The sequence below is a fragment of the Phyllobates terribilis genome, unplaced genomic scaffold, assembly GCF_046119375.1.
Source record: "Phyllobates terribilis strain yellow unplaced genomic scaffold, ASM4611937v1 Scaffold_7__3_contigs__length_470593459, whole genome shotgun sequence".
Classification (NCBI taxonomy): Eukaryota; Metazoa; Chordata; class Amphibia; order Anura; family Dendrobatidae; genus Phyllobates; species Phyllobates terribilis.
Window position 1 is genome coordinate 38651004 of NW_027362767.1, and position 144179 is coordinate 38795182.

The 144179-nt window shown below is 44.6% G+C and overlaps 1 protein-coding gene across 4 annotated transcripts; it reads right to left on the reverse strand.

Annotated features, from left to right (window-relative positions):
• Window positions 1-1679: 1679 nt before the first annotated feature.
• LBHD2 (LBH domain containing 2) lies at window positions 1680-76375 on the reverse strand. 4 transcript variants are annotated; one of them, XM_073638365.1, is made up of 4 exons: window positions 76053-76375; window positions 17836-17923; window positions 17370-17550; window positions 1680-2207 (listed from the first exon to the last, which is right to left on the reverse strand). In XM_073638365.1, the coding sequence occupies exons 2-4, from the start codon at window positions 17920-17922 to the stop codon at window positions 2137-2139; spliced, it is 339 nt and encodes a 112-aa protein (XP_073494466.1). In that variant the 5' UTR covers window position 17923; window positions 76053-76375; the 3' UTR covers window positions 1680-2136. The 4 variants fall into 4 exon arrangements, with proteins under 4 accessions (XP_073494466.1, XP_073494467.1, XP_073494468.1 ...); XM_073638366.1 differs by lacking the exon at window positions 76053-76375 and adding an exon at window positions 75684-75898; XM_073638367.1 differs by lacking the exon at window positions 76053-76375 and adding an exon at window positions 74895-75182.
• Window positions 76376-144179: the final 67804 nt, after the last annotated feature.

Sequence of the window (144179 nt, forward strand, 5' to 3'; positions counted from 1 at the left end):
GTCATTTTTGAAATTATAAGCATTAGCAGGTTACTACAAACTGAAATCAAACAGATTTCAACTCAAAACTTTATTCTAGGTGATGTTACATTTTCACATAGGACCCCTTGTACGAAAGGAGCTTCTGAACTCTCTCGTCCATTGAATTTGTCAGGTTTTGGATGGTTTCTGCTTCAATTGTTTTGCATGAGGACAGAATACCCTCCCAGAGCTGTTGCTTAGATGTGAACTGGCTCCCGCCATCATAGACACTCCTTTTGATGATGCTCCAGAGGTTCTCAATGGGGTTGAGGTCAGGGGAGCATGGGTGCCACACCATAAGTTTGTCCCCTTTTATGCCCATATCAGCCAGAGATGCAGATGTGTTATGTGCAGCATGAGACGGGGCATTATCATGCATGAAAATGATCTTGCTGCGGAATACACGGTTCTTCTTCTTGAACCATGGAAGGAAGTGCTGTTTGAGAAACTCAACATACATTATGGAGTTCAACTTTACCCCTTCAGGGATCCTAAAAGGGCCGACAATCTCTCTCCCCATGATTCCAGCCCAAAACATTACTCCACCTCCTCCTTGTTGGTGCTGTAGCCGTGTTTGCATGGGGTGTCCATCAACCAGCCATCCTCCACTCCATCCATCTGGACCATCGAGATCATTTCATGCATGATAATGCCCCGACTCATGCTGCACATAACACATCTGCATCTCTGGCTGCTATGGGCATAAAAGGGGACAAACTTATGGTGTGGCCCCCATGCTCCCCTGACCTCAACCCCATTCAGAACCTCTGAAGCATCATCAAAAGTAAAGTGTCTATGATGGCGGGAGGCAGTTCACATTTAAGCAACAGCTCTGGGAGGGTATTCTGTCCTCATGCAAAACAATTAAAGCAGAAACCATCCAAAACCTGACAAATTCAATGGACGAGAGAGTTCAGAAGCTCCTTTCGAACAAGGGGTCCTATGTGCAAATGTAACATCACCTAGAATAAAGTTTTGAGTTGAAAACCGTTTGATTTCAGTTTGTAATAACCTGCTAATGCTTATAATTTCAAAAATGACCATTTTTTTGTTCTTTATTAAAATGAAAAGGTTGAAAACTCTGCTGTGCATAATAATTTGGAACACAATGTATATTACTCTTGTGGTGGGATGTGATGTGTTCTTTCATGTGATGATATTAATGAGGACAGGAATGTATCTGACCAGGGCAGTGTCATAGGAAATGATAGACTGATAGGAATAGTGAAAAAGACTCCCAGCAGCACAGAGTATTTAAGAAGAGTAATATGTTATTTGGGGGGGGGGTGCATTGACCTGTCAGCTCACATGATGTTGTTTAAAAACGTCAGGAGAAGTGCTGTAATGTGAGAGGCGTCACCCCACCGCCAGCAGCACAGAGTATTTCAGAAGAGCAATGTGTTGATTTTTTTTTTTTTTTTTTTTTTTAGGGTAGGAGGGCTTGACTTGTTAACTTGGATGATGTTTTTTAAAAAGGTCAGGAGTAATGCTGTAATGTGAGGAGGGTCACCCCCAGCAGCACAGAGTATTTCAGCCCACTTCTGATGGCGTCGGTCTTACTCTACGGAGAAGCATGAATATATACGGTGCTTAAACGTCAGACAATCCCCAGCAGACGAAGGTTTTGCTGCATCTATAAAATAACCACGCGCCATCCGTTTGCCATCAGATGAATATGTATTTAGTCACATGGTCAATGTAAAGTATTGTACAGCGAGACTCCTAGACAGAAAGCTATATACACAGGGAGCGGGGCCCCGGCTCCTGGAAGGTGACGCCGTGTGACGAGGAGAAGGAGGATTCGGAGCTGGCTTAGCTCCCGGTGGGGGTTATACTGCGCCTCGGACGAGGACGATGCTTTCTCAGCAGCTTGGCTGAGGTTTGTACATGGTGGATTCTTCTGCTCGTGAGTCAGCGCCAATCCTAAACTACGCGGAATAGATGACGGCGCCAAGTGACCCCGGCCGGCACTACCCTGGAAATCTGGAGGAAGCAGATCAGCGTCGCCCCCGAGCGCTAACTACGCCACTGATACTGAACGGATGTCTGCGCTGATTCTGCCTGTTCTCACCATGATGAGAAAAAAAACAGAGAGAGACACGATATTTAAGGCTTTTAATTAGCGCCGTTCCCCCCCGCTCTGCATCCGGCGTAATATTCCTCCCCGTGAGCGGAACGTGCGGCACCTGCAAGAAAGCGAAGAATTGGATCAATTCCTGGATATTTAGCAAGTTTTCCAGTACAACTTCCCAATATACTTTGCATTTAAGTTTTCCACCATTTGTAACATCTCCGCTTGCTGTCAGTGAATCTATGTATATAAATATATAGCGCTCAACCCACGGACACCGGCAGAAACCGCATTCAGTGAGCGGCCACACTGCGGCAGAAATTTTTCTGCAATCCTTAGAATTTGTGACAGTGTGAATACATCTCACAGCTGAGGGGTTGTCACAATTCTATCACAACTGGGTGAACTCCAAACTATCAGGACAGGATTTCTACTGATGATGATTTTAGCAAGTAATGTCTACACTGGAAACAATTGTAACAAAGCTTCAGCTGTGAGAAGTATCAGGTCTGTGCAAACTTTCAGCCCAAAAAAATAAATAAATAAATAAAATCCCATTCATTGGTGGCAAGCAGAGATCCTGAAAGTCAAAAGCGCAGTGTACAGAGAATTGCCTTAACTGGATACAAATGTAGCGAACCCACAGCTGTGATAATATAGAATAGAAAATGTTGTAACTCTTAATTCAAGATTAGTTTTTAGCTTCTGGGTGTAAACATGAATGTGTCGTTCATTTACAGCAAGCAGAGATCTTCAGGAGCTAGGGGATGGAAAACAAAGATCAGTCTTTTTGCCCCATTTTTGGAGTTAAAAAGGATTAAAAAACAGAACTATTTATTAACTTTTTCAAAGACAAGTCCAGCAATACCTTTGCATGGCCGTCCGATCCTCCGTTACCAAGAAATCAGTGTTGGAATTGTTATGCAAATGAGGCTGAAGAGCTATGGTAGATCTGAAGCCTCCGTCACTCCAGCTCTATTCCCAGCCCAGCGCCACCTCCTCCTGCTTGACTGACAACCTCTATGCTGTGTGACCTAAGGCAAAGGAGCTATCAGTCAAGCAGGAGGAGGCTGCACTGTGCATAGAATAGAGTTGGAGTGACAGAGGCTTCAAATCTACCATAGCTCTTCAGCCCCATTTCCAATCAATTCAAATGCTGGTTTCTCGGTAACGGAGGATTGGACGGCCATATAAAGGTATTGCTGGACTTGTCTTTGAAACAGCTACATTAACATATAAGTTGTTTGAGGGGTTGAAATCCTGCTGATTTCCTTTAAAGGATTCATCAAGTAGATTTTTCCAGAATTCCGTGGGGAAAAAACAGTTTGAAATGTCACGAGTAGTTGTGCAAAACTGTTGCACTTTTTAGTTAGTTCAAAAAAAGTTTTGAAAAGTCGGCAGCACATCCTAGGGAGGGGGTGCTGCCCACAAATGGCTCGTAATTTACGGGAAAAAAGTGGCAGAAATGATAACAAAAAAGTTCATCAGCCCGCGACCGGAGAAAGCTTTGCGCGGTGACAAGTGGCAGCTGAAAGACGCGCCACATCCACGAGGCACACGAGGGCTTCATCAACACTAACGTGCAAAATCCCAGCCTTGATGAATCAGGGCCAAAGTTTGTGATTTTAGGCATTTTCATGTTTGTACCAGTTTCATTAGGGTTTTGTGCCATTTTTCGATAATTTTCTTTTTCTCTTTGCTCAACAATGCGTGAGCGGTTTTCATTATCCAGATGTTTTCGATTAATTCAGCATTTCAAAATTTTGGAAATTTCGCAATTGAACATGAGTTCAAAATCCATCTCGTATTCTTTATTTTGTTATTTTTTTCTTGCGCCATTTTATTGAAAGGATCGTCTGATATTTTGCTCAACAAAGGTTCAAATAAAACAAAGAAGCAAAAATAAAAACATCTTTTGCTTTTGCAACGGATTCATAAACTTCATGCGCCAATTTCATTAATTTGGAACAAAAAGAAAAACTAAACGCCGGAACAAAAAAGGAAGAAAGATGAGAAAAAAATGATTCAAAAAACGGAAATGATGAAAAGAGGTCAAAGTAAATTAGAAAGTATCTGGAAGGGTCCATTTATATACTGTATATATATGTATGTATATATATATATATATATATATATATATATATAAAATGTAAGTTACTGGAGAAACAAGAGGCTTCCATTCACTGACAATCACCGAGCTCTGAACACAGCAGCCGCATAAATCACTCCTGGCCCTGGACTTTATTATCTGCACTCATCATCCTGGATCTCCCAAAAATATCCCCGAAGTCCCCAGGGGCGGCCAGAGACTGCAGATACAATGACACTCAAATCTCAGATTTCAACCTCATGTAAAAATTGGACCTGAAACTTCAGAAAATCTTGGTCCTTCCATTCAGCTCCCTCAAGGCAGAGGCAGGGAATGAACAAGCAGACCCCAATCTGTCAAAATCGACTGCACAGACATCATTCAGCAAATCTTATACTCCAGTTATACCTAGAGCTGCATTCACAATTCTGCCAGTCTGCTCATCCCTTGAGCTGTCTGGCTACAGAACCTTCTCTCCTCTCAGCCCCTGCTGGTTCAGGGTCTGCACAGCCCGGCTGCAGAGCATTGCTGGATATTGGGCTGTTACACTACAACTGCCCCGATGCAACACAGCAGAGAGCAAAGTGCTGCAGGATAAGAGTGGGATGATGAACCGTCCCTTTAAATGCCTCCCTGCTCTATCATGCTTTCATGTGCAGGAACCAAAGCTGCAGAAAACATGTGTTTTTTGACATATTTTTGGAGCGCTGATGATTCAGCTCCACTCCCCCACACGGCACATTCAAGGTTTAATCTTTGCAAATAATGAACATGCAAATCGTTTGTTTTTTTTTTTTCTTTCCCGTCCACAAAATGCACAAGACAAATCTATGGAAATACAGATCAGCAGCGATCGCCAAAGCCTCCGAGAAGCCAAATACAGGGCTAGGCGAGACGGCACCGTGATGCCCCCCGCGTGGTGTGAGATATGACCACGCACTATAGTGGTCTCCATCCTAGAAGTGTCCCACTATCCCATATACATAGAATATGGATAGAAAAATGAAAGAGGATTTTCAGGGCTGGATGATACTGTCACAAAGCCGCAGCTGTGCAAAGTATTTCTTTAGCCTCTGGACAAAAAGGATTGTGTTAATTTACTAACAGCGAGCGGCGATCTCGAAAAGGGTGAGAAAATAAAACGCAACAAATGTTAGAAATTTTATGATACAATGATGAAGCTTCAGTCACATAAACCCTAAAGACGATAGAGGGGAATTCTCAGAATTGCATCTACATCCACAACATAGGGGATAATTTACTGACAGCCGGGGCTCCAACCGCTGTGACCATCACTAATCCTGAGAACGGGGGTCCAGAGCCATGAGAACAGAGCTCTGCAGTCCCACAGACAATGAATACTCCACAGCTGCACTCACTATTCTGCTGGTGCAGTCACTGTGTACATACATTACATTACTGATCCTGTACTGATCCTGAGTTACATCCTATATTATACTCCAGAGCTGCACTCACTATTCTGCTGGTGGAGTCACTGTGTACATACATTACATTACTGATCCTGAGTTACACCCTGTATTATACTCCAGAGCTGCACTCACTAGTCTGCTGGTGCAGTCACTGTGTACATACATTACATTACTGATCCTGAGTTACATCCTGTATTATACCCCAGAGCTGCACTCACTATTCTGCTGGAGCAGTCACTGCGTACATACATTACATTACTGATCCTGAGTTACCTCCTGTATTATACTCCAGAGCTGCACTCACTATTCTGCTGGTGCAGTCACTGTGTACATACATTACATTACTGATCCTGTACTGATCCTGAGTTACCTCCTGTATTATTCTCCAGAGCTGCACTCACTAGTCTGCTGGTGCAGTCACTGTGTACATACATTACATTACTGATCCTGAGTTACATCCTGTATTATACCCCAGAGCTGCACTCACTATTCTGCTGGAGCAGTCACTGCGTACATACATTACATTACTGATCCTGAGTTACCTCCTGTATTATACTCCAGAGCTGCACTCACTATTCTGCTGGTGCAGTCACTGTGTACATACATTACATTACTGATCCTGTACTGATCCCGAGTTACATCCTGTATTATACTCCAGAGCTGCACTCACTAGTCTGCTGGTGCAGTCACTGTGTACATACATTACATTACTGATCCTGAGTTACATCCTGTATTATACCCCAGAGCTGCACTCACTATTCTGCTGCTGCAGTCACTGTGTACATACATTACATTACTGATCCTGTACTGATCCTGAGTTACACCCTGTATTATACTCCAGAGCTGTACTCACTATTCCGCTGGTGCAGTCACTGTGTACATACATTACATTACTGATCCTGTACTGATCCTGAGTTACATCCTGTATTATACTCCAGAGCTGCACTCACTATTCTGCTGGTGCAGTCACTGTGTACATACATTACATTACTGATCCTGAGTTACATCCTGTATTATACTCCAGAGCTGCACTCATTATTCTGCTGGTGCAGTCACTGTGTACATACATTACATTACTGATCCTGAGTTACATCCTGTATTATACTCCAGAGCTGCACTCACTATTCTGCTGGTGCAGTCACTGTGTACATACATTACATTACTGATCCTGAGTTATATCCTGTATTATACTCCAGAGCTGCACTCACTATTCTGCTGGTGCAGTCACTGTGTACATACATTACATTACTGATCCTGTTCTGATCCTGAGTTATATTCTGTATTATACTCCAGAGCTGCACTCACTATTCTGCTTGTGCAGTTACTGTGCACATACATTACATTACTGATCCTGAGTTACCTCCTGTATTATACTCCAGAGCTGCACTCACTATTTTGCTGGTGCAGTCACTGTGTACATACATTACATTACTGATCCTGAGTTACATCCTGTATTATACTCCAGAGCTGCACTCACTATTCTGCTGGTGCAGTCACTGTGTACATACATTACATTACTGATCCTGAGTTACATCCTGTATTATCCTCCAGAGCTGCACTCACTATTTTGCTGGTGCAGTCACTGTGTACATACATTACATTACTGATCCTGAGTTACCTCCTGTATTATACTCCAGAGCTGCACTCACTATTCTGCTGGTGCAGTCACTGTGTACATACATTACATTACTGATCCTGAGTTACATCCTGTATTATACTCCAGAGCTGCACTCACTATTCTGCTGGTGCAGTCACTGTGTACATACATTACATTACTGATCCTGAGTTACATCCTGTATTATACTCCAGAGCTGCACTCACTATTCTGCTGCTGCAGTCACTGTGTACATACATTACATTACTGATCCTGTACTGATCCTGAGTTACATCCGGTATTATACTCCAGAGCTGCACTCACTATTCTGCTGGTGCAGTCACTGTGTACTTACATTACATTACTGATCCTGCACTGATCCTGAGTTACATCCTGTATTATACTCCAGAGCTGCACTCACTATTCTGCTGGTGCAGTCACAGTGTACATACATTACATTACTGATCCTGTACTGATCCTGAGTTACATCCTGTATTATACTCCAGAGCTGCACTCACTATTCTGCTGATGCCGTCACTGTGTATATACATTACATTACTGATCCTGTATTGATCCTGAGTTACCTCCTGTATTATACTCCAGAGCTGCACTCATTATTCGATTTGCTTTTTTAAGCCGTTTGCATGCTTCTTGTCTCCAGTAAATGCTCACCAGAGAACCTTTTACACAGGGGTCAGGATAAATCTCAGTAGAACAAGCTTTTTGCCAGCACAGAACATGAAGGATTTGCTGGACAATATTAACTCTGAATTATGAATGCAGCTCTGAAGCACATTATGTCAAGAACTTTTTATGCCGAGGAATCCTCCGCTCTTGAGAATATTGGCTTCTTCCTGACGATCAAGTTCTGTTACATCTGAGTGTAATTGTATCTCTTTGGCTGGGAATATAATTGCGGCATTGTCATCCGGTATGTGGCAGCGAGCGGCGGGGCGAGCGGCGTGTTCTCACCACGGCTGACTTGCCAGTTAACAGTGAAATCTCTCTCTTGTATAATATATCTTAAAATCCCCTCTTGACCTCTTTTTTTTTCGGGCCAAGAAGACAGACTGTGCGTTCCCAGCAATCCCAATGTGAAATCGTTAAATCCTATAATCAGTGGCGTTTCTGTGAATCTTTCTTTTTTGCCTGTTAAAACTCATTCGCTTTAATCTTTTTCTAGATCTGCAGCTCCATCGCCGGCAGATCAGCTCACATGTGACGGAGATGACCTGGGGACCACCTGATATAACACCCCATGCTCTTCTGTAACATCCCCTACCTCTGGCATAGAGCATAAGATGCCATATCCTTGTGCAACTTCCCATATGCCACATTTAAAGGGTCATTCCCATCGTCACAGATGGATACTTATCGGATAGTGCTTGTATAGACAAGCAATTCTGCAATTTACTGCTTGTTAACATTTTCAGCCGTTCTTGAGATATTACCACTTTTCTATTTATTTACAGATTGTTGCCTTGGAGACCGACCACCTCATCTAAACAATAGAACATGTGCAGTAACTACATGCACTTTTCTTGTAAGCAAAGTTTTGAAGCCGGCTAGGATCTTGGGAGCACGCTGTTACCTCCTAATCCCGGCCACTTTCAGTACAGTGCTTACAAGCTAGACAGCAGCAGTGGTCGGTCTCCTAGGTAACGAGCTGTAAATAAAAGTGTTAATATCTCAAGAACGACTGCAAATTTTAATAAGCAGTAAATTGCAAAATTGATCGTATTTACCAGGAGTATCCGACAATATGAAGATGGGAACAAGACACCAAATTCCTGCAAATTATTTCCTTCCCCTGCCATAGATTATATCCCTATTAAAATATCTCATATCCTTATATTACGTCCTCGGCAACAAATAACACAGTATAGGCCTAGTATTATATATCAGATCCCTGGAATAACCTGGAAAATATCTTATAATAATAATAGATAATCACACTCCTGCAGAACGTCTCACGTTCCTGCAGAATATATTGCTAGATCGCATCCCTAAAAATATCTTATACCCCTGCAGAATATCTCAACACTGTTCATAATATATCATATCTCTCCAATATATCTCATATCCATGCAATAATATATTGTATCCCTGCAGAATATCTGGCGTCCAATCGTAGTATGTTCTATGTTTGCATAATATATTTACATATATTATTATTATTATTTATTTTATTAATAAATTAATATTATTCAAATTTATTTAAATGAATTATTTATTTTATTATATCTAGTATTATTTTAACATTAAACTAATATTATTCTAATTTACTTTAAATATTTATCTTATTTTTTTTATTATATTTAGTATTATTGTATTATAAAATTAATATGAATATAATATATTATTATTAAATTAATATTACAATATATTTAAATATTTTACTTTATTATTATTATTTGATGTGTTAATGATTAATAAAAATCAAAAACACTCATTGAAATAGTAATAGATAAAAGAATAATTAAAATAAATTAGAATAAATATCACAATCAAATATAATAATAAATTAGAAAAAAAAAAATTGGAATAAATTGGAATAATAATCATTCAATAATACAAGAAATAACAAAATAATACTAATAATAATAGAAAAAATTAATAGAAACAGAGATTGACTTTCTCATGTATTATACCATCCGGTGGAGTTGATGGCCGTGCGCTGCCCTCAGCCTCCTCTTCAGCGCTGTATGTGCCGCCGCCGGTCGGTGTGCTGCCGCTCAGCCGCCCGGTGTTTGCACATCGCTTCCCGTGTGTACTGAGCGATTTGCCTGCTTTCACAATTTCCATTCATTCTCCTGTTCAAATATTCACAGAGCTCCGAACTGTGCGGCTAATGGGATGATCTGTGATTTAGGACTCTGATTCCCGTTCCTCTCTGACGCGGATACAATGTATTTAGGAAGGAAATTGTGTCTAATTTCATTTTATTACTATGTATCAGAATTGATCGTGTTTTCCATTTTAGGCAGGAGATGATTGGCCAGTCCTGATCCAAGGATCTTCACTGTGCAGGGAAGGGACGGGCAATCACACAGCGCCCAAAAAGGCACCAGAAGCCGAAGACCCCACTGCCCCAATGACGAGGGTCCAGAGTGACCATAATTACTGCGGATCTCCATCCATGACAATGAGGAAAACTTACTGAACACAGGGGGTCTGACCACTGGGACCCCCAAAAATCCTGAGATCCTGAGTTCGGAACCATAAAAGCAGAGTATGTATGTACACAGTGACTCCACCAGCAGAATAGTGAGTGCAGCTCTGGAGTATAATACAGGATGTAACTCAGGATCAGTACAGGATAAGTAATGTAATGTATGTACACAGTGACTGCACCAGCAGAATAGTGAGTGCAGCTCTGGAGTGTAATACAGGATGTAACTCAGGATCAGTAATGTAATGTAAGTACACAGTGACTGCACCAGCAGAATAGTGAGTGCAGCTCTGGAGTGTAATACAGGATGTAACTCAGGATCAGTAATGTAATGTATGTACACAGTGACTGCACCAGCAGAATAGTAAGTGCAGCTCTGGAGTATAATACAGGATGTAACTCAGGATCAGTACAGGATCAGTAATGTAATGTATGTACACAGTGACTGCACCAGCAGAATAGTGAGTGCAGCTCCGCAGCATAATACAGGATGTAACTCAGGATCAGTAATGTAATGTATGTACACAGTGACTCCACCAGCAGAATAGTGAGTGCAGCTCTGGAGTATAATACAGGATGTAACTCAGGATCAGTAATGTAATGTATGTACACAGTGACTCCACCAGCAGAACAGTGAGTGCAGCTCTGGAGTATAATACAGGATGTAACTCAGGATCAGTAGTGTAATGTATGTACAAAGTGACTCCACCAGCAGAATAGTGAGTGCAGATCTGGAGTATAATACAGGATGTAACTCAGGATCAATAATGTAATGTATGTGTATAGTGACTGCACCAGCAGAATAGTGAGTGCAGCTCTGGAGTATAATACAGGATGTAACTCAGGATCAGTACAGGATAAGTAATGTAATGTATGTACACAGTGACTGCACCAGCAGAATAGTGAGTGCAGCTCTGGAGTGTAATACAGGATGTAACTCAGCATCAGTAATGTAATGTATGTACACAGTGACTGCACCAGCAGAATAGTGAGTGCAGCTCTGGAGTATAATACAGGATGTAACTCAGGATCAGTAATGTAATGTATGTACACAGTGACTGCACCAGCAGAATAGTGAGTGCAGCTCTGGAGTATAATACAGGATGTAACTCAGGATCAGTACAGGATCAGTAATGTAATGTATGTACACAGTGACTGCACCAGCAGAATAGTGAGTGCAGCTCTGGTGTATAATACAGGATGTAACTCAGGATCAGTAATGTAATGTATGTACACAGTGACTGCACCACCAGAATAGTGAGTGCAGCTCTGGAGTATAATACAGGATGTAACTCAGGATCAGTACAGGATAAGTAATGTAATGTATGTACACAGTGACTGCACCAGCAGAATAGTGAGTGCAGCTCTGGAGTGTAATACAGGATGTAACTCAGGATCAGTAATGTAATGTATGTACACAGTGACTGCACCAGCAGAATAGTGAGTGCAGCTCTGGAGTGTAATACAGGATGTAACTCAGGATCAGTAATGTAATGTATGTACACAGTGACTGCACCAGCAGAATAGTGAGTGCAGCTCTGGAGTATAATACAGGATGAAACTCAGGATCAGTACAGGATCAGTAATGTAATGTATGTACACAGTGACTGCACCAGCAGAATAGTGAGTGCAGCTCTGGAGTATAATACAGGAGGTAACTCAGGATCAGTAATGTAATGTATGTTCACAGTGACTGCACCAGCAGAATAGTGAGTGCAGCTCTGGAGTGTAATACAGGATGTAACTCAGGATCAGTAATGTAATGTATGTACACAGTGACTGCACCAGCAGAATAGTGAGTGCAGCTCTGGAGTATAATACAGGAGGTAACTCAGGATCAGTAATGTAATGCATGTACACAGTGACTGCACCAGCAGAATAGTGAGTGCAGCTCTGGAGTATAATACAGGATGTAACTCAGGATCAGTACAGGATCAGTAATGTAATGTATGTACACAGTGACTGCACCAGCAGAATAGTGAGTGCAGCTCTGGAGTATAATACAGGATGTAACTCAGGATCAGAAATGTAAGGTATGTACATAGTGACTGTACCAGCAGGATAGTGAGTGCAGCTCTGGAGTATAATGCAGGATGTAACTCAGGATCAGTAATGTAATGTATGTACACAGTGACTGCACCAGCAGAATAGTGAGTGCAGCTCTGGAGTATAATACAGGAGGTAACTCAGGATCAGTAATGTAATGTATGTTCACAGTGACTGCACCAGCAGAATAGTGAGTGCAGCTCTGGAGTATAATACAGGATGTAACTCAGGATCAGAAATGTAAGGTATGTACATAGTGACTGTACCAGCAGGATAGTGAGTGCAGCTCTGGAGTATAATGCAGGATGTAACTCAGGATCAGTAATGTAATGTATGTACACAGTGACTGCACCAGCAGAATAGTGAGTGCAGCTCTGGAGTATAATACAGGATGTAACTCAGGATCAGTAATGTAATGTATGTACACAGTGACTCCACCAGCAGAATAGTGAGTGCAGCTCTGGAGTATAATACAGGATGTAACTCAGGATCAGTAGTGTAATGTATGTACAAAGTGACTGCACCAGCAGAATAGTGAGTGCAGCTCTGGAGTATAATACAGGAGGTAACTCAGGATCAGTAATGTAATGTATGTTCACAGTGACTGCACCAGCAGAATAGTGAGTGCAGCTCTGGAGTATAATACAGGATGTAACTCAGGATCAGAAATGTAATGTATGTACATAGTGACTGTACCAGCAGGATAGTGAGTGCAGCTCTGGAGTATAATGCAGGATGTAACTCAGGATCAATAATGTAATGTATGTACACAGTGACTGCACCAGCAGAATAGTGAGTGCAGCTCTGGAGTATAATACAGGATGTAACTCAGGATCAGTAATGTAATGTATGTACACAGTGACTGCACCAGCAGAATAGTGAGTGCAGCTCCGCAGCATAATACAGGATGTAACTCAGGATCAGTACAGGATCAGTAATGTATGTACACAGTGACTGCACCAGCAGAATAGTGAGTGCAGCTCTGGTGTATAATACAGGATGTAACTCAGGATCAGTAATGTAATGTATGTACACAGTGACTGCACCAGCAGAATAGTGAGTGCAGCTCTGGAGTATAATACAGGATGTAACTCAGGATCAGTACAGGATAAGTAATGTAATGTATGTACACAGTGACTGCACCAGCAGAATAGTGAGTGCAGCTCTGGAGTGTAATACAGGATGTAACTCGGGATCAGTAATGTAATGTATGTACACAGTGACTGCACCAGCAGAATAGTGAGTGCAGCTCTGGAGTGTAATACAGGATGTAACTCAGGATCAGTAATGTAATGTATGTACACAGTGACTGCACCAGCAGAATAGTGAGTGCAGCTCTGGAGTATAATACAGGATGTAACTCAGGATCAGTACAGGATAAGTAATGTAATGTATGTACATAGTGACTGCACCAGCAGAATAGTGAGTGCTGCTCTGGAGTATAATACAGGATGTAACTCAGGATCAGTACAGGATCAGTAATGTAATGTATGTTCACAGTGACTGCACCAGCAGAATAGTGAGTGCAGCTCTGGAGTATAATACCGGATGTAACTCAGGATCAGAAATGTAAGGTATGTACATAGTGACTGTACCAGCAGGATAGTGAGTGCAGCTCTGGAGTATAATGTAGGATGTAACTCAGGATCAGTAATGTAATGTATGTACACAGTGACTGCACCAGCTGAATAGTGAGTGCAGCTCTGGAGTATAATACAGGAGGTAACTCAGGATCAGTAATGTAATGTATGTTCACAGTGACTGCACCAGCAGAATAGTGAGTGCAGCTCTGGAGTATAATACAGGAGGTAACTCAGGATCAGTAATGTAATGCATGTACACAGTGACTGCACCAGCAGAATAGTGAGTGCAGCTCTGGAGTATAATACAGGATGTAACTCAGGATCAGTACAGGATCAGTAATGTAATGTATGTACACAGTGACTGCACCAGCAGAATAGTGAGTGCAGCTCTGGAGTATAATACAGGATGTAACTCAGGATCAGAAATGTAAGGTATGTACATAGTGACTGTACCAGCAGGATAGTGAGTGCAGCTCTGGAGTATAATGCAGGATGTAACTCAGGATCAGTAATGTAATGTATGTACACAGTGACTGCACCAGCAGAATAGTGAGTGCAGCTCTGGAGTATAATACAGGAGGTAACTCAGGATCAGTAATGTAATGTATGTTCACAGTGACTGCACCAGCAGAATAGTGAGTGCAGCTCTGGAGTATAATACAGGATGTAACTCAGGATCAGAAATGTAAGGTATGTACATAGTGACTGTACCAGCAGGATAGTGAGTGCAGCTCTGGAGTATAATGCAGGATGTAACTCAGGATCAGTAATGTAATGTATGTACACAGTGACTGCACCAGCAGAATAGTGAGTGCAGCTCTGGAGTATAATACAGGATGTAACTCAGGATCAGTAATGTAATGTATGTACACAGTGACTCCACCAGCAGAATAGTGAGTGCAGCTCTGGAGTATAATACAGGATGTAACTCAGGATCAGTAGTGTAATGTATGTACAAAGTGACTGCACCAGCAGAATAGTGAGTGCAGCTCTGGAGTATAATACAGGAGGTAACTCAGGATCAGTAATGTAATGTATGTTCACAGTGACTGCACCAGCAGAATAGTGAGTGCAGCTCTGGAGTATAATACAGGATGTAACTCAGGATCAGAAATGTAATGTATGTACATAGTGACTGTACCAGCAGGATAGTGAGTGCAGCTCTGGAGTATAATGCAGGATGTAACTCAGGATCAGTAATGTAATGTATGTACACAGTGACTGCACCAGCAGAATAGTGAGTGCAGCTCTGGAGTATAATACAGGATGTAACTCAGGATCAGTAATGTAATGTATGTACACAGTGACTGCACCAGCAGAATAGTGAGTGCAGCTCCGCAGCATAATACAGGATGTAACTCAGGATCAGTACAGGATCAGTAATGTATGTACACAGTGACTGCACCAGCAGAATAGTGAGTGCAGCTCTGGTGTATAATACAGGATGTAACTCAGGATCAGTAATGTAATGTATGTACACAGTGACTGCACCAGCAGAATAGTGAGTGCAGCTCTGGAGTATAATACAGGATGTAACTCAGGATCAGTACAGGATAAGTAATGTAATGTATGTACACAGTGACTGCACCAGCAGAATAGTGAGTGCAGCTCTGGAGTGTAATACAGGATGTAACTCGGGATCAGTAATGTAATGTATGTACACAGTGACTGCACCAGCAGAATAGTGAGTGCAGCTCTGGAGTATAATACAGGATGTAACTCAGGATCAGTACAGGATAAGTAATGTAATGTATGTACATAGTGACTGCACCAGCAGAATAGTGAGTGCTGCTCTGGAGTATAATACAGGATGTAACTCAGGATCAGTACAGGATCAGTAATGTAATGTATGTTCACAGTGACTGCACCAGCAGAATAGTGAGTGCAGCTCTGGAGTATAATACAGGATGTAACTCAGGATCAGAAATGTAAGGTATGTACATAGTGACTGTACCAGCAGGATAGTGAGTGCAGCTCTGGAGTATAATGCAGGATGTAACTCAGGATCAGTAATGTAATGTATGTACACAGTGACTGCACCAGCAGAATAGTGAGTGCAGCTCTGGAGTATAATACAGGAGGTAACTCAGGATCAGTAATGTAATGTATGTTCACAGTGACTGCACCAGCAGGATAGTGAGTGCAGCTCTGGAGTATAATACAGGATGTAACTCAGGATCAGTAGTGTAATGTATGTACAAAGTGACTGCACCAGCAGAATAGTGAGTGCAGCTCTGGAGTATAATACAGGAGGTAACTCAGGATCAGTAATGTAATGTATGTTCACAGTGACTACACCAGCAGAATAGTGAGTGCAGCTCTGGAGTATAATACAGGATGTAACTCAGGATCAGAAATGTAATGTATGTACATAGTGACTGTACAAGCAGAATAGTGAGTGCAGCTCTGGAGTATAATACAGGAGGTAACTCAGGATCAGTAATGTAATGTATGTACACAGTGACTGCACCAGCAGAATAGTGAGTGCAGCTCTGGAGTATAATACAGGATGTAACTCAGGATCAGTAATGTAATGTATGTACACAGTGACTGCACCAGCAGAATAGTGAGTGCAGCTCCACAGCATAATACAGGATGTAACTCAGGATCAGTACAGGATCAGTAATGTAATGTATGTACACAGTGACTGCACCAGCAGAATAGTGAGTGCAGCTCTGGAGTATAATACAGGATGTAACTCAGGATCAGTACAGGATCAGTAATGTAATGTATGTACACAGTGACTGCACCAGCTGAATAGTGAGTGCAGCTCTGGAGTATAATACAGGATGTAACTCAGGATCAGTAATGTAATGTATGTACACAGTGACTGCACCAGCTGAATAGCGAGTGCAGCTCTGGAGTATAATACAGGATGTAACTCAGGATCAGTAATGTAATGTATGTACACAGTGACTGCACCAGCAGAATAGTGAGTGCAGCTCTGGAGTATAATACAGGATGTAACTCAGGATCAGTACAGGATCAGTAATGTAATGTATGTACACAGTGACTGCACCAGCTGAATAGTGAGTGCAGCTCTGGAGTATAATACAGGATGTAACTCAGGATCAGTAATGTAATGTATGTACACAGTGACTGCACCAGCAGAATAGTGAGTGCAGCTCTGGAGTATAATACAGGAGTGCAGGTTACCTTACAATGGAGGTGAGTGAGAAGGTTGCAACAACCATATTAGTGTAAATACTTGTTTCTTTTGCGGCACCCCTACAGGAATGTGTGGGTATTACAGGCCTTCCATTGTTTTCAGTACATTTTTGTGGTACTGCAGAGCTAAGATACCTGGTGGACACAACTCTAGGTCCTGTGTTCTAGGCCAGTGAAGACCACGTTTGCTCTTACCTCCGATATCTGAACATCCTTGGCATGATTTTGCCTCTCGTTTGTCGTCTGCGGGTGAGACGTCCTCTGGAGGCCAGCGGAGCTCTCCGCTCTCTACGTCCCCAGATTCTGTGGGCTCCACCACTATCGATGGTAACCGCTTTGTCAGTTTCGGATGCTTGTCATGGGAGTCTGGGAAGATCTGGAATAGGATAGTGAGATGCTACATGACAATGATACGTTCATTCTATATTCTCTTTTTCTTGTCTCACGTTCTACTTATGGCACTTAGAGAAGAGGAGAACACTACGGGGTAAGGGCTGAGCGGGGGCAAAAAGCCACCAGATCCTTCATGTCCTGGTGGCATCTTCATAATGGGGTCCTGATTATATCCACGTCATGAGGCCATCTCTACATTTGTGTCAAGCTGTAAAATCTCTAGAATGAGCCCAAAGCTCCAGGTGTATAAGAAAAGCGAGGACCTTACCTGCACGGCATGTCCTTCAGCCCCGGACGCCGCACTAAGCGCAAACTCTTCCATCCCAGGTTCACACGTATTCATCACTTCCGTCATACTGCAGAGATGTAAAGACAATGAGAAGGTTACGAGAGCTGCACCCTGAAAGGTACAAAGAGGCGCGACCGGCTGGAGAGCAGCGAGGAATGACACCTGAAGACGTCTCAGACCTCTGACCCCGACCTCCCCTGCCGCTGTCCTTCCCTTCTGCTGCAAAATGTCTCCAGCTGAGATGTCACTGAAATGTTTGTATCTAATCCAAGGTCAAAAAATGTCTTTGTCAAAGGTTCAGCTTCATGTATTTGCTGGGATTTGGCCCCGATTTCATAGTTTAACCACGTACAGCTTAGAACTGACAGAGGAGCATGTTACTAACGTACAGGAGAACGTGTGCAGGACGATCCGGAGACGACACACCGACAAATACAAGAAAAATCTATCAGACCCAGAAAAGTAATCCTATACGTATATTACTACAGGTTACATATGTGGCTCATATGGAGATATAGCCATACTGTATAACTACTATAATACTGCCCCTATGTACAAGAATATAACTACTATAATGCTGCCTCCTATGTACAAGAATATATCTACTATAATACTGCCCCCTATGTACAAGAATATGCCTACTATAATACTGCCCCCTATGTACAAGAATATAACGACTATAATACTGCCCCCTATGTACAAGAATATAACTACTGTAACATACCTGGCGGCGTCCTTGCATAGTGGTCCATCTCCCACTGTGCAAGAGCGCGCACTTGATCTCCAGTCAAGTCTGCTAGCCTGGCTTCCCTCCATGCTGTCTGCTTGCCTCTGTTTCTGCTGCTTAAGGGCGGCGCCCGATCACTTCCTGCTTCTTGTAGCTGCTGCGGGCACACCCCTTGTGCGTCCTCAGCCTATTGCTGTCTGTCACCTGGTATTTAACCCAGCTCCTCCCTGGAATCCATGCCTGAGCATTGTGTTCTGTCAGTTGGCTTCCTGTCACTGATGTGCCAGGTCCTGTCTATGTTTCCTGCCTTGCGGTATCAGTTCCCGTGTCTGAACTGTGTCCTGTCTGAACTATCTTCTAGCCTGTTGTCTTCTGCCTATCCTGGAGGCTGTATTTCCAGGCTAGTGTGAACACGCTCCTAGCCTGTTCTTTCCGCCTTCTAGGGGCCGCATACCTAGACCCATTCCTGTATCTTGCCTGTTCCTGTCTGAACACGCTCCTAGCCTTTTCGTTACACCTTCTAGGGGCCGCATACCTAGACCCGCTCCTGTATCTTGCTGATGTGTCTGTTCTTGTCTGTATACTCTCCTACCCTGTTACCTGTTTTTCTCTATGTCCGTACCTTCCCTTTTCCTGCAGAATCTTATCCCGTACCTAACTCCTACTTGTTGTCCCTGTACTCCCGTTTGTGAGTTTAGAGTCCACTCGCTACTTCATTGCAAGTATCCTGTGTGTACCTGGTTCTGCCTTTCTCTTCCAGTCTGTTCCGTGTGAACAGAGCCCTGTCCACTCTGCTCTGCCTTGCTCACCGCTCCGGCGGTTCTTGCCTGCTCTGCCTTGCTCACCGCTCCTGCGGTTTCCGCTCTGCTCTGACCCTTTGCTCGCTGCTCCGGCAGTCTCGCTCTGCTCTGACCCTTTGCTCGCTGCTCCGGCAGTCTCGCTCTGCTCTGACCCCTTGCTCGCTGCTCCGACAGTCTTGCTCTGCTCTGACCCTTTGCTCGCTGCTCCGGCAGTCTCGCTCTGCTCTGACCCTTTGCTCGCTGCTCCGGCAGTCTCGCTCTGCTCTGGCCCTTTGCTCGCTGCTCCAGCAGTCTCGCTCTGCTCTGACCCTTTGCTCGCTGCTCCGGCAGTTTCGCTCTGCTCTGACCCTTTGCTCGCTGCTCCGGCAGTCTCGCTCTGCTCTAACCCTTTGCTCGCTGCTCCGGCAGTCTCGCTCTGCTCTGACCCTTTGCTCGCTGCTCCGGCAGTCTCGCTCTGCTCTGACCCTTTGCTCGCTGCTCTGGCAGTCTCGCTCTGCTCTGACCCTTTGCTCGCTGCTTCGGCAGTCTCGTCCTGCTCCTCTCTCGCTCACCGCTCCGGCAGTCTCGTCCTGCTCCTCTCTCGCTCACCACTCCAGGCGGCCTTGTCCTGCTCTTCTCTCGCTCACCGCTCCAGGCGGTCTCGTCTTGTTCTGCTCTTGCTCGCCGCTCTGGGCGGCCTCACTCTGCTGTTTGTCCACCGCGTCTGCGGTTCTGTTCCTGAGTCCCAGTCTGTACTGGGTCCTATCCACTCGGTGCTCCAACCTGTCGTACCTGCCAGTACCTCCCTGCCTGCATACCAGTCGTGCTTACCAGCATCCGCCAGTCTGCATACCAGCCGTGTCTGCCTATACCCAGCAGTCTGTGTGCCAGCCTAACCGGCCTGTTCCTGTATTCCCCTGTGTGGGTCAACAGCTGTGTCCGGGGTCTGTCCTGGAGTAGCACCTGGTCCCTCTGCTCGGTTCCTCCTTGGTGCACTGGCGTCGTATGCCGTCGTGCGACCCTGGTCGGATCGGGTGGATACTTAGTTACGCCCCTCCAGGCATTCACTCTCTGGCACGGTCCAGTGGAATCACACGCACACGCCACTCAGCCCGGGCGTGTGCATTACAACTACTATAATACTGCCCTTATGTACAAGTATATAACTACTATAATACTGCTCCTATGTACAAGAATATAACTACTATAATACTGTCCCCTATGTACAAGAATATAACTACTATAATACTGCTCCCTATGTATAGAATATAATTACTATAATACTGCCCCTATGTACAAGAATATAACTACTATAATACTGCCCCCTATGTACAAGAATATAACTACTATAATACTGCTCCTATGTACAGGAATATAACTACTATAATACTGCCCCTATGTACAAGAATATAACTACTATAATACTGCCCCTATGTACAAGAATATAACTACTATAATACTGCTCCCTATGTACAAGAATATAACTACTATAATACTGCTCCTATGTAGAAGGATATAACTACTATAATACTGTCCCTATGTACAAGGATATAACTACTATAATACTGCTCCTATGTACAAGAATATAACTACTATAATACTGCCCCTATGTACAAGAATATAACTACTATAATACTGCCCCCTATGTGCAAGAATATAACTACTATAATACTGCTCCCTATGTACAAGAATATAACTACTATAATGCTGCTCCTATGTAGAAGGATATAACTACTATAATACTGCTCCTATGTACAAGAATATAACTACTATAATACTGCCCCTATGTACAAGAATATAACTACTATAATACTGCCCCTATGTACAAGAATATAACTACTATAATACTCCTACTATGTACAAGAATATATCTACTATAATACTGCCCCTATGTACAAGAATATAACTACTATAATACTGCTCCTATGTACAAGAATATAACTACTATAATACTGCCCCTATGTACAAGAATATAACTACTATAATACTCCTCCTATGTACAAGAATATAACTACTATAATACTGCTCCTATGTACAAGAATATAACTACTATAATACTGCCCCTATGTACAAGAATATAACTACTATAATACTGCCCCTATGTACAAGAATATAACTACTATAATACTGCTCCCTATGTACAAGAATATAACTACTATAATACTGCTCCCTATGTACAAGAATATAACTACTATAATACTGCTCCCTATGTACAAGAATATAACTACTATAATACTGCCCCTATGCACAAGAATATAACTACTATAATACTGCTCCTATGTACAAGAATATAACTACTATAATACTGCCCCTATGTACAAGAATATAACTACTATAATACTGCCCCTATGTACAAGAATATAACTACTATAATACTGCCCCTATGTACAAGAATATAACTACTATAATACTGCCCCTATGTACAAGAATATAACTACTATAATACTGCCCCTATGTACAAGAATATAACTACTATAATACTGCCCCTATGTACAAGAATATAACTACTATAATACTGCCCCTATGCACAAGAATATAACTACTATAATACTGCTCCTATGTACAAGAATATAACTACTATAATACTGCCCCTATGTACAAGAATATAACTACTATAATACTGCCCCTATGTACAAGAATATAACTACTATAATACTGCCCCTATGTACAAGAATATAACTACTATAATACTGCCCCTATGTACAAGAATATAACTACTATAATACTGCCCCTATGTACAAGAATATAACTACTATAATACTGCCCCTATGTACAAGAATATAACTACTATAATACTGCCCCTAAGCACAAGACTATAACTAATATAATACTGCTCCTATGTACAAGAATATAACTACTATAATACTGCCCCTATGTACAAGAATATAACTACTATAATACTGCTCCCTATGTACAAGAATATAACTACTATAATACTGCCCCTATGTACAAGAATATAACTACTATAATACTGCCCCTATGCACAAGAATATAACTACTATAATACTGCTCCCTATGCACAAGAATATAACTACTATAATACTGTCCCTATGTACAAGAATATAACTACTATAATACTGCTCCCTATGTACAAGAATATAACTACTATAATACTGCTGCTATGTACAAGAATATAACTACTATAATACTGTCCCTATGTACAAGAATATAACTACTATAATACTGCTGCTATGTACAAGAATATAACTACTATAATACTGCTCCCTATGCACAAGAATATAACTACTATAATACTGCTCCCTATGTACAAGAATATAACTACTATAATATTGCTCCCTATGTACAAGAATATAACTACTATAATACTGCTCCCTATGTACAAGAATATAACTACTATAATACTGCTCCCTATGTACAAGAATATAACTACTATAATACTGCTGCTATGTACAAGAATATAACTACTATAATACTGCTCCCTATGCACAAGAATATAACTACTATAATACTGTCCCTATGTACAAGAATATAACTACTATAATACTGCTCCCTATGTACAAGAATATAACTACTATAATACTGCTCCCTATGTACAAGAATATAACTACTATAATATTGCTCCTATGTACAAGAATATAACTACTATAATACTGCCCCTATGTACAAGAATATAACTACTATAATACTGCTCCCTATGTACAAGAATATAACTACTATAATATTGCTCCTATGTACAAGAATATAACTACTATAATACTGCCCCTATGTACAAGAATATAACTACTATAATACTGCCCCTATGTACAAGAATATAACTACTATAATACTCCTATGTACAAGAATATATCTACTATAATACTGCCCCTATGTACAAGAATATAACTACTATAATACTGCTCCTATGTACAAGAATATAACTACTATAATACTGCCCCTATGTACAAGAATATAACTACTATAATACTCCTCCTATGTACAAGAATATAACTACTATAATACTGCTCCTATGTACAAGAATATAACTACTATAATACTGCCCCTATGTACAAGAATATAACTACTATAATACTGCCCCTATGTACAAGAATATAACTACTATAATACTGCTCCCTATGTACAAGAATATAACTACTATAATACTGCCCCTATGTACAAGAATATAACTACTATAATACTGCCCCTATGCACAAGAATATAACTACTATAATACTGCTCCTATGTACAAGAATATAACTACTATAATACTGCCCCTATGTACAAGAATATAACTACTATAATACTGCTCCCTATGTACAAGAATATAACTACTATAATACTGCCCCTATGTACAAGAATATAACTACTATAATACTGCTCCCTATGTACAAGAATATAACTACTATAATACTGCCCCTATGTACAAGAATATAACTACTATAATACTGTCCCTATGTACAAGAATATAACTACTATAATACTGCTCCCTATGTACAAGAATATAACTACTATAATACTGCTGCTATGTACAAGAATATAACTACTATAATACTGCTCCCTATGTACAAGAATATAACTACTATAATACTGCTCCCTATGTACAAGAATATAACTACTATAATACTGTCCCTATGTACAAGAATATAACTACTATAATACTGCTCCCTATGTACAAGAATATAACTACTATAATACTGCTGCTATGTACAAGAATATAACTACTATAATACTGCCCCTATGTACAAGAATATAACTACTATAATACTGCTCCCTATGTACAAGAATATAACTACTATAATACTGCTGCTATGTACAAGAATATAACTACTATAATACTGCTGCTATGTACAAGAATATAACTACTATAATACTGCTCCCTATGTACAAGAATATAACTACTATAATACTGCTGCTATGTACAAGAATATAACTACTATAATACTGCTCCCTATGTACAAGAATATAACTACTATAATACTGCCCCTATGCACAAGAATATAACTACTATAATACTGCTCCCTATGTACAAGAATATAACTACTATAATACTGTCCCTATGTACAAGAATATAACTACTATAATACTGCTCCCTATGTACAAGAATATAACTACTATAATACTGCTGCTATGTACAAGAATATAACTACTATAATACTGCCCCTATGTACAAGAATATAACTACTATAATACTGCTCCCTATGTACAAGAATATAACTACTATAATACTGCCCCTATGCACAAGAATATAACTACTATAATACTGCTCCCTATGTACAAGAATATAACTACTATAATACTGCCCCTATGTACAAGAATATAACTACTATAATACTGTCCCTATGTACAAGAATATAACTACTATAATACTGCTCCCTATGTACAAGAATATAACTACTATAATACTGCTGCTATGTACAAGAATATAACTACTATAATACTGCTCCCTATGTACAAGAATATAACTACTATAATACTGCTCCCTATGTACAAGAATATAACTACTATAATACTGTCCCTATGTACAAGAATATAACTACTATAATACTGCTCCCTATGTACAAGAATATAACTACTATAATACTGCTCCTATGTATAAGAATATAACTACTATAATACTGCTCCCTATGTACAAGAATATAACTACTATAATACTGCCCCTATGTACAAGAATATAACTACTATAATACTGCTCCCTATGTACAAGAATATAACTACTATAATACTGCCCCTATGTACAAGAATATAACTACTATAATACTGCTCCCTATGTACAAGAATATAACTACTATAATACTGCTGCTATGTACAAGAATATAACTACTATAATACTGCTCCCTATGTACAAGAATATAACTACTATAATACTGCTCCTATATACAAGAATATAACTACTATAATACTGCTCCTATGTACAAGAATATAACTACTATAATACTGCTCCTATGTACAAGAATATAACTACTATAATACTGCCTCCTATGTACAAGAATATAACTACTATAATACTGCTCCTATGTACAAGAATATAACTACTATAATACTGTCCCTTATGGATGAAAATATGAATAGGTCTTTGTAGGAACACCTTTATATATGAATGGATAATGTAATGTTTTATTACAAATGCCCATTTGCTGTGGAGCAGTTTCCCTTTAAGGCAAGGATTCTGTACAATATGTACATTTCTTGCTTTTCTCCTGAATGTATATAGGTCAGGGTATAAGATCTGGGGCTCGTGCAGTTAGATGCCGGCGCCTGTGACTCTATATTATTTCTCTCTTATTCGATGACTAATTTAGAAAGTGTTTCAGCCAATTACATCTTATTTACTTCTCATTTACGAAACCTTCAGTGAAACCTTCAGCTCATCTGTGGCTCCGTGCAGCAGACGTATGGCTGCCATGAGCTGCGCCGCGGACGTCCTGCTGTCAGATATAACATCACTCCATCACTGACTGCAACGTTTAGATACAAATGAAATCTGAGAAGTAACTAATAAATATTATTATAGAGCGGTCTGCGGACTGACCACAGAGAATGTATAACTCCCAGCATGTACTCACGTCATGTAAGCAGTAGTCCTTGAACAGTCCTTGAGTATAAAGTATTAAAAAAAAATTAAACAGTCGTATCTTATAATAAGCTGGGTGACAACCAATAAGACCATCACTACAAGTTCTTCATGGGTGTCAACTAGTTCTTCTATACTCCTCCTAAAGTCATACAGTTACCCCTTTCCCCACCCCTCCTATCTATCCACTCGGACATTTGCCTTCTAGAAAGTTGGGTAGCCCTTTAAGTTATCACCAAGAAACAGATATAACTAAGAAACTAATATGTTTATTAATGACTCCTTTAAGATTGGAGCCACCATGGCACGGAGGAGCCCTGGTAGACAGCTAATTTTGCCAGTGGAAGCCACATCATGCAATTTCTTTGCAGCAGTCTCTATAGGTACATGTAGTACTTACATGGAGGTAATTCAGAAACAAGGGGGTCCTGAGTGGGGGGATCCCTTTATTGTGACCAATAGGACATAAGGACAAGGGATTGTCCTTTTGAGACTTTCACTTTCAACCCTTCCCGCTCCAAGACGTATTATTAAGGGTGTATGTAGCGGGCTCAGGAGTTGAGCCCGTTCCATACAGGGCAGGTGCCGGCTGTTTTATACAGCTGACACCTGCCTCTGATATCAGCAATCAGAGCTAGCTTCCGTTTAACCACCTAAATGCCGCTGTCAATATCTGGTGCTGCCATCTTGGTGCTCCTGTGCCACAGTCTGGGCTTCACAAGAGATCGTTGTTTTTGCTGCACAGGAAACTGGACAAGGAATGAAACCATCTCAGGTTCAAGTCACTTATGGAGACAAAAATGTAAAATGAAAAGTAATAAAAAAAAAGTTTTAAAAAATAATTAAAACTTTGAATAGTTCCCCTTTTGCACATCCAAAAGTAAAGACATTTAAAAAATTAAGCATATTCATCTGTATAAGTCCGATCTATAAAAAATATAAAAATAATCGACCTGTGTAAGTAATCGCCATGAAGAGTAAAAATCGAAATGTCATGGCGATGGAAAGACAATAAAGCTATCTCATGGTGCAAAAGTTGGAGGCTGTATAAAGTGGGTACTTTTTTTTTCCAAAAACAGCGCCATTAAAGTACTACAGGCTGTGTGCGGTATTGCAGGCAAGCACTACTGAAGTGAATGGAGCAGAGCAGCAATACCAAACACAACCTGTGGACAGGTGAGGTGCTGTTTTTGGAAGAAAGGAGCCATATTTTTCTAACCCCGTTAAAATGATTTTCCACTTTACGGTAGTAAATCTTTTATTATTTGATCATGGAAAGTTTTTGAACTATTTAGTAAACTTTGTCTTTTAATCTCTGCTTTGTGTCACTTAGTCGGAGGATTCCTGTTTATATCCATAAACCTAAATTGAATGCAGCTGTCGGGTTTCTACATTTGCTTTCAGACGGTTACATTTTACCTCCACTGATGCATTGTAAAAAACTAATGTTACAATTGTAACAAGTCCTCAGCTGTGGAAAGTATTGGATTAGGGATGCAATTGGGTCACAGGTTTGCAGCTAAACAAGACTGACTCCATGTGTGATGGAGGTCGGAGGCGCTGCGCCGTGCCGCCTTGTGAATATTCAGTATTATTATAATCAATGCAATGATCTACCGAGAGCAAGAAGAACACACGACCGCTCAATCTCTCTCGTGGAAACATTTTTTTTCCTCCAACATTTACTCAGCCCTTCGTCCTAGGAAAATGGATTTTCCTCGACGACCTGTCCGAGGCGATCAATATTAACGATCGTGACAAAGTCACAGTTTATCTTCTAAAGGACCAATAAAAAAACATACATAGATACAAATGACGCATGAGGCATCTTTAGCTTTGGCTAATTCTAGGGTTTGTCCATGGTAAGAATAACATGGTTCCTTTCTTCTAGACACTGGTGCTATAGACAGGGGTGGCGCTGTTTTTGTAAAAAAAATAGATTGCCCATGTCTTCATCATATGCTGTAGACATGTATAAGATATGGCTTTGTGGATTTTCCCATTCTGTGTTCTAGTTGTCTGAACCATCCTTCCTTAGATCTCTGTATTGCGCCATTCTTCTATTATTTCTCCTGCAAATTTAGAAAAAAAAATTAACAGTTGGGAATGTGCCCCTGCACACTCTGACATTGCCCAATCAGCTCTGACTATGCAGGAACACGCCCCTTTGACAATGGGAATGGTAACACCCACTTTTTAGTTTACTCATACATTTGCAGGAGGAATAAGAGAGGAATGTCAGGATGCAGAGCTCTGAGGATGGACATGTAAGGACTGAGGAAAGATGACCAGTCCCTTTGAAGAACCCATGATTGTCATCACACTTAAAAGACACTCTTTCACTTTGTATATGGCTGAGCCTCCACATTTACTGAAGTGTTGTAATGTCTGATCATGTTCCTAAATGTTCCTCACCACAATAAAGCACTTCGAAGGGCGGACGGCGTTATTGTGCCGCAGTATCAGCCTCCGCCACAGTGAATTTATTGTAGACATGTAAAGATTATACATCACATTCCATAATGGATCGGCACCGGGGAGAAAACTGTAACATTGTATCCCATTCATGTATCCACGCACAGATACATATATGTGTGATACATGGGGTTTTATTCTCACGCTTGTTTCATATCAATATTACTTTTTATCTTTTGTGAATTTTGGGAATAATATTTTTCACATTTTTTTACTAGCAAAAAATATTATTACAAATACTATAAATACTACTGCCATCCACATCTAAGCTGTATCCCCCTTTCTGTCAGTCATTTTATTACATATGTGCAGTTTTGGATCTTCAGGGGTGGGGCTATACCTGTATAACTTATTTGTATGTGTATATTTGTCAGGATCCACCCACGACTGTTAACCAGTTACAGTGGATACGGAAAGTATTTTTTTCTCATTAAAGTACACTCTGCACCCCATCTTGACTGAAAAAAACAGAAATGTAGAAATTTTTGCAAATTTATTAAAAAAGAAAAAGTGAAATATCACATGGTCATAATTATTCAGACCCTTTGCTCAGACACTCATATTTAAGTCACATGCTGTCCATTTCCTTGTGATCCTCCTTGAGATGGTCCTACTACTTCATTGGAGTCCAGCTGTGCTTAATTAATCTGATAGGACTTGATTTGGAAAGGCACACACCAGTCTATATAAGACCTCACAGCTCACAGTGCATGTCAGACCAAATGAGAATCATGCGCTCAAAGGAACTGCCCAAGGAGCTCAGAGACAGAATTGTGGCAAGACACAGATCTGGCCAAGGTTACAAAAGAATTTCTGCATTACTCAAGGTTCCTAAGAGCACAGTGGCCTCCATAATCCTTAAATGGAAGAAGTTTGGGACCACCAGAAGTCTTCCTAGACCTGGCCGTCCAGCCAAACTGAGCAATCGTGGGAGAAGAGCCTTGGTGAGAGAGGTAAAGAAGAACCCCAAGATCACTGTGGCTGAGCTCCAGAGATGCAGTAGGGAGATGGGAGAAAGTTCCACAAAGTCAACTATCACTGCAGCCCTCCACCAATCGGGCCTTTATGGCAGAGTGGCCCGACGGAAGCCTCTACTCAGTGCAAGACATATGAAAGCCTGCATAGAGTTTGCTCAAAGACACATGAAGGACTCCCAGACTATGAGAAATAAGATTCTCTGGTCTGATGAGCCGAAGATAGAACTTTTTGGTGATAATTCTAAGCGGTATGTGTGAAGAAAACCAGGCACTGCTCATCACCTGCCCAATACAATCCCAACAGTGAAACATGGGGGTAGCAGCATCATGCTATGGGGGTGTTTATCAGCTGCAGGGACAGGACGACTGGTTGCAATTGAAGGAAACAAGAATGTGGCCAAGTGCAGAGATATCCTGGATGAAAACCTCTTCCAGAGTGCTCTGGACCTCAGACTTAGCCGAAGGTTTACCTTCCAACAAGACAATGACCCTAAGCACACAGCTAAAATAACAAAGGAGTGGCGTCAGAACAACTCTGTGACCATTCTTTTCTGGCCCAGCCAGAGCCCTGACCTAAAGCCAATTGAGCATCTCTGGAGAGACCTGAAAATGGCTGTCCACCAACGTTCACCATTCAACCTGACGGAACTGGAGGGGATCTGCAAGGAAGAATGGCAGAGGATCCCCAAATCCAGCTGTAAAAAACTTGTTGCATCGTTCCCAAGAAGACTCATGGCTGTACTAGCTCAAAAGGTGCTTCTACTCAATACTGAGCAAAGGGTCTGAATACTTATGACCATGTGATATTTCAGTTTTTCTTTTTAATAAATTTGCAAAAATTTCTACATTTCTGGGGGTTTTTTTCAGTCAAGATGGGGTGCAGAGTGGACTTTAATGAGTAAAAAATGAACTTTTTAGAATTTACCAAATGGCTGCAATAAAACAAAGACTAAAACATTTATAGGGGTCTGAATACTTTCCGTACCCACTGTAAATGCCGCTGTCAATCACATTTATCACTCATCAGCCAGAAGCGCGTCACAATTCCCGCCCATCATCGCCCCTGTCATGTGATTGCAGGACGCCAATGGGTTTCATGACAGTTGGGGGTGTAGAAGACCCCCGTGCCTGTCATTGTGAATCCCCTTTGAACGCTGGCCAAGGCGTTCATATGAGATCGTGATTTCTGCTACACGCAGTTTCAAGTCTCCTAAGTGGACAGTACAAAAGAAAAAAAAAAAAAAGTTTTAAAAAATATTTAAAATATAAAAAAAACACAAGTTTAAATCAACCCCCTTTTGATCCATTAAAAATAAAACAAAAAAACATATTTGGTATCGCTGCATTCAGAAATGGTCGATCTAACAAAATATAAAGTTAATTAATCCGATTGGTAAACGGCATAATGAGAAAAAAAATCGAAAAGCCGGAATTACATTTTTTTGGTCGTCGCAACATTTTAATAAAATGTAATAGCAGACGATCAAAACATCGTATCTACCCCAAAATGGTATTAATAAAAAATGTCAGTTCGGGGCGCAAAAAATAAGCCCTCACCCAGCACCAGAACCTGAAAAATGGAGACGCTACAAGTCTCGAAAAATGGCGACATCTGCAAATTTTATTTTGTTTTTACAAAGTTTGGATTTTGTTTTCACCACTTAAATAAAAAAGAACCTGTACATGTTTGGTATCTGCGTACTGACATGGAGAATCATATTGCCAAGTCAGCTTTAGCATTTGGTGAACATGGTAAATAAAAATATATAGAAATATATATATATTTTTATACGTTTCTTATGCTCAGGAGGCTGAAGAGATCTCAGAACATAATAATATATATTCGATGCAAATCAAATTTTTGGGCAAAATTTGAAGAAATTTTTCAAATTTCACCAAATTTGCTCATCTCTAAGCGCAATATATTCCAGCTCCCTTCTGGTCCCACAATGCACAGGGAAAATGCTCCAGAGACTTCTACTCTTATATTATCGGGATTCCACAGATCAGACCCCCCCACCAATCATAAAGGCACAATCGTAGCATGGTAATACCCCTTTAAAGAGAAGGATACAACAATTTTTATCATTCTCATAGCGTTTTCTTCATCATCTGAAGGTACATTGAGAACTCTGTTGTGTTCCAGAGAGCAGTGCATTGTGGGAGCTCATGTGACATCAGGGCGGAGCTAAACCACAACCGAATGGAGAAAACAAAATGAAATAACTGGAAATCAGTATAAAACCAGAAAAGCAATGTACTTACAAAGTTATTCCGTTTTTTTCTGTAGATTTCATTTTTTGAAAAACATTTCACTGTTTAAATTACCCTTTAAGTAAGTGCCCCCCCCCCCACCTGGCAGCTATAGAAGAATGCATGTCAGGTCTCTCGGAGAAGGAAGCGCCGGCTCAGCTCCACACGCCCCGCAGTATTTTTGGACTCTACAATGTTTCATTGTAATGTCCATTTGATAGCGCAGTTCCTGTTCTCCAGAACAGTCTGTCGGGGAGATGACATCCCACACAGAACACATGTCACTTCTGAGATCTTCAGATGACAAGATCAGGAAAGTTCTGCCGTATTTGTCTTACAATGGATGGTATTCATGGTGCCTCCGATATGCAGTGAGGCATAAAGGTGGTGAGAAGAGTCCTCCATCATCAACCATCTCTGCCAGGAACGGGGAAACGCCAACGTTGTAGATCTTGTGCAGCTACAATGAGGCTTAAAGGGGCAAAAAAGTTTTACGACTTTTACAGGAAACCTAAAACTTATTAACAGCGCTGTTGGCACAATAGAGATATTTAAAGGGGGTCGTCCAGGATTTAAAGAAAAATGGCTACTTTCTTTCAGAAACGTCACCACCCCTGATCGTGGGTTGTGTTTGGTTCTGGAACTTATTCCCATTGGAGTGAATGTAGCTGAGATGCAATACCATGCACCATCCATGGTCAGGGTGGCGCAGTTTTTGAAAAAAAAAAAAAAAAAGCAGACAATTTTTCTGATCCTGGACAACCCCTTTAAGTCCCACCTCTCTTTTTACCTGGAACCACCCATTTTTGGAAAGGGTTTTAATAATCGCTCCCCTTTAGATATGGGAAAGCGCTAAATTTGCTGAGAATGTATCCAAAAAAAAAAAAAATTCTTGACAAATTTAGGACACCTGATTTGGGATCCACCAGCATTATGGCTCCTCTGATAGTCAGAACCGAAGCTATCATTGTTCACACTTGTCTATTATAAAGCAGAAATGTGTTTAGAAAAGTTGTCACTTCTATCCCTTCTACTCCTCAATGCAGTTTCTAAACAGAAGGGGGCAACAACGAGCACAAAAAAAGCTCCTCCCAAGAGAAAATGGGAGAGTTTGTCACGGACTTATGAAATACAGCTGCTTTCTTTTTGGAAACTGCGCCTCACCTAGAGGTTGTGTCTGGTATTGCAGCAGAAGATGGAATAAAGTACATGGGCTGATTTGCAAAACGATGATTTCTGGGCAATCCCTTTAAGACCAAATTAAAGGGTATATCTGTTTAATAGACTCTGTTCAATATGATCCTTACAAGTGATTCATGCTCCCGTCATATCAATATCAATCATCACTGGAAATACAGAGCTAAAACATGAAAATTACAGAGCAGCGTGAGATAGGCCTCCGGCAGAGACTCTTCTCCTCGCTATACTCCTCCTCGTTACACTGGAAATGATGTGGGTGGCGCCGCTGATCTTTTGTCACAATAATTATGGTCTCGTATCAGATGAATCAATCAGTCAAATCCGTTTACACCAGGAAAACTCAGCACCAGGAAAGTGTAATGTGCAACCTGATATTATCACTACGTACAGATCGATCGATGCGGACGAAGGCGAAACCCGCCAATACTAACCCTACAGAAACCCTCTCAAGAAAAGCTAGCCGCCTGTAAAAAATACAACGTTCTCTACATGATATGAAATCCAAGTATTCAGCGCAAGCTTACAGCAGGATTTCCAACAAAAACCAACAGAAGAGAATTAATCTCCATCCATCCATGTAATAATCAGAATAACCACATGCTAATCAATTAGGCAAAACATCAAAAGCATCAATGTGCGGAAAGGACCCCAACTCAGTAAATATCATGACAAACGCCTAAACTGCAGCTGCATAGCAAAATAATAAAGAAGGACATGTTTCGCATGTGATGACTTCCTCAGGGGTATGCAGAAGTTCCTAGTAAGCCCGACACTTGCGCCAGAAGAACAGTAAAATCATTGGCCATACAATTAATGTGATTAGGTGCTGCCATAATATTTAAACCTTCCAAATCCAACCAATCCTTACCCCCTGAGGAAGCCAGTAGGCGTGAAACACTGGTTTGGGAGCGCAGCATTACATCAAAAGCGTCAATGTGGGGAAACTTCCCCTACTCAGTAACCCTCATGACAAAAAGCCTAAACTGCAGCAACATAACAAAATAACAAAAAGGGACATGTTTCGCACGTGATGACTTCCTCAGGGGAAAATGTTCTTACTTGTCTGCTGGTGTGCTGTCTTAAGGGGATTATCTAAATTGTTAAGTCTGCAGACTTATGAATCCCCCCCAGCACACGCATTGTGCGCTGCGAGGATTCGCCGGTTTCTGAGCTGGGAATGGCGGTGATTTATGCGTTATGCATACTCCCGGGCACAACCCATCTAGTGGACGCGGCCTTGCTCCATACACCTGTATTGAGCGAGGCCGCACCCCATCTGGTGACATGGCCATCTAGTGGGTACAGCCTCGCTCAATACAAGTGTATGGAGAAAGGCCGCGTCCACTAGGTGAGTTCTGCCCAGGCATATGAATGCTCAGAAACCATCAAATCCTCGCAGCGTACAGTGCGTGCGCAGGGTGGATTCATAAGTCTGCAGTCACACAGAGCGACTGCAGACTTTTCATTTTAGACCGGACAACCTCTTTAAGAGGAAGTTCTTAGTAAGTCCAGCACATTCACCAGAAGAACAGTAATATCATTGGCCATACAATTAATGTGATTAGGTGCTGCCATATTATTATTGAAACCTTTTATTAACCTATTATTATTGTTGAAACCTTTCTAATAAAACTAATCCTTGCCCCCTGAGGAAGCCATTAGGTGTGAAACACTGGTTGGGGAGTCCAGCATTACATCAAATGTGTCAATGTGGGAAAAGTTTCCCTACTCTGTAACCCTCATAATGAACGTCTAAACTGCCGCTTCATAACAAGATAATAAAGAGGGATAAAGAGACATATCTTTACCCATAGCCGGGATAAGGATCGGGCTCTTAACATTAGACTACCCAGTGCCTCACTATATACCCATACCCTGCCGTGTTATATCCTGTGGCTCACTATATACCCATCTCCTGCCATGCTACCATATCTGACTGTAGGTACTGTGTTCTTTTCTTTTTAGGCCTCATTCCATTTTCAATAAACAGTAGAATGATGTGCTTTACCAAAAAGCTCTATGTTGTTCTCATCTGTCCACAAGACGCTTTCCCAGAAGGATTTTGGCTTACTCATGTACATTTTGGCAAACTGCAGTCTAGCTTTTTTATGTCTCTCAGCAGTGGGCTCCTCCTGGGTCTCCTGCCATAGCGTTTCATTCAAATGTCGATGGATAGTTCGCGTTGACACTGATACATCCTGAGCCTGCAGGACAGATTTATTTGCCTTAAAACTTGATTGTGGCTGCTTATCCATCATCTGGACTATCCTGTGTTGCAACCTTTCATTTTTCTCTGCCGTTCACACATCCAGGGAGATGAGCTACAGTGCCATGGGTTGTAAACTTCTTGTTTATGTTGCACACGGTGGACAAAGGAACATCAAGATCTCTGTAGATGGACTTGTAACCTTGAGATTGTTGATATTTTTGAACAATTTTGGTTCTCAAGTTCTCAGACAGTTCTCTTCTCCTCTTTCTCTTCTCCATGCTTAGTGTGGCACACCCAGACACACAATGCAAAGATTGAGTCAAATTCTCCCCTTTTAACCTGGTTTCAGGTGTGATTTCCATATTGCCCACACCTGTTACTTGCCACAGGTGAGTCTGAACGAGCATCACATGCTTGAAACAAAATTGTTTACCCATAATTTTGGAAAGGTGCCAACAATTTTGTCTGGACCATTTCTGGGGTTTTGTGTGAAGTTATGGCCAATTTGCCTTTTTTCTCTTTTTTTGTGTTGTTCCAATATACACAAAAGAAATACACATGTTTTGTTATACACATGTTTAAGTGCAATAATTTCTGGGAGAAATACTTCATTTTCTGGAACAATGTATACCCATCTGTACCCACTGTATACCCAACCCCTGCCGTGTTATATCCTGTGCCTCTCTGTGCCTTGTATACTCCTTCCTGTGCCTCTTCGTACAGTGGTGTCTGCCATTGTGTATCCTATACTTTGCTTTCTTGCCATGTTGTGCGCTCAGTATCGCTTTATACCATTCCTCTATGGACAATCAGCAGACGTCCAGTTAAGTGACTCCAGAGCTGCGCTCCACTTCAGTTTATGCCGTTGTTGATCCATCAGTGGCCATTAAGCTTTTTTTAAGCTGACACTGACGTGTCCTGAACTAAAGTATTTCAACGCTGCAGGTAAAAAAAGCAACTTGAGCAAGTCTGGGAATTCCCGAGTGTAGGTGCAGCACCGGCAAAACCTGTAGGTATTAGTGATGTCAGAGAGCACAGGGTGCGGAGCCGGGTGCAGACACAGGACTTCATATATTCCCTAAAACTGCCAAAAATGCACCATGCAGAAGCAAGAAAATCTGCACCCGACTCAGACCCCGAGCAGATCCAGGAACCGCAGGGAAAGGGGCGGCCGAGCAAGAAGCACCGGGAGGAGCAAGGAATATGTCTGAACTCGGGAACGAACCGATCCCTACAAACAAGGGGCTCAGGGGCCCTGAACTGTAATACTCCCCTCCAAATCTATGGCTGACAATACTGTGCTAGCACGAAGTACCACAGCAGCATTGGTATACATTTTTCACCACTGCCCTGTATATTTTATGGATTTTTATTTACAGAAATATGTGGATAATACTGCTACAGAGCACCCATATAATACAGCCACAGAGCACCCATATAATACTGCTATAGAGCACCCATATAATACAGCCACAGAGCCCCCATATAATACTGCTATAGAGCACCCATATAATACAGACACGGAGCACCCATATAATACTGCTATAGAGCACCCATATAATACTGCTATAGAGCACCCATATGATACTGCTATAGAGCACCCATATAATACTGCCATACAGCACCCATATAATACAGCCACAGAGCACCCATATAATACAGCCACAGAGCACCCATATAATACTGCCATAGAGCACCCATATAATACAGCCACAGAGCACCCATATAATACAGCCACAGAGCACCCATATAACACTGCTATAGAGCACCCATATAATACAGCCACAGAGCACCCATATAATACTGCTATAGAGCACCCATATAATACAGCCACAGAGCACCCATATAATACAGCCACAGAGCACCCATATAATACAGCCACAGAGCACCCATATAATACTGCTATAGAGCACCCATATAATACAGCCACAGAGCACAAATATAATACTGCTATAGAGCACCCATATAATACAGCCACAGAGCACCCATATAATACAGCCACAGAGCACCCATATAATACTGCTATAGAGCACCCATAAAATACTGCTATAGAGCACCCATATAATACTGCTATAGAGCACCCATATGATACTGCTATAGAGCACCCATATAATACTGCCATAGAGCACCCATATAATACAGCCACAGAGCACCCATATAATACAGCCACAGAGCACCCATATAATACTGCTATAGAGGACCCATATAATACACCCACAGAGCACCCATATAATAATGTTATAGAGCACCCATATAATACAGCCACAGAGCACCCATATAATACAGCCACATAGCATCCATATAATACAGCCACAGAGCACCCATATAATACTGCTATAGAGCACCCATATAATACAGCTACAGAGCACCCATATAATACTGCTATAGAGAACCCATATAATACTGCTATAGAACACTCATATAATACAGCCATAGAGCACCCATATAATACAGGCACATAGCACCCATATAATACAGCCACAGAGCACCCATATAATACTGCTATAGAGCACCCATATAATACAGCCACAGAGCATCCATATAATACTGCCATAGAGCACCCATATCATACAGCCACAGAGCACCCATATTATACTGCTATAGAGCACCCATATAATACAGCCACAAAGCACCCATATAATACTGCTATAGAGCATCCATATTATACAGCCACAGAGCACCCATATTATACTGCTATAGAGCACCCATATAATACTGCTATAGAGCACCCATATAATACAGCCATAGAGCATCTATATAATACAACCACAAAGCACCCATATAATACTGCTATAGAGCACCCATATAATACAGCCATAGAGCACCCATAATACAACCACAGAGTACCCATATAATACTGCTAAAGAGCACCCATATAATACAGCCACATAGCACCCATATAATACAGCCACAGAGCACCCATATAATACAGCCATAGAGCACCCATATAATACAGCCACAGAGCACCCATATAATACAGCCACAGAGCACCCATAATACAGCCACAGAGCACCCATATAATTCCGCTACACAGTACTCAAGAAGTACCGCCACAAAAGAGCGATGTAACAATGCCAGAGTACCCACATAATACCGCCACAGAGCACCCATGTAGTCCCACCAGAGTACCCACATAACACCGCCACAGAGTACCCATGTAACACCACCACAAAGCCCACATAACATGGCCATAGAGTACCCACATAACCCCGTCACAGAGTACCCATGTAGTACCACCAGAGTACCCACATAATACCGCCACAGAGTACCCATGTAGTACCACCAGAGTACCCACATAATACCGCTACAGAGCACCCATGTAGTACCACCAGAATACCCACATAACCCCGTCACAGAGCACCCATGTAGTAGCACCAGAATACCCACATAACACTGCAACAGAGTACCCATGTAACACCACCACAGAGCCCACGTAACATGGCCATAGAGTACCAGTGTAAGAAGGAAGACTTGCCTAGGGACAGGTGCGGAGCTCCGGCGCTGGAACTGCCAGGGTCCTGCCCAGTGTGCCAGGGGACGGGATTAAGAGTGCACGCGGGACTTCCTGGACAGTGCTGGGGGACAGAGGAGAGGGACGGAAGAGAGGAAGTCAGGTGTCTGGGCTCGCGCGAAAGAGACAGTTGGTTGTGGAGAGCAGACCGGCAGTTGGGGAGTAACAGTCGGACCTGCCGACAATGAGAGAGAGACGTGCTGCCCGTCCTCGGTGAAATAGAGACGTGCTGACCTGTCTGCAGTGACGGACAAACGGGTGACACAGCTTGCCGCAAAACAAGGGGCGTTTGGTCTGTACCGGGCCTACAGAAAGTGATCGTTCAGTTACCTGCATCACCACAGTTTTCCAGACATCTGACGGTGACCTACGGGTGAGGACGCACCCGGGATTAGTGATCCTAACGCAGTTTGTTGTACACCGGAGGAGCTTGCTACAGCTCTTAAAGGAGTCGTGACCGCCGTCGTGTGGTCAAAGGACTGGGGGCCCAGTGGGTGAGACACGAGACCACCCACTGCCGCCAGAAGACGGACACCCTCCGGAGTGAGTGTCTGAAGATGGATGTAGTCGTCTCTTCCTCCTCATCATCGTAGATGGGCGCACTGGGTGTGGGATCTCTCGTCCTTGTGCTGAGTTCTTCCTTCTTTTCCTGATCGCTAGACAAACAGGGCCGTAACATGCTTCGATGAACGATTCTAGTTGGAGTCGCTTCTTCCCCTTCTTCTTCGGGCAGATCCTGATTAGGGAACCACGAGAGCTCACGCTAGGGCGGTGGAACTCTAGAGACCCTCAAAGGAAGGCCCTCCAGCAGCTAATCAGGGTTGCCCAGGTGCAAGAGACCTCGAGTGGGGGAAAAGTTCTGGGAAAGGTGTTAATGCCCGCCACCAACACCCTCACCTTACCACCAGGACAGACAGTCCTCACTTTGCCCGTCCGAGCCTGCACCCCACTAGAAGGGGTAGAGATTCAGATTGAGTCAACCACAGTGGACAAGGTGCCTCCGGGTCTATTGGTAGCGCGGACCTTGGCTACCGTCCATAAGGGAAAAGTGGTGGTACGATGCGTGAACCTGAATTCGAGTGAGCTCATTCTTCCCGCCAGGACCGAAATGGCCCAGATCCTGGGGATGCCAGAACAGCTGGATCCCGCCAGATGCAATACAATTGTCAGCCGTAAGGGGGGATCTCTGGACCCTGGCGATCACGGTACGATCGGGGTCTCCTCGACCTCAGACTAAGGATGGTCGAAGGATCCTAGAACAGATGCGTGCTGATTTGACAGGGCTCACAACGGAACAGGTGTACCAGGTCGAAGAGTTGCTGGGAGGGTACCAGGACGTCTTTGCCCGACATGAGGATGACTTTGGATGTACCGAGGCCATCACCCATGAGATCCATACGGGAAATGCTGCTCCAGTACGGGAACGGTATAGACAGATACCCCCGCAAATGTACCAGGAGGTGAAGGAAATGCTGGCCCATATGGTACAGAACGGGGTGATTCGGGAAAGCCAGAGCCCGTGGGCGGCTCCAATCGTCCTGGTCAGGAAGAAGGATGGAACCCTACGATTCTGTGTGGACTACAGGCCTCTAAATGCTTGCACCTTAAGAGACTCGTACCCTTTACCCAGGATCGAGGAGTCTCTATCCGTCCTAGGCAAGGCAAAATACTTCTCCTCCGTGGATCTGGCCAGCGGATACTGGCAAGTGCCAGTGGCTGAACACGACCGCACCAAGACAGCATTCATGTTGCTCATGGGACTCTTCGAGTTTAATCGGACGCCTTTTGGCCTAACCAACGCTCCCGGGACCTTTCAACGCTTGATGGAGAGATGTTTAGGCGATCTGAACTTTGAGGCCACACTGATCTACCTCGATGACATCATCGTCTATGCGTCTACCTTCCAGGAACATCTACGATGACTGGAGCAAGTCTTGAGTCGCCTTCGAAATCACGGCCTGAAGGTGAAGCCACAAAAATGTCATATATTCCGCAAGCAGGTTGAGTACCTCGGCCACACGGTGTCTAGTGAAGGAGTCAGGCCCACTCGGGAGAAAGTGGCCGCCGTGCAAGAGTGGCCCACCCCGAAGACTGTAAAGGACGTGCAGGCCTTCCTAGGACTTGCAGGGTATTACCGCAGATTCGTGAAAAATTTCACGCTCATCGCTAATCCGCTACTGGAGCTCCTTCAAGGGATACCTGCGGGCTTGAAAAATTGAACAGTGAAATGGGGAAGAGAACAGGAGGAGGCTTTCAGGGCCTTGAAGATGGCCCTGACGGAAGCTCCCACACTGGCCTACGTGGACTTTTCTCAGCCCTTCGTTCTTCACACCGATGGAAGTCTCCTTGGTCTAGGGGCCGAGCTGTCACAGGAACAGGAGGGAAGAGAGCGGGTGATAGCATATGCGAGTCGCTCCCTCTGAGACTCGGAGAAGAACCCAGACAATTACAGCTCCTTTAAACTGGAATTGTTGGCCCTAGTGTGGGCAATGACAGAAAAGTTTGCGGAGTACTTGTCGGGGTCTGAAGTGTTGGTGAAGACAGACAACAACCCATTGGCTCATCTGGAGAACGCGAAGTTGGGAGCCCTGGAACAACGATGGGTGGCTCGCATGGCTCGGTACCGGTATAAGATCACGTACCGGCCTAGGGCTGAAAACAAGCATGCTGATGCCCTCTCCAGGGTGACCCATGAGCACCCCGACAGTGATCGAGACGAAGAACTGGAGGCCGAAGAGGTGCCCAGCTTCCGGAGGGTTGGCAGCCCGTTGTCCGCTACGCAGGGACAGATAGGGGAAGTGAAAGAAGGACACGTGTTGGGGCGGCCCAGGGACGAGTGGGTACGGATACAGCAAATGGATGGAGAGATTGCGCGGTTGCGACAGTGGGTGGCTTTGAAACAAGTCCCTAACCGCGAAGAAAGGGGGACCCTGACGCCAGAGGGGCTGAAGATGCTGCGGCAGTGGGAGAGACTGAGCCTGCAGGACGGCTTGTTGTACAGACGGGTCCAGTTGGTACGGGAGTTCGGCCCCACTTGGCAAGTAGTGGTTCCAGAGAGTGTGATCGGGACACTGGCCAAGGAAACACACGAGCGGGGAGGACACTTTGGACCCGAAAAGACCTTCCAGTGGCTGCAGAGACTGGTGTACCACCCCCAGCTAAGAGTTGCAGTGGAGAACGTCTGCCAGAAGTCACTGAGTTGTGAGTTGGTGAAAACCCCAGAGCAGCGGGCCCCCGTCCAGACCATTGTGACGGCTGCGCCCTTAGAGGTGTTGATGATCGACTACCTGACCATCGGGCCGGCGCATCTCGGGTATGGACATTGCCTGGTCATGACCGACCACTTTACGAAATTCGCGGTGGTAACTCCGACCAGGGATCAGACAGCTGAATCTGCTGCCCAGGCTATCTGTCAGGACTTCATCAGAGTCTATGGCTGTCCGAAGAGAATTCACTCCGATCAAGGAGCCTGTTTCCAAGGACGGGTGATGGAGGAGCTGCACCGGCTATACAGGATTGAGAAGCCTAAGACCACCCCTTACCATCCGCAAGGGAATTGGTCCTGTGAACGCTTCAATAGAACTTTGATCCAGATGCTTCGAACCTTGGAAGAAGATCGGAAGGTACGCTGGCCGGAGTTTGTGGCCGAGCTGGTGTGGGTCTATAATAACCGGGTACATAGTGCCACAGGGTTCACCCCCTACACCCTGCTGTTCGGACAAAAGTTTAGGGAGATCACCGAGCTCGAACTAGATCCCGTTGAGGACTGGCCCCGGACGGGCCCATCTACTTGAGTCCGGGAGCATCGGCACCGGTTGCAGACTCTTCGGAGGTTGGTGCAGCAGAAGTTTAAGGAATATAGGCACCATGAAACACCACCTCATCGGGGGACAGCCCTTAAGTCGGGAGAATGGGTGTTGGTACGGGACAAGAGACCCCGGGGCAAGCTGAGTAGACAGTGGGAGTCGACCCCGTATCGAGTGAAACAGAGAGTTAGTCCTGAAGGACTGGTGTATGAGGTTCAGCCTGAGGGGGAAGAAGCGGCTCCAACTAGAATTGTTCATCGAAGCATATTACGGCCCTGTTTGTCTAGCGATGAGGAAAAGAAGGAAGAACTCAGCACAATGACGAGAGATCCCACACCCAGTGCGCCCGTCTACGATAATGAGGAGGAAGAGACGATAGTGGCTGCGATCCCCAGTCTCACATCGCCCACAGCTTCCCACACGAGAGAGGAGGGCCCACCGCTCCGTCAGGCTGGGCCGGGCGAAGTTGGGAACCCCAGCGACTCTCAAGTACCCTGTGCTCCAACGCGTTACGCCGGTCCGAACGATCCACGGCTGGTGTGCCGCCAATCCGCTACAATCAGGATCAGTTCATCTGGCAACGTATCATCCAAGAGGTCAGAGAGTGTGAGCGCCTGGTGAAAAAACTCTCGCCCGTGGAATGGCGAGCTCAAAGGGAGCGGGAGTGTAAGAAGGAAGACTTGCCTAGGGACAGGTGCGGAGCTCCGGCGCCGGAACTGCCAGGGTCCTGCCCAGCGTGCCAGGGGTTGGGATTAAGAGTGCACGGGGGACTTCCTGGACAGTGCTGGGGGACAGAGCAGAGGGACAGAGAAGAGGGATGGAAGAGAGGAAGTTAGGTGTCTGGGCTCGTGCGAAAGAGACAGTTGGTTGTGGAGAGCAGACCGGCAGTTGGGGAGAAACAGTCGGACCAGCCGACAACGAGAGAGAGACGTGCTGCCCTGTCCTCAGTGAAATAGAGACGTGCTGACCTGTCTGCGGTGACGGACGAATGGGTGACACAGCTTGTCGCAAAACAAGGGGCGTGCGGTCTGTACCGGGCCTACAGAAAGTGATCGTTCAGTTACCTGCATCACCACAGTTTTCCAGACATCTGACGGTGACCTACGGGTGAGGACGCACCCGGGATTAGTGATCCTAACGCAGTTTGTTGTACGCCGAAGGAGCTTGCTACGGCTCTTAAAGGAGTCGTGACCACTGTCGTGTGGTCAAAGGACTGGGGGCCCAGTGGGTGAGACTGCCCACTGCCGCCAGAAGACGGACACCCTCCGGAGTGAGTGTCTGAAGACGGATGTAGTTATCGCTAAAGGACAGATAAGTGCAAGCCTCCAGTAATCTACCTTCTCTTATTCAGCCTGAACTTTTGGGACTGCGCCGTACTGTTCATCCTTTCCGTGTTATAGTTAAATCACAATCGTTTATTGTCCGATTTTACTGTTTTATTGTTGTGTTACTTAAATTTACACTCCCTGCGTGGAGAAACCAAATCGTGAATTAAACCTCTGCCATACTCTCTGCGTGCTGTGTGCGGCATCCGAGCCTTTTAACACCCACATAACATGGCCACAGAGACCCCATGTAACACCGTCACAAAGCAGCCATGCAGTACCACAAGAGTATCCACATAACACCGCCACAGAGTATCCATGTAACACCAGTACATAGTAGCCATGTAATTCTGACACAGAGTACCAAATTAGTCCCACCACAGAGTAGCCATGTAGTACTGCCAGAGTACCCACATATTACCGCCAGCGTACCCACGTAACACAGCCAAAGAGAGGGCACGTAACAACGTCACAGAGCACTCACAAAATACCACCTCAGAGCACCCACATAACACCGCCGCACAGTATTCTAATAAAGGTATTGTACCGCAGAAATGATATGCAGCCTCCTGAACCGGCCCTCGTTCCCCTTGCGTGGTTTCTTCAGGATGAGGCTCATTGGGCCTCAGTCATCAGAACTGTCTGACAGTAACACTGTCTTTTTAGCAACCATTCAAGGCTCAGCGTTCAGTTTACCAGAGCAACCAATCAGAGCTCAGCTTTCATTTTACCCCATGTGGGTCTCAGCTGAGGGCGGCCATGTTGAGATCCACATTCTCTAACACTACCCTTTATAGTTTCCTTCACACATTCTTATTTTTCTCATTTTTTCAGCGCTGCGTGTTATAATTGCGTTTACCAGTCACAGATCGTGTGATTCTGTAATATTATGCTGTCAAAAAACACAACAAAAATGCCGACAACAAACACAATACACAGTAACACATGCACGCTACGGGAGAAAAACGTCACAAAGCAACTAAATAAAGCCGCAATTCAGGGCCCTGATTATTCAAAAAAAAAGCTACAAACACAAAAAAACGCAGTGTACATTGTGAGAAAGTTAAAGGGGACCTGTCACTTGTCATAAATATGTAATTATTTTTACCTGGTGTAAAAGCTGCTGTTCTCCTGAATCTGGCGATGTTTTTCTTTTGTTCCTACGCCTCTCTATTCCTGAGATATGGCCAGCTACCCCTGTTATCCAACTGGGCGTGGTCCTCAAGAACACACCCACGAGGAGTTTATGACCACGCCCACTTAGTAACAACTCTAGCTTTATATACAGGAAAGAATAGGCCATATCTCAGGAACCGAGAGCCGCAGGAACAAAATAAAAACATCGCCGGATTCAGGAGAACAGCGGTATTTACACCAGGTAATAAAATTACATGTTTCTAGCAAGTGACAGGTCCCCTTTAAGTAAACTTTTCTTAACTCTGTGTGTACTTTATAAGCATTTTACAACACAAATACAAATACATCACCTGCCGTGAAGACCAGAGCCTGAGGGAACCATCAGAGGACCAGGTGGGGATCTGCAGCGGCGAGGAAGGTGGGTGGCTGGCGAGGTGAATATAACATTTTTTTTTTAACCCCTATGTTTATTGTTCTCTGGGCTTTTGATAGACCCTAAAGCATAAAAAGGAGCATTCGATTTGTGTTAAATAAATCCAGTGCTAATTAGATCTCCTGAACAAAATTGAGCAAACTGACAAATACCAATTTTGGTCATCACTAGTTCCATAAAACATCCTACTAACAGTACCATACAGATTATGCTAATTATAGTAATACACAGTCGCAACATTACAGTCGTACAACAACAGTGTCACACAGTGCACTAATAATGGCGCCATATGGTGCCACATAAAATACAAGTCACATATAGTGCGCCGGCTGCTTGCACATGGCAAGACAATGATCATTTTAAGTCCACACTGCTGAATAACAATACTTATCCAATGGAAAAACACATGTGGGTGTCTTGTAGCCTAGTAAAAAAACCAATATCCTCCTTGTTCACATCCTCGCAGCTGATGAGACGGATATTCTGAGCAACAAAAAAACGGCGTTAATTGCAAAGAGCAGAGGAAGAGGAAGTCGGAGCAGATTGAATTATTCATTGCTCAGATCTTGGATATTGGCTCCATGTAACAATTAGACAATGGAGCGAAAGTTTTATATCTGTGCACTATAGGACGAGTGTATGTGCCAAAAATGCGTAAAACCATAGTAAACATATATACGATGCTGTGATGGGGACGAGGTGCACAGAGGGTGAGAATGCCAATGCTTCTGTGTTCCGAGACGGACACTCCCGTAGGCAAGGCTGTTACTGGGCGAGCACCCTACTCACCCAGAAAGACTTACGATGCACCGTATGGAGAACAGAATCTGGAGACACAACGTAACCATAGAATTCCAGCCTCTCATTCAGTCCCATTCCCCCCCCCCAGTGTATAACATCCGGCCCCTGGTGCATAACGTCCGACGTCATTGCTTGCCCCCCCTTCCCCAGTATATAACATCCGGCCCCTGCTGCATAATGTCCGACCTCATTGCTTGCCCCCTCCCAGTGTATAACATCCGGCCCCGGCTGTATAATGTCCGACCTCATTGCTCCTCCAATGTATAACACCCGGCCCCTGGTGCATAATGTCCAACCTCATTGCCTGCCCCCCAGTCTATAACATCCGGCCTCTGGTGCATGACGTTCAACCCCATAGCCCCCCACTCCCCCACAGTGTATAACATCAGGCCTCCGGCGCATAATGTAGCACCCTGAGGACTCGGCTGCTACAGGGGTATTGCACCTCGACCCAGAGGTGTGGTATTCCACTCCCGGGTAAGGATGGAGTGTGGAACTGAGCTTAGTAGGCTGCATGCACTACATACATCCCATTTCCGGGGGACAGAACAACGGTACTCCCACCAGTATATGTGCAGGTACGACAGCGTCTGTCCCTGGCTGGAGTGGGAGGGGGGTGGAACATCCCAGTAGTGTAGGGGCAGATAGGGGGAGTAGTCTGGGTAAAGCTAGGAGCCCATTGGGTGCTGGTCACCTGGGTTCACACATAGAGGGAGTATATAAGGTGGGCACCATCTTAGAATAGGGTCTTTAGTCAGAGAGAGGAGGAGCAGAGCAGAGGAGCTCAGCCAGGAGGGCTGACAGGGAGCTGTGGCTCCGGCTGGGCCCAGCTCCAGAGCAAAGCCTGCAGTGAAGAGAGAGAGGAGGAAGAAAGGCCCAGAGAAGCAGAGACAGAGGGAACCCTAAGATCCCAGAATCAGACCAGAAAGGGTGAAGGGTTGGCAGAAGAGGGCACCGGATCCCAAGCTGGCGGAGGCAGAAGTAACCCTTAACCAGGAACCGGAGGTCGTGGGCAAGTTTTGCCACGACCCTCACCATATCCACCAGGAAGGCACACCACGAGTAGGGCCAGGGAAGCCAGAGAAGGTTCAACCACTAAGAGGCCCGAGGGAGCTGGACAGAGGTGGATCCCTGGTGGGGACGGCCAGGAGAAAGAGAGTGAGAGGGAAGCTCAGGACCACGCTCCGGAACTGCCTGGGGGTTGGCCGAGTCCAGGACCTGGTGGACGCAGCACGGCTCGGGTGGTCACTCAAGGCCAGAGTGACTAAAGCAACATCAGTGAGTAAAAACCCTGAAACTGCATCTCCTGACTCTGCCTCTCCTTCCTGCATCATCACAACTCCCATCATCCACACCTGCTGCCCTGAGGCCATACCCCTCCCGTTGGGGGTTATACCATCACTGCTGCACATATACCACCGGCCTCAGCGGACTGCTCTGCAGCGGCGGCTTCAAAGCCGCACTCAACGGGTGGCGTAGTCAACACTTAAACAACATCTACAAAGACTGCCACACACTTAGTTTGACACCCTGGGCACGGACCGGGTCACCGCCACAAGGACTACTACCCCCATACAGATCCGGCTCCGGGTATCCCTTGAACATGGCCCAGGGGGCGCGTCAACTTTGGCGTAGTCGGCAGGATAACGTGCCCGCAACCACCGGGTACTGCGTGCCTGAAGAAAAGTTCGCATTTACCTCAAAAAGAAGTCTCCCGCCGGTTCCGGAGGGTCCCCGCCATCGGACGCCATCTCGGATCGGTTCCCGCCATTTGCCCGTCATCTGCAGTCTTTTCCCGCCATCTGCAGTGTTTCCCGCCACTGGGAAGCGATTCCCGCCATCTAAGAAGATTTCCCGCCCTGGCAGAGCGGACGCCATTATGGGCGTGCCAGAGGGTGACAAGAGACCACCTCCCATCGTGGGCCAGGACCAAGAATGGCGCCAAAAACGAAGACCGCCCCCACCAGCAGAGACTGCAATGATTGAGATGTCCATCAGCGTGGGGGGTCTGCCCCTGGAACTGACAATCACCAAGTTGCCCCAGGACCGCCCTCAATGGGGGCGGAGAGAGAACAAAACAGAGAAGATGGGAGCAGCTTGGAGGAGTCTAGAGAGAACACACCCGGAGATGGAGGGAGAGTCAGGCAGCACCGACCCTGTGGTCAGGAGCCTGTTGCAGGCCGCCACTCCAGAAGGCCTGCTGGAGATCCTGGCGCAGCTCCCCGGAGATCGGGAGCGTGCACAGACCACGCTGGAGGGCCTCGCACGGAAGATGGCCCGGGTACAGCAGGAAGCGCTGGCGGAGTGGAGCAAGGAGATGGCCCAGCAGGCTGGAACCCGCCAGCGAAGCACGCCACCCATGACAAGGAGCATGTCCGCCTCTGAGGAAGGTGCAGGAGGGACGACGGCCGGAGACGACGCCGCGGAGGGAGTTGAAGAAAAGGGAGCAGGTAATGGGGACGACAACACCCCGTGCCCGATGGTCGCAAGCCTGCCCCAGCTCCCCGTCGCAGAGCCCGAGACCCCACTCACCACTCACGTTGCTGCATCGTCACCGCTCCGAGCTAGGCCTCAAGCGGCAGGAGCCGCGGCCACGCCCCCTGCTACGTCATGCGCCTCGACTCAGAGCGCGGCCAAGCAAGAAGCGCCCCCGGCCTGGTCGCAAGGCCAAGTACTCCCGGGCACCGCCGTCTTCGCGGCGCCCTCTACCTCCATCATGCCACCGGCCTGGTCGCAAGGCCTGGTAGACCCGGGCGCCGCAGCCTTTAAAGCGCCCTTTGTATTCAGACTACCTTCGGCCTGGACGCAAGGCCAGGAGCCCCTGGGCGCCGCAAACACCACAGCGCCCTCTGCCTCCACAGCACCCCGTCTGGGCGAAGACCGCTCCGCACAAAACACCACCCAGGACGGGCTGCTCTTCGTGTGGCCACCTGAATATATTCACCCTCGATTCCGGAGGGAACGGCCTCTGGATGAGCCTCTAATTCCGGCTCCTGCGCCCTCCAAACTCGTTCCGCTTCCGTTGGAGGACGTTCAATTTGAGTGGGACCCTACCGGTGAGGACCTGATGGGATTCACCGAGGAGACCCGGGCAGCCGCAGCCCAGCGTACGGAGTGCTGCCGGCAACAATTGGAGGTTTTTGCTAAGGAGCGACGAGAGAGGCGGGTCCGCGAGGAGCGGCTCCAAGTCCAGAGCGCCGAGCAAAAGCGCCGGGCCCGCAGAAACCCCCGTACTGCCCACGGTCCTCGTGCCAGCGGGACTGTAATAAAATTCCAAATGGAGCACGGGTGGGGTTTTATACGGGACCACAGAACCCCCGGCGACGTCTTTGTCACCCGCAGAGACGTAGAAAGCCATCTGCCGGAGGGACACAGAGGTCGTGACCTTTACCTGGGTGATGAGGTCACCTTCACCCGGCACCAGTGTGCCAAAGGACCCTATGCCCTTCATGTACATCGCCTGACTGAGGAGGAGCTGCGGTGTGAGGAGGAGCAAGAGGACCCGGACGGGTCTGAAGATTACCCTCAGGCAGGAGCAGGAGGACGTCGCCACTGATGTACAGTAGGAGCACTGTAAATAGTTACCCGTGAAGGTACAATAACTGTTGCCAGTAAGATATAGTCCCCGTTGGGACCAGTGAACTGTTCCAGTGTGTCCCATCTCCCCACAGGCTGAGGACTGTGAGCAGCCATCCCTTTTCCCCACTGGCCGAGGACTGAGAGCGGCCATATACCTTGTAAATAGTTGCGCGTCTTAAAGCGCCCCCTACTGGTTTTATAAGGAACTGTGTTTTTCCCAGAAGAGACTGTTGCACTTTACCCGGTCACAAGTTGCACCGTGGCCGGAGGAACAAGAATGTTTATAATGAAAAGTTTTATATGAAGAGTTTTATGCTGCTGATAGAATATATAGTGTTTTATATGTTTATGATGTTTTGAAAAAAAAAAAATTGTATGTTTTTGGATATTTTATTCTTTTACAGCCCGAGGACGTGCTGTGATTTACCAGGGGGGAATGTAGCACCCTGAGGACTCGGCTGCTACAGGGGTATTGCACCTCGACCCAGAGGTGTGGTATTCCACTCCCGGGTAAGGATGGAGTGTGGAACTGAGCTTAGTAGGCTGCATGCACTACATACATCCCATTTCCGGGGGACAGAACAACGGTACTCCCACCAGTATATGTGCAGGTACGACAGCGTCTGTCCCTGGCTGGAGTGAGAGGGGGGTGGAACATCCCAGTAGTGTAGGGGCAGATAGGGGGAGTAGTCTGGGTAAAGCTAGGAGCCCATTGGGTGCTGGTCACCTGGGTTCACACATAGAGGGAGTATATAAGGTGGGCACCATCTTAGAATAGGGTCTTTAGTCAGAGAGAGGAGGAGCAGAGCAGAGGAGCTCAGCCAGGAGGGCTGACAGGGAGCTGTGGCTCCGGCTGGGCCCAGCTCCAGAGCAAAGCCTGCAGTGAAGAGAGAGAGGAGGAAGAAAGGCCCAGAGAAGCAGAGACAGAGGGAACCCTAAGATCCCAGAATCAGACCAGAAAGGGTGAAGGGTTGGCAGAAGAGGGCACCGGATCCCAAGCTGGCGGAGGCAGAAGTAACCCTTAACCAGGAACCGGAGGTCGTGGGCAAGTTTTGCCACGACCCTCACCATATCCACCAGGAAGGCACACCACGAGTAGGGCCAGGGAAGCCAGAGAAGGTTCAACCACTAAGAGGCCCGAGGGAGCTGGACAGAGGTGGATCCCTGGTGGGGACGGCCAGGAGAAAGAGAGTGAGAGGGAAGCTCAGGACCACGCTCCGGAACTGCCTGGGGGTTGGCCGAGTCCAGGACCTGGTGGACGCAGCACGGCTCGGGTGGTCACTCAAGGCCAGAGTGACTAAAGCAACATCAGTGAGTAAAAACCCTGAAACTGCATCTCCTGACTCTGCCTCTCCTTCCTGCATCATCACAACTCCCATCATCCACACCTGCTGCCCTGAGGCCATACCCCTCCCGTTGGGGGTTATACCATCACTGCTGCACATATACCACCGGCCTCAGCGGACTGCTCTGCAGCGGCGGCTTCAAAGCCGCACTCAACGGGTGGCGTAGTCGACACTTAAACAACATCTACAAAGACTGCCACACACTTAGTTTGACACACTGGGCACGGACCGGGTCACCGCCACAAGGACTACTACCCCTATCCAGATCCGGCTCCGGGTATCCCTTGAACACGGCCCAGGGGGCGCGTCACATAATGTACGACCTCATTGGCCTCCACCCCCACAGTGTATAACATCCGGACCCATGGCCCTTGGTACATAGCGTCCGACCCCATCGCCCCCCCCCCCCAGACTATAACATCCGGCCCCTGGTGCATGACGTCCGACCTCATTGCCCGCCCCCACACTGCATAACATCCGGCCCTTGTGCATAACATCCGACCTCATTGCCCTCCACCCCCACAGTGTATAACATCCGGCCCCTCGGCCCCTGGTTCATAGTGTCCAACCCCATCGCCCCCCCCCCAGTCTATAACATCCGGCCCCTGGTGCATGATGTCAGACCTCATTGCCCTCCACCACCACAGTGTATAACATCCGGCCCTTGTGCATAACATCCGACCTCATTGCTCTCCACCCCCACAGTGTATAACATCCGGCCCCTCGGCCCCTGGTTCATAGTGTCCAACCCCATCGTCCCCCCCCCCCCAGTCTATAACATCCGGCCCCTGGTGCATGATGTCAGACCTCATTGCCCTCCACCACCACAGTGTATAACATCCGGCCCTTGTGCATAACATCCGACCTCATTGCCCTCCACCACCACAGTGTATAACATCCGGCCCCTGGTGCATAACCATCCGACCCCATCGCTTCTCCCCACCAGACTATAACATAACGTCCGACCTCTTTGTCCACTCCCCCAGTGTATACCATCCGGCCCTTGTGCATAACATCTGACCCCATTGCCCCCCCCAGCCTATAACATCTGGCCCCTGGTGCACAACATCCCACCCGATTGTCCCCCTTCCTCCCCCAGGGTGTAACATTTGGCCCTTTGGCCACTGGTGTATAATGTCTGACCCCCTTGTCCCCCCAGTGTATAACAGCCTTCCCCCCGACCCCCGGTGTATAACCTCCGGCCCCCCACCATGCCGTCCGCCTTTACTAACATATCAGAACGTCCGGTGGTGCAGAGCTCACTGATATCAGCGCGGTCCTGTAATAGGAGCCACCGGGGTAACAAGTCCGTCCATGACATTTCTTTCTCCATCACACTGATATTATTGAGAAGTAGAAGGAACTGCAGCAACTCAGCCACGAAGTGGAGACCCCGTAACGTTACAGAGCGGGGGGCCGAGTGCTGAGGAGCAGAAAAGTCCTCACCGCTCTGCTGACCCCATAACTGCAGAGTCAAGACCTCCTCTGGTATCAGCATAAACACTCCCCCGGGAGCTTCATGGCCGAGCAGCTGCCTGCAGCCGTACATCACCAAGCACAATGCCGAGCATCGGATGGAGTGGTGTAAAGCCGTCACCACTGGAGTCATGTTCTGAGCAGTGACGGATCGCACTTCTCTATAATCTTGTATAAATTCTTCCCAGAAGAGCAGGAGCCATTATATCTGCAGGGGGCGACTTTATATTAATGTCTATGGAGGGACAACAGGAGGTCAGAGGAGCTCCGGGAGGAGTAATATAGAGGGGGCACATACTTTTCTCCGTATAGTGTATGTATAAAGCGACTGGCGTGCAGTAATATAGCGCCCCCTTTAGTCGTCAGTTCACCACCATGATGAATAGCCGGATTGTCTCCTTACAGATATTTTTGCGCTCAGTTTGGCTCCGTTCCCATCTTGAGGTGGTGATTACTCCACAGCTCACCAGAAATAAACTCCTCAGGCTCCGCACTCCCCCCGAGCCGCCAGCGAAGAATACCCTCCTGTAACTGATGAAATCTGGATTTTTGTGGGATTTCATTTTGGCAAAGTGTAGACCGGTGAAAACGCCTTCACACCCATAGAACAAACAGCGACTTATTTGCAGGATGTGGCGAGTTTCCCGCCGTAACGTGAAATTATAATCTGTTTGCTAACGTTACGGAAATATTGGACCTCGTTTCTTAACCGTTCAGGCGCCAGGAATCGAGCGACATTTTATTTTTATCCTTAAAAAGAAAAATTAACTTCATATCGTCCTGTTTTCTGGTGTTTTCCAACCCTATAAATGGCGGCCGACAACAATAAAGAAAATGACATCATCCCCGGCGCCCACAGTTATCGCTGCCACTTCTGTTGTCCCCTCAGAGCCACAATTAACCCTCTAGGGTCACCATAGCCTTTGTTCTCTACCACAGGTTTTGGGGCTCGGGGAACCCCTTCAAGGACACAGTTAACATTTGTGGTCAATTGGAACTGAAAGGTTTCGGTTTATCAAATACAGATTAGATTCAGGTCGACTGAAGCCACCAACCAACGAATGTGTCTGGGGGTCTCCTGACTCCCCCTACAAGAAGTTATATCAAGGAAAAGAAGGATCGGGCAGAGTGAATTGTCAGTGTCTGATCACAACCAGAAAGAGCAAAAAGGAGTCTGGAGGGGACAGAGGGGTCTGGAGGGGACAGAGGAGTCTGGAGGGGGAAAGAGGGGTCTGGAGGGGACAGAGGGGTCTGGAGGGGACAGAGGAGTCTGGAGGAGACAGAGGAGTCTATATGTAACACAGGGGTCTCAGGAGAAAACGGAGTCTGGAGGGGACATGAAGGTCAGGGCGAGGCAGAGGAGTCTGGAGTAGACAAATGGGTACAGAGGAGTCTGGTAGGTACAGAGGAGTCTGGTAGGTATAGAGGAGTCTGGAGGAGATTACAGGGAACAGATGGGGACATAGGGGTCTGGAGGGGACCGAGGAGTCTGGAGGAGATTATAGGGAACAGATGGGGACATAGGGGTCTGGGTTGGCAGTAGGGTCAACAGACAGAGAGGTCCGGTGAGAATAGAGGAGTCTGAAGGAGACACAGGAGTCTAGAGGAAATAAAAAGTCTGGAGATGATATATCGGTCTAAAGGGAACAGAGGAGTCTGGAGGGGACAGAGGGGTCTAAAGGGGACAGAGGAGTCTGGAGGGGACAGAGGGGTCTAAAGGGGACAGAGGAGTCTGGAGGGGACAGAGAAGTCTGGAGGGGACAGAGGGGTCTAAAGGTGACAGAGGAGTCTAGAGGGGATAGAGGAGTCTAAAGGGGACAGAGGAGTCTGGAGGGGACAGAGGAGTCTGGAGGGGACAGAGGGGTCTAAAGGGGACTGCGGAGTCTGGAGGGGACAGAGGAGTTTGGAGGGGACAGAGGGGTCTGGAAGGGACAGAGGAGTCTGGAGGGGACAGAGGAGTCTGGAGGGGACAGAGGGGTCTGGAGGGGACAGAGGGGTCTGGAAGGGACAGAGGAGTCTGGAGGGGACAGAGGAGTCTGGAGGGGACAGAGGGGTCTGGAGGGGACAGAGGAGTCTGGAGGGGACAGAGGAGTCTGGAGGGGACAGAGGGGTCTGGAGGGGACAGAGGAGTCTGGAGGGTACAGAGGAGTCTGGAGGGGACAGAGGGGTCTGGAGGGGACAGAGGAGTCTGGAGGGGACAGAGGAGTCTGGAGGGGACAGAGGGGTCTGGAGGGGACAGAGGGGTCTGGAGGGGACAGAGGGGTCTGGAGGGGACAGATGAGTCTGGAGGGTACAGAGGGGTCTGGAGGGGACAGAGGGGTCTGGAGGGGACAGAGGGGTCTGGAGGGGACAGAGGGGTCTGGAGGGGACAGAGGGGTCTGGAGGGGACACATATATAAATATGCAGGAAATGACGCGGTTTTGCTGCTGCATGTTTCGTTGCAGAAATCCTGAATATACACCTTTCACTTTCCACATTGCAAAGGGTGAAATCTGCAGCGACATCTACAACATAAATTGACATTTCCAGCCCTCAATGCCAGTAAGTTTATGCTGCGGATTCTCAGTGTGGAGATGAGATTTCATCAAATCCTGTTCAGATTGCTGCTCCTGTAACACCAGACGATTTACCACCGGCAAATCCACAGCTGAAAATCTGCTCCATGGGAACGGACCCTACAGGGGATTTGTGTAGAGATAATGAAATCCCATTCACACACTGAGATCATTAAATACGGATTTATCTGAGGGGTTCTCATCCTACCTGCTGATGGTTTCCTCTTAATGAACATACACATTTGCACATATAGCCGGTACTTCTAATATCGGATCCCTCTGCCATATAGGTGACACAGGTCGCCATACACCGCACTCTATCTCCTGATGATCGACCAGAAAGTCACTTTTCTAATCATTTAATGATTTTCCAAACTCAAAAAAACAAATGATGTAGATTACACACAGTTATCACAAAACACACACATTACACATATACATACATTACACACATTACACATATATGCACATTACACACATCACATGCCACAAATCTGTGACACAGAAGACGATCTTGTAAGGCACATTGGATTTTTACTACAAATTCTCCTAATAATAATAATAACGACCTGCACAGAACAATCCGGGGTGACGGAGCAGGATCCATATCTGCAGCCTTATCCCAGGGCAAACGTATCTGTGGCCGGGACTGGGAGCTGCGGGATGAGCTGTGACATCTGACATAGCAGAGCTGACAAAGCACATACATAGGATAGGACAGAGGGAAGGAGAATGGACGCTGGAGACGGACATTTTGAGCGCTGATTCAACATTAAGCAATTGTCTCATACATAGTGTCATCAATAAAGGAAAACCATCAGCAAATTATTACTCATGTGGGTTAAAAGGTATCTCCAGCTTTCAACATTATTTTATAATTCATACATGGATATTTTATTTAAGGAGTTGAGACGTATTATACGTACATTAGAATACTGATGTAATGTACAGTGGGTATGGAAAGTATTCAGACCCCTTTAAATTTTTCACTCTGTTTCATTGCAGCCATTTGGTAAATTCTAAAAAGTTCATTTTTTTCTCATTAAAGTCCACTCTGCATCCCATCTTGACTGAAAAAAAAACAGAAATGTAGAAATTTTTGCAAATTCATTAAAAAAGAAAAACTGAAATATCACATGGTCATAAGTATTCAGACCCTTTGCTCAGACACTCATATTTAAGTCACATGCTGTCCATTTCCTTGTGATCCTCCTTGAGATGGTTCTACTCCTTCATTGGAGTCCAGCTGTGTTTAATTAAACTGATAGGACTTGATTTGGAAAGGCACACACCTGTCTATATAAGACCTCACAGCTCACAGTGCAAGTCAGACCAAATGAGAATCATGAGCTCAAAGGAACTGCCCAAGGAGCTCAGAGATAGAATTGTGGCAAGGCACAGATCTGGCCAAGGTTATAAAAGAATTTCTGCATTACTCAAGGTTCCTAAGAGCACAGCGGCCTCCATAATCCTTAAATGGAAGAAGTTTGGGACCACCAGAAGTCTTACTAGACCTGGCCGTCCAGCCAAACTGAGCAATCGTGGGAGAAGAGCCTTGGTGAGAGAGGTAAAGAAGAACCCCAAGATCACTGTGGCAGAGTGGCCCGACGGAAGCCTCTCCACAGTGCAAGACATATGAAAGCCCGCATAGAGTTTGCTCAAAAACACATGAAGGACTCCCAGACTATGTGTTTAAGATTCTCTGGTCTGATGAGACGAAAATAGAACTTTTTTGGTGATAATTCTAAGTGGTATGTGTGGAGAAAACCAGACACTGCTCATCACCTGCCCAATACAATCCCAACAGTGAAACATGGTGGTAGCAGCATCATGCTATGGGGGTGTTTTTCAGCTGCAGGGACAGGACGACTGGTTACAATTGAAGGAAACATGAATGCGGCCAAGTACAGAGATATCCTGGATGAAAACCTCTTCCAGAGTGCTCTGGACCTCAGACTTGGCCGCAGGTTCACCTTCCAACAAGATAATGACCCTAAGCTCACAGCTAAAATAACAAAGGAGTGGCTTCAGAACAACTCTGTGACCATTCTTTTCTGGCCCAGCCAGAGCCCTGACCTAAAGCCAATTGAGCATCTCTGTAGAGTCCTGAAAATGGCTGTCCACCAACGTTCACCATCCAACCTGATAGGACTGGAGAGGATCTGCAAGGAAGAATGGCAGAAGATCCCCAAATACAGGTGTGAAAAACTTGTTGCATCATTCCCAAAAAGACTCATGGCTGTACTAGCTCAAAAGGTGCTTCTACTCAATACTGAGCAAAGGGTCTGAATACTTATGACCATGTGATAGTTCAGTTTTTCTTTCTTAATAAATTTGCAAACATTTCTGTTTACTTAAGTCAAGATGGGGTGCAGAGTGTACTTTAATGAGAAAAAAATGAACTTTTTAGAATTTACCAAATGGCTGCAATGAAACAGAGTTAAAAAATTAAAGGGGTCTGAATACTTTCCGTACCCACTGTACATTCTGTATTATACTCCAGAGCTGCACTTGCTATTCTGCTGGTGCAGTCACTGTGTACATACATTACATTACTGATCCTGAGTTACATCCTGTATTATACTCCAGAGCTGCACTCACTATTCTGCTGGTGCAGTCACTGTGTACATACATTACATTACTGATCCTGAGTTACCTCCTGTATTATCCTCCAGAGCTGCACTTGCTATTCTGCTGGTGCAGTCACTGTGTACATACATTACATTACTGATCCTGAGTTACATCCTGTATTATACTCCAGAGCTGCACTCACTATTCTGCTGGTGCAGTCACTGTGTACATACATTACATTACTGATCCTGAGTTACATCCTGTATTATACTCCAGAGCTGCACTCACTATTCTGTTGGTGCAGTCACTGTGTACATACATTACATTACTGATCCTGAGTTACATCCTGTATTATACTCCAGAGCGGCACTCACTATTCTTCTGGTGCAGTCACTGTGCACATACTTTACATTACTGATCCTGTACTGATCCTGAGTTACATCCTGTATTATACTCCAGAGCTGCACTCACTATTCTGCTGGTGCAGTCACTGTGTACATACATTACATTACTGATCCTGTACTGATCTTGAGTTACATCCTGTATTATACTCCAGAGCTGCACTCACTATTCTGCTGGTGCAGTCACTGTGTACATACATTACATTACTGATCCTGTACTGATCCTGAGTTACATCCTGTATTATACTCCAGAGCAGCACTCACTATTCTGTTCATGCAGTCACTATGTACATACATTACATTACTGATCCTGAGTTACATCCTACATTATACTCCAGAGCAGCCCTCACTATTCTGCTGGTGCATTCACTGTGTACATATGTAGCACCCTGAGGATTCGGCTGCTACAGGAGTATTGCACCTCAACCCAGAGGTGTGATATTCCACTCCCGGGTAAGGATGGAGTGTGGAACTGAGCTCGGTAGGCTGCATGCACTGCACACATCCCATTTCCGGGGAACAGGCCGACGGTACTCCCACTTAGAAATGTGCAGGTACGACCGAGTCTGTTCCTGGCTGGAGTGGGAGGGGGGTGGTACATCCCAAGTAGTGTAGGGGCAGATAGGGGGAGCAGCCTGGGTAAAGATAGGAGTTCATTGGGTGCTGGTCACCTGAGCTCACACATAGAGGGTGTATATAAGGTGGGCACCAACTAAGATCAGGGTCAGATGCAGAGGATCAGATGCAGAGAGTCAGTCAGCTGCAGAGAACAAGTCAGGAGCAGAGGAGAGAAGAAAGACAAAGACCCAGAGTGAGAGAGGAGAAAAGAGAGAGACCCAGAGCACAGAAGAGAAGGACTCTGAGATCCCAACTCAAAGCACCGGGTGAAGAGTCGGCATCAGGGTACCGGAACCCAAGCTGGTGGGGGTAAAAACATTCCCCAGCCAGAGACCGGAGACCGTGGGCAGCGTCTGCCACGGTCACCCATCACATCCACCCCGAAGGCACACCACATGAAGGGTCAGGGAACCCAGGGCCAAGGGTGTCCCAACAGAAGGCCCGAGGGAGCTGGACCTAGGTGGATTACTGGTGGGGACGGCCAGAGAACGGGACAGAAAGAGAGCTCAGGGCCACGCTCCGGACTTGTTTGGGGGTTGGCTGGATCCAGGACCTGGTGGACGCAGCACGGCTCGGGTGGTCACTAGCAGCTGGAGTGACCAGTACAACATCTGCAGTAAGTAAACACCCTTAACTGCACAACCCGACTCTGTCTTCACTGCCGTCTGCACTACACCACCACAACCCCCATCCTCTGCGCCTGTCCCCTCTGAGGCTATACCCCTCCCGTTGGGGGTTATCCCACCAAGCTGCGCACCCACCATCAGCCTCAGCGGACCCTGCTGCAGCGGCGGCCACAGTGACCGCATCACAACGGGTGGCGTAGTCGACACAAAAGAACTCTTAATAACATCTGTAGGACTGCCACATAACACTGAGCTTGACGCCCTGGGCACGGGCCGGGTCACAGCCGCTCGGAGACTACAAACCCCCCCATCTGATCCGGTGCCGGGTATTCCCCTCAAAAAGGAATATGTCCCAGGGGGCGCGTCAACTTTGGCGTAGTCGGCAGGATTACGTGCCCGCAACACCCGGGTACTGCGTGCCTGAAGAAAAGTGCAAGTTTACCTCAGAAAGAAGTCTCCCGCCGGTTCCGGAGGGTCCACGCCATCGGACTCCATCACCAGTCGTTTCCCGCCGATTGTCCGCCATTTCCAACTTGTTCCTGCCATCTGCAGAGTTTCCCGCCACTGGGCGACGCTTCCCGCCAAAACCGCAGATTTCCCGCCTTGGAAGAGCAGCGGACGCCATTATGGGCGTGCCAAAGGAGGGCAAGAGGCCACCTCCCATCGTGGGCCAGGACAGAAAATGGCGCCAAAAGTGGAAACCGCCCCCACCAACAGAGACTGTGATGCTGGAGGTGTCTGTCAGCGTGAAAGAACTACCCCTGGAGCTGACAGTCACCAAGTTGCCCCGGGACCGCCCTCGAAGTGGGAGGAGACGAAAGGAGAGAACAAAGATGGGTGCCGCCTGGAGCAGTCTGGAGCGAGCGCACCCGGAGACAAGAAGTCTGGAGAGGAGTAGCAGAGAAGCTCACCCGGAGATGTCCAGAGAGCAGAGCAGCACCGGCCCGCTGGCCAGGAGCCTGCTGGAAGAAGAGCAGAGCAGCACCGACCCGTTGGTCAGGAGCCTGCTGGACACCACGACCCCACTAGGCCTAGTGGAGGTCCTTGCACAGCTCCCCCGAGACCGGGAGTGTGCGCAGACTGCCCTGGAGGGCCTCGCACGGAGGATGGCCCGGGTACAGCGCGAGATATTGGCGGAATTGAGCCGGGAGATGGCCCAGCAAGCTGAAACCAAGACACAAGCTGAAACCAAGACCCGGAGCACGCCACCCGAGACGAGGAAACAGACCGCCTCTGAGGATGGCGCGGGAGGATTGAAGGCCGGAGACGGCGCCGAGAAGGGAGCCGAACGAGTGGAGGCAGGTAAAGGGGACGTCTATACCCCAAACCGGGAAACCGCGTACCTGCCCCAGCTCCCCGTCGCAGAGCCCGAAAGTCCCCCTGCTGTGCCCGAAAACGCCATGTCACCGACGCAGACTAGGCCCCAACCGGAAGCCGCCGCCGCGACCCCTGTGACGTCACACGCCTCGACCCCGAGCGTGACCAAGCAGGAAGTACCACCAGCCTGGTCGCAGGGCCTAGAATTCCTGGGCGCCGCAACACCAACAGCGCCCCCTACCTCCGCGGAGCCTCCGGCCTGGCCGCAAGGCCAGGTAGCCCAGGGCGCCGCCGTCCTAACGGTGCCCTTCACCTTCCAGGTGCCCCAGGCCTGGCCGCAAGGCCTGGGCAACCCGGGCGCCACCACCACCGCGCCCGCACCCGTAAAACCAAGGGTGCCGCGTCTGGGAGAGGACTTGTTTGCCCAGCACACGTGGCCGGACGGGCAGCCTTTCATCTGGCCCCAGAAGTATTACGAACTGGAGCACCAGAGGAGGGTTGGGGCCATGTGTGCACCCCTGATTCCGGCTCCGAAGCCCGTAATAAGGATCTCGCCCCCGCTAGCGGAAGCACAGTTTGAGTGGGACCCCACCGGAGAAGATCTAATGGGGTTCACTCAGGAAACTAGGGCAGCTGCAGCAGAGCGTGCGGAGTGCTGCCGCCAACAGCTCGAGGAGTTTGCGAGGGAGCGGAGAGAGAGGCGGGTCCGGGAACAACAGGCCCAAATAAGGAGCGCCGAGCAAAAGAGCCGGACCAGGAGGGACCCCCGTGCAGCGCACAGTCCCCGTACCACCGGGACTGTAATCAAGTTCAACCAGCAGCATGGGTGGGGCTTCATTAGAGACAACAACACCCCCGGCGACGTCTTTGTCACGCGCAGAGACGTGGAGTCCCATCTGCCGGAGGGGCACAGAGGTCGTGACCTCTACGTCGGAGACGAGGTCACCTTCACCCGGCACAAGTGTGCCAAAGGACCTTATGCCCTCCACGTACACCGCCTGACGGAGGAGGAGTTGCGGTGCGAGGAGGAGGAGCAAGAGGACCCGGACGGGTCTGAAGTAACAACCAGCTGTAAGCAAAGAGCAGGAGGAAGACGCCGTTGAGTGCGGCAGAGAAGTGATGTAAATAGTTACCCGACCGGGTACCAAAGAAACTGTTGATATATATATATATAGTCCCCGTTGGGACCAGCTGAGTGAACTGTTTACCCGTTAACCCCTTAATCCCACAGGCTGAGGACTGTGAGCAGCCATTCCCTTCCCTCTACCTGGCCGAGGACTGAGAGCGGCCAACTTCCCCTGTATATAGTTGCGCTTCCTAAAGCGCCCCCTACCGGTTTTATAGGAAAACCAGTTTTTCTAAGAGACTGTCGCACTTTTCCCAGACACACGTTGCACAGTGTCCGGAGGAGGAACCAGAAACAAGAGACGACGAGAATGTTATATGAAAAGTTTTATATATATATAATGTTTTATATGTTTTATATGTTTATAAAAATTTGTATGTTTTGGTGATGTTTTATGTCTTACAGCCCGAGGACGTGCTGTGATTTACCAGGGGGGAATGTAGCACCCTGAGGATTCGGCTGCTACAGGAGTATTGCACCTCAACCCAGAGGTGTGATATTCCACTCCCGGGTAAGGATGGAGTGTGGAACTGAGCTCGGTAGGCTGCATGCACTACACACATCCCATTTCCGGGGAACAGGCCGACGGTACTCCCACTTAGAAATGTGCAGGTACAACCGAGTCTGTTCCTGGCTGGAGTGGGAGGGGGGTGGTACATCCCATGTAGTGTAGGGGCAGATAGGGGGAGCAGCCTGGGTAAAGATAGGAGTTCATTGGGTGCTGGTCACCTGAGCTCACACATAGAGGGTGTATATAAGGTGGGCACCAACTAAGATCAGGGTCAGATGCAGAGGATCAGATGCAGAGAGTCAGTCAGCTGCAGAGAACAAGTCAGGAGCAGAGGAGAGAAGAAAGACAAAGACCCAGAGTGAGAGAGGAGAAAAGAGAGAGACCCAGAGCACAGAAGAGAAGGACTCTGAGATCCCAACTCAAAGCACCGGGTGAAGAGTCGGCATCAGGGTACCGGAACCCAAGCTGGTGGGGGTAAAAACATTCCCCAGCCAGAGACCGGAGACCGTGGGCAGCGTCTGCCACGGTCACCCATCACATCCACCCCGAAGGCACACCACATGAAGGGTCAGGGAACCCAGGGCCAAGGGTGTCCCAACAGAAGGCCCGAGGGAGCTGGACCTAGGTGGATTACTGGTGGGGACGGCCAGAGAACGGGACAGAAAGAGAGCTCAGGGCCACGCTCCGGACTTGTTTGGGGGTTGGCTGGATCCAGGACCTGGTGGACGCAGCACGGCTCGGGTGGTCACTAGCAGCTGGAGTGACCAGTACAACATCTGCAGTAAGTAAACACCCTTAACTGCACAACCCGACTCTGTCTTCACTGCCGTCTGCACTACACCACCACAACCCCCATCCTCTGCGCCTGTCCCCTCTGAGGCTATACCCCTCCCGTTGGGGGTTATCCCACCAAGCTGCGCACCCACCATCAGCCTCAGCGGACCCTGCTGCAGCGGCGGCCACAGTGACCGCATCACAACGGGTGGCGTAGTCGACACAAAAGAACTCTTAATAACATCTGTAGGACTGCCACATAACACTGAGCTTGACGCCCTGGGCACGGGCCGGGTCACAGCCGCTCGGAGACTACAAACCCCCCCATCTGATCCGGTGCCGGGTATTCCCCTCAAAAAGGAATATGTCCCAAGGGGCGCGTCACATACATTACATTACATTACTGATCCTGAGTTACATCCTGTATTATACTCCAGAGCTGCACTCACTATTCTGCTGGTGCAGTCACTGTGTACATACATTACATTACTGATCCTGAGTTACATCCTGTATTATACTCCAGAGCTGCACTCACTATTCTGCTGGTGGAGTCACTGTGTACATACATTACATTACTGATCCTGAGTTACCTCCTGTATTATACTCCAGAGCTGCACTCACTATTCCGCTTATCTAATCCCAGTAATTGCCCTACAAGTGGCTGATTGTGCCCAGGACGTCCTGTCTGGCGCAGCCCCTTGTCAGGTGAGTGTGTTAGTTTCGGCCATTTCGGGGCTCCCGGGTTCCTGATCCCCAATAACCTGAATCTCTCCTTTTACAAACCAGGACAATGAGAGAAATGGAGACCGACGGCTGCAGGGAAGTGACGATCCCCATGGAGTCTCTGTAGAGTTTCCCTGCAGCAATTCTCCTGTTATCGGGATTGGCTTATAACAGGAAGGTAATGAGGAGTCTCCAAATAAACTAACAGTAACACCCCCATGTCTTCTCTCCGGACCCTCACAACACTGGCACGTTCCTACGAGCTGTCAGTCAGGATCTCTGCGGTGGTGGATATTTCCAGCAGTCCCATGAACAATTAAAGAACCGACCGTTCGCATGTTGCATTCAGTTGAGACTGTGCAGAGCCCGGTCCCGGGGGTCCCAGTGGTCGGACCCCTAGTGATCAGGGAATAATTTCCAATCTTAGGAAAGCCCCTTTAAGCTGGGACATCGAATGTGTGGACGACGTTCTAACTGAACTACGATTGATTCCATTTTACTCATCTTATAAGTGACCCGAAATGTGCCGCAATCAGATTCACAGTCACCTCTGCTGTACACGGTGTTACACTACTGTAACATACCTGGCGGCGTCCTTGCATGGTGGTCCATCTCCCACTGTGCAAGAGAGCGCACTTGATCTCCTGTCCGGGGTGTCTCTCTGGCTTCCCTCCGTGCTGTCTGTTTGTGTCTGTCTCTGCTGCTTGGGGGCGGCGCCCGATCGCTTCCTGCTTTTTGTACCTGCTGTGGGTCGCGCCCCTTGTGCGTCCTCAGCCTATTGCTGTCTGACACTTGGTATATAGCTCAGCAGCTCCCTTCTATCCCGGCCTGAGCATAAGTGTTTTCCTTCGGTGTGTGCTTGCACTCTGGGGGTGCCGGGTCCCGTCTTTGTTTCCTTGTCTGCCTTTCCTGGAGGCTGTGTTTCCAGGCCTGTCTGAACTTAGTCCTGTATGTCTCCTGCTTTGCGGTATTAGTTCCCGTGTCTGAACTGAGTCCTGTATGTCTCCTGCTTTGCGGTATCAGCTCCCGTGTCTGAACTGTGTCCTGTATGTCTCCTGCTTTGCGGTATTAGTTCCCGTGTCTGAACTAAGTCCTGTATGTCTCCTGCTTTGCGGTATTAGTTCCCGTGTCTGAACTGAGTCCTTTCTGTGTTCTCTTGTCTGTCCTGTCTGAACACGCTCCTTGCCTGTTCGCTCCGCCTTCTAGTGGCCGATTTCCTAGACCCGCTCCTGTGTCTGGTCTGTCCTGTCTGAACACGCTCCTTGCCTGTTCGTTCCGCCTCTCTGGGGGCCGTATTCCCAGACCCGCTCCTGTATCCCTCTGCAGTGTCGGTCTCCTCCGTACACTCAGTTCCAGTCTGAACTCTCTCCTGTCCTTTACCTGTTTTGCCTCTATGTCCGTTCCCTTCCTTTTTCTGCAGAGTCTGAACTCGTACCTAACTCCTGCTTGTTGTCTCTGCAAGTACTGTGTGAGTATCTGGCTCTGTCTTTCCCTTCCTGTCTGTTCCGTGTGAACAGAGCCCTGTCCTCCCTGCTCAGCCTTGTCTGCACTCTAGCTGTGCTTGCCTTTACCCCCCTGCCTGCATACCCGCCTGCCTGCATACCAGTCGTGCCTGCCTATACCCACCAGTCTGTGTGCCAGCCTACCAGCCTGTTCCTGTATTCCCCTGTGTGGGTCAACAGCCGTGTCCGGGGTCTGTCCTGGAGTAGCACCTGGTCCCTCTGCTCGGTTCCTCCTTGGTGCACTGGCGTCGTATGCCGTCGTGCGACCCTGGTCGGATCGGGTGAATACCTAGTCACGCCCCTCCAGGCATTCACTCTCCGGCACGGTCCAGTGGAATCACTACCAATCACACGCACACGCCGCTTAGCCCGGGCGTGTGCATAACAGCATGCTCAGGCCATGGTTCCCGTTGAGCCCCACGGCCTTCGCCCTCTGAGAAGTTTTCCAGCGAATATATGCATTAAAATAAATAAATAATTTTTTTTCCCCCTTTAGCTGAGTTCCAGGCGGGTTACGCACCCGTCCAGATGGATCTATCAGCTCTCGTTCCTGCGGATCCGCCACGTTACTATGGGGATCCAAGACAGTGTCGTGCATTTGTGGAGCAATGCATGCTACACTTTAAGGCCTACCCTCTCTACTTTCCTTCCGATTGGGCTAAAGTGGCCTTTATGATGTCTTACCTGGCGGGTGATGCCTTGGAATGGATCAACCCCCTATATGAAACACAGGATCCGATCCTCCGGGACCTAATGGCCTTCCTGGTGGCCTTTCTAATGGTCTTCGATGATCCTAACCCGGAGGCTCCTGCTGAAGCTTCACCTCCCAATATCCCGGAGCAGCCCCGATGGGTAATGTGTGTGGGTAGCGCAATAGTCCTCCAGCCCAATGAGACTACTGCCCACCCAGAATCCTCACAGGGTGACTACGCTTTCCGGAATACTTCTCTCAACCTCAAGAGGCAGTCCAGACGTGCTAGACGTAGAGGCAAGCCGTCACGCCAGGGTCTGTCCTCCCTGAGACCTCCTGACCCCAACCTTGAAGTCCCTACTGAAGCTTCATCTCCCTGTATCCCGGAGAAACCCCAATGGGTAATGTGCGTGGGTAGTGCACCAGTTCTCCTGCCCGAAGAGACTTCTGCCCATCCAGACTCCACACAGGAGAACTTCCTGCACCCGGCATCAGATGCTTCTCTCTCTTTAACCGGTGTGCATGTCCAAGGATGCTCCAAAGCTGTGGTTACCTCTGAGTCTGTGCACCTCTACTACCTGGCGGAGGATCCCCTGTTGCCTCCTGAATCCTCCGGGATACCACTCGATGACAAATGGAGAGAGACTTCTCTACACCCGGTACTCAATACTTTGTCCGCTTCGTCCTGTGAGCCTGACAATGGGTACCCCAAAGTGGTAGTTACCCCCGAGTCTCTACACCCCTCCGACCAGGCGGAGGATCTCCAGTTGTCTCCTGAACCCTTCGGGGTGCTACCTGGTAGCGAAAGGACAGAGACTCTCCTATACTCTGTACCTGATACCTCGCTCGCTTCGTCCAGTGAGTCCAACCTAGTGTACTCCGAAGCAGAGGTTACTCCCGAGTCTCTACACCCCTCCGACCAGGCGGAGGACCTCCAGTTGTGTTCAGAACCCTTTGGGGTGCCACCTGGTGGTGAAAGGACAGAGACTCTCCTATACTCTGTACCTGATACCTCGCTCGCTTCGTCCAGTGAGTCCAACCTAGTGTACTCCGAAGCAGAGGTTACTCCCGAGTCTCTACACCCCTCCGACCAGGCGGAGGACCTCCAGTTGTGTTCAGAACCCTTCGGGGTGCCACCTGGTGGTGAATGGACAGAGACTTTCCTATACTCGGTACCCGATACCTCGCCTGCTTCCTCCAGTGAGTCCGACCTAGTGTACTCTGAAGCAGTTGTTTTCTCTGAGCCTCTGCACTCTTCTGACCCGGCGGAGGACCTCCAGTTGTTTCCTGAATCCTCCGGGGTACCACCAGATAACAAAGAGACAGTGACTTTTCCTCATTATGTACCTGATAACCCGTCTATTTTTTCCTGTGAGCTTGACAAGATGTACCTCGAAGCAGAGATTACCCTCAAGTCTCTGTCCCCCTCCAACCCAGTGAACGACTGGTCCTCGAATTCCCTGCGGAAGATTCTGGCAGGCCTGAAGAAGAGGGGGCGTAAGGGGGGAGGTACTGTAACATACCTGGCGGCGTCCTTGCATGGTGGTCCATCTCCCACTGTGCAAGAGAGCGCACTTGATCTCCTGTCCGGGGTGTCTCTCTGGCTTCCCTCCGTGCTGTCTGTTTGTGTCTGTCTCTGCTGCTTGGGGGCGGCGCCCGATCGCTTCCTGCTTTTTGTACCTGCTGTGGGTCGCGCCCCTTGTGCGTCCTCAGCCTATTGCTGTCTGACACTTGGTATATAGCTCAGCAGCTCCCTTCTATCCCGGCCTGAGCATAAGTGTTTTCCTTCGGTGTGTGCTTGCACTCTGGGGGTGCCGGGTCCCGTCTTTGTTTCCTTGTCTGCCTTTCCTGGAGGCTGTGTTTCCAGGCCTGTCTGAACTTAGTCCTGTATGTCTCCTGCTTTGCGGTATTAGTTCCCGTGTCTGAACTGAGTCCTGTATGTCTCCTGCTTTGCGGTATCAGCTCCCGTGTCTGAACTGTGTCCTGTATGTCTCCTGCTTTGCGGTATTAGTTCCCGTGTCTGAACTAAGTCCTGTATGTCTCCTGCTTTGCGGTATTAGTTCCCGTGTCTGAACTGAGTCCTTTCTGTGTTCTCTTGTCTGTCCTGTCTGAACACGCTCCTTGCCTGTTCGCTCCGCCTTCTAGTGGCCGATTTCCTAGACCCGCTCCTGTGTCTGGTCTGTCCTGTCTGAACACGCTCCTTGCCTGTTCGTTCCGCCTCTCTGGGGGCCGTATTCCCAGACCCGCTCCTGTATCCCTCTGCAGTGTCGGTCTCCTCCGTACACTCAGTTCCAGTCTGAACTCTCTCCTGTCCTTTACCTGTTTTGCCTCTATGTCCGTTCCCTTCCTTTTTCTGCAGAGTCTGAACTCGTACCTAACTCCTGCTTGTTGTCTCTGCAAGTACTGTGTGAGTATCTGGCTCTGTCTTTCCCTTCCTGTCTGTTCCGTGTGAACAGAGCCCTGTCCTCCCTGCTCAGCCTTGTCTGCACTCTAGCTGTGCTTGCCTTTACCCCCCTGCCTGCATACCCGCCTGCCTGCATACCAGTCGTGCCTGCCTATACCCACCAGTCTGTGTGCCAGCCTACCAGCCTGTTCCTGTATTCCCCTGTGTGGGTCAACAGCCGTGTCCGGGGTCTGTCCTGGAGTAGCACCTGGTCCCTCTGCTCGGTTCCTCCTTGGTGCACTGGCGTCGTATGCCGTCGTGCGACCCTGGTCGGATCGGGTGAATACCTAGTCACGCCCCTCCAGGCATTCACTCTCCGGCACGGTCCAGTGGAATCACTACCAATCACACGCACACGCCGCTTAGCCCGGGCGTTTGCATAACAACTACTATATCAGGCCCTGTTCACACTGCATTTATGCCGTTATATCATTACACTAGAGTAGACTGCTATATTATACAACTTTATTATACAACTGCATCACACTATTATATTATGCCGCCATATCACACCACTATAATATACTTCTATTATACAGCTGTATTACAATTCTATATTATACCCCCATATCACATCACTATAGTGTACCTCGATCTATTCCAGTTCTGGGCACCATATTTTTAAAAAAGACATGAAGAAACTGGAGCAAGTTCAGAGAAGAGCGACCAGAATGGTGAGCGGTCTGCAAACTATAGTATGTCCTATGAGGAACGGTTACAGGATCTGGGAATGTTTAGCTGCAAAAAAGAAGACTGAGAGGAGACTTAATAGCTGTCTACAAATATCTGAAGGGCTGTCACAGTGTAGAGGGATCATCCTTATTCTCATTTACACAAAGAAAGACTAGAAGCAATGGGATGAAATAGAAAGGGAGAAGATACAGATTAGATATTAGAAAAAACGTTTTGACAGTGAGGGCGGTGAGTTCTCCTTCAATGGAAGTCTTCACACAGCGCTGGACAGACATCTGTCTGAGATGGTTTAGTGAATCCTGCATTGAGCCGGTGGTTGGACACGAGGACCCCGGAGGTCCCCTCCAACTCTACCATTCTAGGATTAGATACTTCTATTATACAGCTGTATTACATTATTATATTATACCACCATAATATACCTCTGCTATACAGCTGTATTACACTACTATGTCACACCGCCATATCACACCACTATAATATACCTCTATTATACAGCTGTATTACACTACTATATTATACCGCCATATCACACCACTATAATATACCTCTGTTATACAGCTGTATTACACTACTATGTCACACCGCCATATCACACCACTATAATATACCTCTGCTATACAGCTGTACTACACTACTATATTATACCACAATATCACACCACCATAATATACCTCTGTTATACAGCTGTATTACACTACTATGTCACACCGCCATATCACACCACTATAATATACCTCTGTTATACAGCTGTATTACACTACTATGTCACACCGCCATATCACACCACTATAATATACCTCTGCTATACAGCTGTATTACACTACTATATTATACTGCCATATCACACCACTATAATATACCTCTGTTATACAGCTGTATTACACTACTATGTCACACCGCCATATCACACCACTATAATATACCTCTGCTATACAGCTGTATTACACTACTATATTATACCACAATATCACACCACTATAATATACCTCTGTTATACAGCTGTATTACACTACTATATTATACCACAATATCACACCACCATAATATACCTCTATTATACAGCTGTATTACACTACTATATTATACCACAATATCACACCACTATAATATACCTCTGTTACACAGCTGTATTACACTACTATGTCACACCGCCATATCACACCACTATAATATACCTCTGTTATACAGCTGTATTACACTACTATGTCACACCGCCATATCACACCACTATAATATACCTCTGCTATACAGCTGTATTACACTACTATATTATACTGCCATATCACACCACTATAATATACCTCTGTTATACAGCTGTATTACACTACTATGTCACACCGCCATATCACACCACTATAATATACCTCTGCTATACAGCTGTATTACACTACTATATTATACCACAATATCACACCACCATAATATACCTCTATTATACAGCTGTATTACACTACTATATTATACCACCATAATATACCTCTGCTATACAGCTGTATTACACTACTATGTCACACCGCCATATCACACCACTATAATATACCTCTGCTATACAGCTGTATTACACTACTATATTATACTGCCATATCACACCACTATAATATACCTCTATTATACAGCTGTATTACACTACTATGTCACACCGCCATATCACACCACTATAATATACCTCTGTTATACAGCTGTATTACACTACTATGTCACACCGCCATATCACACCACTATAATATACCTCTGCTATACAGCTGTATTACACTACTATATTATACCACAATATCACACCACCATAATATACCTCTGTTATACAGCTGTATTACACTACTATATTATACCACAATATCACACCACTATAATATACCTCTGTTATACAGCTGTATTACACTACTATGTCACACCGCCATATCACACCACTATAATATACCTCTGCTATACAGCTGTATTACACTACTATGTCACACCGCCATATCACACCACTATAATATACCTCTGCTATACAGCTGTATTACACTACTATATTATACTGCCATATCACACCACTATAATATACCTCTGTTATACAGCTGTATTACACTACTATGTCACACCGCCATATCACACCACTATAATATACCTCTGCTATACAGCTGTATTACACTACTATATTATACCACAATATCACACCACTATAATATACCTCTGTTATACAGCTGTATTACACTACTATATTATACCACAATATCACACCACCATAATATACCTCTATTATACAGCTGTATTACACTACTATATTATACCACAATATCACACCACTATAATATACCTCTATTATACAGCTGTATTACACTACTATGTCACACCGCCATATCACACCACTATAATATACCTCTGTTATACAGCTGTATTACACTACTATGTCACACCGCCATATCACACCACTATAATATACCTCTGCTATACAGCTGTATTACACTACTATATTATACTGCCATATCACACCACTATAATATACCTCTGTTATACAGCTGTATTACACTACTATGTCACACCGCCATATCACACCACTATAATATACCTCTGCTATACAGCTGTATTACACTACTATATTATACCACAATATCACACCACCATAATATACCTCTATTATACAGCTGTATTACACTACTATATTATACCACCATAATATACCTCTGCTATACAGCTGTATTACACTACTATGTCACACCGCCATATCACACCACTATAATATACCTCTGCTATACAGCTGTATTACACTACTATATTATACTGCCATATCACACCACTATAATATACCTCTATTATACAGCTGTATTACACTACTATGTCACACCGCCATATCACACCACTATAATATACCTCTGTTATACAGCTGTATTACACTACTATGTCACACCGCCATATCACACCACTATAATATACCTCTGCTATACAGCTGTATTACACTACTATATTATACCACAATATCACACCACCATAATATACCTCTGTTATACAGCTGTATTACACTACTATATTATACCACAATATCACACCACTATAATATACCTCTGTTATACAGCTGTATTACACTACTATGTCACACCGCCATATCACACCACTATAATATACCTCTGCTATACAGCTGTATTACACTACTATGTCACACCGCCATATCACACCACTATAATATACCTCTGCTATACAGCTGTATTACACTACTATATTATACTGCCATATCACACCACTATAATATACCTCTGTTATACAGCTGTATTACACTACTATGTCACACCGCCATATCACACCACTATAATATACCTCTGCTATACAGCTGTATTACACTACTATATTATACCGCCATATCACACCACTATAATATACCTCTGTTATACAGCTGTATTACACTACTATGTCACACCGCCATATCACACCACTATAATATACCTCTGCTATACAGCTGTATTACACTACTATATTATACCACAATATCACACCACTATAATATACCTCTGTTATACAGCTGTATTACACTACTATATTATACCACAATATCACACCACCATAATATACCTCTGTTATACAGCTGTATTACACTACTATATTATACCACAATATCACACCACCATAATATACCTCTGTTACAGCTGTATTACACTACTATATTATACCGCCATATCACACCACTATAATATACCTCTATTATACAGCTGTATTACACTACTATATTATACCGCCATATCACACCACTATAATATACCTCTGCTATACAGCTGTATTAAACTACTATGTCACACCGCCATATCACACCACTATAATATACCTCTGTTATACAGCTGTATTACACTACTATATTATACCACAATATCACACCACCATAATATACCTCTGTTACAGCTGTATTACTCTACTATATTATACTGCCATATCACACCACTATAATATACCTCTATTATACAGCTGTATTACACTACTATATTATACCGCCATATCACACCACTATAATATACCTCTATTATACAGCTGTATTACACTACTATATTATACCGCCATATCACACCACTATAATATACCTCTGCTATACAGCTGTATTACACTACTATGTCACACCGCCATATCACACCACTATAATATACCTCTGTTATACAGCTGTATTACACTACTATATTATACCACAATATCACACCACCATAATATACCTCTGTTATACAGCTGTATTACACTACTATATTACACCGCCATATCACACCACTATAATATACCTCTGCTATACAGCTGTATTACACTACTATATTATACTGCCATATCACACCACTATAATATACCTCTGCTATACAGCTGTATTACACTACTATATTATACCGCCATATCACACCACTATAATATACCTCTGTTATACAGCTGTATTACACTACTATGTCACACCGCCATATCACACCACTATAATATACCTCTGCTATACAGCTGTATTACACTACTATATTATACCACAATATCACACCACTATAATATACCTCTGTTATACAGCTGTATTACACTACTATATTATACCACAATATCACACCACCATAATATACCTCTGTTATACAGCTGTATTACACTACTATATTATACTGCCATATCACACCACTATAATATACCTCTGCTATACAGCTGTATTACACTACTATATTATACCACAATATCACACCACCATAATATACCTGTGTTACAGCTGTATTACACTACTATATTATACCGCCATATCACACCACTATAATATACCTCTATTATACAGCTGTATTACACTACTATATTATACCGCCATATCACACCACTATAATATACCTCTGCTATACAGCTGTATTAAGCTACTATGTCACACCGCCATATCACACCACTATAATATACCTCTGTTATACAGCTGTATTACACTACTATATTATACCACAATATCACACCACCATAATATACCTCTGTTACAGCTGTATTACACTACTATATTATACTGCCATATCACACCACTATAATATACCTCTATTATACAGCTGTATTACACTACTATATTATACCGCCATATCACACCACTATAATATACCTCTATTATACAGCTGTATTACACTACTATATTATACCGCCATATCACACCACTATAATATACCTCTGCTATACAGCTGTATTACACTACTATGTCACACCGCCATATCACACCACTATAATATACCTCTGTTATACAGCTGTATTACACTACTATATTATACCACAATATCACACCACTATAATATACCTCTATTATACAGCTGTATTACACTACTATATTATACCACAATATCACACCACCATAATATACCTCTGTTATACAGCTGTATTACACTACTATATTACACCGCCATATCACACCACTATAATATACCTCTGCTATACAGCTGTATTACACTACTATATTATACTGCCATATCACACCACTATAATATACCTCTATTATACAGCTGTATTACACTACTATATTATACTGCCATATCACACCACCATAATATACCTCTGTTATACAGCTGTATTACACTACTATATTATACCGCCATATCACACCACTATAATATACCTCTGCTATACAGCTGTATTACACTACTATGTCACACCGCCATATCACACCACTATAATATACCTCTGCTATACAGCTGTATTACACTACTATATTATACTGCCATATCACACCACTATAATATACCTCTATTATACAGCTGTATTACACTACTATATTATACTGCCATATCACACCACTATAATATACCTCTGTTATACAGCTGTATTACACTACTATATTATACCACAATATCACACCACTATAATATACCTCTGTTATACAGCTGTATTACACTACTATATTACACCACTATAATACACATCTAATTACACCGATTTATTACACTATTTATACCGCCATATAGCACATACACTATGTTACATTACTACATGTTACATTCTATGTTACCTTGGATTATTTATTTGTTCCTCAGTGGGAGAATCTGCTAAAAAGATTGGCAGGTCATGCTGACACTTGTGGTTCTATAGATAACAGAAGAGCGCAGGGCACCCGCTGTCTTTGCTCCAATTAATGCTGGGTTTTGTGTCCGTTACTTCGCAGCAGGGAATATCTGCTACATAAAACATCAAACCTTCTACCTCCAAATATTCCAGGGCAAGTCTTTATTTATCTGACATTTCTGCTATCAGTCTTCTGATACATCCAACACTTCCAACACTCTCCTGAAGAGGGCGCCAATGAACAAACAAAGTAGGCAACTGTGGCCTCTAGAGGCAGTAGCTGGTAGTGCAACTAACCAAATCTTATCAGTCCTTTCTTGTGCAAGCAGGAAGTATAGCATCCCAGTGATCTGATTGGCTAATCTAAAGGCTAATCATGGTTGAGCAATGTCCCCCCTAACTGCAGTCTAGGGTATTACAGGTTGCAACTGTTTTTACCCCCTAATCTAAATTTTTCATATGGAGGCGTAATTATATCAAATCCATAAATGAAACAGTTTGTAGCAAAAACAATATATATATATATCCCTTCTGCCAAGACATCAGAGACATTCTATGCTGTTATTCTTGTTACCCACCCAACACATTCCTGCAGAGGGCGCTAATTAACGCTCACCAGCGCCCCCTAGGTGCACTATTGGGTGCTGCAACTGAGCTCGAAGTGGCATCAAACCTCTTTGCACCTACCATTCCCCTAATCAATGATGAAGCCCAGGAGACATAAGCCAGTCCTTACCTGCTTGTCCTTAACCCCTTCACTTCCCAGAGCAGAACTCTGTTGCAACAGTGACCGATTTTATCTGTGCAATTGAATCCCTGATGATCGTCGCACCCCAGCGAGAGCTCAGCAAGGCAGGTGGACCTGTAGGGTCCTGCACAGGCACAGGGCTGCGAGTTGTCTGCACAGCTCAGGCTGCAAAGTTCTTTTTTTTTTTTTCATTATAATATTTTTAACTCCCATTTCCTTCCTTCCTTTTGCAACTCAATTGGTGAAACATGAAGAGATGAGCTGATAACTGGGCTCAGAGTCTGCTCATCACAGGCAGGGGCTGTGTGATGGATGGAAGCCACAAAGGCATGATGTGGTGGGGGGCTCTGTGCTCACCTGGAGTAGGGGGTCCTGGAATCTGCTCCTTCCCTGGGTCACTGCTGCTCCTTCTGTAGATCAGTGTGATCTGTGCTTTCCAGAGCTTGTAATACTGGGTCAAGGGTGGGAGAGAAATGACTGTGTGCAAGGCAGAGAAAGAGAGAGCTGAAGAGACAGAGAGAGAGGAAGAGACAGAGGGAAACCTGGATTGTGAGCAGAAATGGAGAGCTCAGGGCTGTGCACACTGGAGTGCAGGCAGAGGGAGCTTGTCAGCAAACAGGGGGCACCCACCACCAGCAGAGGAGGTGCCACACACCCAGGGGGGTGCTGCTGTGCCCACACTGGGAGCAACTGGTTATACTGGGTATTTCAGCTTGTATTGGAAAAAGGAGAAAAGATCAGATTTCAGCAGAATGGAAACGCTGAATATTATTATAATAATAATCTTTATTTTTATATAGCGCTAACATATTCCATCATCATCATTATTTATCGGAACACAGTTATTTACTAATATACAATAGCAAATGGAATAAATAATAGTAACAAATGCAAATTACTAGCCTTGTTTAGATACTTTAGTATTTGTTACGCTTTTACATATTTACTATTATTTCGCTGTATTATAGATTTTTTATTGATATCAAGATTTAGATTTTAAAGTTATGCGACAATATGCTACATCCAGAAGTTACACAACAAAAGCCAAGAGTTCTTCACTGCTATCTAAGCTAAATAATAAGCTTCCTAATAGGCGTCCGATTCCACCCGGGACGCCCTCCCCAGTCGAGCTTCTTGCTCAGTTCCGCATTAAGGTGGTTTAGTCCAACCAGACGTTATTGATGTTTTTACCATCTTTATTATTAGATGTTGATGTTTTTGTTATTGCACATAATGTTACATTGTGGTGGAGGGCTGTGACCTGTTTCTTACTCATCATGTACGACTGATTTGTGCTATTGGATTTTTCACAGTATACTTGAAAATATTGTGTAATGGTCCACCTTTAAATGGTCTCTGTTATAGTTAAATCATCAGTACAAGCGAATATAAGCAATGCTAAAAACCTGAAAAAAACAAGACTGATTGCTAACTCACTAAGGGTTCAGTTTACAGCTGCCTATTGAAGTCTAAGGAGAAGAGAAGGTTAGGAGCAGAGTGAGCAAGAGAAGCACAAACCTGTTGTGCTTCTTTCTAGTAAGTGTTTATCTCACCCCACTGCTGGATTCACCATTACAATGTTCAGTATGGCAGGGAGCTGGATAACAGTTAGGAGGGATAGAGGGAAGAAGTATAGGAAGGCTGGTTCAGAACCGGCATTATTGAAGCACGACAGATCCTCTGACCGCCGGGGGAGTGTATGCTCCAGTAATGAGGGGGAGGGGGGAAGTGTAGGGCAGGCAAGACAGGTTCTGGTAGTGGGTGACTCTATTATTAGGGGGACAGACAGAGCAATCTGTCACAAAGACCGGGATCGCCGAACGGTGTGCTGCCTCCCTGGCGCTCGAGTCTGGCACATCGCGGATCGGGTTGACAGGTTACTGGGTGGGGCTGGCGAAGACCCAGCGGTCATGGTCCACATCGGCACCAATGACAAAGTGAGTGGTAGATGGAGGGTCCTTAAAAATGATTTCAGGGACCTAGGTAGGAAGCTTAGGGCAAGGACCTCCAAGGTAGTTTTCTCAGAAATACTACCAATCCCGCGAGCCACACAGGAGCGCCAACGGGAAGTTAGGGAGGTGAATAAGTGGCTAAAGAGTTGGTGCAAGGCAGAAGGGTTTGGGTTCATGGAGAACTGGGCCGACTTCGCGGTCGGCTACAGGCTCTATCATAGGGACGGGCTGCACCTCAATGGGGAGGGTGCAGCGGTGCTGGGGAAGAAGATGGCTAATAGGTTGGAGGAGTTTTTAAACTAGAGACGGGGGGGGGGGGGGACCAAGGAGATAGGTGGGATGTGAGGCAAGCAAGGGGGAAGGGGAGAAGTGAATATAATGAGGGCGGAGAGGGGGGTGGGGATAGTACAGTTAGATCGTTAGAGAAGAATAGGATGCTAAATAACCCCAAAGTTTTATCTTGCATGCTGACCCACACAAGAAGCCCGACCAATAAGGCGGATGAGCTGCGGGCGCTTATATCGGAGGAGAGGTATGACATCGTAGGTATAACAGAGACTTGGCTAGACGATAGCTACGACTGGGCGGTAAATTTATTAGATTATAGTTTATTTAGAAGGGATCGGAAACAGGGGAAAGGCGGAGGAGTCTGCTTATATGTAAAGTCATGTCTAAAACCCAGACTAAGGGAAGATATAGGAGAGGGAGAAGAGGGGGTCGAGTCCATGTGGGTAGAGATAGAGGGGGCAAAAAATAATAATAAAATATTACTGGGGGTCTGCTATAAGCCACCAAATATAACAGAGGAGAATGAGAATCTGCTATTAGGACAAATAGACAAAGTAGCAAAACATAATGAAGTGATTGTAATGGGGGATTTCAACTACCCGGATATTGACTGGGAAACAGAAACCTGTAGATCTCAGAAAGGAAAAAGGTTCTTAACAAATATTAAGGATAATTATCTCTCCCAACTAGTGCAGGAACCAACGAGAGGGAAGGCCGTGTTGGACTTAATATTGACTAATAGGCCTGATAGAATAACTGAGGTACAGATAGGGGGGCACCTAGGTAATAGCGACCTTAATATTATCGACTTCAAAATGCCCTTCAGTAGGGTTATCAATAAGGGAACAACAAAAACATTAAACTTTAGGAGGGCGAAGTTTGATCAGCTGAAAGAAAGCCTTCAACTTATTGACTGGGACAAAGTTCTTAATCAATGGAATACGAATAGTAAATGGGAAACCTTCAAAAGAATTCTGAATACTCAGTGCGAGAGATATATACCGTATGGGAATAAAAGGGCCAGAAATAAGAGGAAACCAATATGGTTGAACAAGAACGTAAAAGGGGCGTTAAATAGCAAAAAAGAGGCATTCAAGAGATTAAAACAGGAAAACAGTAAGGAGGCACTAATGTGTTACAAGGAAAAAACGAGAACCTGCAAAAAACAAATAAAAATAGCGAAGGAGGAAACAGAGAGACGTATTGCTAGGGAAAGTAGATCAAATCCCAAACTGTTCTTTACGTATATAAATAGTAAAAGGATTAAATCGGATAATATTGGACCGATAAAAAGTGATGAAGGCAAAATCATAGAGAAAGATGAGGATAAAGCTAATCTATTAAATCATTTTTTTTCGACAACTTTCACAAAGGAAAAAGAACTAACAGGCGAAATGAGAAGTGACAAACTTAATCCTCCACTAAGTATGACAAATCTAACCCAAGCTGGGGTACAGAAACGCCTCAGTAACATTAAAATAAACAAATCACCAGGACCTGATGGCATACACCCACGGGTACTAAGGGAACTAAGTAATGTGATAGACAGACCGTTATATCTTATATTTAAGGACTCTGTTGAGACTGGGTCTGTGCCACTTGATTGGCGACAGGCGAATGTAGTGCCAATATTCAAAAAGGGAGCGAAAAGTGACGCCGGAAACTATCGGCCGGTGAGTCTGACGTCCGTTGTGGGCAAAATTTTTGAAAGCTTCATTAAAGAGGCAATTACGGAGCATCTTGATGCTAATAATCTTTTAATCCTGAACCAACATGGATTCATGAGGAATCGCTCCTGCCAAACAAACCTGATTGACTTCTACGAGGAGGTTAGCTCTCGAGTAGATCAGGGGGAACCAGTGGATGTCGTGTATCTCGACTTCTCAAAAGCGTTCGATAGCGTGCCACATAATAGGTTGGTATACAAAATGAGTATGATGGGGCTGGGGGAAAATGTCTGCAAGTGGGTAGCTAACTGGCTAAAGGATAGAAGGCAGAGGGTGGTTATAAATGGAATATACTCGGATTGGGTAAGCGTCACTAGTGGGGTACCACAGGGGTCTGTACTAGGCCCAATGTTATTTAATATCTTTATTAACGACATAGTCAACGGGATAAATAGTAAAATATCAATATTTGCAGATGACACAAAGTTATGTAAAACAATTAATACAAAAGAGGACAGTGCAGACCTACAGAGGGATTTGGATAAGCTGGGTAGGTGGAGCATTAAATGGCAAATGAGGTTTAACGAGGAGAAATGTAAGGTCATACATATGGGAAGGAAAAATGGAAGTCACCAGTACTCACTGAATGGGAAATCATTGGGGAATTCAGAGATGGAGAAGGACTTGGGCATCTTGATTGATAGCAAACTAAATTGGAGTGCCCAAAGTCAGGCCGCTGCTGTAAGGGCAAACAGGGTAATGGGATGTATCAGAAGAGGTATAGCTGCAAAGGAGGAGAACATTGTTCTTCCACTGTACAAAGCACTGGTCAGACCACACTTGGAATACTGTGCTCAGTTATGGGCCCCAATATATAGAAAGGATATAAATGAGCTTGAAAAGGTACAAAGGAGGGCAACAAAATTAATAAAGGGAATGGAGGGACTGCAATACCCAGAGAGGTTGGCAAAACTAGGACTATTCAGCCTGGAAAAGAGAAGGTTGAGGGGGGACATAATAAATGTGTACAAATATGTTAGGGGACAGTATAGAGATCTTGCCCAGGATTTGTTCAAAAGGAGGGATATTACGGTAACAAGAGGGCATTCACTAAGACTGGAAGAGAAAAGGTTTCAGCACCAGCATAGGAAGGGGTTCTTTACGGTAAGAGCAGTGAGAATATGGAATTCACTGAGTGAGGAGACGGTAATGTCGGATTCATTACACCAGTTCAAGCGGGGACTGGATGCATTTCTAGATGCCAGGCAGATTTCAGCGTATACTTAAAAATAAAATAAAATAGTAGGTTGATACAGGGATTTATTCTGACTGCTGGTTTCAGAGTCGGGAGGGAATTTTTCCTCAGGTGAAGATTGGCCAAATCATTTGGGGTTTTTGCCTCCTCTGGATCAACTTTAGCAATTACAGAACTAACAGGTCGAACTTGATGGACGCAAGTCTTTATTCGGCTTTACAAACTATGTTACTATGTAATGTCCTCTATAATGCTGATTGCTAGTAGGTGTTTATCTCACACCAGTGCTGGATTCACAGTTACAATGTTCAGTATTGCAGTTTAATGGTAGCCATCCTGCTAACTTCTAGTAAGTGTTTATCTCACCCCAGTGCTGGATTCACAGTTACAATGTTCAGTATGGCAATATAATGTCCTACATACTGCTGGTTTCTACTAAGTGTTTATCTCACACCAGATCTGGATTCACAGCAGCAATGTTCATTACTGCAGTATGATGTCCTTCATCCTGCAGATTTCTAGTAAGTGTTTATCTCACCCCAGTGCTGGATTCACAGTTACCATATTCAGTACTGTAATATAATGTTGTCCATTCTACTGCTTTCTAGTAAGTGTTTTATCTCACCCAAGAGCTGGATTCAAATCTACACTGCTCAGTACTGCAGTATAATATGCTGCAATTTGTTGCTTTTGAGTGTTTTATCTCACCCGAGTGCTGGATTCATAACTATACTGCTCAGTACTGCTGTATGATATCTTCAGTGCTTCTTCATCTGAACATGCACTACACTTTAAAGGTTTTTTTTAGAACAGCATAAAATGATAAATAAATTAGAAAGAAATCTGCATATAGAGCAGATTTAATCACACATTTTTTTCCCACAGGGATTAGGTTTAAGGATTTTCTCCACATTTTACTATCTTTTTTTATAGAGAAGCCCTTAACCATAAGCTGATGATAGTATTCTCTTCTGCCAGAATCACCAGCGATCAGCGAGTCCAGCAGGAAGTGTTCAGTTTCCCTGCAGTGCCGCCACAGGAGAAATGAAGTATTACACGGTTTGTATTGAAATCCTTGGGCTGTGTGTATAATGCAGAGACATGTCCGATCCTCCGGGGAGGGATTCTTTGTAGCTGCTGTCTTCTCTGGCTCTTACATGAGGATCCTGAATGAGGGACTTCCATTTTTGAACCATAAATTCCCTAATAGTGTTCTTTATTATTATTATATATTATTATAGCGCCATTTATTCCATGGTGCTTTAGATGTGAAAAAGGGGTATACATAGCGAAAACAATTACAATAATCTTTAACAAAACGTGACAGTGACTGGTACAGGAGGAGCGAGGACCCTGCCCGCGAGGGCTCACAGTCTACAAGGGATGGGTGAGGATACAGTAGGTGAGGGTAGAGCTGGTCATGCAGCGGTATGGTGGATTGAGGGTTACTGCAGGTTGTAGGCTTGTCGGAAGAAGTGGGTCTTCAGGCTCCTTTTGAAGGTTTCCAAGGTAGGGAAGAGTCTGATATGTTGGGGTAGAGAGTTCCAGAGTATAGGAGATGCATGGGAGAAATGTTGTATGCGATTGTATTAAGAGGAGATGAGAGGGGAGTAGAGAAGGAGATCTTGTGTACAGTCATGGCCAAAAGTATTGAGAATGAGACAAATAGTAATTTTTCCAAAGTTTACTGCTTCATTTTTTGTAATGGCAATTTGCATATACTCCTGAATGTCAAAGAGTGATCAGCTTAACAGCAATTACTGTACTTGCAAAGTCAATATTTGCCCAGAAAATGAACTTTAACCCCCAAAACACATTTCAACATCATTGCAGTCCTGCCTTAAAAGGAGCAGCTAACATCGTTTTAGTGATTGATCCATTAACACAGGTGTGGGTGTTGATGAGGACAGGGCTGGCGATCAATCAGTCATGATTACGTAAGAATGACATCACTGGACACTTTAAAAGGAGGCTGGTTCTTGGTATCATTGTTTCTCTTCAGTTAACCATGGTTATCTCTAAAGAAACACGTGCAGCCATCATTGCACTGCACAAAAATGGCCTAACAGGGAAGAGTATCGCAGCTACAAAGATTGCACCTCAGTCAACAATCTATCGGATCATCAAGAACTTCAAGGAGAGAGCTTCCATTGTTGTCAAAAAGGCTCCAGGGCGCCCAAGAAAGACCAGCAAGCGCCAGGACCGTATCTTAAAACTGTTTCAGCTGCGGGATGGGACTACCAGCAGTGCCGAGCTAGCTCAGGAATGGCAGCAGGCTGGTGTGAGTGCTTCTGCACGCACTGTGAGGCGGAGACTCTTTGAGCAAGGGCTGGTTTCAAGGAGGGCAGCAAAGAAGCCACTTCTCTCCAGAAAAAACATCAGGGACCGACTGATATTCTGCAAAAGGTACAGGGAGTGGACTGCTGAGGACTGGGGCAAAGTCATTTTCTCTGATGAATCCCCTTTTCGATTGTTTGGGACATCTGGAAAACAGCTTATTCGGAGAAGAAGAGGTGAGCGCTACCACCAGTCTTGTCTCATGCCAACTGTAAAGCATCCTGAAACCATTCATGTGTGGGGTTGCTTCTCAGCCAAGGGAATCGGCTCACTCACAGTCTTGCCTAAAAACACAGCCATGAATAAAGAATGGTACCAGAATGTCCTCCAAGAGCAACTTCTCCCAACCGTCCAAGAGCAGTTTGGCGCCCAACAATGCCTTTTCCAGCATGATGGAGCACCTTGCCATAAAGCAAAGGTGATAACTAAATGGATCATGGAACAAAACATAGAGATTTTGGGTCCATGGTCTGGAAACTCCCCAGATCTTAATCCCATTGAGAACTTGTGGTCAATCATCAAGAGACGGGTGGACAAACAAAAACCAACAAATTCTGGCAAAATGCAAGCATTGATTATGCAAGAATGGACTGCTATCAGTCAGGATTTGGTCCAAAAGTTGATTGAGAGCATGCCAGGGAGAATTACAGAGGTCTTGAAGAAGAAGGGGCAACACTGCAAATATTGACTTGCTGCATTAACTCATTCTAACTGTCAATATAACCTATTGGTCCTCATAATATGATTGCAATTATTTTTCTGTATGTGATATAAACATCAGACAAACACTAATAAAAACCAGAGGCCAGCAGATCATGTGAAAATAGAATTTTGGTGTCATTCTCAAAACTTTTGGCCATGACTGTAGGTAAGTACCGGGAGACTAGGTCACCGATATATGGGGGAGACAGGTTGTGGATGGCTTTGTATGTCATGGTTAGGGTTTTGAACTGGAGTCTCTGGGCAATGGGGAGCCAGTGAAGAGATTGACAGAGAGGAGAGGCCGGGGAATAGTGGGGTGACAGGTGGATTAGTCGGGCAGCAGAGTTTAGGATAGATTGGAGGGGTGCGAGAGTGTTGGAAGGGAGGCCACAGAGCAGGAGCTTGCAGTAGTTGAGGCGGGAGATGATGAGGGCGTGCACTAGTGTTTTTGCAGATTCATGGTTGAGGAATGTGCGGATCCGGGAGATATTTTTGAGTTGGAGTCGGCAGGAAGTGGAAAGGGCTTGGATATGTGGTTTGAAGGAGAGATCAGAGTCCAGGGTAATCCCAAGGCAGCGAGCTTGGAGGGACTGGGGAGAGTGGGCAGCCATTGACTTTGATGGATCGGTAAGGTGGGGGGGATGAATGAGATGGGGGAAAGATAATGAATTCAGTTTTATCTATGTTAAGTTTTATAAATCTAGCAGAGAAGAAGGATGAAATAGCAGACAGACATTGTGGGATTCTGGTTAGTAGGGAGGAGATATCGGGTCCAGAGAGGTAGATCTGTGTGTCATCAGCATAGAGGTGATACTGAAAGCCGTGAGACTCTATGAGCTGTGCCAGGCCGAGGGTGTAGATGGAGAAGAGCAGAGGTCCTAGGACTGAACCTTAGGGGACACCGACAGATAGGGGCGAGATGAGGAGGTGGTGTGTGAGTGGGAGACACTGAATGTCCGGTCTGTTAGGTATGAGGAGATCCAGGATAGGGCCAAGTCTGTGATGCCGATAGATGAGAGAGTCTGGAGTAGGAGGGAATGGTCCACTGTGTCGAAGGCAGATGACAGGTCCAGGAGGAGGAGGACAGAGTAGTGTCGCTTGGATTTGGCGGTTAGTAGGTCGTTGGTGACTTTAGTCAGGGCAGTTTCAGTGGAGTGATGCGGTCGGAAGCCAGATTTGGGGCGGTCAAAGAGGGAACAGGAGGAGATGTGGGAGGACAGTTCAGAATGGACGTGTTGTTCCAGTAGTTTTGAGGCATAGGGGAGAAGTGATATGGGGCGATAGCTAGTCAGAGAGGATGGGTCAAGGGAGGGCTTTTGGAGGATGGGTGTGATTGAGGCATGTTAGAAGTATGAGGGGAAGACACCAGGTGTTAGTGACAGGTTGAAGAAGTGGGTTACAGTTGGGATGGAGACTGTGGTGAGGTTGGGGATGAGGTAGGACTGAATAGGGTCAAGTTCACAGGTGGTGAGATGTGACTTGGAGAGTAAGGAGGAAAGTTGATCTTCCGTAATGGTGGAGAAGCTGGTTTTGGAGGAGGAGGATTGAGTAGATATGAGAAGGGGCTGTGGGGACTTTAGGCAAAAGCTTTGTCTGATGGTATCAATCTTCTGCTTGAAGAATGAGGCAAAATCCTCGGCTGAGATGAGAGGAGAGGGAGGAGATGCTGGGGGACGGAGGAGAGAATTCAAAGTGTTGAATAGCTGTTTAGGGTTGTGTGACAGGGAGGATATGAGAGATGAGAAGTAGGTTTGTTTTGCTGCGGTGAGTGTGGACTTGAAAGAAGTGAGGGACTGTTTGAATGCGATGAAGTGCTCGTTGGAGTGGGACCTTTTCCATCTCCGCTCAGCAACCCTGGAGGCGCGTCGCAGTTCTTTAGTTCACCTCAGCTCTTTAAATAGTTTTTGTAAAAAATACAGTATATCTTTGAAATCAGAGGGTCCCACAGCCCTTCTTGGGACAAATATCACCATTCTAGTCATATTGGGGACCAGTGAGCCGTACAAGTGCGGCTTATGGTGTACATGTCTGCTCACATGTCAGCCGAGTAACAAAGATCATAAAAGTCTGCAAATCCTTTATGATTATTATTAATCGACTTCCCTTTCTGGAGATGTGATGTCGCACGAATGTGCTGATCCGCAAATCCTCCATCTGTCTAGTCCAAGTCATGATAGTTAATGCAGCACATAGTATGAAGAAATCGTAAGGACACAAAACTAAAAGTAATATCCACGGCCGGTGTCTTCTGCATTTGGACCCATTGGATTCGGAGGTCGTCTCAATGTGAAGGAAAACTTTTCCACTTTGATGAGCCATTCGCAGGGTCACTGTACCATCAATGTGAACTTACACGTGTATGGCTTCATCTTTGAGACAAGCACATGCCATTGGCAGGATCAACCAGGTAGCCCCCCAGGTAATGGCTTATACCACTATAAACCTAGAGAAAAAATCGAGCCACTTTGCAAATACTTTCTTCCACTGGTATTAATGTTTCCTTCTCCATTTACATCCGGAGCTGCATTTAAGCATCAGCCGGTTTCCTATCACTAGAATGTAAATTCCGATATTAGATTGCAATTCCATTTGTGGCTTGATTGATGGTGGCGCTGTTTCATAACTGTCCACTATGCTTTACCTAGCATCATGGCTCCACCTGGATATCAATTGGGGTCAAATCAGTCAGGCAAATCAGACAAATTACATACATCTAATCATCCATTATTGGAAAACTCTTTTTATGTGTCCTATTATTAAACCCTTAGTTGCAATATCCTCTTACACTCCCCACCACCACCATCACTATGGCTACAGATAAGGATATTAGCTACCTATGTGTCAAAATCTAGTGCAAACCACCCCCAATAACTTGGTTTGCTATTAAGATATTGTCCCTGGGTTTTCATTTCATTGGTTGCAATTCCATTTGTGGCCTGATTGATGATGGCGCTGTTGCAGAACAAAGCAATGGAAAAAAAGTGTCCACTGTGCTTTACCTAGCATCATGGCTCATTCTATCAAAAGGGGTCAAAGGATTGAGACATATTAGACTAATGATATAAACTTCTTTTATGTGCAGATCTCTGCAGGACAGAATGGATACAATTGCTGGAGAGTTCAGCGGCGCTTCACTATGATTCACAGCAGAAGGCAACTCAGAGCGATGGTCAGGTACCAGGTGAAGCAAAGCGAAACACACGATGAGTGGGGCGGCGATAAGAAGGCATACGGGTGGTCGGCGTAACATTTTATTTGATATACTTTATTATTTAATCTTTATGTACAATTTTATTTATTATTTGTGTTTATTTTATATTATTTTCTTTATTTTATCTTTATTTGCATAGGCTTTATTATTTTATTTTTATTTATTATATTTACTTATTTATGAGTTATATTAATTGATGTTATATTTTATCTTTATTTGCAATTTTTATTTTATTTGTTTATATTATTTGTATTTATTTTATATTATTTTTTTATTTTATCTTTATTTACAGTTTTTGTTTATTTATATTATTATTTGTATTTATTTATTTTATATTATTTTCTTTCTTTATTTTATCTTTTTCTGCATATACTTTATTATTTTATCTTTTATTTGCAACAATCCCCAATCTCTACCATGGCTGCACTTATGAGCTATATTTGTAATATACCCCTACACTCCCCACCACAGCCATGGATACAGATATGAGTATTATATTATTTATAGCTTCCCCTATGCTCTCCGCCACCACCACGGTCTCAGGTATGGGTATTATATGGGACCTTACCCACTCTACAGCCCCGTTGTGTGGGCGTTGCATGACCGTGCAGCATGACCGTGCAGCATGACCGTGCAGCATGACCGTGCAGCATGACCGTGCAGCATGACCGTGCAGCATGACCGTGCAGCATTAACCCCGATGTGAACGGAGCTTCATAACACGACAGCCTGCTCTTTTTTTTATCACATGCAATTGGGTTTTCAATGGGCCGTTCATTATATATTAGGAATTGGCCAAGTTATTTCTACTCTGAAGGATAATCACGGCGCTGTGTCCAGCATTCAGCGTCTCCTCTATTCCGAGACCTATCATTTTTGACCCCGGCAGAAGGAGAGAACCTCAATGCGTCTTCTGATGCTACAGATTGGAGACTTTGTGGTGGAATAAACTTTCCCACAAGCTGTAATAAATAAGTGCACCCTCTCTCTTCCTCGGCCAATCAGATCCAGGTTCCTTTTAATTGGCATTACCTTTTTTTTTTTCCACGGATTTTAATACATTTTTATGCCACAATTTTTGCAACTGTGGAAAAATCATGCTATTTTTATTAAAAAGTTATAAAAGTGATTTAAAAAAAGGCAACAAAGTAACTCGCACAAATATTTAAGTGAATTATTTTGTTGCATTTTTAAAATGATTTTCATGATTGCGGTATTTTTGCTGCACCCTGAAGTCCGTGTGACGTCTAATAGGGCAATTTAATGGCCCAATCCTGGTGGATTCGGAATCACAAAAGCGTGCGCGGCTATTCCCATGACTCCTATGCCATTTCTCCATGCTTTCGTCTAAATTTGAGCATCAGAGACCCCCTTCTCTCAGGCATTGGAAAGAAATGGAAACCTTATTTTTGCAATTTTTTATTATGACCTCATCATGAAAAATTAGTTTTCCGTCCCATCCCTTCCAATTATCCGCCATTGTGGGATTACGCCCAGGACAAGCCCGGACTATCCTCCTCCTTCTTGAGTTTCAACACTTACTGCGATGAAGACGGAGAACTTGACAAGTCGCCAGCGTTAGCCGCGAGGATCAAATTCAGCAACTGCGGTGCAATTATGACGTCTTCATAATCCAGCAACAGCAGATTTGTGGCTTGTGGAGATCATGACAAGGATCCGAAAAGACGTCACACGATTAGAACTAATGAGGGAGCAAGTCTCGACACTATATTCCGCCTTAAGAGAATTTCCACTTTAAATCAGAAATTCTCCAGTGAATTCACTTTTTATTTTCTATTCAAAGAAGGTGGACGTCTTACTTGTCACCCAGCTCTCTAAGACTCCAGAATGGCAAATTCTTCCCAATTCTTCCGATGCCGTCGCTTTGCTCATATTTTGGCATATTCACCATGAGAAACTTTTAAGAACTCGGAGGGTGGTCATAATGGTCGACACCCAGCTTTCCCAGGGACAGATATTGCTAATTAAACTCTGACATGAGACGACGACTGCAGGACTCATCGCAGAAGAAACGCTTTACCTGCTCTATTGAAGCCCCTGTTTATTTTTCTGCAGACTTTCCACAGACCGTTCAGAGTCTCCAGTGCATTTCTGAGGCCAGACCCAATATAAGGCGTCCTCAGTAGTCTATGTTTTTGCTTATGTAGCCAGAACATCCAGCGGCAGCGGGCACAGACCTTTCATGCAGCTTCTAAGCTCCATTTACAGCGTACTTGCAAGTGATTTTTTTAGAATTAGCCATCCTGTGTGTATGTGAAGAATATCAATATTTGTGCTCGTTATATACCTTGTATCCTGCATTTTCAAGAGTTTACTATCTGCAGTCTCTATCATTTTCAGTTGTCTCTGAGCTAGTGGTTTCTAACTAGCTGCTATGATGTCTCCCCCACAGCACACACAGACATGAGGGATTTCTGCTCTCCTCCTGTCTCCGTAGAACATGTTCAGAAACCGTAGCATGAAAGATATTATACAGTAGTACTGAGCAGTGTAGTTGTGAATCCAGCACTGGGGTTGGATAATACACTAGAAAGCAGCAGCAGCATGGAGGACATTATACAGCAGTACTGAGCAGTGTAGCTGTGAATTCAACTCTAGGGTGGGAAAAAACGCTAGAAAGCAGCAGCATGGAGGATATTATACAGCAGTACTGAGCAGTGTATCTGTGAATCCAGCACTGGGGTTGAATAAAACAATAGAAAGCAGGAGCAGCATGGCGGATATCATACAGCAGTACTGAGCAGTGTATCTGTGAATCCAACACTGGGGTTGGATAAAACACTAGAAAGCAGCAGCAGCATGGAGGACATTATGCAAAAGTACTGAGAAGAGTACACGTGAATCCAACTCTGCAGTGGAATAAAACACTTGAAAGAAGCAGCAGCATGGAGGACATTATACAACAGTACTGAATGGTGTAGCTGTGAATTCAACTCTAGGGTGGGATAAAACACTAGAAAGCAGTAGCATGGAGAACATACAGCAGTACTAAGCAGTGTAGTTGTGAATCCAACTCTGGGTAGGGATAAAACACTAGAAAGCAGCAGCATGGAGGACATTATACAGCAGTACTAAGCAGTGTAGTTGTGAATCCAACTCTGGTGTGAGATAAAACACAAGAAAGATAGCAAAAGTGTGGAGGAAATGATACTGCAGTGCTAAGCAGTGTTGCTGTGAATCTCTGGGGAGAGCTAAAACACTTACTAAAAAGCAGTAGCATGAAAGACATTATACAGAAGTACTGAGCAGAGTAGCAGTGAATCTGCTTCTCTGTATGTTCAGTCACTATGCACCTCCCTCTTCTTCCCAGCTTTCATCTCCATAGACTTCAATAGGCAGCTGATCCCTCAGTGAAGACAGATTTTAGAAGTTTTTTAGTTCGATTGAGTTCGGAAGGCAGGGGAAGAGAAGATGTGGCTCATAAGTGGAGGAAGAAGGCAATTTCTCTTATAAAATATATCACAAAGTTTCTAACATTCACTAGTAGTATTGATTAGTGTTTCAGTGAGTGAATCGCTGCCTCTGTTCTGAAGAAATAAAAGTTTAATAAAATATTCTAATTAGTGTGCTTGGTGCAACCAGGGTGTGGCTTAAAGGCTCCGTGCACCGCTCGGCCCACTGGCTCTGCGTGTCCCTTCTTTTCAGTGCTGGTTTGCCTGAGGTTTCTCCGCAGACAGTGCTCACACAACGCAAACCAGTGCTGTCAATCAGCAGTGAGGGAGGAGGGGCATGCAAAACCAGTGGGCGGAGCAGTGCACTGAGCCCTTTGGCCAAACCCCAGGTGCACTGAGCACTGTAATTGGCATATTACAATAAACTTCAGTTTCTGCAGAGGGGACATTAAGGGTGTAATGAATATAGAGGCCATATATATAATGGCGATGTGCTTAGTTGATACTGTGCCTTTGGGCTGACACACTCCCTTAAAAAAAAAAAATTAGCTTAAAAATTCGCCCTAAATCGAACATTTAAATATTTTATTTGCATATTTGAGCTATGTGGCTTCTGTAAAGTTATCCAATCACATTCCTCCTCTTGCGCAGGGGCGTAACCTGTCTCTCCAGGCTCCACCCCAGCTCGCACCACTGAGGGGGATTTTGTGGTCGGGGGGGCACATTTCCAGGCTGCACTGCCTGTGTGACCCCTTAACATTCCAGCGTTTCCCTTACGTCCTGATCCATTAGGTGCCTCTATGTGACTGATTACTTATATATTCATCACTTGTGTTTATTTACTCCCCCACCCCAAAAAAATAAAAGAGACCCTTCACGAACTGTTCAGAGTTTACAATGGCCGCGCTGAACCCGACGCCAGATGCTGAGAACGGTAATTTCAAGCGCCATTGTGATGTAAATGTAACCTTTCCCATAAATAAAGCTCCTTCCTTCCAGTGACACTGTATCCATCTGCACAAGGATGTATCAATCAGGAGAACTGTGCAGCAAAACCAAAGCGGATTATTTAAAGGGGCCGCTGCTTAAAATACAAAATTACGGCACAGTAACTCCACATTGTCTATTGGCATCTGGAAGAGTCTGAAATCCACCTCCTGCCTCATTAGGAGCTCAGGATGCTGCTTGGTCCATCCACTATGCTTTACACTGCAGCATTGCCTGCTCTGATTGGCAGCTGTTTTAGAAATAATAATACTTCTACAATAAGGATCAAATTCTGTAAACTGCTAAAACAAGAGGCGGGAAGGTGAATATTATTGGACGATCCTCGCACATGGGTGGAGAGGAGGAGCCTCAATGAGTGGGAGGAGCCTGAAAATCTGATTTAAAACCCATTAAAGGGACATTTACTAGGGAAGAAGTCCTCAGAGCCACATCCACCTCTCTGTCCATTGAATCAGCGGCCGCACACATTTCACTACTTCTGCTTGCTGTAAGTGAATGGAAAAGAGAAGTGAGAGTTACTTAAGAGTTTGCAAAACCTGCAGAGACGTAAAACCCATCAGACCTGATAACAAGAATACAGAGATCACATTGGTCATCTGAGAAACTGCTACAATTGTATCCAATCACAATCCTCTGTGAGCCGAACATTCTACCTGCGCTGATACATTGTAGCAAACATTCATGCTTTACACTGGATAAAAACCTAGTCGTCAGCTGCATTACAAGTTGTCCGTTTCTATTATACAGAGTTACCCTATTAAAGGGATTTTCAACTTTTGACCACAGACATTTAAAACCATGCACACATATAGTGCTCGCCCTCTCCACCGCTGCTCCATGCTTTGGGTGCTGCGGTGATGTCATGACTACAGTTTACATTACCGCTGCAGTCAATCACTGAGCTCAGCGGCTCTGATGACATTGCAGAGCTCAGTGATTGGCTGCAGCAGTGAAGTGTCCTATAGTCATGGAATCGCCGCTGCAGCCATTACACAGAGACAGGTGCAGCATAGGATAGCTGGGGCTGGACCAGGGGAGGGTGAGCACGATGAAAGTTTGAACTTTGAACGTGTATACAACCCCTTTAATACTAAGTTAGAACACTCCTTTCAGCATTATTAAAGGTTTTTTTGGATATTAATCTGTAAAATATACTTCCTTTACCAGTCTCCTGCCCGTCTTTCTGATCTTCTGTTTCTACTAATGAGGCAACTTATCAGGTGACATCACCGGCTGCAGCGGTGACATCACTACAGATCACCATCCTCATGGTCACTAACTTTTCTGAACAGCAGATTAATCACACAGATTGGGGCAGAGGTGCAACTATTTTTAAGATGCTGCAAAACCCCTTTAAGTCCCTTTAATAGACTCCAGCAAAGCATGGCAGCCTCCAAGCTCCGCAGATCGGAGGAGATGGCAGGTTGCCCCCGGGGGAATGGATGCCGTCGTATCCAGATGGATATAGAAGAGCCTTTTGTGACTAATGTAAATCCTGGCGCCTGGCACGATGCCGCCTCATTGTTTCCTGCCATGTGTTGACACTTTCACCTCGGAAAAAAATAACAGCCTGCCTAAAATACCGTCCTTGGAATGGCATAGCCAGGTATTATCATAGCGCCACAGAGGGAAGGTGTCAGCACTGAGTGACGCTCCGGCAGCCAAAAACGGAACGCGCCGTCAGCGGCAAAAGAACAAAGCTGTGATTAAACCAATCGGGGGGGGGGGGGGGGGGGAATGTAGCCCATCGAAAAATGCTCCAAAACCTACAGAACAAGAAAAATGAACATTGTACCTGTATTGATACATTGTAGCAAACTATCCGGAATGTTTTATCTGATTCTAAGGAGAATAAAAAAAAATCAGCGTTCAAATCCTCCACTAAAATCTATTGCTCGGCATTTCGCTGCAGATTACCTGAAGGTGCAGTGAATGGAAATAGGTTTTTTCAGCTTCTAAGTAAAATCCGCACTAAAATCAGTGCAATTAAAATTTAGCTGGAGAAATCCAAGCTGTGCAGACTTCCCCTAAAGATAAACGTGCACGTTGCGGATTTGATGTAGACCTTCCTCTGCGTGTCCGCAGCTAAATCTGCAGGTGTGACGGATGGATTTAGTATTTTTGTGAAAGAACCGCCATGCTGCAGATTTCCTAACCGTCTATGCGATGGGAAAAGAGAAATCTAATATGGACTTCCCCTTTAAGAACCTTAGCGTAATGGGGAGGCGACGGTCGCTCCAGGTCTGGTCGTCTTCCTCATCCTCACCCTATTATTTGTTTATGGCCTTGAGCTTCGCCAGTAAAATACGGTTTTGCATTGCAAACCAGGGACAAGAGAAGAGTCATAAAGATAAACCGGATCATGCAACGTTTTAATGGTCCGTTCTGTATAACTGCTATTTGCATATTTCATCAAGCTATTCCCTCTGATGCAAAAACATTCTCCCCAGCCGGGGAACTACAAGCACCAGCATTCCCTATTGAAAATGCCTTTCGTATATACATATTTCATATATATTTATATACCCTGATAAAGCTTAATCATTGCCGAATTTGCCATTTTTTAAGACCTCAACTCACTTTTATGTATCCATTCAATGAGAGCAAGCAGAGCTCTCGAAGAGGAAGTTACAGCACCCTCTGCAGGGGAAATGTAGTATTACATGCCAACCATTCAAAAGCCTGACCATAGGACCCTCACAGATGGCAAGTGATTGTCAGCAGCGGATTTCTGCACTACTAGATGGGGGCTTCACACCTGGACATGCATTTACCCTTACAGGACAAATAGGGCTGACAACCCCTGTAATAAAAAAAAAAGGGGTGCACTATTTAGGATCAACCCTATCCCAGAGAGCTAAACAGGATTATATCTTGGGTATCTAATTGGGGAGTAATGGATAGTGTAGGGTGGTAAGATGATGAAGAACTACAAGTCTAAGAATGCAACATCTGTGTTTGCAGAAAAGCTGCTGTTCTATCAGATGCCGGGAAGCAGCGGCTCTGGATGTGTAATACCCTCCCCCACTTTGGCGCCATCCTGCACTGCCCAACATATATTATTATTTACCCATCAAGTCCGGTTGGCAGCCGGCAGGTGCACACATGGTATTTATAGCTCGGACCCCACACATACCACCGGCCGTGGACCCCCAATAAATCTGTGCTGCGTCGAGGAGCCTTTTATAGGATCCATAATGAGATTGCAGCTGCACCCGGCATCTAATTCTTCACCTCCATCCACCGGATTTGCATAAAATGAAGGTTTTCAAAAATAGCAAACGGGCGGTCCGTACACAGATGTGCACGCGGACCCCAGCCGGCGGGATTAACCCCTTATGTGCTGCCCACGATTAGACTTACCGGGCACGCCGCCAACTCCTCTAGAATTAACGCTTAAATCACTGAATATAGAAAATTCTGACACTTTATAATTTTTTGTTTCTTAGCTCCCTGTTACTTCTTTTTATTATTTCTGGTTGTTGTCAGTGAATAGGACACTGGTGTTCATCATTAGAGGAAGGACTCCTGACCTAATGGTAGACAAAGGTTTTCACCAGATACTGATGATGGAGGCGACGGGCGGTCACCAGATACTGATGATGGAGGCGACGGGCGGTCACCAGATACTGATGATGGAGGCGACGGGCGGTCACCAGATACTGATGATGGAGGCGACGGGCAGTCACCAGATACTGATGATGGAGGCGACGGGCGGTCACCAGATACTGATGATGGAGGCGACGGGCGGTCACCAGATACTGATGATGGAGGCGACGGGCGGTCACCAGATACTGATGATGGAGGCGACGGGCGGTCACCAGATACTGATGATGGAGGCGACGGGCAGTCACCAGATACTGATGATAGAGGCGACGGGCAGTCACCAGATACTGATGATGGAGGCGACGGGCGGTCACCAGATACTGATGATAGAGGCGACGGGCAGTCACCAGATACTGATGATGGAGGTGACGGGCGGTCACCAGATACTGATGATGGAGGCGACGGGCGGTCACCAGATACTGATGATGGAGGTGATGGGCAGTCACCAGATACTGATGATGAAGGCGACGGGCGGTCACCAGATACTGATGATAGAGGCGACGGGCAGTCACCAGATACTGATGATGGAGGCGACGGGCAGTCACCAGATACTGATGATAGAGGCGACGGGCGGTCACCAGATACTGATGATGGAGGCGACGGGCAGTCACCAGATACTGATGATAGAGGCGACGGGCGGTCACCAGATACTGATGATAGAGGCGACGGGCGGTCACCAGATACTGATGATGGAGGCGACGGGCAGTCACCAGATACTGATGATGGAGGCGATGGGCGGTCACCAGATACTGATGATGGAGGCGACGGGCAGTCACCAGATACTGATGATGAAGGCGACGGGCGGTCACCAGATACTGATGATAGAGGCGACGGGCAGTCACCAGATACTGATGATAGAGGCGACGGGCGGTCACCAGATACTGATGATGGAGGCGACGGGCAGTCACCAGATACTGATGATGGAGGCGATGGGCGGTCACCAGATACTGATGATGGAGGTGACGGGAGGTCACCAGATGCTGATGATGGAGGAGATGGACGGTCACCAGATACTGATGATGGAGGTGATGGGCGGTCACCAGATACTGATGATGAAGGTGACGGGCGGTCATCAGATACTGATGATGGAGATGACGGGCGGTCACCAGATACTGATGATGGAGGCGACGGGCAGTCACCAGATACTGATGATGAAGGTGACGGGCGGTCACCAGATACTGATGATGGAGGCGACGGGCGGTCACCAGATACTGATGATGAAGGTGACGGGCGGTCACCAGATACTGATGATGGAGGCGACGGGCGGTCACCAGATACTGATGATGAAGGTGACGGGCGGTCATCAGATACTGATGATGAAGGTGACAGGCGGTCACCAGATACTGATGATGGAGGTGACGGGCGGTCACCAGATACTGATGATGGAGGCGACGGGCGGTCACCAGATACTGATGATGGAGGTGATGGGCGGTCACCAGATACTGATGATGGAGATGACGGGCGGTCACCAGATACTGATGATGGAGGCGACGGGCGGTCACCAGATACTGATGATGGAGGCGTTGGGCGGGCACCAGATGCTGATGATGGAGGCGTTGGGCGGGCACCAGATACTGATGATGGAGGCGTTGGGCAGTCACCAGATACTGATGATGGAGGCGTTGGGCGGGCACCAGATGCTGATGATGGAGGCGACGGGCGGTCACCAGATACTGATGATGGAGGCGACGGGCGGTCACCAGATACTGATGATGGAGGCGTTGGGCGGGCACCAGATGCTGATGATGGAGGCGTTGGGCGGGCACCAGATGCTGATGATGGAGGCGTTGGGCGGGCACCAGATACTGATGATGGAGGCGTTGGGCGGTCACCAGATACTGATGATGGAGGCGTTGGGCGGGCACCAGATGCTGATGATGGAGGCGACGGGCGGGCACCAGATACTGATGATGGAGGCGACGGGCGGTCACCAGATACTGATGATGGAGGCGTTGGGCGGGCACCAGATGCTGATGATGGAGGCGTTGGGCGGGCACCAGATACTGATGATGGAGGCGTTGGGCGGTCACCAGATACTGATGATGGAGGCGTTGGGCGGGCACCAGATACTGATGATGGAGGCGACGGGCGGTCACCAGATACTGATGATGGAGATGACGGGAGGTCACCAGATACTGATGATGGAGGAGATGGACGGTCACCAGATACTGATGATGGAGGCGACAGGCGGTCACCAGATACTGATGATGGAGGCGACGGGCGGTCACCAGATACTGATGATGGAGGCGACGGGCGGTCACCAGATACTGATGATGGAGGTGATGGGCGGTCACCAGATACTGATGATGGAGATGACGGGCGGTCACCAGATACTGATGATGGAGGCGACGGGCGGTCACCAGATACTGATGATGGAGGCGTTGGGCGGGCACCAGATGCTGATGATGGAGGCGTTGGGCGGGCACCAGATACTGATGATGGAGGCGTTGGGCAGTCACCAGATACTGATGATGGAGGCGTTGGGCGGGCACCAGATGCTGATGATGGAGGCGATGGACGGTCACCAGATACTGATGATGGAGATGACGGGAGGTCACCAGATACTGATGATGGAGGAGATGGACGGTCACCAGATACTGATGATGGAGGCGACGGGCGGTCACCAGATACTGATGATGGAGGCGACGGGCGGTCACCAGATACTGATGATGGAGGTGATGGGCGGTCACCAGATACTGATGATGGAGATGACGAGCGGTCACCAGATACTGATGATGGAGGCGACGGGCGGTCACCAGATACTGATGATGGAGGCGTTGGGCGGGCACCAGATGCTGATGATGGAGGCGTTGGGCGGGCACCAGATGCTGATGATGGAGGCGTTGGGCGGGCACCAGATGCTGATGGGATTTACATTTCTCTTTTGTTCCCTTTGCATTTTAATGATTCATAAAAATAATCTTTTATCAGTTCTGTGTATGTCGCTTGTTACTCTGCAGCATGTTTTCCACACCTGCAGTACACTCTCGCACAGTGCTGTGTGTATATATATATATATATATATATATATATATATATATATATATATATATATATATACACATTTGCTTGTGAACCTCCATCCCTGGTATCAGAGCAATGTCTTTATCTTCAGCCGGCGGCCGCTCTCGATGTCCCATACTGCACATTTATGGTTGTTGGCATTTGACTAATGAAGGGTGAAGGGGCTGATAACGTCTTCATGTGACACCGCGGAGAACACGCAGCAAACACATGATACACGCAGAGAAGCTGAGGGTCACATGACCGGAGTACGTCATCACACCCCCCACCCTCCGTCCCTCCTCGGTCACCATCTCATTTTTTTTTCTCTATAGATTAAATTTAGCATCGTTCAAAAAATCAGGAATCTGCAAAAAAGATAAATATAAAATAGAGTGAAAATGAGAAACATAAATAAATATTCATTAGAAATAAACATGGAAACAAAAATGTCAGAAAATAAAAGAAAAAGCAGAAAATAGATGAGGAGGAGTCGGTATTACACAAGGGCTGTTCGGACGTGTTCACACCACGTCTCACCTTCTCACCGATGCTGAAGAGATGTGAATCTCATTATTAGATATTCTTCAACATCTCCACGATTTCTCTGCTTGTTGTCAGTGAATAGATGGGGTTATCATTTATACTGTTCGCAGAGCTGAGGCTTTGTTGCAATTGTACCCAATACTGATGATCCGTCGTGATCTGAAGACCTCAACTGCACAAATCTGACTCCTGTCTTGTTTGCTACAATGTATCAGCGCAGTGAGTTTAGCTCCAAGGGACTGAAAATAATTGTAGCAAATCCTCAACTGTGACAAATATTAATGGATTGTTTCCAGAATTAGAAGGAATAGGGAATAATTTACTGATCGCTGGGGGGAATTTGACTTTTGGGGTCCGCAGCGATCCCGGTAACGGGGACTGAACCATGAGAATGGGACTTTGCACAACCGAATTGAATGGAGCGGAGGTGCAGCTGTTTGACCTTAGCCGGAGAAAGGCGAGCGCTGTCCTCGCTTTCGGACCCCCATTGTCAGGATCTGGGGGTCCCACTCCCATCAGTCGACCCTACAGTGATCAGTAAGGTACCCCACCAGTGCCCAGGATCCAGGGCGCGGTGCTTGTTGTCTTTATGAACTATCTCCCTTTTATAGGTATTAGGTCTCTGCAGGTTTTGCGCCCCTGACAGCAAGCAGAGATGTTGAAAATGGGGAATCTGTGAGGCCAGTGTTCCCATGGCAGATCGCTGAGCGTCCTCACCCTATGGGCGCCTCCATGTATTAACCTTGCCTCGTGTTTTGCAGCAGAGGAGGAGCGGAGTCGCTGCTTTGTTTCTGCAGAGAACCTGGCGTATTCTGGTCCGTCACAATGGAAATGGCCTTGAGAAAAGAACACTGCGCAGAGCGTCACTGATGGGGGATTTACAGCAAAACAGCGCAAATGGCAGACACAGATACCTGAGTGATACTGCTAGAAGGGACTGAGGACAGGTCCTTAAAGGGGAAGACAGACAAAAAAAGAATCTGTCACGTCATAGGGTTCTCCATAATAAGCGAGGAACACAGCTTTCTAGAGTGGCTGCAGCGCTCTATGGAATGGCCTGAGCTCAGGGGATGGGTGGATGGATGGATGGATGGATGGAAGGATGGGTGGATAAAAGGATGGATCAATGGATGGATAAAAGGATGGATCAATGGATGAATAGAACGATGGATGGATGGATGGATAGGTGGGTGGATGGATGGATGGATGGATAAAAGGATGGATAAAAGGATGCATGAGTGGATCAATTTATGGGTATAACAATGGATGGGTGGATGGATGGATAGATGAATGAATGAATGGATAGAACGATGGATAGATGATAGCACAAAGGATGGATAGATGGATGGATCGGTGGATGATGGATGGATCGATGGATGGATAGAAGGATAGATAGATGATAGATAGAACAATGGATGGATAGATGAATGGATCAGTGGATCGATGGATGGATGAACCGATGGATGAATACATGGATGGATTGATCAATCGATGGATGGATCAATGAATGGATGGGTGGATGGATTGATAGATGGCTCAATCAATAAATGGATGGATGAACCGATGGATGGATGTATTAATAGGTGGATGGACCGATGGATGGTTTGATGGGTGGATGGATAGAATGACGGATGGATGGGTGGATCAATTTATGAACAGAACGATAAATGGGTGGATGGATGGATAGAACAATGGATCGACGGAAGGATAGAAGGATGGATGGATCGATGGTTGGATAGAAGGATGGACCAATTAATGGATCTATAAATGGATGGATGGATCAATGGATGGATGGATGAATACTTTGATGGATGGATTGATCAATCGATGGATGGATCAATGAATAGATGGATGGATAGATGGATGAATGGATCGATGGATGGCTCAATCAATGAATGGATGGATGGATTTATAGGTGGATGGACCGATGGGTGATTCGATGGATGGATGGGTGGGTGGATGGATTGATGGATGGATCAAACTCCAATAAACCAATAAAGTTGTCTAAACTCTGAAAAAGCTTCCACGTGAAATGGAAATGTTGCATATATTTTGATATTGGGTAATAAACTGCAGTTTTACTTTATTTTAGCTTTTTTTCCTGTCAGATCCGGGGATTTGCACTCTTTTAACGTATGGTTCTGCGATAGATAGATAGATAGATAGATAGATAGATAGATAGATAGATAGATAGATAGATAGATAGATAGATAGATAGATAGATAGATAGATAGATATGAAATAGTTATTAAATAAAAGATTTTTCTTACATCTTATTTCCCAGCTCTGTACATATATCACCATCACTGTCCTCATTGGGGCTCACAATCTAAATTCCCTATCAGTAGGTCTTTGGAGTGTGGGAGGAAACAGAAGCAAGAAGAAAGAAAGAAAGATAAAGAAAAAAAAAGATAGTAAAAGAAAGAAAAAGAGTCACACACCTTAAATAGCTATACAATATGTAAAATAACACTGTACAACAGCGACCTCTTGTGGACATGTGTTGCTTAGACAGATTGATAGTGAACTACAAAATATTAATTCTACAATATAATAAACTTTTTGGACTGATTATTTATTTGCATTTTAAAAGACATGTTTTTTTTATCTTGTTTTTTTTTGTGCTGCAGAGATGAAAAAACACATCTACCTGTGTATCCACCATGTGTTCAGTCCATGCTGAATTATGTCCACAAAGACACCAGGAGAACTTTCACCTCAGCAGAGACTTAACCAAGGATGTGCCAGTGTCCAGAAAGTGAGAAAAGGAGCCGGAGTGTTCCAGAGAAAATAACATCAGAAACTATGATTTTTCTACAAGAAGTTTAGTTTTGAAATGTTTTTTGACACAGTTTTGAGAAGGTGTTTTTATTAAAAAAAAAAAAAAACAACAAAACAGTTACAAAGTATAGAACATGATAATGCATGTACACAGTGACTGCACCAGCAGAATAGTGAGTGCAGCTCTGGAGTATAATACAGGATGTAACTCAGGATCAGTACAGGGTCAGTAATGTAATGTATGTACACAGTGACTGCACCAGCAGAATAGTGAGTGCAGCTCTGGAGGATAATACAGGATGTAACTCCGGATCAGTAATGTAATGTATGTACACAGGGACTGCACCAGCAGAATAGTGAGTGCAGCTCTGGAGTATAATACAGGATGTAACTCAGGATCAGTACAGGGTCAGTAATGTAATGTATGTACACAGTGACTGCACCAGCAGAATAGTGAGTGCAGCTCTGGAGTATAATACAGGATGTAACTCAGGATCAGTACAGGGTCAGTAATGTAATGTATGTACACAGTGACTGCACCAGCAGAATAGTGAGTGCAGCTCTGGAGGATAATACAGGATGTAACTCCGGATCAGTAATGTAATGTATGTACACAGGGACTGCACCAGCAGAATAGTGAGTGCAGCTCTGGAGTATAATACAGGATGTAACTCAGGATCAGTACAGGGTCAGTAATGTAATGTATGTACACAGTGACTGCACCAGCAGAATAGTGAGTGCAGCTCTGGAGTATAATACAGGATGTAACTCAGGATCAGTACAGGGTCAGTAATGTAATGTATGTACACAGTGACTGCACCAGCAGAATAGTGAGTGCAGCTCTGGAGGATAATACAGGATGTAACTCCGGATCAGTAATGTAATGTATGTACACAGGGACTGCACCAGCAGAATAGTGAGTGCAGCTCTGGAGTATAATACAGGATGTAACTCAGGATCAGTACAGGGTCAGTAATGTAATGTATGTACACAGTGACTGCACCAGCAGAATAGTGAGTGCAGCTCTGGAGGATAATACAGGATGTAACTCCGGATCAGTAATGTAATGTATGTACACAGTGACTGCACCAGCAGAATAGTGAGTGCAGCTCTGGAGTATAATACAGGATGTAACTCAGGATCAGTAATGTATGTACACAGTGACTGCACCAGCAGAATAGTGAGTGCAGCTCTGGAGTATAATACAGGATGTAACTCAGGATCAGTAATGTAATGTATGTACACAGTGACTTCACCAGCAGAATAGTGAGTGCAGCTCTAGGGTATAATACAGGATGTAACTCAGGATCAGTAATGTAATGTATGTACACAGTGACTTCACCAGCAGAATAGTGAGTGCAGCTCTAGGGTATAATACAGGATGTAACTCAGGATCAGTACAGGGTCAGTAATGTAATGTATGTACACACTGACTGCACCAGCAGAATAGTGAGTGCAGCTCTGGAGTATAATACAGGATGTAACTCAGGATCAGTAATGTATGTACACAGTGACTGCACCAGCAGAATAGTGAGTGCAGCTCTGGAGTATAATACAGGATGTAACTCAGGATCAGTAATGTAATGTATGTACACAGTGACTGCACCAGCAGAATAGTGAGTGCAGCTCTGGAGTATAATACAGGAGGTAACTCAGGATCAGTAATGTAATGTATGTACACAGTGACTGCACCAGCAGAATAGTGAGTGCAGCTCTGGAGTATAATACAGGATGTCCCTCAGGATCAGTAATGTAATGTATGTACACACTGACTGCACCAGCAGAATAGTGAGTGCAGCTCTGGAGTATAATACAGGATGTAACTCAGGATCAGTAATGTATGTACACAGTGACTGCACCAGCAGAATAGTGAGTGCAGCTCTGGAGTATAATACAGGATGTAACTCAGGATCAGTAATGTAATGTATGTACACAGTGACTTCACCAGCAGAATAGTGAGTGCAGCTCTAGGGTATAATACAGGATGTAACTCAGGATCAGTAATGTAATGTATGTACACAGTGACTTCACCAGCAGAATAGTGAGTGCAGCTCTAGGGTATAATACAGGATGTAACTCAGGATCAGTACAGGGTCAGTAATGTAATGTATGTACACACTGACTGCACCAGCAGAATAGTGAGTGCAGCTCTGGAGTATAATACAGGATGTAACTCAGGATCAGTAATGTATGTACACAGTGACTGCACCAGCAGAATAGTGAGTGCAGCTCTGGAGTATAATACAGGATGTAACTCAGGATCAGTAATGTAATGTATGTACACAGTGACTGCACCAGCAGAATAGTGAGTGCAGCTCTGGAGTATAATACAGGATGTAACTCAGGATCAGTAATGTATGTACACACTGACTGCACCAGCAGAATAGTGAGTGCAGCTCTGGAGTATAATACAGGATGTAACTCAGGATCAGTAATGTAATGTATGTACACAGTGACTTCACCAGCAGAATAGTGAGTGCAGCTCTAGGGTATAATACAGGATGTAACTCAGGATCAGTAATGTAATGTATGTACACAGTGACTTCACCAGCAGAATAGTGAGTGCAGCTCTAGGGTATAATACAGGATGTAACTCAGGATCAGTACAGGGTCAGTAATGTAATGTATGTACACACTGACTGCACCAGCAGAATAGTGAGTGCAGCTCTGGAGTATAATACAGGATGTAACTCAGGATCAGTAATGTATGTACACAGTGACTGCACCAGCAGAATAGTGAGTGCAGCTCTGGAGTATAATACAGGATGTAACTCAGGATCAGTAATGTAATGTATGTACACAGTGACTGCACCAGCAGAATAGTGAGTGCAGCTCTGGAGTATAATACAGGAGGTAACTCAGGATCAGTAATGTAATGTATGTACACAGTGACTGCACCAGCAGAATAGTGAGTGCAGCTCTGGAGTATAATACAGGATGTCCCTCAGGATCAGTAATGTAATGTATGTACACACTGACTGCACCAGCAGAATAGTGAGTGCAGCTCTGGAGTATAATACAGGATGTAACTCAGGATCAGTAATGTATGTACACAGTGACTGCACCAGCAGAATAGTGAGTGCAGCTCTGGAGTATAATACAGGATGTAACTCAGGATCAGTAATGTAATGTATGTACACAGTGACTTCACCAGCAGAATAGTGAGTGCAGCTCTAGGGTATAATACAGGATGTAACTCAGGATCAGTAATGTAATGTATGTACACAGTGACTTCACCAGCAGAATAGTGAGTGCAGCTCTAGGGTATAATACAGGATGTAACTCAGGATCAGTACAGGGTCAGTAATGTAATGTATGTACACACTGACTGCACCAGCAGAATAGTGAGTGCAGCTCTGGAGTATAATACAGGATGTAACTCAGGATCAGTAATGTATGTACACAGTGACTGCACCAGCAGAATAGTGAGTGCAGCTCTGGAGTATAATACAGGATGTAACTCAGGATCAGTAATGTAATGTATGTACACAGTGACTGCACCAGCAGAATAGTGAGTGCAGCTCTGGAGTATAATACAGGAGGTAACTCAGGATCAGTAATGTAATATATGTACACAGTGACTGCACCAGCAGAATAGTGAGTGCAGCTCTGGAGTATAATACAGGATGTCCCTCAGGATCAGTAATGTAATGTATGTACACAGTGACTGCACCAGCAGAATAGTGAGTGCAGCTCTGGGGTATAATACAGGATGTAACTCAGGATTAGTAATGTATGTACACAGTGACTGCACCAGCAGAATAGTGAGTGCAGCTCTGGAGTATAATACAGGATGTAACTCAGGATCAGTAATGTAATGTATGTACACAGTGACTGCACCAGCAGAATAGTGAGTGCAGCTCTGGAGTATAATACAGGATGTAACTCAGGATTAGTAATGTATGTACACAGTGACTGCACCAGCAGAATAGTGAGTGCAGCTCTGGAGTATAATACAGGATGTAACTCAGGATCAGTAATGTAATGTATGTACACAGTGACTGCACCAGCAGAATAGTGAGTGCAGCTCTGGAGTATAATACAGGATGTAACTCAGGATCAGTAATGTAATGTATGTACACAGTGACTGCACCAGCAGAATAGTGAGTGCAGCTCTGGAGTATAATATAGGATGTAACTCAGGATCAGTAATGTAATGTATGTACACAGTGACTCCACCAGCAGAATAGTGAGTGCAGCTCTGGGGTATAATACAGGATGTAACTCATGATCAGTAATATAATGTATGTACACAGTGACTACACCAGCAGAATAGTGAGTGCAGCTCTGGAGTATAATACAGGATGTAACTCAGGATCAGTAATGTAATGTATGTACACAGTGACTGCACCAGCAGAATAGTGAGTGCAGCTCTGGAGTATAATACAGGAGGTAACTCAGGATCAGTAATGTAATGTATGTATACAGTGACTGCACCAGCAGAATAGTGAGTGCAGCTCTGGAGTATAATACAGGAGGTAACTCAGGATCAGTAATGTAATGTATGTACACAGTGACTGCACCAGCAGAATAGTGAGTGCAGCTCTGGAGTATAATACAGGATGTAACTCAGGATCAGTAATGTAATGTATGTACACAGTGACTGCACCAGCAGAATAGTGAGTGCAGCTCTGGAGTATAATACAGGATGTAACTCAGGATCAGTAATGTAATGTATGTACACAGTGACTGCACCAGCAGAATAGTGAGTGCAGCTCTGGAGTATAATACAGGATGTAACTCAGGATCAGTACAGGATCAGTAATGTAATGTATGTACACAGTGACTGCACCAGCAGAATAGTGAGTGAAGCTCTGGAGGATAATACAGGATGTAACTCCGGATCAGTAATGTAATGTATGTACACAGTGACTGCACCAGCAGAATAGTGAGTGCAGCTCTGGAGTATAATACAGGATGTAACTCAGGATCAGTAATGTAATGTATGTACACAGTGACTGCACCAGCAGAATAGTGAGTGCAGCTCTGGAGTATAATACAGGATGTAACTCAGGATCAGTAATGTATGTACACAGTGACTGCACCAGCAGAATAGTGAGTGCAGCTCTGGAGTATAATACAGGATGTAACTCAGGATCAGTAATGTAATGTATGTACACACTGACTGCACCAGCAGAATAGTGAGTGCAGCTCTGGAGTATAATACAGGATGTAACTCAGGATCAGTAATGTATGTACACAGTGACTGCACCAGCAGAATAGTGAGTGCAGCTCTGGAGTATAATACAGGATGTAACTCAGGATCAGTAATGTAATGTATGTACACAGTGACTGCACCAGCAGAATAGTGAGTGCAGCTCTGGAGTATAATACAGGAGGTAACTCAGGATCAGTAATGTAATGTATGTACACAGTGACTGCACCAGCAGAATAGTGAGTGCAGCTCTGGAGTATAATACAGGATGTCCCTCAGGATCAGTAATGTAATGTATGTACACACTGACTGCACCAGCAGAATAGTGAGTGCAGCTCTGGAGTATAATACAGGATGTAACTCAGGATTAGTAATGTATGTACACAGTGACTGCACCAGCAGAATAGTGAGTGCAGCTCTGGAGTATAATACAGGATGTAACTCAGGATCAGTAATGTAATGTATGTACACAGTGACTGCACCAGCAGAATAGTGAGTGCAGCTCTGGAGTATAATATAGGATGTAACTCAGGATCAGTAATGTAATGTATGTACACAGTGACTCCACCAGCAGAATAGTGAGTGCAGCTCTGGGGTATAATACAGGATGTAACTCAGGATCAGTAATATAATGTATGTACACAGTGACTACACCAGCAGAATAGTGAGTGCAGCTCTGGAGTATAATACAGGATGTAACTCAGGATCAGTAATGTAATGTATGTACACAGTGACTGCACCAGCAGAATAGTGAGTGCAGCTCTGGAGTATAATACAGGAGGTAACTCAGGATCAGTAATGTAATGTATGTACACACTGACTGCACCAGCAGAATAGTGAGTGCAGCTCTGGAGTATAATACAGGATGTAACTCAGGATCAGTAATGTATGTACACAGTGACTGCACCAGCAGAATAGTGAGTGCAGCTCTGGAGTATAATACAGGAGGTAACTCAGGATCAGTAATGTAATGTATGTACACAGTGACTGCACCAGCAGAATAGTGAGTGCAGCTCTGGAGTATAATACAGGATGTAACTCAGGATCAGTAATGTATGTACACAGTGACTGCACCAGCAGAATAGTGAGTGCAGCTCTGGAGTATAATACAGGAGGTAACTCAGGATCAGTAATGTAATGTATGTACACAGTGACTGCACCAGCAGAATAGTGAGTGCAGCTCTGGAGTATAATACAGGATGTAACTCAGGATCAGTAATGTAATGTATGTACACAGTGACTGCACCAGCAGAATAGTGAGTGCAGCTCTGGAGTATAATACAGGATGTAACTCAGGATCAGTAATGTAATGTATGTACACACTGACTGCACCAGCAGAATAGTGAGTGCAGCTCTGGAGTATAATACAGGATGTAACTCAGGATCAGTAATGTATGTACACAGTGACTGCACCAGCAGAATAGTGAGTGCAGCTCTGGAGTATAATACAGGATGTAACTCAGGATCAGTAATGTAATGTATGTACACAGTGACTGCACCAGCAGAATAGTGAGTGCAGCTCTGGAGTATAATACAGGAGGTAACTCAGGATCAGTAATGTAATGTATGTACACAGTGACTGCACCAGCAGAATAGTGAGTGCAGCTCTGGAGTATAATACAGGATGTCCCTCAGGATCAGTAATGTAATGTATGTACACACTGACTGCACCAGCAGAATAGTGAGTGCAGCTCTGGAGTATAATACAGGATGTAACTCAGGATTAGTAATGTATGTACACAGTGACTGCACCAGCAGAATAGTGAGTGCAGCTCTGGAGTATAATACAGGATGTAACTCAGGATCAGTAATGTAATGTATGTACACAGTGACTGCACCAGCAGAATAGTGAGTGCAGCTCTGGAGTATAATATAGGATGTAACTCAGGATCAGTAATGTAATGTATGTACACAGTGACTCCACCAGCAGAATAGTGAGTGCAGCTCTGGGGTATAATACAGGATGTAACTCAGGATCAGTAATATAATGTATGTACACAGTGACTACACCAGCAGAATAGTGAGTGCAGCTCTGGAGTATAATACAGGATGTAACTCAGGATCAGTAATGTAATGTATGTACACAGTGACTGCACCAGCAGAATAGTGAGTGCAGCTCTGGAGTATAATACAGGAGGTAACTCAGGATCAGTAATGTAATGTATGTACACACTGACTGCACCAGCAGAATAGTGAGTGCAGCTCTGGAGTATAATACAGGATGTAACTCAGGATCAGTAATGTATGTACACAGTGACTGCACCAGCAGAATAGTGAGTGCAGCTCTGGAGTATAATACAGGAGGTAACTCAGGATCAGTAATGTAATGTATGTACACAGTGACTGCACCAGCAGAATAGTGAGTGCAGCTCTGGAGTATAATACAGGATGTAACTCAGGATCAGTAATGTATGTACACAGTGACTGCACCAGCAGAATAGTGAGTGCAGCTCTGGAGTATAATACAGGAGGTAACTCAGGATCAGTAATGTAATGTATGTACACAGTGACTGCACCAGCAGAATAGTGAGTGCAGCTCTGGAGTATAATACAGGATGTAACTCAGGATCAGTAATGTAATGTATGTACACAGTGACTGCACCAGCAGAATAGTGAGTGCAGCTCTGGAGTATAATACAGGATGTAACTCAGGATCAGTAATGTAATGTATGTACACAGTGACTGCACCAGCAGAATAGTGAGTGCAGCTCTGGAGTATAATACAGGATGTAACTCAGGATCAGTACAGGGTCAGTAATGTAATGTATGTACACAGTGACTGCACCAGCAGAATAGTGAGTGCAGCTCTGGAGGATAATACAGGATGTAACTCCGGATCAGTAATGTAATGTATGTACACAGTGACTGCACCAGCAGAATAGTGAGTGCAGCTCTGGAGTATAATACAGGATGTAACTCAGGATCAGTAATGTAATGTATGTACACAGGGACTGCACCAGCAGAATAGTGAGTGCAGCTCTGGAGTATAATACAGGATGTAACTCAGGATCAGTAATGTGTGTACACAGTGACTGCACCAGCAGAATAGTGAGTGCAGCTCTGGAGTATAATACAGGATGTAACTCAGGATCAGTAATGTAATGTATGTACACAGTGACTTCACCAGCAGAATAGTGAGTGCAGCTCTAGGGTATAATACAGGATGTAACTCAGGATCAGTAATGTAATGTATGTACACAGTGACTTCACCAGCAGAATAGTGAGTGCAGCTCTAGGGTATAATACAGGATGTAACTCAGGATCAGTACAGGGTCAGTAATGTAATGTATGTACACACTGACTGCACCAGCAGAATAGTGAGTGCAGCTCTGGAGTATAATACAGGATGTAACTCAGGATCAGTAATGTATGTACACAGTGACTGCACCAGCAGAATAGTGAGTGCAGCTCTGGAGTATAATACAGGATGTAACTCAGGATCAGTAATGTAATGTATGTACACAGTGACTGCACCAGCAGAATAGTGAGTGCAGCTCTGGAGTATAATACAGGAGGTAACTCAGGATCAGTAATGTAATGTATGTACACAGTGACTGCACCAGCAGAATAGTGAGTGCAGCTCTGGAGTATAATACAGGATGTCCCTCAGGATCAGTAATGTAATGTATGTACACACTGACTGCACCAGCAGAATAGTGAGTGCAGCTCTGGAGTATAATACAGGATGTAACTCAGGATTAGTAATGTATGTACACAGTGACTGCACCAGCAGAATAGTGAGTGCAGCTCTGGAGTATAATACAGGATGTAACTCAGGATCAGTAATGTAATGTATGTACACACTGACTGCACCAGCAGAATAGTGAGTGCAGCTCTGGAGTATAATATAGGATGTAACTCAGGATCAGTAATGTAATGTATGTACACAGTGACTCCACCAGCAGAATAGTGAGTGCAGCTCTGGGGTATAATACAGGATGTAACTCATGATCAGTAATATAATGTATGTACACAGTGACTACACCAGCAGAATAGTGAGTGCAGCTCTGGAGTATAATACAGGATGTAACTCAGGATCAGTAATGTAATGTATGTACACAGTGACTGCACCAGCAGAATAGTGAGTGCAGCTCTGGAGTATAATACAGGAGGTAACTCAGGATCAGTAATGTATGTATACAGTGACTGCACCAGCAGAATAGTGAGTACAGCTCTGGAGTATAATACAGGAGGTAACTCAGGATCAGTAATGTAATGTATGTACACAGTGACTGCACCAGCAGAATAGTGAGTGCAGCTCTGGAGTATAATACAGGATGTAACTCAGGATCAGTAATGTAATGTATGTACACAGTGACTGCACCAGCAGAATAGTGAGTGCAGCTCTGGAGTATAATACAGGATGTAACTCAGGATCAGTAATGTAATGTATGTACACAGTGACTGCACCAGCAGAATAGTGAGTGCAGCTCTGGAGTATAATACAGGATGTAACTCAGGATCAGTACAGGATCAGTAATGTAATGTATGTACACAGTGACTGCACCAGCAGAATAGTGAGTGCAGCTCTGGAGGATAATACAGGATGTAACTCCGGATCAGTAATGTAATGTATGTACACAGTGACTGCACCAGCAGAATAGTGAGTGCAGCTCTGGAGTATAATACAAGATGTAACTCAGGATCAGTAATGTAATGTATGTACACAGTGACTGCACCAGCAGAATAGTGAGTGCAGCTCTGGAGTATAATACAGGATGTAACTCAGGATCAGTAATGTAATGTATGTACACACTGACTGCACCAGCAGAATAGTGAGTGCAGCTCTGGAGTATAATACAGGATGTAACTCAGGATCAGTAATGTATGTACACAGTGACTGCACCAGCAGAATAGTGAGTGCAGCTCTGGAGTATAATACAGGATGTAACTCAGGATCAGTAATGTAATGTATGTACACAGTGACTGCACCAGCAGAATAGTGAGTGCAGCTCTGGAGTATAATACAGGAGGTAACTCAGGATCAGTAATGTAATGTATGTACACAGTGACTGCACCAGCAGAATAGTGAGTGCAGCTCTGGAGTATAATACAGGATGTCCCTCAGGATCAGTAATGTAATGTATGTACACACTGACTGCACCAGCAGAATAGTGAGTGCAGCTCTGGAGTATAATACAGGATGTAACTCAGGATTAGTAATGTATGTACACAGTGACTGCACCAGCAGAATAGTGAGTGCAGCTCTGGAGTATAATACAGGATGTAACTCAGGATCAGTAATGTAATGTATGTACACAGTGACTGCACCAGCAGAATAGTGAGTGCAGCTCTGGAGTATAATATAGGATGTAACTCAGGATCAGTAATGTAATGTATGTACACAGTGACTCCACCAGCAGAATAGTGAGTGCAGCTCTGGGGTATAATACAGGATGTAACTCAGGATCAGTAATATAATGTATGTACACAGTGACTACACCAGCAGAATAGTGAGTGCAGCTCTGGAGTATAATACAGGATGTAACTCAGGATCAGTAATGTAATGTATGTACACAGTGACTGCACCAGCAGAATACTGAGTGCAGCTCTGGAGTATAATACAGGAGGTAACTCAGGATCAGTAATGTAATGTATGTACACACTGACTGCACCAGCAGAATAGTGAGTGCAGCTCTGGAGTATAATACAGGATGTAACTCAGGATCAGTAATGTATGTACACAGTGACTGCACCAGCAGAATAGTGAGTGCAGCTCTGGAGTATAATACAGGAGGTAACTCAGGATCAGTAATGTAATGTATGTACACAGTGACTGCACCAGCAGAATAGTGAGTGCAGCTCTGGAGTATAATACAGGATGTAACTCAGGATCAGTAATGTATGTACACAGTGACTGCACCAGCAGAATAGTGAGTGCAGCTCTGGAGTATAATACAGGAGGTAACTCAGGATCAGTAATGTAATGTATGTACACAGTGACTGCACCAGCAGAATAGTGAGTGCAGCTCTGGAGTATAATACAGGATGTAACTCAGGATCAGTAATGTAATGTATGTACACAGTGACTGCACCAGCAGAATAGTGAGTGCAGCTCTGGAGTATAATACAGGATGTAACTCAGGATCAGTACAGGATCAGTAATGTAATGTATGTACACAGTGACTGCACCAGCAGAATAGTGAGTGCAGCTCTGGAGGATAATACAGGATGTAACTCCGGATCAGTAATGTAATGTATGTACACAGTGACTGCACCAGCAGAATAGTGAGTGCAGCTCTGGAGTATAATACAGGATGTAACTCAGGATCAGTAATGTAATGTATGTACACAGTGACTGCACCAGCAGAATAGTGAGTGCAGCTCTGGAGTATAATACAGGATGTAACTCAGGATCAGTAATGTAATGTATGTACACACTGACTGCACCAGCAGAATAGTGAGTGCAGCTCTGGAGTATAATACAGGATGTAACTCAGGATCAGTAATGTATGTACACAGTGACTGCACCAGCAGAATAGTGAGTGCAGCTCTGGAGTATAATACAGGATGTAACTCAGGATCAGTAATGTAATGTATGTACACAGTGACTGCACCAGCAGAATAGTGAGTGCAGCTCTGGAGTATAATACAGGAGGTAACTCAGGATCAGTAATGTAATGTATGTACACAGTGACTGCACCAGCAGAATAGTGAGTGCAGCTCTGGAGTATAATACAGGATGTCCCTCAGGATCAGTAATGTAATGTATGTACACACTGACTGCACCAGCAGAATAGTGAGTGCAGCTCTGGAGTATAATACAGGATGTAACTCAGGATTAGTAATGTATGTACACAGTGACTGCACCAGCAGAATAGTGAGTGCAGCTCTGGAGTATAATACAGGATGTAACTCAGGATCAGTAATGTAATGTATGTACACAGTGACTGCACCAGCAGAATAGTGAGTGCAGCTCTGGAGTATAATATAGGATGTAACTCAGGATCAGTAATGTAATGTATGTACACAGTGACTCCACCAGCAGAATAGTGAGTGCAGCTCTGGGGTATAATACAGGATGTACCTCAGGATCAGTAATATAATGTATGTACACAGTGACTACACCAGCAGAATAGTGAGTGCAGCTCTGGAGTATAATACAGGATGTAACTCAGGATCAGTAATGTAATGTATGTACACAGTGACTGCACCAGCAGAATAGTGAGTGCAGCTCTGGAGTATAATACAGGAGGTAACTCAGGATCAGTAATGTAATGTATGTACACACTGACTGCACCAGCAGAATAGTGAGTGCAGCTCTGGAGTATAATACAGGATGTAACTCAGGATCAGTAATGTATGTACACAGTGACTGCACCAGCAGAATAGTGAGTGCAGCTCTGGAGTATAATACAGGAGGTAACTCAGGATCAGTAATGTAATGTATGTACACAGTGACTGCACCAGCAGAATAGTGAGTGCAGCTCTGGAGTATAATACAGGATGTAACTCAGGATCAGTAATGTATGTACACAGTGACTGCACCAGCAGAATAGTGAGTGCAGCTCTGGAGTATAATACAGGAGGTAACTCAGGATCAGTAATGTAATGTATGTACACAGTGACTGCACCAGCAGAATAGTGAGTGCAGCTCTGGAGTATAATACAGGATGTAACTCAGGATCAGTAATGTAATGTATGTACACAGTGACTGCACCAGCAGAATAGTGAGTGCAGCTCTGGAGTATAATACAGGATGTAACTCAGGATCAGTAATGTAATGTATGTACACAGTGACTGCACCAGCAGAATAGTGAGTGCAGCTCTGGAGTATAATACAGAATGTAACTCAGGATCAGTACAGGATCAGTAATGTAATGTATGTACACAGTGACTGCACCAGCAGAATAGTGAGTGCAGCTCTGGAGGATAATACAGGATGTAACTCCGGATCAGTAATGTAATGTATGTACACAGTGACTGCACCAGCAGAATAGTGAGTGCAGCTCTGGAGTATAATACAGGATGTAACTCAGGATCAGTAATGTAATGTATGTACACAGTGACTGCACCAGCATAATAGTGAGTGCAGCTCTGGAGTATAATACAGGATGTAACTCAGGATCAGTACAGGATCAGTAATGTAATGTATGTACACAGTGACTGCACCAGCAGAATAGTGAGTGCAGCTCTGGAGTATAATACAGGATGTAACTCAGGATCAGTAATGTAATGTATGTACACAGTGACTGCACCAGCAGAATAGTGAGTGCAGCTCTGGAGGATAATACAGGATGTAACTCCGGATCAGTAATGTAATGTATGTACACAGTGACTGCACCAGCAGAATAGTGAGTGCAGCTCTGGAGTATAATACAGGATGTAACTCAGGATCAGTAATGAAATGTATGTACACAGTGACTACACCAGCAGAATAGTGAGTGCAGCTCTGGAGGATAATACAGGATGTAACTCCGGATCAGTAATGTAATGTATGTACACAGTGACTGCACCAGCAGAATAGTGAGTGCAGCTCTGGAGTATAATACAGGATGTAACTCAGGATCAGTAATGTAATGTATGTACACAGTGACTGCACCAGCAGAATAGTGAGTGCAGCTCTGGAGTATAATACAGGATGTAACTCAGGATCAGTAATGTAATGTATGTACACACTGACTGCACCAGCAGAATAGTGAGTGCAGCTCTGGAGTATAATACAGGATGTAACTCAGGATCAGTAATGTATGTACACAGTGACTGCACCAGCAGAATAGTGAGTGCAGCTCTGGAGTATAATACAGGATGTAACTCAGGATCAGTAATGTAATGTATGTACACAGTGACTGCACCAGCAGAATAGCGAGTGCAGCTCTGGAGTATAATACAGGAGGTAACTCAGGATCAGTAATGTAATGTATGTACACAGTGACTTCACCAGCAGAATAGTGAGTGCAGCTCTGGAGTATAATACAGGATGTCCCTCAGGATCAGTAATGTAATGTATGTACACACTGACTGCACCAGCAGAATAGTGAGTGCAGCTCTGGAGTATAATACAGGATGTAACTCAGGATTAGTAATGTATGTACACAGTGACTGCACCAGCAGAATAGTGAGTGCAGCTCTGGAGTATAATACAGGATGTAACTCAGGATCAGTAATGTAATGTATGTACACACTGACTGCACCAGCAGAATAGTGAGTGCAGCTCTGGAGTATAATATAGGATGTAACTCAGGATCAGTAATGTAATGTATGTACACAGTGACTCCACCAGCAGAATAGTGAGTGCAGCTCTGGGGTATAATACAGGATGTAACTCATGATCAGTAATATAATGTATGTACACAGTGACTACACCAGCAGAATAGTGAGTGCAGCTCTGGAGTATAATACAGGATGTAACTCAGGATCAGTAATGTAATGTATGTACACAGTGACTCCACCAGCAGAATAGTGAGTGCAGCTCTGGGGTATAATACAGGATGTAACTCAGGATCAGTAATATAATGTATGTACACAGTGACTGCACCAGCAGAATAGTGAGTGCAGCTCTGGAGTATAATACAGGATGTAACTCAGGATCAGTAATGTAATGTATGTACACAGTGACTGCACCAGCAGAATAGTGAGTGCAGCTCTGGAGTATAATACAGGATGTAACTCAGGATCAGTACAGGATCAGTAATGTAATGTATGTACACAGTGACTGCACCAACAGAATAATGAGTGCAGCTCTGGAGGATAATACAGGATGTAACTCCGGATCAGTAATGTAATGTATGTACACAGTGACTGCACCAGCAGAATAGTGAGTGCAGCTCTGGAGTATAATACAGGATGTAACTCAGGATCAGTAATGTAATGTATGTACACAGTGACTGCACCAGCAGAATAGTGAGTGCAGCTCTGGAGTATAATACAGGATGTAACTCAGGATCAGTAATGTAATGTATGTACACACTGACTGCACCAGCAGAATAGTGAGTGCAGCTCTGGAGTATAATACAGGATGTAACTCAGGATCAGTAATGTATGTACACAGTGACTGCACCAGCAGAATAGTGAGTGCAGCTCTGGAGTATAATACAGGATGTAACTCAGGATCAGTAATGTAATGTATGTACACAGTGACTGCACCAGCAGAATAGTGAGTGCAGCTTTGGAGTATAATACAGGAGGTAACTCAGGATCAGTAATGTAATGTATGTACACAGTGACTGCACCAGCAGAATAGTGAGTGCAGCTCTGGAGTATAATACAGGATGTCCCTCAGGATCAGTAATGTAATGTATGTACACACTGACTGCACCAGCAGAATAGTGAGTGCAGCTCTGGAGTATAATACAGGATGTAACTCAGGATTAGTAATGTATGCACACAGTGACTGCACCAGCAGAATAGTGAGTGCAGCTCTGGAGTATAATACAGGATGTAACTCAGGATCAGTAATGTAATGTATGTACACAGTGACTGCACCAGCAGAATAGTGAGTGCAGCTCTGGAGTATAATATAGGATGTAACTCAGGATCAGTAATGTAATGTATGTACACAGTGACTCCACCAGCAGAATAGTGAGTGCAGCTCTGGGGTATAATACAGGATGTAACTCAGGATCAGTAATATAATGTATGTACACAGTGACTACACCAGCAGAATAGTGAGTGCAGCTCTGGAGTATAATACAGGATGTAACTCAGGATCAGTAATGTAATGTATGTACACAGTGACTGCACCAGCAGAATAGTGAGTGCAGCTCTGGAGTATAATACAGGAGGTAACTCAGGATCAGTAATGTAATGTATGTATACAGTGACTGCACCAGCAGAATAGTGAGTGCAGCTCTGGAGTATAATACAGGAGGTAACTCAGGATCAGTAATGTAATGTATGTACACAGTGACTGCACCAGCAGAATAGTGAGTGCAGCTCTGGAGTATAATACAGGATGTAACTCAGGATCAGCAATGTAATGTATGTACACAGTGACTGCACCAGCAGAATAGTGAGTGCAGCTCTGGAGTATAATACAGGATGTAACTCAGGATCAGTAATGTAATGTATGTACACAGTGACTGCTCCAGCAGAATAGTGAGTGCAGCTCTGGAGTATAATACAGGATGTAACTCAGGATCAGTACAGGATCAGTAATGTAATGTATGTACACAGTGACTGCACCAGCAGAATAGTGAGTGCAGCTCTGGAGGATAATACAGGATGTAACTCCGGATCAGTAATGTAATGTATGTACACAGTGACTGCACCAGCAGAATAGTGAGTGCAGCTCTGGAGTATAATACAGGATGTAACTCAGGATCAGCAATGTAATGTATGTACACAGTGACTGCACCAGCAGAATAGTGAGTGCAGCTCTGGAGTATAATACAGGATGTAACTCAGGATCAGTAATGTAATGTATGTACACAGTGACTGCACCAGCAGAATAGTGAGTGCAGCTCTGGAGTATAATACAGGATGTAACTCAGGATCAGTACAGGATCAGTAATGTAATGTATGTACACAGTGACTGCACCAGCAGAATAGTGAGTGCAGCTCTGGAGGATAATACAGGATGTAACTCCGGATCAGTAATGTAATGTATGTACACAGTGACTGCACCAGCAGAATAGTGAGTGCAGCTCTGGAGTATAATACAGGATGTAACTCAGGATCAGTAATGTAATGTATGTACACAGTGACTGCACCAGCAGAATAGTGAGTGCAGCTCTGGAGTATAATACAGGATGTAACTCAGGATCAGTAATGTAATGTATGTACACACTGACTGCACCAGCAGAATAGTGAGTGCAGCTCTGGAGTATAATACAGGATGTAACTCAGGATCAGTAATGTATGTACACAGTGACTGCACCAGCAGAATAGTGAGTGCAGCTCTGGAGTATAATACAGGATGTAACTCAGGATCAGTAATGTAATGTATGTACACAGTGACTGCACCAGCAGAATAGTGAGTGCAGCTCTGGAGTATAATACAGGAGGTAACTCAGGATCAGTAATGTAATGTATGTACACAGTGACTGCACCAGTAGAATAGTGAGTGCAGCTCTGGAGTATAATACAGGATGTCCCTCAGGATCAGTAATGTAATGTATGTACACACTGACTGCACCAGCAGAATAGTGAGTGCAGCTCTGGAGTATAATACAGGATGTAACTCAGGATTAGTAATGTATGTACACAGTGACTGCACCAGCAGAATAGTGAGTGCAGCTCTGGAGTATAATACAGGATGTAACTCAGGATCAGTAATGTAATGTATGTACACACTGACTGCACCAGCAGAATAGTGAGTGCAGCTCTGGAGTATAATATAGGATGTAACTCAGGATCAGTAATGTAATGTATGTACACAGTGACTCCACCAGCAGAATAGTGAGTGCAGCTCTGGGGTATAATACAGGATGTAACTCAGGATCAGTAATGTAATGTATGTACACAGTGACTCCACCAGCAGAATAGTGAGTGCAGCTCTGGAGTATAATACAGGAGGTAACTCAGGATCAGTAATGTAATGTATGTATACAGTGACTGCACCAGCAGAATAGTCAGTGCAGCTCTGGAGTATAATACAGGAGGTAACTCAGGATCAGTAATGTAATGTATGTACACAGTGACTGCACCAGCAGAATAGTGAGTGCAGCTCTGGAGTATAATACAGGATGTAACTCAGGATCAGTAATGTAATGTATGTACACAGTGACTGCACCAGCAGAATAGTGAGTGCAGCTCTGGAGTATAATACAGGATGTAACTCAGGATCAGTAATGTAATGTATGTACACAGTGACTGCACCAGCAGAATAGTGAGTGCAGCTCTGGAGTATAATACAGGATGTAACTCAGGATCAGTACAGGATCAGTAATGTAATGTATGTACACAGTGACTGCACCAGCAGAATAGTGAGTGCAGCTCTGGAGGATAATACAGGATGTAACGCCGGATCAGTAATGTAATGTATGTACACAGTGACTGCACCAGCAGAATAGTGAGTGCAGCTCTGGAGTATAATACAGGATGTAACTCAGGATCAGTAATGTAATGTATGTACACAGTGACTGCACCAGCAGAATAGTGAGTGCAGCTCTGGAGTATAATACAGGATGTAACTCAGGATCAGTAATGTAATGTATGTACACACTGACTGCACCAGCAGAATAGTGAGTGCAGCTCTGGAGTATAATACAGGATGTAACTCAGGATCAGTAATGTATGTACACAGTGACTGCACCAGCAGAATAGTGAGTGCAGCTCTGGAGTATAATACAGGATGTAACTCAGGATCAGTAATGTAATGTATGTACACAGTGACTGCACCAGCAGAATAGTGAGTGCAGCTCTGGAGTATAATACAGGAGGTAACTCAGGATCAGTAATGTAATGTATGTACACAGTGACTGCACCAGCAGAATAGTGAGTGCAGCTCTGGAGTATAATACAGGATGTAACTCAGGATTAGTAATGTAATGTATGTACACAGTGCCTGCACCAGCAGAATAGTGAGTGCAGCTCTGGAGTATAATACAGGATGTCCCTCAGGATCAGTAATGTAATGTATGTACACACTGACTGCACCAGCAGAATAGTGAGTGCAGCTCTGGAGTATAATACAGGATGTAACTCAGGATTAGTAATGTATGTACACAGTGACTGCACCAGCAGAATAGTGAGTGCAGCTCTGGAGTATAATACAGGATGTAACTCAGGATCAGTAATGTAATGTATGTACACAGTGACTGCACCAGCAGAATAGTGAGTGCAGCTCTGGAGTATAATATAGGATGTAACTCAGGATCAGTAATGTAATGTATGTACACAGTGACTCCACCAGCAGAATAGTGAGTGCAGCTCTGGGGTATAATACAGGATGTAACTCAGGATCAGTAATATAATGTATGTACACAGTGACTACACCAGCAGAATAGTGAGTGCAGCTCTGGAGTATAATACAGGATGTAACTCAGGATCAGTAATGTAATGTATGTACACAGTGACTGCACCAGCAGAATAGCGAGTGCAGCTCTGGAGTATAATACAGGAGGTAACTCAGGATCAGTAATGTAATGTATGTATACAGTGACTGCACCAGCAGAATAGTGAGTGCAGCTCTGGAGTATAATACAGGAGGTAACTCAGGATCAGTAATGTAATGTATGTACACAGTGACTGCACCAGCAGAATAGTGAGTGCAGCTCTGGAGTATAATACAGGATGTAACTCAGGATCAGTAATGTAATGTATGTACACAGTGACTGCACCAGCAGAATAGTGAGTGCAGCTCTGGAGTATAATACAGGATGTAACTCAGGATCAGTAATGTAATGTATGTACACAGTGACTGCACCAGCAGAATAGTGAGTGCAGCTCTGGAGTATAATACAGGATGTAACTCAGGATCAGTACAGGATCAGTAATGTAATGTATGTACACAGTGACTGCACCAGCAGAATAGTGAGTGCAGCTCTGGAGGATAATACAGGATGTAACGCCGGATCAGTAATGTAATGTATGTACACAGTGACTGCACCAGCAGAATAGTGAGTGCAGCTCTGGAGTATAATACAGGATGTAACTCAGGATCAGTAATGTAATGTATGTACACAGTGACTGCACCAGCAGAATAGTGAGTGCAGCTCTGGAGTATAATACAGGATGTAACTCAGGATCAGTAATGTAATGTATGTACACACTGACTGCACCAGCAGAATAGTGAGTGCAGCTCTGGAGTATAATACAGGATGTAACTCAGGATCAGTAATGTATGTACACAGTGACTGCACCAGCAGAATAGTGAGTGCAGCTCTGGAGTATAATACAGGATGTAACTCAGGATCAGTAATGTAATGTATGTACACAGTGACTGCACCAGCAGAATAGTGAGTGCAGCTCTGGAGTATAATACAGGAGGTAACTCAGGATCAGTAATGTAATGTATGTACACAGTGACTGCACCAGCAGAATAGTGAGTGCAGCTCTGGAGTATAATACAGGATGTAACTCAGGATTAGTAATGTAATGTATGTACACAGTGACTGCACCAGCAGAATAGTGAGTGCAGCTCTGGAGTATAATACAGGATGTCCCTCAGGATCAGTAATGTAATGTATGTACACACTGACTGCACCAGCAGAATAGTGAGTGCAGCTCTGGAGTATAATACAGGATGTAACTCAGGATTAGTAATGTATGTACACAGTGACTGCACCAGCAGAATAGTGAGTGCAGCTCTGGAGTATAATACAGGATGTAACTCAGGATCAGTAATGTAATGTATGTACACAGTGACTGCACCAGCAGAATAGTGAGTGCAGCTCTGGAGTATAATATAGGATGTAACTCAGGATCAGTAATGTAATGTATGTACACAGTGACTCCACCAGCAGAATAGTGAGTGCAGCTCTGGGGTATAATACAGGATGTAACTCAGGATCAGTAATATAATGTATGTACACAGTGACTACACCAGCAGAATAGTGAGTGCAGCTCTGGAGTATAATACAGGATGTAACTCAGGATCAGTAATGTAATGTATGTACACAGTGACTGCACCAGCAGAATAGCGAGTGCAGCTCTGGAGTATAATACAGGAGGTAACTCAGGATCAGTAATGTAATGTATGTATACAGTGACTGCACCAGCAGAATAGTGAGTGCAGCTCTGGAGTATAATACAGGAGGTAACTCAGGATCAGTAATGTAATGTATGTACACAGTGACTGCACCAGCAGAATAGTGAGTGCAGCTCTGGAGTATAATACAGGATGTAACTCAGGATCAGTAATGTAATGTATGTACACAGTGACTGCACCATCAGAATAGTGAGTGCAGCTCTGGAGTATAATACAGGATGTAACTCAGGATCAGTAATGTAATGTATGTACACAGTGACTGCACCAGCAGAATAGTGAGTGCAGCTCTGGAGTATAATACAGGATGTAACTCAGGATCAGTACAAGATCAGTAATGTAATGTATGTACACAGTGACTGCACCAGCAGAATAGTGAGTGCAGCTCTGGAGGATAATACAGGATGTAACTCCGGATCAGTAATGTAATGTATGTACACAGTGACTGCACCAGCAGAATAGTGAGTGCAGCTCTGGAGTATAATACAGGATGTAACTCAGGATCAGTAATGTAATGTATGTACACAGTGACTGCACCAGCAGAATAGTGAGTGCAGCTCTGGAGTATAATACAGGATGTAACTCAGGATCAGTAATGTTATGTATGTACACACTGACTGCACCAGCAGAATAGTGAGTGCAGCTCTGGAGTATAATACAGGATGTAACTCAGGATCAGTAATGTATGTACACAGTGACTGCACCAGCAGAATAGTGAGTGCAGCTCTAGAGTATAATACAGGAGGTAACTCAGGGTCAGTAATGTAATGTATGTACACAGTGACTGCACCAGCAGAATAGTGAGTGCAGCTCTGGAGTATAATATAGGATGTAACTCAGGATCAGTAAGATAATGTATGTACACAGTGACTACACCAGCAGAATAGTGAGTGCAGCTCTGGAGTATAATACAGGATGTAACTCAGGATCAGTAATGTAATGTATGTACACAGTGACTGCACCAGCAGAATAGTGAGTGTAGCTCTGGAGTATAATACAGGAGGTAACTCAGGATCAGTAATGTAATGTATGTATACAGTGACTGCACCAGCAGAATAGTGAGTGCAGCTCTGGAGTATAATACAGGAGGTAACTCAGGATCAGTAATGTAATGTATGTACACAGTGACTGCACCAGCAGAATAGTGAGTGCAGCTCTGGAGTATAATACAGGATGTAACTCAGGATCAGTAATGTATGTACACAGTGACTGCACCAGCAGAATAGTGAGTGCAGCTCTGGAGTATAATACAGGATGTAACTCAGGATCAGTAATGTAATGTATGTACACAGTGACTGCACCAGCAGAATAGTGAGTGCAGCTCTGGAGTATAATACAGGAGGTAACTCAGGATCAGTAATGTAATGTATGTACACAGTGACTGCACCAGCAGAATAGTGAGTGCAGCTCTGGAGTATAATACAGGATGTAACTCAGGATCAGTAATGTAATGTATGTACACACTGACTGCACCAGCAGAATAGTGAGTGCAGCTCTGGAGTATAATACAGGATGTAACTCAGGATTAGTAATGTATGTACACAGTGACTCCTCCAGCAGAATAGTGAGTGCAGCTCTGGAGTAGAATACAGGAGGTAACTCAGGATCAGTAATGTAATGTATGTACACAGTGACTGCACCAGCAGAATAGTGAGTGCAGCTCTGGAGTATAATATAGGATGTAACTCAGGATCAGTAATGTAATGTATGTACACAGTGACTCCACCAGCAGAATAGTGAGTGCAGCTCTGGGGTATAATACAGGATGTAACTCAGGATCAGTAATATAATGTATGTACACAGTGACTGCACCAGCAGAATAGTGAGTGCAGCTCTGGAGTATAATACAGGATGTAACTCAGGATCAGTAATGTAATGTATGTACACAGGGGCTGCACCAGCAGAATAGTGAGTGCAGCTCTGGAGTATAATACAGGATGTAACTCAGGATCAGTAATGTAATGTATGTACACAGTGACTGCACCAGCAGAATAGTGAGTGCAGCTCTGGAGTATAATACAGGATGTAACTCAGGATCAGTAATGTAATGTATGTACACAGTGACTGCACCAGCAGAATAGTGAGTACAGCTCTGGAGTATAATACAGGATGTAACTCAGGATCAGTAATGTAATGTATGTACACAGTGACTGCACCAGCAGAATAGTGAGTGCAGCTCTGGAGTATAATACAGGATGTAACTCAGGATCAGTAATGTAATGTATGTACACAGTGACTGCACCAGCAGAACAGTGAGTGCAGCTCTGGAGTATAATACAGGATGTAACTCAGGATCAGTAATGTAATGTATGTACACACTGACTGCACCAGCAGAATAGTGAGTGCAGCTCTGGAGTATAATACAGGATGTAACTCAGGATCAGTAATGTATGTACACAGTGACTGCACCAGCAGAATAGTGAGTGCAGCTCTGGAGTATAATACAGGATGTAACTCAGGATCAGTAATGTAATGTATGTACACAGTGACTGCACCAGCAGAATAGTGAGTGCAGCTCTGGAGTATAATATAGGATGTAACTCAGGATCAGTAATGTAATGTATGTACACAGTGACTCCACCAGCAGAATAGTGAGTGCAGCTCTGGGGTATAATACAGGATGTAACTCAGGATCAGTAATATAATGTATGTACACAGTGACTACACCAGCAGAATAGTGAGTGCAGCTCTGGAGTATAATACAGGATGTAACTCAGGATCAGTAATGTAATGTATGTACACAGTGACTGCACCAGCAGAATAGTGAGTGCAGCTCTGGAGTATAATACAGGAGGTAACTCAGGATCAGTAATGTAATGTATGTATACAGTGACTGCACCAGCAGAATCGTGAGTGCAGCTCTGGAGTATAATACAGGAGGTAACTCAGGATCAGTAATGTAATGTATGTACACAGTGACTGCACCAGCAGAATAGTGAGTGCAGCTCTAGAGTATAATACAGGATGTAACTCAGGATCAGTAATGTAATGTATGTACACAGTGACTGCACCAGCAGAATAGTGAGTGCAGCTCTGGAGTATAATACAGGATGTAACTCAGGATCAGTAATGTAATGTATGTACACAGTGACTGCACCAGCAGAATAGTGAGTGCAGCTCTGGAGTATAATACAGGATGTAACTCAGGATCAGTAATGTAATGTATGTACACACTGACTGCACCAGCAGAATAGTGAGTGCAGCTCTGGAGTATAATACAGGATGTAACTCAGGATCAGTAATGTATGTACACAGTGACTGCACCAGCAGAATAGTGAGTGCAGCTCTGGAGTATAATACAGGATGTAACTCAGGATCAGTAATGTAATGTATGTACACAGTGACTGCACCAGCAGAATAGTGAGTGCAGCTCTGGAGTATAATACAGGAGGTAACTCAGGATCAGTAATGTAATGCATGTACACAGTGACTGCACCAGCAGAATAGTGAGTGCAGCTCTGGAGTATAATACAGGATGTAACTCAGGATCAGTAATGTAATGTATGTACACACTGACTGCACCAGCAGAATAGTGAGTGCAGCTCTGGAGTATAATACAGGATGTAACTCAGGATCAGTAATGTATGTACACAGTGACTGCACCAGCAGAATAATGAGTGCAGCTCTGGAGTATAATACAGGATGTAACTCAGGATCAGTACTGTAATGTATGTACACAGTGACTGCACCAGCAGAATAGTGAGTGCAGCTCTGGAGTATAATATAGGATGTAACTCAGGATCAGTAATGTAATGTATGTACACAGTGACTCCACCAGCAGAATAGTGAGTGCAGCTCTGGGGTATAATACAGGATGTAACTCAGGATCAGTAATTGATGTACACACTGACTGCACCAGCAGAATAGTGAGTGCAGCTCTGGAGTATAATACAGGATGTAACTCAGGATCAGTAATGTATGTACACAGTGACTGCACCAGCAGAATAGTGAGTGCAGCTCTGGAGTATAATACAGGATGTAACTCAGGATCAGTAATGTAATGTATGTACACAGTGACTGCACCAGCAGAATAGTGAGTGCAGCTCTGGAGTATAATACAGGATGTAACTCAGGATCAGTAATGTAATGTATGTACACAGTGACTGCACCAGCAGAATAGTGAGTGCAGCTCTGGAGTATAATACAGGATGTAACTCAGGATCAGTAATGTATGTACACAGTGACTGCACCAGCAGAATAGTGAGTGCAGCTCTGAAGGATAATACAGGATGTAACTCCGGATCAGTAATGTAATGTATGTACACAGTGACTGCACCAGCAGAATAGTGAGTGCAGCTCTGGAGTATAATACAGGATGTAACTCAGGATCAGTAATGTAATGTATGTACACAGTGACTGCACCAGCAGAATAGTGAGTGCAGCTCTGGAGTATAATACAGGATGTAACTCAGGATCAGTAATGTAATGTATGTACACAGTGACTGCACCAGCAGAATAGTGAGTGCAGCTCTGGAGTATAATACAGGATGTAACTCAGGATCAGTAATGTAATGTATGTACACACTGACTGCACCAGCAGAATAGTGAGTGCAGCTCTGGAGTATAATACAGGATGTAACTCAGGATCAGTAATGTACGTACACAGTGACTGCACCAGCAGAATAGTGAGTGCAGCTCTGGAGTATAATACAGGATGTAACTCAGGATCAGTAATGTAATGTATGTACACAATGACTGCACCAGCAGAATAGTGAGTGCAGCTCTGGAGTATAATACAGGAGGTAACTCAGGATCAGTAATGTAATGTATGTACACAGTGACTGCACCAGCAGAATAGTGAGTGCTGCTCTGGAGTATAATACAGGATGTAACTCAGGATCAGTAATGTAATGTATGTACACACTGACTGCACCAGCAGAATAGTGAGTGCAGCTCTGGAGTATAATACAGGATGTAACTCTGGATCAGTAATGTATGTACACAGTGACTGCACCAGCAGAATAGTGAGTGCAGCTCTGGAGTATAATACAGGATGTAACTCAGGATCAGTAATGTAATGTATGTACACAGTGACTGCACCAGCAGAATAGTGAGTGCAGCTCTGGAGTATAATACAGGATGTAACTCAGGATCAGTAATGTAATGTATGTACACGCTGACTGCACTAGCAGAATAGTGAGTGCAGCTCTGGAGTATAATACAGGATGTAACTCAGGATCAGTAATGTATGTACACAGTGACTGCACCAGCAGAATAGTGAGTGCAGCTCTGGAGTATAATACAGGATGTAACTCAGGATCAGTAATGTAATGTATGTACACAGTGACTGCACCAGCAGAATAGTGAGTGCAACTCTGGAGTATAATATAGGATGTAACTCAGGATCAGTAATGTAATGTATGTACACAGTGACTCCACCAGCAGAATAGTGAGTGCAGCTCTGGGGTATAATACAGGATGTAACTCAGGATCAGTAATATAATGTATGTACACAGTGACTACACCAGCAGAATAGTGAGTGCAGCTCTGGAGTATAATACAGGATGTAACTCAGGATCAGTAATGTAATGTATGTACACAGTGACTGCACCAGCAGAATAGTGAGTGCAGCTCTGGAGTATAATACAGGATGTAACTCAGGATCAGTAATGTATGTACACAGTGACTGCACCAGCAGAATAGTGAGTGCAGCTCTGGAGTATAATACAGGAGGTAACTCGGGATCAGTAATGTAATGTATGTATACAGTGACTGCACCAGCAGAATAGTGAGTGCAGCTCTGGAGTATAATACAGGAGGTAACTCAGGATCAGTAATGTAATGTATGTACACAGTGACTGCACCAGCAGAATTGTGAGTGCAGCTCTGGAGTATAATACAGGATGTAACTCAGGATCAGTAATGTAATGTATGTACACAGTGACTGCACCAGCAGAATAGTGAGTGCAGCTCTGGAGTATAATACAGGATGTAACTCAGGATCAGTAATGTAATGTATGTACACACTGACTGCACCAGCAGAATAGTGAGTGCAGCTCTGGAGTATAATACAGGATGTAACTCAGGATCAGTAATGTATGTACACAGTGACTGCACCAGCAGAATAGTGAGTGCAGCTCTGGAGTATAATACAGGATGTAACTCAGGATCAGTAATGTAATGTATGTACACAGTGACTGCACCAGCAGAATAGTGAGTGCAGCTCTGGAGTATAATACAGGATGTAACTCAGGATCAGTAATGTAATGTATGTACACACTGACTGCACCAGCAGAATAGTGAGTGCAGCTCTGGAGTATAATACAGGATGTAACTCAGGATCAGTAATGTATGTACACAGTGACTGCACCAGCAGAATAGTGAGTGCAGCTCTGGAGTATAATACAGGATGTAACTCAGGATCAGTAATGTAATGTATGTACACAGTGACTGCACCAGCAGAATAGTGAGTGCAGCTCTGGAGTATAATACAAGAGGTAACTCAGGATCAGTAATGTAATGTATGTACACAGTGACTGCACCAGCAGAATAATGAGTGCAGCTCTGGAGTATAATACAGGATGTAACTCCGGATCAGTAATGTAATGTATGTACACACTGACTGCACCAGCAGAATAGTGAGTGCAGCTCTGGAGTATAATACAGGATGTAACTCAGGATCAGTAATGTATGTACACAGTGACTGCACCAGCAGAATAGTGAGTGCAGCTCTGGAGTATAATACAGGATGTAACTCAGGATCAGTACAGGATCAGTAATGTAATGTATGTACACAGTGACTGCACCAGCAGAATAGTGAGTGCAGCTCTGGAGGATAATACAGGATGTAACTCCGGATCAGTAATGTAATGTATGTACACACTGACTGCACCAGCAGAATAGTGAGTGCAGCTCTGGAGTATAATACAGGATGTAACTCAGGATCAGTAATGTAATGTATGTACACAGTGACTGCACCAGCAGAATAGTGAGTGCAGCTCTGGAGTATAATACAGGAGGTAACTCAGGATCAGTAATGTAATGTATGTGCACAGTGACTGCACCAGCAGAATAGTGAGTGCAGCTCTGGAGTATAATACAGGATGTAACACAGGATCAGTAATGTAATGTATGTACACACTGACTGCACCAGCAGAATAGTGAGTGCAGCTCTGGAGTATAATACAGGATGTAACTCAGGATCAGTAATGTATGTACACAGTGACTGCACCAGCAGAATAGTGAGTGCAGCTCTGGAGTATAATACAGGATGTAACTCAGGATGAGTAATGTAATGTATGTACACAGTGACTGCACCAGCAGAATAGTGAGTGCAGCTCTGGAGTATAATATAGGATGTAACTCAGGATCAGTAATGTAATGTATGTACACAGTGACTACACCAGCAGAATAGTGAGTGCAGCTCTGGGGTATAATACAGGATGTAACTCAGGATCAGTAATATAATGTATGTACACAGTGACTACACCAGCAGAATAGTGAGTGCAGCTCTGGAGTATAATACAGGATGTAACTCAGGATCAGTAATGTAATTTATGTACACAGTGACTGCACCAGCAGAATAGTGAGTGCAGCTCTGGAGTATAATACAGGAGGTAACTCAGGATCAGTAATGTAATGTATGTATACATTGACTGCACCAGCAGAATAGTGAGTGCAGCTCTGGAGTATAATACAGGAGGTAACTCAGGATCAGTAATGTAATGTATGTACACAGTGACTGCACCAGCAGAATAGTGAGTGCAGCTCTGGAGTATAATACAGGATGTAACTCAGGATCAGTAATGTAATGTATGTACACAGTGACTGCACCAGCAGAATAGTGAGTGCAGCTCTGGAGTATAATACAGGATGTAACTCAGGATCAGTAATGTAATGTATGTACACAGTGACTGCACCAGCAGAATAGTGAGTGCAGCTCTGGAGTATAATACAGGATGTAACTCAGGATCAGTAATGTATGTACACAGTGACTGCACCAGCAGAATAGTGAGTGCAGCTCTGGAGTATAATACAGGATGTAACTCAGGATCAGTAATGTAATGTATGTACACAGTGACTGCACCAGCAGAATAGTGAGTGCAGCTCTGGAGTATAATACAGGAGGTAACTCAGGATCAGTAATGTAATGTATGTACACAGTGACTGCACCAGCAGAATAGTGAGTGCAGCTCTGGAGTATAATACAGGATGTAACTCAGGATCAGTAATGTAATGTATGTACACACTGACTGCACCAGCAGAATAGTGAGTGCAGCTCTGGAGTATAATACAGGATGTAACTCAGGATTAGTAATGTATGTACACAGTGACTCCTCCAGCAGAATAGTGAGTGCAGCTCTGGAGTAGAATACAGGAGGTAACTCAGGATCAGTAATGTAATGTATGTACACAGTGACTGCACCAGCAGAATAGTGAGTGCAGCTCTGGAGTATAATATAGGATGTAACTCAGGATCAGTAATGTAATGTATGTACACAGTGACTCCACCAGCAGAATAGTGAGTGCAGCTCTGGGGTATAATACAGGATGTAACTCAGGATCAGTAATATAATGTATGTACACAGTGACTGCACCAGCAGAATAGTGAGTGCAGCTCTGGAGTATAATACAGGATGTAACTCAGGATCAGTAATGTAATGTATGTACACAGGGGCTGCACCAGCAGAATAGTGAGTGCAGCTCTGGAGTATAATACAGGATGTAACTCAGGATCAGTAATGTAATGTATGTACACAGTGACTGCACCAGCAGAATAGTGAGTGCAGCTCTGGAGTATAATACAGGATGTAACTCAGGATCAGTAATGTAATGTATGTACACAGTGACTGCACCAGCAGAATAGTGAGTACAGCTCTGGAGTATAATACAGGATGTAACTCAGGATCAGTAATGTAATGTATGTACACAGTGACTGCACCAGCAGAATAGTGAGTGCAGCTCTGGAGTATAATACAGGATGTAACTCAGGATCAGTAATGTAATGTATGTACACAGTGACTGCACCAGCAGAACAGTGAGTGCAGCTCTGGAGTATAATACAGGATGTAACTCAGGATCAGTAATGTAATGTATGTACACACTGACTGCACCAGCAGAATAGTGAGTGCAGCTCTGGAGTATAATACAGGATGTAACTCAGGATCAGTAATGTATGTACACAGTGACTGCACCAGCAGAATAGTGAGTGCAGCTCTGGAGTATAATACAGGATGTAACTCAGGATCAGTAATGTAATGTATGTACACAGTGACTGCACCAGCAGAATAGTGAGTGCAGCTCTGGAGTATAATATAGGATGTAACTCAGGATCAGTAATGTAATGTATGTACACAGTGACTCCACCAGCAGAATAGTGAGTGCAGCTCTGGGGTATAATACAGGATGTAACTCAGGATCAGTAATATAATGTATGTACACAGTGACTACACCAGCAGAATAGTGAGTGCAGCTCTGGAGTATAATACAGGATGTAACTCAGGATCAGTAATGTAATGTATGTACACAGTGACTGCACCAGCAGAATAGTGAGTGCAGCTCTGGAGTATAATACAGGAGGTAACTCAGGATCAGTAATGTAATGTATGTATACAGTGACTGCACCAGCAGAATCGTGAGTGCAGCTCTGGAGTATAATACAGGAGGTAACTCAGGATCAGTAATGTAATGTATGTACACAGTGACTGCACCAGCAGAATAGTGAGTGCAGCTCTAGAGTATAATACAGGATGTAACTCAGGATCAGTAATGTAATGTATGTACACAGTGACTGCACCAGCAGAATAGTGAGTGCAGCTCTGGAGTATAATACAGGATGTAACTCAGGATCAGTAATGTAATGTATGTACACAGTGACTGCACCAGCAGAATAGTGAGTGCAGCTCTGGAGTATAATACAGGATGTAACTCAGGATCAGTAATGTAATGTATGTACACACTGACTGCACCAGCAGAATAGTGAGTGCAGCTCTGGAGTATAATACAGGATGTAACTCAGGATCAGTAATGTATGTACACAGTGACTGCACCAGCAGAATAGTGAGTGCAGCTCTGGAGTATAATACAGGATGTAACTCAGGATCAGTAATGTAATGTATGTACACAGTGACTGCACCAGCAGAATAGTGAGTGCAGCTCTGGAGTATAATACAGGAGGTAACTCAGGATCAGTAATGTAATGCATGTACACAGTGACTGCACCAGCAGAATAGTGAGTGCAGCTCTGGAGTATAATACAGGATGTAACTCAGGATCAGTAATGTAATGTATGTACACACTGACTGCACCAGCAGAATAGTGAGTGCAGCTCTGGAGTATAATACAGGATGTAACTCAGGATCAGTAATGTATGTACACAGTGACTGCACCAGCAGAATAATGAGTGCAGCTCTGGAGTATAATACAGGATGTAACTCAGGATCAGTACTGTAATGTATGTACACAGTGACTGCACCAGCAGAATAGTGAGTGCAGCTCTGGAGTATAATATAGGATGTAACTCAGGATCAGTAATGTAATGTATGTACACAGTGACTCCACCAGCAGAATAGTGAGTGCAGCTCTGGGGTATAATACAGGATGTAACTCAGGATCAGTAATTGATGTACACACTGACTGCACCAGCAGAATAGTGAGTGCAGCTCTGGAGTATAATACAGGATGTAACTCAGGATCAGTAATGTATGTACACAGTGACTGCACCAGCAGAATAGTGAGTGCAGCTCTGGAGTATAATACAGGATGTAACTCAGGATCAGTAATGTAATGTATGTACACAGTGACTGCACCAGCAGAATAGTGAGTGCAGCTCTGGAGTATAATACAGGATGTAACTCAGGATCAGTAATGTAATGTATGTACACAGTGACTGCACCAGCAGAATAGTGAGTGCAGCTCTGGAGTATAATACAGGATGTAACTCAGGATCAGTAATGTATGTACACAGTGACTGCACCAGCAGAATAGTGAGTGCAGCTCTGAAGGATAATACAGGATGTAACTCCGGATCAGTAATGTAATGTATGTACACAGTGACTGCACCAGCAGAATAGTGAGTGCAGCTCTGGAGTATAATACAGGATGTAACTCAGGATCAGTAATGTAATGTATGTACACAGTGACTGCACCAGCAGAATAGTGAGTGCAGCTCTGGAGTATAATACAGGATGTAACTCAGGATCAGTAATGTAATGTATGTACACAGTGACTGCACCAGCAGAATAGTGAGTGCAGCTCTGGAGTATAATACAGGATGTAACTCAGGATCAGTAATGTAATGTATGTACACACTGACTGCACCAGCAGAATAGTGAGTGCAGCTCTGGAGTATAATACAGGATGTAACTCAGGATCAGTAATGTACGTACACAGTGACTGCACCAGCAGAATAGTGAGTGCAGCTCTGGAGTATAATACAGGATGTAACTCAGGATCAGTAATGTAATGTATGTACACAATGACTGCACCAGCAGAATAGTGAGTGCAGCTCTGGAGTATAATACAGGAGGTAACTCAGGATCAGTAATGTAATGTATGTACACAGTGACTGCACCAGCAGAATAGTGAGTGCTGCTCTGGAGTATAATACAGGATGTAACTCAGGATCAGTAATGTAATGTATGTACACACTGACTGCACCAGCAGAATAGTGAGTGCAGCTCTGGAGTATAATACAGGATGTAACTCTGGATCAGTAATGTATGTACACAGTGACTGCACCAGCAGAATAGTGAGTGCAGCTCTGGAGTATAATACAGGATGTAACTCAGGATCAGTAATGTAATGTATGTACACAGTGACTGCACCAGCAGAATAGTGAGTGCAGCTCTGGAGTATAATACAGGATGTAACTCAGGATCAGTAATGTAATGTATGTACACGCTGACTGCACTAGCAGAATAGTGAGTGCAGCTCTGGAGTATAATACAGGATGTAACTCAGGATCAGTAATGTATGTACACAGTGACTGCACCAGCAGAATAGTGAGTGCAGCTCTGGAGTATAATACAGGATGTAACTCAGGATCAGTAATGTAATGTATGTACACAGTGACTGCACCAGCAGAATAGTGAGTGCAGCTCTGGAGTATAATATAGGATGTAACTCAGGATCAGTAATGTAATGTATGTACACAGTGACTCCACCAGCAGAATAGTGAGTGCAGCTCTGGGGTATAATACAGGATGTAACTCAGGATCAGTAATATAATGTATGTACACAGTGACTACACCAGCAGAATAGTGAGTGCAGCTCTGGAGTATAATACAGGATGTAACTCAGGATCAGTAATGTAATGTATGTACACAGTGACTGCACCAGCAGAATAGTGAGTGCAGCTCTGGAGTATAATACAGGATGTAACTCAGGATCAGTAATGTATGTACACAGTGACTGCACCAGCAGAATAGTGAGTGCAGCTCTGGAGTATAATACAGGAGGTAACTCGGGATCAGTAATGTAATGTATGTATACAGTGACTGCACCAGCAGAATAGTGAGTGCAGCTCTGGAGTATAATACAGGAGGTAACTCAGGATCAGTAATGTAATGTATGTACACAGTGACTGCACCAGCAGAATTGTGAGTGCAGCTCTGGAGTATAATACAGGATGTAACTCAGGATCAGTAATGTAATGTATGTACACAGTGACTGCACCAGCAGAATAGTGAGTGCAGCTCTGGAGTATAATACAGGATGTAACTCAGGATCAGTAATGTAATGTATGTACACACTGACTGCACCAGCAGAATAGTGAGTGCAGCTCTGGAGTATAATACAGGATGTAACTCAGGATCAGTAATGTATGTACACAGTGACTGCACCAGCAGAATAGTGAGTGCAGCTCTGGAGTATAATACAGGATGTAACTCAGGATCAGTAATGTAATGTATGTACACAGTGACTGCACCAGCAGAATAGTGAGTGCAGCTCTGGAGTATAATACAGGATGTAACTCAGGATCAGTAATGTAATGTATGTACACACTGACTGCACCAGCAGAATAGTGAGTGCAGCTCTGGAGTATAATACAGGATGTAACTCAGGATCAGTAATGTATGTACACAGTGACTGCACCAGCAGAATAGTGAGTGCAGCTCTGGAGTATAATACAGGATGTAACTCAGGATCAGTAATGTAATGTATGTACACAGTGACTGCACCAGCAGAATAGTGAGTGCAGCTCTGGAGTATAATACAAGAGGTAACTCAGGATCAGTAATGTAATGTATGTACACAGTGACTGCACCAGCAGAATAATGAGTGCAGCTCTGGAGTATAATACAGGATGTAACTCCGGATCAGTAATGTAATGTATGTACACACTGACTGCACCAGCAGAATAGTGAGTGCAGCTCTGGAGTATAATACAGGATGTAACTCAGGATCAGTAATGTATGTACACAGTGACTGCACCAGCAGAATAGTGAGTGCAGCTCTGGAGTATAATACAGGATGTAACTCAGGATCAGTACAGGATCAGTAATGTAATGTATGTACACAGTGACTGCACCAGCAGAATAGTGAGTGCAGCTCTGGAGGATAATACAGGATGTAACTCCGGATCAGTAATGTAATGTATGTACACACTGACTGCACCAGCAGAATAGTGAGTGCAGCTCTGGAGTATAATACAGGAGGTAACTCAGGATCAGTAATGTAATGTATGTGCACAGTGACTGCACCAGCAGAATAGTGAGTGCAGCTCTGGAGTATAATACAGGATGTAACACAGGATCAGTAATGTAATGTATGTACACACTGACTGCACCAGCAGAATAGTGAGTGCAGCTCTGGAGTATAATACAGGATGTAACTCAGGATCAGTAATGTATGTACACAGTGACTGCACCAGCAGAATAGTGAGTGCAGCTCTGGAGTATAATACAGGATGTAACTCAGGATGAGTAATGTAATGTATGTACACAGTGACTGCACCAGCAGAATAGTGAGTGCAGCTCTGGAGTATAATATAGGATGTAACTCAGGATCAGTAATGTAATGTATGTACACAGTGACTACACCAGCAGAATAGTGAGTGCAGCTCTGGGGTATAATACAGGATGTAACTCAGGATCAGTAATATAATGTATGTACACAGTGACTACACCAGCAGAATAGTGAGTGCAGCTCTGGAGTATAATACAGGATGTAACTCAGGATCAGTAATGTAATTTATGTACACAGTGACTGCACCAGCAGAATAGTGAGTGCAGCTCTGGAGTATAATACAGGAGGTAACTCAGGATCAGTAATGTAATGTATGTATACATTGACTGCACCAGCAGAATAGTGAGTGCAGCTCTGGAGTATAATACAGGAGGTAACTCAGGATCAGTAATGTAATGTATGTACACAGTGACTGCACCAGCAGAATAGTGAGTGCAGCTCTGGAGTATAATACAGGATGTAACTCAGGATCAGTAATGTAATGTATGTACACAGTGACTGCACCAGCAGAATAGTGAGTGCAGCTCTGGAGTATAATACAGGATGTAACTCAGGATCAGTAATGTAATGTATGTACACAGTGACTGCACCAGCAGAATAGTGAGTGCAGCTCTGGAGTATAATACAGGATGTAACTCAGGATCAGTAATGTAATGTATGTACACACTGAATGCACCAGCAGAATAGTGAGTGCAGCTCTGGAGTATAATACAGGATGTAACTCAGGATCAGTAATGTATGTACACAGTGACTTCACCAGCAGAATAGTGAGTGCAGCTCTGGAGTATAATACAGGATGTAACTCAGGATCAGTAATGTAATGTATGTACACAGTGACTGCACCAGCAGAATAGTGAGTGCAGCTCTGGAGTATAATACAGGATGTAACTCAGGATCAGTAATGTAATGTATCTACAGAGTGACTCCACCAGCAGAATAGTGAGTGCAGCTCTGGGGTATAATACAGGATGTAACTCAGGATCAGTAATATAATGTATGTACACAGTGACTACACCAGCAGAATAGTGAGTGCAGCTCTGGAGTATAATACAGGATGTAACTCAGGATCAGTAATGTAATGTATGTACACAGTGACTGCACCAGCAGAATAGTGAGTGCAGCTCTGGAGTATAATACAGGAGGTAACTCAGGATCAGTAATGTAATGTATGTATACAGTGACTGCACCAGCAGAATAGTGAGTGCAGCTCTGGAGTATAATACAGGAGGTAACTCAGGATCAGTAATGTAATGTATGTACACAGTGACTGCACCAGCAGAATAGTGAGTGCAGCTCTGGAGTATAATACAGGATGTAACTCAGGATCAGTAATGTAATGTATGTACACAGTGACTGCACCAGCAGAATAGTGAGTGCAGCTCTGGAGTATAATACAGGATGTAACTCAGGATCAGTAATGTAATGTATGTACACACTGACTGCACCAGCAGAATAGTGAGTGCAGCTCTGGAGTATAATACAGGATGTAACTCAGGATCAGTAATGTATGTACACAGTGACTGCACCAGCAGAATAGTGAGTGCAGCTCTGGAGTATAATACAGGATGTAACTCAGGATCAGTAATGTAATGTATGTACACAGTGACTGCACCAGCAGAATAGTGAGTGCAGCTCTGGAGTATAATACAGGATGTAACTCAGGATCAGTAATGTAATGTATGTACACACTGACTGCACCAGCAGAATAGTGAGTGCAGCTCTGGAGTATAATACAGGATGTAACTCAGGATCAGTAATGTATGTACACAGTGACTGCACCAGCAGAATAGTGAGTGCAGCTCTGGAGTATAATACAGGATGTAACTCAGGATCAGTAATGTAATGTATGTACACAGTGACTGCACCAGCAGAATAGTGAGTGCAGCTCTGGAGTATAATACAGGAGGTAACTCAGGATCAGTAATGTAATGTATGTACACAGTGACTGCACCAGCAGAATAGTGAGTGCACCTCTGGAGTATAATACAGGATGTAACTCAGGATCAGTAATGTAATGTATGTACACAGTGACTGCACCAGCAGAATAGTGAGTGCAGCTCTGGAGTATAATATAGGATGTAACTCAGGATCAGTAATGTAATGTATGTACACAGTGACTCCACCAGCAGAATAGTGAGTGCAGCTCTGGGGTATAATACAGGATGTAACTCAGGATCAGTAATATAATGTATGTACACAGTGACTACACCAGCAGAATAGTGAGTGCAGCCCTGGAGTATAATACAGGATGTAACTCAGGATCAGTAATGTAATGTATGTACACAGTGACTGCACCAGCAGAATAGTGAGTGCAGCTCTGGAGTATAATACAGGAGGTAACTCAGGATCAGTAATGTAATGTATGTATACAGTGACTGCACCAGCAGAATAGTGAGTGCAGCTCTGGAGTATAATACAGGAGGTAACTCAGGATCAGTAATGTAATGTATGTACACAGTGACTGCACCAGCAGAATAGTGAGTGCAGCTCTGGAGTATAATACAGGATGTAACTCAGGATCAGTAATATAATGTATGTACACAGTGACTGCACCAGCAGAATAGTGAGTGCAGCTCTGGAGTATAATACAGGATGTAACTCAGGATCAGTAATGTATGTACACAGTGACTGCACCAGCAGAATAGTGAGTGCAGCTCTGGAGTATAATACAGGATGTAACTCAGGATCAGTAATGTAATGTATGTACACAGTGACTGCACCAGCAGAATAGTGAGTGCAGCTCTGGAGTATAATATAGGATGTAACTCAGGATCAGTAATGTAATGTATGTACACAGTGACTCCACCAGCAGAATAGTGAGTGCAGCTCTGGGGTATAATACAGGATGTAACTCAGGATCAGTAATATAATGTATGTACACAGTGACTGCACCAGCAGAATAGTGAGTGCAGCTCTGGAGTATAATACAGGAGGTAACTCAGGATCAGTAATGTAATGTATGTACACAGTGACTGCACCAGCAGAATAGTGAGTGCAGCTCTGGGGTATAATACAGGAGGTAACTCAGGATCAGTAATGTAATGTATGTATACAGTGACTGCACCAGCAGAATAGTGAGTGCAGCTCTGGAGTATAATACAGGAGGTAACTCCGGATCAGTACAGGGTCAGTAATGTAATGTATGTACACAGTGACTGCACCAGCAGAATAGTGAGTGCAGCTCTGGAGTATAATACAGGAGGTAACTCAGGATCAGTAATGTAATGTATGTACACAGTGACTGCACCAGCAGAATAGTGAGTGCAGCTCTGGAGTATAATACACGATGTAACTCAGGATCAGTAATGTAATGTATGTACACAGTGACTGCACCAGCAGAATAGTGAGTGCAGCTCTGGAGTATAATACAGGAGGTAACTCAGGATCAGTAATGTAATGTATGTACACAGTGACTGCACCAGTAGAATAGTGAGTGCAGCTCTGGAGTATAATACAGGAGGTAACTCAGGATCAGTAATGTAATGTATGTACACAGTGACTGCACCAGCAGAATAGTGAGTGCAGCTCTCTAGTATAATACAGGATGTAACTCAGAATCAGTACAGGATCAATAATGTAATGTATGTACACAGTGACTGCACCAGCAGAATAGTGAGTGCAGCTCTGGGGTATAATACAGGATGTAACTCAGGATTAGTAATATAATGTATGTACACAGTGACTGCACCAGCAGAATAGTGAGTGCAGCTCTGGAGTATAATACAGGATGTAACTCAGGATCAGTAATGTAATGTATGTACACAGTGACTGCACCAGCAGAATAGTGAGTGCAGCTCTGGGGTATAATACAGGATGTAACTCAGGATCAGTAATGTAATGTATGTACACAGTGACTGCACCAGCAGAATAGTGAGTGCAGCTCTGGAGTATAATACAGGAGGTAACTCCGGATCAGTACAGGGTCAGTAATGTAATGTATGTACACAGTGACTGCACCAGCAGAATAGTGAGTGCAGCTCTGGGGTATAATACAGGATGTAACTCAGGATCAGTAATGTAATGTATGTACACAGTGACTGCACCAGCAGAATAGTGAGTGCAGCTCTGGAGTATAATACAGGAGGTAACTCCGGATCAGTACAGGGTCAGTAATGTAATGTACGTACACAGTGACTGCACCAGCAGAATAGTGAGTACAGCTCTGAAGTATAATACAGCATGTAACTCAGGATCAGTACAGGATCAGTAATGCAATGTATGTACACAGTGACTGCACCAGCAGAATAGTGAGTGCAGCTCTGGAGTATAATACAGGATGTAACTCAGGATCAGTAATGTAATGTATGTACACAGTGACTACACCAGCAGAATAGTGAGTGCAGCTCTGGAGTATAATACAGGAGGTAACTCAGGATCAGTAATGTAATGTATGTACACAGTGACTGCACCAGCAGAATAGTGAGTGCAGCTCTGGAGTATAATATAGGATGTAACTCAGGATCAGTAATGTAATGTATGTACACAGTGACTGCACCAGCAGAACAGTGAGTGCAGCTCTGGAGTATAATACAGGAGGTAACTCAGGATCAGTACAGGATCAGTAATGTAATGTATGTACACAGTGACTGCACCGGCAGAATAGTGAGTGCAGTTCTGGAGTATAATACAGGATGTAACTCAGGATCAGTACAGGATCAGTAATGTAATGTATGTACACAGTGACTGCACCAGCAGAATAGTGAGTGCAGCTCTGGGGTATAATACAGGATGTAACTCAGGATCAGTAATGTAATGTATGTACACAGTGACTGCACCAGCAGAATAGTGAGTGCAGCTCTGGGGTATAATACAGGATGTAACTCAAGATCAGTAATGTAATGTATGTACACAGTGACTGCACCAGCAGAATAGTGAGTGCAGCTCTGGGGTATAATACAGGATGTAACTCAGGATCAGTACAGGATCAGTAATGTAATGTATGTACACAGTGACTGCACCAGCAGAATAGTGAGTGCAGCTCTGGGGTATAATACAGGATGTAACTCAGGATCAGTAATGTAATGTATGTACACAGTGAGTGCACCAGCAGAATAGTGAGTGCAGCTCTGGAGTATAATACAGGATGTAACTCAGGATCAGTACAGGATCAGTAATGTAATGTATGTACACAGTGACTGCACCAGCAGAATAGTGAGTGCAGCTCTGGGGTATAATACAGGATGTAACTCAGGATCAGTAATGTAATGTATGTACACAGTGACTGCACCAGCAGAATAGTGAGTGCAGCTCTGGAGTATAATACAGGATGTAACTCAGGATCAGTAATGTAATGTATGTACACAGTGACTGCACCAACAGAATAGTGAGTGCAGCTCTGGGGTATAATACAGGATGTAACTCAGGATCAGTAATGTAATGTATGTACACAGTGACTGCACCAGCAGAATAGTGAGTGCAGCTCTGAAGTATAATACAGGAGGTAACTCCGGATCAGTACAGGGTCAGTAATGTAATGTATGTACACAGTGACTGCACCAGCAGAATAGTGAGTGCAGCTCTGGAGTATAATACAGGATGTAACTCAGGATCAGTAATGTAATGTCTGTACACAGTGTCTCCACCAGCAGAATAGTGAGTGCAGCTCTGGGGTATAATACAGGATGTAACTCAGGATCAGTAATGTAATGTATGTACACAGTGACTGCACCAGCAGAATAGTGAGTGCAGCTCTGGAGTATAATACAGGATGTAACTCAGGATCAGTAATGTAATGTATGTACACAGTGACTGCACCAGCAGAATAGTGAGTGCAGCTCTGGGGTATAATACAGGATGTAACTCAGGATCAGTAATGTAATGTATGTACACAGTGACTGCACCAGCAGAATAGTGAGTGCAGCTCTGGGGTATAATACAGGATGTAACTCAGGATCAGTAATGTAATGTATGTACACAGTGACTCCACCAGCAGAATAGTGAGTGCAGCTCTGGGGTATAATACAGGATGTAACTCAGGATCAGTAATGTAATGTATGTACACAGTGACTGCACCAGCAGAATAGTGAGTGCAGCTCTGGAGTATAATACAGGATGTAACTCAGGATCAGTAATGTAATGTATGTACACAGTGACTGCACCAACAGAATAGTGAGTGCAGCTCTGGGGTATAATACAGGATGTAACTCAGGATCAGTAATGTAATGTATGTACACAGTGACTGCACCAGCAGAATAGTGAGTGCAGCTCTGAAGTATAAAACAGGACGTAACTCCGGATCAGTACAGGGTCAGTAATGTAATGTATGTACACAGTGACTGCACCAGCAGAATAGTGAGTGCAGCTCTGGAGTATAATACAGGATGTAACTCAGGATCAGTAATGTAATGTCTGTACACAGTGTCTCCACCAGCAGAATAGTGAGTGCAGCTCTGGGGTATAATACAGGATGTAACTCAGGATCAGTAATGTAATGTATGTACACAGTGACTGCACCAGCAGAATAGTGAGTGCAGCTCTGGAGTATAATACAGGATGTAACTCAGGATCAGTAATGTAATGTATGTACACAGTGACTGCACCAGCAGAATAGTGAGTGCAGCTCTGGGGTATAATACAGGATGTAACTCAGGATCAGTAATGTAATGTATGTACACAGTGACTGCACCAGCAGAATAGTGAGTGCAGCTCTGGGGTATAATACAGGATGTAACTCAGGATCAGTAATGTAATGTATGTACACAGTGACTCCACCAGCAGAATAGTGAGTGCAGCTCTGGGGTATAATACAGGATGTAACTCAGGATCAGTAATGTAATGTATGTACACAGTGACTGCACCAGCAGAATAGTGAGTGCAGCTCTGGAGTATAATACAGGATGTAACTCAGGATCAGTAATGTAATGTATGTACACAGTGACTGCACCAACAGAATAGTGAGTGCAGCTCTGGGGTATAATACAGGATGTAACTCAGGATCAGTAATGTAATGTATGTACACAGTGACTGCACCAGCAGAATAGTGAGTGCAGCTCTGGAGTATAATACAGGAGGTAACTCCGGATCAGTACAGGGTCAGTAATGTAATGTATGTACACAGTGACTGCACCAGCAGAATAGTGAGTGCAGCTCTGGAGTATAGTACAGGATGTAACTCAGGATCAGTAATGTAATGTCTGTACACAGTGACTCCACCAGCAGAATAGTGAGTGCAGCTCTGGGGTATAATACAGGATGTAACTCAGGATCAGTAATGTAATGTATGTACACAGTGACTGCACCAGCAGAATAGTGAGTGCAGCTCTGGAGTATAATACAGGATGTAACTCAGGATCAGTAATGTAATGTATGTACACAGTGACTGCACCAGCAGAATAGTGAGTGCAGCTCTGGGGTATAATACAGGATGTAACTCAGGATCAGTAATGTAATGTATGTACACAGTGACTGCACCAGCAGAATAGTGAGTGCAGCTCTGGAGTATAATACAGGAGGTAACTCCGGATCAGTACAGGGTCAGTAATATAATGTATGTACACAGTGACTGCACCAGCAGAATAGTGAGTGCAGCTCTGGAGTATAATACAGGAGGTAACTCAGGATCAGTAATGTAATGTATGTACACAGTGACTGCACCAGCAGAATAGTGAGTGCAGCTCTGGAGTATACTACAGGAGGTAACTCAGGATCAGTAATGTAATGTATGTACACAGTGACTGCACCAGCAGCATACTGGGTGCAGCTCTGATCAGCTGCTAGTCAGTGTGGTGATTGCGGGTGTGGTGGCTGCAGATCCTGCTGTGAGCTCCTGATCTCTGAGAACCAACACCTCTCCACCTGGGGACCTGCTTTCTCTCTTTCCCGGAGGGAGAGCTGGTTTCTGGGATGAGTGAAGGAGCCAAGCCCCAGGCTTCTGCTTCCCGAACCAGGCCGGCGGGGGGCAGAAGAAACCAGCAACCGGCCTGCACATCAGAGGACTCGGGGGTGAGACGCTCCACCAGGAGTCGCAGCAATGTGGCTCCTACTCCTCCCGGGATTGTGGAGACCCCTAGAAGCCGCAAGGCTTCCAGCATGGAGGTAAAGCCTGACAGCGGCGTGCATGATGG

What these genes read in the sequence shown, in the direction of transcription:
- LBHD2 (XM_073638364.1), bottom strand. Translation starts at nt 31,619, where the DNA reads ATGAAATCTACAGAAAAAAACGGAATAACTTT. An exon ending in CTGAAGGACATGCCGTGCAG is followed by an intron (nt 17,551 to 17,835) that starts GTAAGGTCCTCG and finishes ATCCTATTCCAG; the next exon opens with ATCTTCCCAGACTCCCATGA. An exon ending in AGGATGTTCAGATATCGGAG is followed by an intron (nt 2,208 to 17,369) that starts GTAAGAGCAAAC and finishes GCTTTCTTGCAG; the next exon opens with GTGCCGCACGTTCCGCTCAC.